We start from the raw sequence: 141,896 nt of genomic DNA on the forward strand, positions 1-141,896 counted from the left end.
GTTGAACACGATCAGAGCCGGCTGCTGGTGGAAGTACAGAGAGGGTCGGTATTTCTTATTTTATATATTATAGCGATTTTATTACGTCTCTCATGGACTGGACTTGTAAAGTAAATCATAATTTCACTGTTTACTGATATGATAAAGGATTAGATTTGATAATTCATAGCCATTACCAATGGCGCTTCGTGTTAATGTTTATATCTTGATTATTTTTTTCAGGTTTGACGGAGCGGCTTTTCAAGTATCTGACGAGATAAAAGAACAAGCGAAGAAGTGGTAAAATAACTTTTGTACATCAACGACGTTTGAAAAGTTTCATAAGGAAGTATTAGCCATCTGCGTGATTTACTTCTGTGTTGAAATCAATCACGTTGTGTGTCTGTTTCATCAACTTTTAATTTAGTTGTCTTCTGTTTGACGACATGATTGATCATCGCATTTATACACACAGTTATACATCGTAGTTATACATTGCAGTTGTTAAATCAGTTAAAGCCCCAAAAACATTCAGGCTTGAACGGGATTCGAACCCATGACCTCTGCGATACCAATGCAGTGCTCCATCAACTGAGCTATCAAGCCAACTTGAGCTGGTCACATTGTGCTCTTTCATATATTCACTTGCTACCTTCTGTTTGTATAGCTATTTTCTGTTTATTTGTGATAGTTTGTTGTTGCTCTATTTTTTCCTTTCTTATTTCGCTTTTGTTTCTCTCTAGGGAACCTGTTGTCGCTAGTAAGCCCACGTGTCCTGTTGTTGATGTCGGTGTCGTACGTTACACTACAAACGAGATACTACCTCAGAAAGTTCAGGCCAAACCAGAAGAAACCGAAGTGGCTCAAAAGCTTATCCCTTCACTTAGTGACGCTGAAATCGAAGAGGTTAGCATGGCTATGTGATCAGTGATCTCCGATTAACCATTAGATTGTTCGCTTTCGATTTCTGTCGAAACAACAGATTGTTTCTGATTGTTTCTGATAATTGGCCCACTGAAATAAGATGTTCTTAAAACAAAGCCTCGATTCCCTGGCAAATATGTTAGTTTTAATAACATCAAATCTCCAAGGGGCAACTAACAGACCGGTCGTTCCGAGACATTACTATACTATATTGCCTTTATTTTCATCAGTAAATTTTCATTCCGCGCGCCAGTTCAAAAATCATATTGAACGATTTTCAACTTTTTTAGATGGAAGGCGCGAAAGACAAATTTAAAATTTAAAAAAAAATTGACAAAAACCCACTAAATGCAGATTATTATTGCGTACAGCTTGTTTACAGAGAAAATTTTACGGACGAGTACTATCCATCCGGGTATTTTCCTTCGAACGGGCACTTATGGGCAGATAGTGTGTCTCCGCAGATGAACACTATCTCGGCCCGTGATCCTCCTTATTGGTGAACTATCACGCTTAGAAATCGAGAGCGAATAATCTAATTCCTTTAGTATAAATCTATTAGTCGTTCAGAGCTTGAATCTATTGAAATCCTCTTCACAGACACTTCGAGAACGCAAAGAAGCGGCCGCCAGTTCGTCAAAAACCGCACAATGCTAGGCTTCTCACTATCTACAATTTTGCTGACAAAGCTAACGAACTTCTGTAATTTGTTTCAGACTCGCGAGAAGCAAGCCCGTACTAAATCGGCTGAGCTTCTAAAGAAGGAACTAGAAAAAGAAGAAAACCTGGGTTGTACAGAATATCTTACTAAAGTAAGGAACTTTGATTGATTTGTTTCTTCTCCTGTTTTGATGTCTACAAAGTCAGAGAGATTTTGCTTTTCAAATATTACGTGTTTGAGACCACAGAGCGTCAGTTGTGAACTCTGATGACAAATAACAGAAAGTGGAAAAATTTTTTAACTTTTCTCTGAACAATATGGCATATATATTTATCCTTAGAAGTGTCTTCCTGTTTTTCTGTTTATTACTATGTTCTTTACTCCTTACCCTTTTTTAGCCGTCTCACTTTTTTGTGTTGTGCTTTTCTCTTTTCAGATTAATCTCGCGTTGTCTGTTATCTACTCGCGCCATTTGATAGCCATGCTGTTGGGAAACTGGTCTGAAGGTCACATGATCACCTCTGAGCTGTTGGATAACAGTGATGAAGTACAGCTAATTGGTTTGCTTGACATATTACAAAGGCTGGAGAGTAAAGAACGTTTTGAACAGGTGGCTAATGCATGTACTCAAGTAAAGTATTGCTTTAGAGAGTTTAAGAAAACACAACGGGAACGGCAACGTCGCTGAACGAAAGGCTTAATGAGCAAAACAATGGCTGTGCACGTGCATTATAATTGTTGGTACATTTCGTAGCTTTCCTCTTCAAAACAGCAGGGACCTTGAGCAAACCACGACGGCAACGGCAACAAGAACGTCACCAAACAGAAGATTTAATGAGCAGAACAATAGCTGTGCACGTGCGTCATAAATCTTTGTACATTTCTTTGCCTTCCTCTGCAAAACAACAACGTGAAATGACCATGTTCTGTGTATTTTGGGGAACGTGAACGAGAGTGGCTAATTTTTTGTATTTTCATTTGGAATTGAACGCTGGCGTTACGTATTTAGGTTGAGCAAGTTCTGATACAAGTAGGCCCACTAAACAGATCTAGACATCTGCGAAAATCGAAGATAAGATATAAGTTCATTTTTTACTAGACGTCGTCCTTAGCGTTCCGTCTTCGTTGCTTAAGCTCCCTAGCAACTTGAACGAAGCGCGCGAGTGACGTCATAACTCAGACAAACTCAGACAAAAAAAACGGACTGGTGGAAGATTTGACGCTTTTTCAAGCGCGTAAGCAAATGTTCCTAAAACAATTTTTAAAACCAAAATTTGGCGTTCATTTTCCCTCTATTTCTCTCAGAGCACGCTTATGTTGTCTGACTCTCGCGGGGTTCCAATAATTTGCATTCTATTTTTGGACTTCGTGCGCTTCGTCATTCTGCGTTGTGTGGAGAACGTGAACCACGACGGATAATTTTTAAAATTTGTATTTCGAATTTCACTCTGTGTTCCATATTCGATTTAGAGAATATGGCCAAGAGAAACAAACTAAATGACTTTAGAGTATCACGAGATTCGTAGGTAAAATATATAGCCATTTTTAATCGACGTTATCCTTGGCGTCCTCGTCGTAGTTACTTAAACGCCCTATTGTTTTCGTCTAGTTGGCGACCTTACTCTAACATTTTGTCTTCACTTTGGACAACTATGCTTTAGAGTAAACTGACAACAACGCAAAATTGCTAACCGTCATTAACTGATTCTTCAAATTTCTAACTTGTTAGTTTATGCACTAAACCGCTTCCATGTGATTCAGTTTCAACTTAAAATGTTCATTTGTTAACGCCCCCCTCACAATACTCCTCTTTATAAAATAACTCATTCGTCGATAGGTGTGCATAACTGTCTCGAATTCTCCCAAACCCGCCCCCCACCCCACACCCCCGCCCCTCGTTCTTAGATGCGGCTATGTAAACTGAAGGAAAAAGTGCTCTGCTCTATTGCATTACTCTTGCATATTTGGTCAAGACAAATTAATTATTCACGGTATGTCTATATGACCTTGTCAATGCCAGTAACGTCATAAATCACCTGTCTGTGACGTGCGGTATTGAGTATTTGCGGCTGCTTTTCATTTTTATTTCAGGTCGTAAGTTCAGTGGTACGACATGGAGACCCTGAACTGGTTCACCCGCTCTCTCTTGCTGCTGCTCACTGTATGGGTGAAGTAACGCTATCAACAGAGACCAGAGAGTCCGCTCACAAATACCCAAACGATACTGTCGACAAGGTAAGCTTAGCTCTCCAGAAAACATGTTAGAAAACATGTTTGAGGAGATGAAACACGGAGAATGTGTTGTATAGTACAGACAGTGGTTATACGTTTTTAGAAAATAGCCCAAAGAAAATGTGCGTGCTAATTGTAACTTGAAACACGGAACTAGCACAAGCTGTTGATGGCGCGAACAAAGAGAATTTACCTTTTGATGATCAAAGTAAACTAGTTGTTTCCTCGTCGCGGTATTTTCTAAAGGAAATAGAAAACATTTTCTCTGTATTCCGAACACTCGTGAAAGTTTGGGAGAACTCGAGAAAGCTGTGGAGACACTCGCCTGTCGGTTCGTGTTCACACAGAATTTCTCGTTCTCCCACTCGCGTTTCTATAGCTCGACAGAAACACGGTACATGGTTTCTATTTATCAATTAAAGTACTTATAACAGAGCACTTCTAACAAACTGTACCGGTCATTTTACAGGGGAAAGTGCATATTCCTGGAGCGGCAACACTGTTTGTTAAATTTGATCCCAGGTACGCTACTGGACAGATTGCTGTTACATTTAATGTGATGTTTTATCGAATAATAAATCCAAAACATACTTTTCTCCGTGACTTTGTGGGTTATGCTGATGCTTTTACGGACAATGTGGATGAAGATTCTTTTTTTTGTTTTGTTTTGTTTTGTTTTGTTTTTACTTCTCTATCTACAGTATGCATACAAAGTCTTATCGACAACCTCATTCCAAAATATTTCTTTTATTCTTCTCACTGATAGTGAGGTCGACTTCAAGAAATTCTTAGTCTATCATACATGACTCTTAGCGTGTTTGTATCACCAGCTAAAGAAACTTATGCCAAAAAGGATTTTTAAACACAAACTGAAACAGTGTTTACTTCACCATTTTTAACCTTAGTTTGTAGTAGTATTTTTAATCCTAGTTCTAGTTTTAAACCTTAGTTTTAGTCTCACGTTTTTAGCTTTTATTACTTCTGTATTTTAGACATTTAATGTATATTTTAGACTTGTATATTTTATAGGACCCTCCTGAAAACCACCTCTACGTGATTAGAGGCATCCTCTTCAAATATTAATTTATTATTATTATGTTAGCTACGTGGTGCTGCTTAGAACTGTCAGGCTCACGTTCTTTCTCTACAGATGTGCAACTGAAGAAGGATGCGACGAACTTCAAATTGCGTCTTCACCAGATTACGATCAAAACAAACACGTGTTCTCTGGTCCAACTGGCCGATGGATTGATGTGGAAATACCAGGTCAGTCAAGCGGCATTAATTGGACAGCCTCAAAGCTGTGTTTTTTTCCTTTTTTCCTTTTAAACAAAAGAACAAGCAGCTTTTAGTTTATCATCTCTGAGACATTATTTAAAACATTTTATTGAGAGCAAACCGCTTTTTTCTTTTCGTTTCAGGTGACACTTTGTACTACATCTTCAAATCAGACAGCAGTACAAACGATTGGGGCTGGAAATTTGTAGTCACTGGAGGTCAACTTGGCAGGTAACGTGACTGTACTAAGGACTAGTAATGAAATCTTTTCTACTAAGTGACAACGACCAAGACCACTGATTGCGTGACTGTTTATTGAATTTCACAGATTCAAGACTGGTTTTACAGTACTGAATGCCATGCTTTCCTTGGATAACAAAGTCGCCAGGTATTTTTGGATGTAGCAAGCTCAAGTTGACCCCCCCTCCCCCCTCCCCCCAGAAAAAAAGGATTTAAGGAGCCTGACGGAAACGTGGGCCAAAACTCTTGTGATAAATGATCCAGAAATAATAAAATAACAATATTAGACTGCAATAGTCAACATTAGCAGCAAGTGAATGTCTACGCAATGGCAAAATACTACTGTTTTTGTTGAAAAAAAATGTTGTTGTTTCTATACTCTGCGATCGCACTTCTGCCCGCGAAAATTGGCGTATTTCAAAGAGGAATTCGTAAAACGGCACACGATTTCAGAACATTACTTTCTCATTTGTAGAAGCAGAATGTAACCAGATTTAAACTAACCAACGTGTTTGGTTGATTTGTTGATTTCGTTTCCAGGTCCTTGCCTCTTAAGAAGTTATGGGTCTGGCTGGTATCAGTAGCCTGCTGTCAAACTGGTCAGCAGCGGCTCATGGCAACCGGTTTGTTGCTAAGACTTCTGCTAGTCGTATCAGGGTAGGTTATATTAGGATGTAGTTCATAAAACTGAAATAAATATAAATGAAGGATGGGTCTTCAGTGAGGATAATTACTACAGTATTTTCCTCGTTTGCATCGTTAGACTAAGTGGTTTCATGTTTCTCCAGTATTTTCTCAGTCATTGGATACTGTTGCATAAGAAATGGAAGGTTTGGAGTAAGACTGACCTTATAGAAAAGTTTGTAAAATGCGTGGCCAACAGTGCTAAAGATCTTGGGTAATGTTATGTTTTCAATACAGTAGTGGTTTAAGGCGCTGGATTTGAACTCTGGAGGTCCCTATTTCAAATCTCTACTCTACCGCTATCTGGATTTGTTCTCGGTAGTCCCAAGTTGAACGTTTCGACCGCGTTCTGTAAATAGTCATCTCGTCAGCCTCCTGCCAGTTGAAATCCGTAACAGTTTATGTTCTATTTGCAATATTTGTTTAGTATTGTAAGAGTCTTCAAATATCACAAGAGAGCTAAATATATTTGACACTATTTTTATTTTTATTTGGATACAGACAAGCTGTGGATAGAGATGGGTCGCGTTCATCTCCAATGGAGACCAGTGACAGACCAGATCTCAGTCTGTTGAAGCCTCTTTGGTCACTTTACACCAGGATGCTTGAAAAGGAAGGAGGTGAGAAAGCTACAAACTTGCCATCAATAACGTTTGAATAAAAACCATAGACACTGAGCCGAGAAGTCTCAAGAAGGCGGAAACAACCGCCAGTAGTTTTATAACAGTTTCGGACTGTCCTGGGTTTTTGAGCTGCTGGAATCTTCTTCAGTTTTCCAGTCGTCTTGTCTTGTATAGTAATAAGTATTTTCTTAGTTGAGGTGTCACTATTGTTAATTCATTTGGTCGTTTTGTCAACAGGCTCTGGTTCAGCTCCTACGTTAGTTCCTCCTGTCCTCAGAGGCCTTACGGAACTCTTCTTAGTTGTGGAAAACCTTGCACAGGTCAGTATATATGGGTTATTGACAAGCGTGAGGTCAAGACGGCTTGATATTGGTTAAGTTTTCTTTTGCGTGTTTATAGATCGAGACGGAGTTACAGGTCCATAAACTAGTAAAAAAAGAGCGAGGCCAATATCCAGCCATCTTAACCCAACAAACTTGGTCAATAAAGGATTTATTATATAGAAAAGAGCACTGTTTTACTGCAGGACGCCGCGGGTTATCCCGAGTTGGCAAGGTAGCGCCATCTTGCCGGATCGGGTGGCCAATCACAGCGTAGGATTCTAGCCATAAAATAACAACTTCATGTGTGTTCCAAAATATTTGCGGGGGGGGAGGAGGAGTGGTGGGGGTGGGGACTCCTCCATTCTTATTGACTTGACCTGCCTGACACGTTATGACTTCCTGATCATGTAACGGCGAATTGCTCGAATACCCTGGTTGGTCTGACCATTCTTCAAGGTATGTGACTGCATTGTATCTCTACCGCTGGTTACTGCTATTGTTAGGCCTAACGTCCTGTCATATTCGCATTATCATTTGTCTGTGTAGGACTGGGGCATGGCAGAAGACCTTGTTGTTGGTTTTACGACAACCGAGAGCTTAAAGCGATGTTTCTCGCAGGTAGGAAGTAATCTATAGTTTACTGAGATCCAACTCATTTGTCTTCATCAACCGGAAATTATCTCTTGGATCAGGTTTCTTATCTAAAATAGGAACTGTTCCTCAAACAGTGATTCCAATTAACTTGAGCATTGTAGAGGAAGGTTGTTACGAGACGTTGCGTGACAACCTTGCTTAAGGCCATAAAGAGGACTGCTAACAAGCTCGTAACTTCTCTTTCCGTTTGCTGCAGGCTGTTCACAAGGTTGGTCTTATCGGTCTTGCTATTGGACAGCCAAACAAGGCCTCAGAGGCTCTTATCAAAGCCGCCTCCACTCCCAAGCCCCAACAGGACGAGTCGAAAAAGGTGCGTCATTTGGTCACACGGTGTTAAACGCTGTGTCTTTGTAAGTTACATCTGCCATATGCTTATTGATTCTAGCTTTCAACAGTACTTGTTGTTAGTTGGTGTTACTCTCTTCCCATCTGGAAAAAGACGCACACTTTTACCCTCTTTGAACACATAGTGACTCTTGGTTCATTTTAATCACGATCAACAGGAGAAGTCCAAAGCAGCCACGTCTGAACGGTAACTGGTATTTCTCTTCATATTTGTAGGCTGTTGTTGTTGTTGTTACTTGTTGCTAGTCAGGAATAAAACTACTGAACCAGGGCTACATCGACATCAGATGTATCTTTTCGTGCCAAGATCTTATTTTAAATCGAGGAAGTCCAAAGTACACTGGAAGAGTGGAAAGAATAACATTAAGAACCGCACTTCCTGCGATTTCCCATTCCCAATTTCTAGTTCAGCCGTTAACGAACTTTCAACCTGATTAGCCTTAGTAAGCGATTATCAGCCCGACCTTTTCATTGTATGTAAGCTTTTACTTGTGATGTGTTCGTGCGTTATTTGACGAGTTCTCGTGTTTTGCAGCACCACAGGCATCCAGTTCGTGAGCCATTTTCCCATCTCGATTGGTTTGAATGACGAAAACGAGGATGACACCACAGGAGATGGGTCTAGTGACGACTCCAGTGACAGCAACTCATCCGATACCTGGAGCTAGCCACGCCACCTGTTACGTCAGAACACATGACTGGACACCAACGTGTCACGTGGCAATCATGTGACAGGATTCAGGGAAACTGAAGTAATTCAAGATTCTAAAGTTGGGTTATCAACACGATTATACTGGAGCAGGTGCTGATTTGCGAGGAAACACGACAGATCAGGCCATGAACACTTTCCTAGACTACGAACCCGATGCTTGATTTTCATATAATTTACGATTCAGAAATGACAAGCTGGTCCAAAATAATTGGCTTCTAAGCAATATTCTTGGATTATAAAACTATATTATCTATCTCAGCTGATACATGACAACCGACACTGAGCAAACTTTGCTGTTACGTCTCATCATTTGTGCTTTGTCAGCCATTTTAACTGGTTGCAGTGGACCTTTTCACGGTTTATAATTGCTTAAGAGTCGATGCGGAATTTTAGGAAGCATATCAAATTGAATACTCCTGACAGAAGTTACTTACATTCCCCACGATGATCAACATCTTATTACTCGTCAAAATATCAGTACAATGTCCAACACACACATGATAATAAAAAAAGAAGGTCATCAACTAAGGGATGGGGTGGAAGTGTATATTCCAAAGTACATTTTGTCAAGAAATTGCATTTCTTAAGAAGTCGAGGGCAAGGCTGAGACTGTTGTCTGATGCTAATCGGCATGCCTGGTGCTATATGAAAGCAGTGTCAGACTGATGAGGCAAAAGGATGCCATATATAAGAAAATTGATTCTCTCGCTGAAGGAACTTGCTCTTCAGGTGTTTAGTACATTGAAATGTTTTGAAATAAATATGGTTCGTTGATAAAGAATTCTTACGTGTGATTGTAAGACAGTTTACTAGTGAACGTAAAACAAAGATGTTTTAGAGGAGCTGGATAGATTTTAACGGATAGCGTGGGAGCGTGACTGCGAGCGTGACACGCGTGCCGCGAGTAGCGCGGCTTGCGGCTTCGCGTGTCACGCTCGCGCGCTCCCGACCGCTCACTTGTTTTGCGTTCTTTTCGTTCTTCCCCACGGAATTTCGAGCAAAAGAAAAACTGCTAGCAGTCTAGCTGTGAATTAAAAAATCGCCGTTCTAAATCCATTCTAAGTAGCGCAGTGCCTAAACGTCGCTTAACACTCGTGTTTTATAAGGGGCGGACCATAATTTTTTTGAGGGGGGAGGGAGGGGGGTTGGGCAATTTCCCCCCAAAAAAGATTCTGCATAGCAAACACTGCTGAAAAATAATTGTGCAATGGGAGCCACGGAGGAAAAAACACCCGAGGAAGAGCTTTCAACCTGATACACGTCCTGCGTTTAACTTTTTCAAAAATATTATTGCACAAGCCATTGCCCACCAAAAAGTAATCAGGCACAACCTAAAGTTGAGAAAACATATTACGCCGCAGAAAATTACCCAACCTCCTAATAACGACAACGTGAAATTCCTGCTATCAAGTGGCGTCGACGTCCAAATGGCTCGTCACACAATCTTTCCTCTCGAGGAAAGATTGCGTGACGAGCTCATGACCAATGTCTGCGTGGGTTAGCAATCAAGCAGACGCGATCACAACAGCAGCATCTTTATATCCTTACAGTTTATATAGGACAGTTCAGGTCAGGTACCCAAAGTTTACTGTGCGAGCGTGTCTCATTTATGAACTACAGAAGCTAAAAAAAAAAAGGTTTCGTTGACGTGGTATGTCAACACTTTACAGAACATGGAGCCTAAAACTCGTTTTGATCACGGTAAAATGACGTGAATAATCTTACAAACAAGCCTAAAATAATAAACAAGGCGAGCCATTTTTGTCTTATTTTTCGTATTTCTAGTGGCTAAATTCCCACACAAAATTTTATTCCCGGCAAGTTTCTGCGTTGTAGGCAAAAAAAACGTTCATACAGTGAGGTCAAACACCTGCGATGCAACATGTGATAAAGCTTATTTATTAGTTCTTTATCATGCAAATATCAAACCGACAAAGCTAGTGCCACAACTCTCTTAAGGTTTCGTCACCCAGATTGCGTGACGATCCCAAAGAGCGTCTCCTTGGAGGCTACCGTGGCATTGAAAGAAAAGCAAACAAAAGTGAAAGTGTGGTCTACTTCGATCTAATAATTAAGGGTAAGAATTAAAGAGCTGTTATACACTCCCTCTTCTAGGACAAGGATAGATCTTTCATGTAACGGTTGGCAATCAGTTCGGTCACGCGACAAGCCCATGAAATAAGAAAGTGGGAAACACATTTACATGTCTTACGTTGTAACATTATTCACAGCATGGCAGAAATGCAAATCTTGTTGTATGCATGGTAATTATTCCAACCTACGCCTCGGCATTTATGCCGACTTAAGGCAACGCATCGAAGTAAAAACTGAGTTTAGCATTGCTACACTTGCATTTCTAGCTACTTATACATAAGGCACTCTAATTGATTGAATTACTTGAAGTCCATGAGGTAATAATTCATAACCATGACTACTCCTTCTGTATCCTCGCCTCCATCCCCCGCACGGTCTTCAGACTTCTCGGGTCTGTGTTCCTCTGACCCTGGTGATTCATCTGACATTTTCTCTTTACCAAGGTACTGAACTGTGCATCTTTCGCCAAATAACTCGTGCACATCCTTCTCCGAAACGAATTTAAATGACTCTGGCAAGCCCTCGGGAGATTCGGGCGCGAAAACCTCGAGAAGATAACGACCCTCTGGCTTGAGGCAGTCAAGCATGATCTCCGTGTACTGCTTGAGTCGACCTTCTTTCATCATTTTAATTGCAGTCATAGATCCACGATCCCAGATGCAATCGAACTGGCCACCAACGACCTCAGCTGTGACATCGAAAATACTGCACTCGAAAAGCGTTATATCTTTTTCATTCGCTTTGAAAACTGTCCCTTGAATCTCGGATGAGAGCCGAATGGATTTCACGTGATGTGTTAGCTTGTTCTCGTGAAAGAAAGCTTCGATTGCCTTTCCAATCAATTCCACACCTACAACAGCGTGTCCTTGATCAGCTAACCAGTTCATGTCCAGTGATTTTCCGCAAAGCGGCACCAGAATTCTAAGATTCTTTCGTCCACGCGTGAATTCACCATATTGTTTGATCAACATGGCGTTCACCTAATCGCTGTGAAATTCTGGGTTGTCAGTTGTCCAATCCTGCTCCCATGCCTCTTTGCTCTCAAAATCAAGTGTAGCCAAGTGCTCTAATTTTTCTTTAACCTCGGCCATTACGCTGCAAACAAATTATGTTGCCAACTGGGTCAGACGTAAGAGGCAGTGGTTCGTCAGAAGGAATTCCGAGAAAAGACTGGTATCGAACGCTCGCATATCATCGTCCGCGTGTGAGAAAAGATACTCTCTGGAGCTCTCAGGACACCTTGACTTACGGGATCATTATTATTAATCAAACTGCAATATTCATACTCATATGAACACTTTAAAACCATCCACCTCTCCCTCACTAAATTCTTTTAAAATATATATCAATGGCATACAAGGCATGTAGTTGCGTGATCGGTCTGATTTCGTGACTGCATTTGAATGTCTTACATTTGAGTAGATGTCACGCCAAGCAGATCACGCGATCCGTTCATTAAGAGTTTGAGCATGTAAACCGAAAAAAAAAAACCCTGGCGTCTCCCACTGGTGCTACCAAGGGCGCAAACCTGATTATTTCTTTTATTCGATTTATACTCGCCCAAATATTGACCGTATGCGATCTGAATTTTCCATAGAGTTATATGCATAGCATAGCATTAGTCAGAGGCATGCGATAAAATTCATCCGCGATCAAGGCTAACATTTGCAAAACTACAAAACTGTCGTACGGCACGAAACGTATTTAAAGATTAGCGGCCATATTATTAGGAGACTCTTTATTGTGGCATTTAATAATAAAAGTCACCTTTTCTCGTAACCACAGCTTAAGCTAACAAAATCGATGTAACTAACAATTATTGTTTGATATCGAGGTAAATATGCTGCCGCTATTCACCGAGATTGAAAAGAATACTTCTTTTAACGAAGGGATGGTCTACTTTGTAATACTCTCTGTTCCCAGATTAAGTCAAGCCATCGGTGTGGTAAGAGAAACATCATCACAAAGTCTTGGTTCAGTTGTGATACCATTGCCAGTTTCATTTTGTGTAACTGTGTAAATTTTGTTGCGGTTTTGAACATTTTGAAAGTTAAGGACATTTGTATGAAAAAAAGTTGGGTGGGAACCCTTGCTGTCAGGCGTTAAAATACTTTTTTTTTTTAATTCAACCTTTCAAATTATTAATTCCAGGAGCCATCGGGGGCTCCTGTTAATTCGCATGCTTAAACCTAACATCAGTTTTGTTCCACGACAATTATCTTTCCTGACTTTTGTCAAAGCTAGTTTAATTTACAAACTAATTGGTATGTTTCTTTGGAGAAAATGTTTTCTTTAAGTTTCGATAGGTCACGTTCCTGGTTCATTTGGGAAGAGTTCTCGACCAACAATGTTCAGTATTTCTCCATTACCAAATAAATGTTGAAGGAAATCGTGCAACACTGCCGTTTCCTTTAAGATGTTTGGGAACTATCTCTGAAAAAAACTTGAAGAAAATGGAAAAAATCGTACTTTACTTATTAATTATGAATGAAACTTTCAGCTTACGCATTTCAAATGATGATGTCAGGTTGATTATTTCTTTTTACAATAAACATTTCACCTCGCTAATGGTTTTAAACGTTTTCAATTTCTTCATTTTTTACCGCTCGAAAATCCAAATCGTCAAACGTAAAACAGACGTGAGAAGCAAAGTGAAACTATTCAAGTGATCGCTTTTTTATTTTTATTTAAATAAAATGGAATCTAAAAGTAAATCAACGGAAGGAAACCAGCGCATATATCATCAAAACAGTTCTTCAGAACGTCACAATTCTTTTAATACTAAAAGAATTGTTATATCGAACAGAAAAGTTTGTTCCAGAAGTGAAGAATTATAACTAACTACCTGACTGTTTCCAGTTCAGGTCTATAAGTGGAACTGTTGAATTAAAGGAGAATTACCTTTTAATATCAGGAGTTTCAAATTACGGTCACGATCGTGGGTTTTGTCTTTTTTTATTGTATTGAGAAATTTCGCGCCAAACGTTGCAAAGGCATTTTTGTAATTTCACAAGTGAAATTATAAATTAACGCTGCAAATTCGCATCAAAATTAAGGAGTAATTTATTACCTATGATATTGGCAAATATATTTCGCAGCAGGGCCATGACTGTGCGACGAAACTGTCTCATTTTCAAACAGTAAATCACAGGGTTCAAAGACGAATTTAGAAAAACCATGGTTAGAGTGCAAAGAAGCAAAACGTTTCTTACAGTTCTTGATGCAGAGAACACTTGGACACCATAACTGCAGATCTGTGGCAAGTAGCAAACCAAAAACACAAAATACACGTAGAAAGTGCCGACTGCAGTTTTTTCAAGGCTTGCAGCATTTGTCATTTCGCCATTTATTGCTCGGTGGTGTGGTTCTTGCAGGTGAAGAACTTGTATTTGATTTGTTAGACGTCGTACGGCCATGAAAATCTTGAAATTAAGCACTGTTGTAGTTAGAAGACAAGCAAAATCAATAATGGAAAAAGTCATGTAGGAAGCAATTGTCGGGATGGACAATGCGATAAACGAAAAAAATGTGCTCAACACCCATATTGAGATTACTACAGCAACAACACGCTTGTGAGTCACCAGTTCCTGATATCTGAGATGAAGATGAATAGACAAGAATCTGTCGACGCTTAGAGCCATAACACCAAAGAGCGACGCGAAAGAAAATAAAGTTACGGAGTAGGTAAATGCCTGGTAGAGGTTCACGTTGCGGTCGTAGTCTTGTATCCTCCCGACCATCAATGCGATGTACAATGGTTGAACCAGTAAACCAACACCAAGGTCAGAAACAGCAAGGCTCAGGAGAAGTATTTTTAAGGGATTCGGCAATGATGAAGATTTCCTTATAGCGTGGATCGTTATAATATTCAACATGATGGTGGTATACGATAAAAAGGTGTTCAAAACGACGTTGATTATGTACAATGAATATAACTCGTGGACCTCAGAAATTGATCTCTCGGTTTCTTTTGATGACTCGCCAAATGGATCTGCCATTTTTGTGTGCTTTCAAAGGAGCTGTTATCGATGAAGCATATGCTACACAAGTTTGATCATGAACGACGCAAGAGTGGATCAAAAGGCTTTGAATAACTCAGTGATGAGAAAACATCAGATGGTAAAACTTCGTCGTTTGTCAATTTTGTCTTCCAAATTTGCATAAACAATAAGTACAACAGACTGATGAAGTATCAAAATTCAGTGCAGTAATAAAACTAGTCTTGGTCAAATTTACAAATTCACAATCGTCACTTTCCTTGACTCAATATTCTTAGTGCACGAGGGTGGTTTTTACCTTAAACAGTAAAACTGAAGTTATCCTCTCAAGTCTTGCTTCATTGTTCTTTGAAAAAAAAGCGCTTTACGGATCTGTTCTTATATTTACACTTCTATACTCAGCTCTCTTAGTTACATGCTATCAGATTTTAATAATACCCTGGTAACATGGAAAAATGTTTGCTTTATAATTATACTTAAATGACTTGTTGAAGTGCCTAAAACCAGGTGTCTCATCTGAAAATGAACTGACTTAATTTTTTTCTCGCGCGCGATTGCGGAGCGAGGTTGCGAGTGGAAACCATTTTTCTCGCTACAGGACCGCCATTGTAATTTAAAACAAGATACTTGCGCACGAAATCCTGTTAGCTATACGTAGGCTAAGCTATAGTCACTGAAGTTTCTATGAGAGAAATTATTATTTTCCGAAACTCCCATGCAAATACTTGAAAATAGTATGTTAACATTGCAAAGATAACTTTCTGAATATTTCACAGGCTGCTGGAGGAACTAAAATTCGATTTCGCGAACTTATACTCCTGCTACCGTTCAATGCCAAGTTGAAACTGGCGAGAGAGAAGTACTTGACGTCACCACTATAGGAATCTATTGTTAAAAATCTTTATCTCTGTGCATTATAGTGTATAAAGACCTCTTTAAACCTTTTTCTTTATGCACAAAAAAAAACTAAGAAAAGCGTATTTTTAAAATTGTGCGCTGCAAAATTCTCTTAGCAACTCCATCTTTGAGTAGGTTATGCAGACTGTATAAACTATTATTTCCAGTCTTGAAACCAAGACGTGGGTGTCAGCCATTTAAGCGACTGTCCTATTATTGATGACAAATTTCGTCATAAAATTGTCCAAGTAGCTCTATGTAATATGGTCGAATTATTCTCGCTTTTTGGTTGGTTCTTACTTAAGATCAATCGGAGGACAGACACGTAAATGACGTCAACAGCATTTGCGAACTTTTAACACCTACACACTCTGTAGGACTGTCTCAAACTAAACTCGTTTCGACGAATCCCTAAGGGATGTGACCTTCCATTGATCATGCGGTTGTTATTTTGCCTTAAATAGTGTTTATTTTGATAGTGTTTACTATCTTCAATCCTTTAAAAAAAAATCCTTAAAAATAGGATTATGAATTACATTAAGCCTTAGCCATGCTAACAGTCATTTCATGAAGATTAATGGTGTTCATATCTAGCTAATTTTTCTCGAGGATGCGTGTTCGTTCATCTTGAGGAAGTAACACCCTCATCTTAAGCCAAGCGACAATTCCTAGAAAAGTTGTGCCTACGGATATTTCGACCTCTTCAACATTGTTCCAATCCATCGACTTGGCTCTTCTTTTTTGATTTTCTCGTTAGGTTTTGAACATTATAAGGCAGCTCGGAGCCAATCTTTCTGATGGAAGAAACCCCAGGGATGGAACTAAGCTGACTTCCGATGATAGAGAATCCGTCAAACGGGCTAATCACTGTCTGCATGCTTTGTAGTCTCTGCTTGCCTTCCTCCTTCATGATGTTCTCCACTTTAGCTCTGCACTCCTCACATAAATCTTCCACTTCATTTCTCAAAAGGATTGCTTTTTCTGAATCTTTGTTTCTGTCATCTTCTTCCATTTCAAAATCTTCTTCGTATCAAAAAAGAATATCCAAGAAAAGAGAATGTTATATTTTGTGAAACATCGTGCGGTTTTCCAATTAAAAACGGGGGAAGTGGAATACTACCCGAATTATTCCGAAGATTGCAGAAGATTGCCGAAGATCGCCGAAGATCATTCAAAAAATTTCCGAAGATTTTCCAACAATATGGGAAGTTTGGCGAATAGTGGGTATTTTAGAACATATTTTGGAGATCAAAGGCACTTAAGCCTGCCAAAGTAAACAATTAATGCATGGATCTTAAATAGCCAATTTATCAAGCTATCATGTGATCATTCTCGTGGAATTTGGTATAAATAAGCACTGTTAGTTAGCCTTGGAAAAATTTACTAGCGCTTATCTATTCAAAATTGCACTCGAAATCGTGTGATTGCATAAATCCCACACTTGTGATCAGGCGAGTTAATTTTTTCTACAAGAGGAAAAGGGTTCTTTGTATGGCATTTCGCTCTAAATGTCACAATGTCACAATGTCTGTAATAGCCATACACTACAGAGTAACGACAGCTTTTTCAAATAGAAAATTCTTTGCCAACATTGTCTAGAGCCGACTTGAACATGGTCGACCTCACTTTCATCGACAGAAAAGGAAACCTGGAACGTTAACAGACGTTGAACTTTAAAGTACTCACCATTGACTTTATTGAGACGTTCCATCTTTGGTTTGTAGAAAAAATATTCCCATATAAGGCCACCGCCCACAAGAACGGCAAACAAAGCGAGAAGAATGATGAGGAAGTCATAATCATCGAATAAGCTTGTACTCTCTCGCTTGTTTTCCACCACGGACACCGAATTAGACAAAATCTACAAAAAAGAAACCAGATTACCAGTGGGACCAGGTTATGATCTCTTGTAACCATTAATACATGAACACTTGATAGACGCCTCTGGAAAGCTAAAGAATAATTTAAATTTCATTTAAATTAATCCTGGTGACGGTTTTTAGAACCATTTCCTTGGTAATTGAATAAACTTCCATTTATCGTTTGTTCGTGTTTTGATGACGCTTTTTCTATGAAAACAAAAAGAACTTAATTTTCCTTAACGTAAAATAACTGAATGAAGTTTTTTTGTGTTCTGTTGTAAGCATTGTGCAACAGAGACATTTGCGAGTTATGGGAAGCACGAGGTCAGTATTGTGAAGCACTTAGTTAACTTGGATTATTCTTCTTGTCTGACAGTGTAAGGAAAGATGTAAAAATAAATTTCAAGTTCCGGTCGTTTGTTCTGCCTTTAGTTAACGTAACATATTAAGCGCAAGTAGTTGCTGCAACAGCTACTAATTGAATGAGTTACAGGGATTTTTGTCCCTGTGTTTCGAAGTTTGGCTCGGCTCACCTCTAATGCTCTCAGCTCAAACCCTTCACTATGCGCCAGGTCCTCAGCGCACTTATTTACCATCTCACAAATCTGAGTTGCGTTTTGAGGAGGTCTGACGTTCATGCCAACGAAGTACTCATAGTCTACAAGTCGGCCGATCTCCAGCGACTTATCTTTAAGCGTTTCAAGTGATGCAACAGCCACGTGTCTGTCCAACAGCAATCCGTTAACAACTGGATTCTTTGTTCTAGACAGCGCATCAATCATATCATCGATGTCATTAAATGCTAACGAGAGAAACAGCACAATAAGCCATTTCGAGTTACCTTGTGACTCTGTTTCAAAACGAGCCTTCGTGCAAAACCTTTCATGTGAAAATTAGTTTGTTACCTGTAGGCCTAGGAACACATTTTCATATGAAAGGTTTAGCACGAAGAATCGTTTTGACACAGAGACAAAAAGCCACTCGGAAATGGCCTCTTAGTTTTAAGTCATTTGTTGTGTCTTTTTGGCGTGTTGGGAAATCAATAAATCTTAGATGAAATCTAAGATGGTAGCTCTTTGTATATTATGACATCATCATCTCAGATTGCTTACCCAAAGGAAATTAAATTCAGTTCTTTGGACGTACTATGTAGCAGTTTCATCTTCATTACTTGAATATTTCAGTAAAATTAAGTTGCCGGGGATGAGGATTTTGTCCTTCTCCCCTCAACCGGGATAGACCACAAAAATTCTCTTGGGCATTTTGTGTTGTTTACAGTTAAGGTCATTCCCCAGTATTGCATTGCGCATCCTTACCGCGCATAATTTATGGCGTCATTAACGCTCGTTCGTGTACGCGCACATTAAAAACATGGCTGATTTGCCTTTATATTGAGTTCTGTCAGCTGAAAAATGGCTATAGCTCACCAACGAGCTCAGGCACCCCAAATTTTTTTCCAGTCATTTTAATCAACTAATCATTAGCTTTGCGTGAGAAAAGACTGATCTGATTTCTATTGTTGAAAATTGAATATATACAGGCAAAAACTAACGATAGACAAATCCGACGTTTCGGCGACATCTTGGCGCCATTGTCACGAGAAACTAATTAAATATGCGATTTCAAGAGTAACCAAGAGTTCAGAGTTACTAATTTGCATAAGTTAGACAAAGACCTTAGCGCGAACGGAGTCTGATTGTACCTTTAAACACGGTCATAATTGTTTAATGAGTAACATCTCATTAATGAGACAATCAAACTTGTTGTGGCATTTTTTCAACACGCTAAAACAATTGCGAAGGTCATCCGGAATCCTGCCTGCGTGTCTATTATCAACGCGTACGAACAGATGGCCACGGGTGTTCACTATGGAGGTCGAAAACGATGGAATGCTTCCCTTTCTCGGTACTCAACTCCTAAACAGAGCGCCCCGTATTGAAACTAAAGTGTTCTTGAAGCCAACAAACAGTGGCCTGCTCCTCCATTACTACAGTCATGTCGATAATAGGTACAGGCGCGGCCTATTGACAACTATGCTCGATCGCGCACATCACCTGTCTTCGTCATGGTCCTACTTCACTGAGGAGTGCGAACGACTGAAGTCTGTTTCCTCTAAACTGAAATATCCCAAGCACCTTGTTGACTCCACTGATAAAACCTTCCTAAATTTAAAGGTCGCTGACCAGCCCTCATTACGGTCCAGATCTACCACAGAAAACACTACTCGGGTTGTCATACCCTTTAAAGACCAGGAGTCTGCTAATATCGTGAAGACACAGTTAAAAGATCTCAGAGTGAAGCTGCAGACTAGTGTTCAACCGGTGTTTACGAGCCGCAAGATTGCCCAGGAGTTCCCGACAAGCGAACCTAAGCCTCAGCTCATTGATCAACAATGCTTTGTGTATAACTTCAAGTTTGACCAGTGCGATGCTGGTTCTGTCGGTTACACCCGTGGCCATCTGTTCGTACGCGTTGATAATAGACACGCAGGCAGGATTCCGGATGACCTTCGCAATTGTTTTAGCGTGTTGAAAAAATGCCACAACAAGTTTGATTGTCTCATTAATGAGATGTTACTCATTAAACAATTATGACCGTGTTTAAAGGTACAATCAGACTCCGTTCGCGCTAAGGTCTTTGTCTAACTTATGCAAATTAGTAACTCTGAACTCTTAGTTACTCTTGAAATCGCATATTTAATTAGTTTCTCTTGACAATGGCGCCAAGATGTCGCCGAAACGTCGGATTTGTCTATCGTTAGTTTTTGCCTGTATATGTTTATCTAAATCATTGTTGAGTAGAAAATTAAATAAATAAGGAAAATAGCAGCTGCACTGTAGTCTTTTGTATTTTGCAGTTTGATAGCCGTGGCAAGCAATTTGGTTCCAATATTATAACAAGGATTCAGCTGTCTGTCAAAATCAAACTTAAAAAGTTTATTTGTGTCCGACACAAGTATTGACTGTAGTTTGAGGCGTGTTTTCATGAGGCTAGGCTCACAAAGAGTTTACAATAACTTGGAATGCGTTCTTGTAATAAGCATTAAATAACGCTAAAATGGGACATTTTCAATGCCTCACTGCTCCTTAACAAGCATGGGCACGCCCCTTTTTTATTTTATAATTAAAACTCTCATATGATAAGTAATCATTGGACAAAGTTTGAACAAAAATCTATGTGCAGTTTTATTTCAGGGAAATTACCTTAAAATCCATACTTGCATCCGACGTGCCCTCTGTACATGTTGCCGTATTTTAAACACTATACTACAAAAACAAGTTTTTAAAAACCTTACCCATGTACTTTGCGCCCTCCGTCACAGCTGCTTGCTGTGCCAAACTCCCATTCAATACTGCAACCTTAAAAAATTGCAGAAAACAAATAGATTCTTTATCATAGATAATAAAACCGTTTTTTGTGCGCTCTATCAATTAAGTTTTTTGCAGAATTGCACAACCCTATCGGTATAGTCTTTCAAAGAGTTTTCACTGCTTTGGAAATGATATTTATTAGTTGCTCAATAATGGCTTCTAACAGATAGATCCGCTTTGCATAGTTAATAGAGGGAAATGGTTAAGAAACCTGAAAAGGTCTTTGTTGTATGTTTTTGTTGGCTATTGTGGGAGTTAACCCTACACAAAACCTGACAAACTACAAAAGGTGGTACAATTATGTAATATACTGCTGATAGTCTATGAACATCAAACAAAAGATGTGCAGGGTCAAGGACCTTCCAACATAAATCTTAGACTGTACCTGTTTGTTTGCTTCTTTGCTGTTTACCAGTCTTCTTAACCATTTCTCTTTTTTAACTATGACCTTTGCAAATACTTAATGACGGATCGGAAATGAAACTGACTGTAGTAATGGCCGATCTTTACTGTAGGGTTGTTTCATTTTCTCCAGACAACAATTTCAAGTTCCAGGTGACCGTAAAGCTGGCCGGCCATTTGTGCATTTTCTGCAAAGTATTACCGTCGCAGAAAAAAACTGACTTGGGCTTTCAATTGAATAAAAAGTGAACCCACCTTTTTGCCAAAGAGATTTAAATCTTTTTGAATCTCATGATTCAAGGAGCTTGTGAAGTTGGCTGTGAGAACTGAAAACGCCACCATTCCCAATAACATCCACAGAATACTGTACAGGCGGGCTGGGATGGACTTTGGAGCTGTGTCTCCATAACTAAAACAGAAACTTGCATGGTTACAACTTACTTCCATAATAGTATTCTTGTTCTTATGAAAATTACAATTGTATGATATAACGTAATAAAGACTTCTACTTACCCGACAGTTGTCATGGTAACGAAAGCCCACCAAAAGCCTTGCCACGTACCGCGGATAAAAGAAGGCGGGAAATCTACGGGATTCTTGTGACGATCCTACATTGAACAAAGGATTGCTTTCTGTTAAGGTCAAGTCTGCGTAGGGTTAAGCGACGTCGCTTCTGTAACAGGAAGGGACTGAGTAGAGTAGGAGTATTTCTACTCCTGTCTGGAGTAAACCCCAGCATTGCATTCGCTGGCATCCATTACTAAAGGTGAAGCTAGGTGAGTGAAGAGAGGCAATTTAAGGGGTTGACCGTTTTAATTTTGAGGGGGATAGGAGGGTGGTTTTGACATAAGATATATCTTGCAAGCAAAACAATGCACCAAAACGTTGTCATGCACCCGATCACTGCCAAGAAAAAGCATGTTAGACGGAGAAAAAATGTCATGCTTACATCTCGAGGAAAAACATCTCCCAGTGCATGGAAGGTTTAAAAAAAATCGTGTCTATAGCAAATCTCTCCCCCCAATAAAGAAAATTAACGCGAGAGAGGAGGCAAAATTTCAAAATGAGGGAAATTAACGTGTCTGCTACACCGAAAAAAAAAACAGAATTTGTTGAGAACAGGAACCAATTTATTTTAACACTGTAAAGCTGACAGCGAACCCGAACAAAATTCAGTCGAAGTACAGTAAACGATTTACAAATGTGAAAGATTTATGTGAAATGTAAAGTGCGCGAATAAAATTTATTGTTTGGCTGTGTCAAGAATGTCTGGTGTGTGTCACAGATTTGGGCGAAAATAATGGTAATTAACGTCGCGGAAATTAACGCGCAACTTAATTTACAGCGCGGAAATTAACATTACCATAAATTAACGCGACTTAAATTAATGCGAATTTTTTAAATTCGCGTTAATTTCATGAAGCGTTAATTTCCTACAATGAGGTAATTTTTAAATTATTCTTTTTAAATTATTATTATTATTATTATTATTACCACGAGATGGCACATATTACATTACAACATAATACAAATCTTACTGACACTAACTATTTTAATACACGTTTAAGCATTTTCAACACAAAAGTTAGCGAAAATAATAAACGAAGTTTCGACAACGTCGGGATGTCATTGTCAAGTAACTATGTAGGTTAGTTTTTGCGTTATAAATAGATACACATGTTTACTTCACAATGACAAACCGACGATATCAAAACGTCGTTTATTACTTTCGTCAATGCTTCTGTTGAGAATATTTTCTAAACCTTAGGTTTGAACGTGTTAATTAAGAGTGATTATTTGGAATCCATAGTTGTTTTATATATAAAACTTCGCCTAACTAAAATACTTATAGGCATAGAATTTTTATGAGGCGGGGAAACCACTACAGCCTAGCCATTTGTTTGTGAGTCCACAACATTTTAACCACTGTGATTATACACGTCGTTGTCGATAAGAGTACAGACCACGCGAAACCACTTTCGATTTGTTAAATTCGAATTGCTAGAAACAGCACGACGGCGAGCTCGCTATGTTGCACCTGGGACAGATTGTTCTCCAGGGTCTTATAACGTCAACGTCGTACAGAACTGGAGCCCTATTGTAATATTGAAGTAGTAAACGAGGTGGGTTTTTTTTGCGTATAGAAATTTAGATTTCCCAGATTAGGCGTAGATGTGAAAGAACGGATTAATGATTTGGACTGCAGATATAATAATTGTCGCACTTACCAATATCCAAATAAATACCCCGGATATAACCGTTAGAATGAGTGTCAAACCTATGATCTGACCGCCATTAATAAATGACAGCCCAAGCTGGGTCAGCGGCTTCATCTGGTTTCTTTTAGCAACATAGGCTGGTCCTTTGGAGAGATGTACTTTGATCTCACACGGATCGTTCGCATTCTTTTTAATCATGACTGGCATGGAAATAGTTACATTTCCAGTGCTGTTGGATATTAGAATTGAAGATTTTGTGAATTTTCTCCGTGCCGGTTTGTAGGTAATCCTGTCTGGTTTGATCATTCTACGAAGTAGTTCGTACAGAAGACCTGTGATAAAATTTGAAATACAAAAGTTAGGTTAGGGAGTCTCAGAAAGATTAAAACTGATTTAGAGAATTTGATATGACTTGTCCTAAAAACAAAAGGTCCAAGCCCCCGGGTGCTAGCTTGTCCTAAAATACAGTTTTCCGGTTCTCTTAATTGATTCAACAATAAGTGTATTACAATCCGTTTGCAAAATGCATTTCCCCTCTCTCATACTCATGCCAAATGCTATTTAAAAATTTAACAATTCAATTCAACAATTCGATAACAGTCAATTTATTAGTGTCATGCATGGGAAGAGGTTACCCTCGGTATTCGAGCCAGGGACTTATGTATAAAACGCATGACAAAGATAAAGATAAAATAAGATATAATCCTTATAATCAGTTAGATCTTTATAATCGAAAATTTATTAACAATTAGATTATACACCTGTATTAAGGGCCTGCATTTTCTACAAACGGATAGTCAGCCGGAGGCGCGGCCGTGGTTTTAATCACTCATAGCAGGAAAACGACGGAGAAAAGTTTGATTCTCAAAGCTCACTGTCGAAAGAAGCTTAAAGAAATGCCAGCCAAAACAGCCAATTTTACGTATGTTTAAGCAAAATGTTATAACAACAAAGTTTTTTCTTTTAAAAGCGGTGTCTGTGCCCGATCGTTTTTCATCAATGAATAGAGAACGATGGGAGAACCAGTCAAATTGGCGCATTTCCAATAGCACATGCTGAGTGCCTACTAAATGATAATACACATGAGATTATGTTAGTTCAGTTGGACGACATGTCAAAGAGAGAGGGCCTTGGGAACGAGGTTACCTGGACTCGTTACCAGTCTCTCGATCAAGGCATTGCAGAGCTAAGATCCTTAAAGACGTGATTTGTATTTAGTTTAGTGACACATTTTACAATTAATGCCAACGATACAAAACGACGTTCCCGTGTTATCTTGACATCATTATCAAATTAGAAATAAAAATAACGGTAAGTTTTGTTTGTATATATACAAACGAGGTGCAAATGGTCTCATTCTTGGTAATGACAACACATAGATTGGAAATGTCAAACAAAGACTTTCGCACGATTAGGGTGTGATTGAGTGTTCATTTCCGGTTTTGTTTTACGAGTAAACAGCATCTCAAAGGTAGGACAAGCTAGCTTTTCTTTGCATCTCTTTAGTATTAATTAAACATTTGCTAGCAAGGTCAAAGATATCATCGTTATGTTTTTCTTGTAAATGTTTGCCTACGGAAGACGACTTTTGCTCTTGATGTTTTGATACATATGTCTTTCTATCTTGAGAAAAATCCTAGAAAACTAATTGAAATTAGTTTCCCTGGGGCAGTTCATATAATATTATCATGGTATTCCAGGCCGCGCATTTTTTGTTCGAGCAGTAACACATTTTGCAATGAATGTGAACGATAAAAAACGACTTTCCCATGTCATCTTGACATTATCAGCATCAAGTTAGAAATAAAAATAACGGTACGTTTTGTATGCATATGTACAGGCGAGGTGTAAATAATCTCATTCGAGGGTTAAATAATGACACTGGCGGGGTAGAAATTGGTCATTAAAGGTGCCAGTGATGACAAAACACCGAGAAATGTCAAACAAAGACTTTCGCACGAATAGAGTCTGATTGGGTCACAGTTCCGGTTTGTTTTACAAATAAACAGCATAGATCAAACAATCTAGCTTTCCTCCGATGTTGCTGAAATTTGCGAAATTTTAAGAATATATTAGAATAAACCCGAGGCTGAGATTTTGAAAAGAATAATAATGTGTTAAACATTTGTGAATACAATACAATTATACCTTTTTAACTAAATCGTATAAAAATTCTTCCTTTCTCTAAACGGCAAAACTAGCCACAAAGCATTAAAAACAGCACTAGCCGTTTATTCGATGCCAATCTCGGCCATTTGCGCAAGAAGTTATGTGCGTCATATCAGGTTTTGATGCTCCAAAATTACTTGAACACCATCCAGACACCAAATACATTCGAAAACAAATATGCCATTCGCTATATAATGTAAGAATATCCACAAGAATATTTTCAGCCTAAAATTGGCAGAAAAATAAGAATGTTTTGGAAACTAATTGAAATTGGTTTTCTTGGAGCAAGTCACATAATTAATGTTATCATAGTCTTCTAGGCGCATTTTTTGTTCGAGCGGAAGTCCTCAGTCGTGATTTTAGGACTGTCTTTTGTTATTTGTTTTGTTTTAGTAATTTTTTTTTTTTTTTTTTTTTTTTTACCAAAAATGCAGCCCAATTGTTTTTAATAGACATTTTGCTTTAATTTTGCATATTCAATTTTGTCCGAGTCACTTATCAGGAAAGACGAGGAAATTGTAAAGCCAAATTTACATCTTGTGTAGCTTGTTTACCCTGTGTTTTACAATGCAGTATGTCAACATACATTGTGACCAACAGTGTTAGTTTTGGCTACGGGCCATCACCTGTCGAACGAGCTGCTAAAGCTATGGAAATGATCTTGTATATTTTCAGCACTTATCTTACCTTCATCGGTTTCCGTGGATAAATTTATTTTAAAGGCGGCTTAAAGTAACATGTTTTAGTTTGCCAAATAAAAGTCTGTTATTTCGCAATGAAAAACGAAGATCGCTTTAAAACTAATAGTCGCAATTTGAGAGAATGAATTAATTCAGTGTTGCAGCCAAAACTTTTACAAACAAATTGCTATAAAGTGACAATTTTAATAGCGTTTCTTGAATTAATTCACATTTTAGGGACATTTTAAGAACGTCGAGTTATTAAGGATAGCAGTAAATTTTCTCATTGCAAACCTTATGTTTACAAACACATATTGTGCTTCTTCATGTATAGGTCTCTGAACAATTTTGGCTTGCAAACAATTCTTAACCGACCACTACTGGGAAGTAATATTATTTTGCAAACTATCTAGGAGATATTTGAATAATAGTCTTTGTTTTTTTTCAAATGTTTGCTTTAGTGCTTTGCTTCTATGCAAGCAGGTATCAAATAGGTTTTGAACAGACTCACAGGACCCCTAAAATTTGTAATTACTTCAACTGCGAAAATTAAAACTACAAATCTATCGCTGTTACCAAATAAATTCTACTTACGTTCAAGTCAAAATTAGTGGAACCCAATGCATTATGACAAACAGAATAAGGGATGAATAAATGCGAAAATTAATCGCTTTACTTGCCCGATGACTGAACCGCCTAGGATTCCTGAAATCATTTCCATCGCCAGTAGGATGCGAAAAACGCTGTCGGCTATAGTGGAATGTTTACACGTATGGCAAATATATTCTGTAAACTTGAACGTTTTGGTTCAATCCGTTTAAAGGTACTCGCTGAGGAAAGAACTTGACACTACAAGAACTAGGCTAATGATTAAAATACAAACATATACCAAACCTCCTGTTGGCGGCGGGGGCTTGTCCAGATGTTCGGATGAAGAAGATGTAGAATCGTTCAGGTAAGGCTCTAGTCCCCACCATTCCACCACAAAACTTAACTGGGAGGAAGAAAGCTGGTCGCATCTCGGCGAGTTAAACTGCAAAGTTGCAGTGATTGTCGTTCCCAGAAGAAGCAAAACCAGCTCTCCTATCACGTTGAGCATTGTCAACAGAGGGATAACAAGCTAGACGGTTGTCGCCTCAAATAAAGCTCAAGCGCGCGCCGGAAAAAGTATCCAAATTAAATCATCGCTCTGTACCAGTGACTATCACTTCAGTTCGTAAGTCCATTCCGCACTCAACGACTTATTTTCTCGTTTCGTGGAAAACGTGTAGGCGCTAAGCGTTTCTTGTTGCCATAGGCAAAGAAGGTGAATTGAAACATTAATAACTAACTTGCTGCCCGGCAAAGTGCCTATAGCCGGGTTAAATTATTAATGTGGGACAGATAAAGCTGGTCTCGTTCAAAAGAAACAGGTGTTGACGACCTGACTTTTGAGAAGTATCCTCTTTGTCTCACACCTGAGCTAGGCCCGTAACGATGGGATATCAACAATTACTTCAGCGACGCCTGTTTTGTAAAATTGAGGTGTGACACCATTTGCTAATGAAAATGAAGGGAAGTTTCTGGTCAACGCGAAAGGTCATAAATATGTAATGCTTTAGCAGGTCGGCCGTTTGGTAAAACAAACGAATTGAATGCAACTCTTTGTATGTCTCAGATTTTATTTTGGCGTCGCTCAGCTTTAATGTTCGTTTACATTAATTCTCAGATTTCTTCAGTTTGGTCGTTTCTCAAGTATTCGAGATCACAACCACTAGCGATGAAGACCAAAGCAGTTATTTAATCACTACAAGATCTGGCTATGCGCATTAATTTTGTGAGCGGATTAGAAAGGAAATCCCTAGATTTCACTGATGGGAAAAACCGCAAGTGGTTAAAAACAATTCGAGACCTCAGGTGATCAACATTTCAAGAACATCCACTTCGGCAGCAGATGCCGAGATGTCTATCACAAGAAAATGACAAGCACGTATAATGAACCGCGCTTTTACACTGATTAATCATAACAATTACAATTTCCTCAAACGTGATTGGTGCATAAACTGCTGTATTTTGCTCTAATTAATCTGCAAAGTTGTAATCGGACAGTGTAATCGGACAGTTGGCTGTAATCGGACACCTGTAATCGGACAGTTACATAAGCCAATCATTTTAAGTCCTCTCCACTAAATCCACCAATCACAATATTGATTACAATCACTATAATAACCACTGACTGAGACTGACTTTGTAAAATTGTGGAGGTTTAGTCTCTGGTGACTGTTTTGAAATAGACTTGACAGCCATTTTGCGAGCTGTTCTCCATATTTTATAATTATGATATTTAAAATGACAATAAAAAGCTCTTTATCAAATGAAACTTTTACTTTTGTGGGAAATTGTAATTGTTAATGATTAATTGGTAACAGGACATCGTGTCGTCCAATTCAGTCTGTAATCATACTCATGATTAACAAATCGGACTCCCGCTTCGCGGTCGTCCGATTTTGTTAATCACTCGTATGATTACAGACCGAATTGGACTCCACTCAGTCCTATTACCGTTATAAATATGAATATGTTATGTAACGTGCGAATGAAATCGACCTGATTATTTCAAGCGGTATACACTTGGAGTTCTTCTGGTTTGGTTGTCGGTTAAACCAACAATAACTTGTCAGCAGCGATGGGCATACAAGGGTGGGTGACTCCAGCAGTATACGGTCGAATTAATTATTTGCAGCGCAGAAAACCGCAGACAGATTTCTGTCTTCTTGTTAAGAAAAGAAAGTTTATACCAGTTACCATGCAAAAATTTTGATAATAATATTATGGGTGACAAACTGTTCCTTAATTTTGGCGCGAAATTTCAGCGTTAATTTAAAATTTTACATGTAAAATTACCAAATTGCCATGGCAACGTTTCGCGCGATATTTCTCGATGCAACAATCGAGTCGAAAACCCACGATTGCGACCGTAATTTGTCACTCCTAACATTAAAAGGTAATCAAATGGCATACTTGTGAAATTAAGAAATAATTCCACTCACGCTTGGGTTTTGAAGTACGGCGTTTGTCAAAAAGCGAGTGAAATTATTTCCTCGCCATAATAACATGTCTATAGCGCCAATAATTATTACCGAGCAAGATGAGTTAATTTGCAGATCGAATAGCCCCTTGCATTGTTCCGGGGGGGGTTGGGGTACTCCCTTATATGGGGTAAATAGGTATGTGCGGCCCCAAAGGGTAGGGTTTTTCAGCCGTTTTGGTCGTAAATAGGGTATCGATTTTGGCCATTTTGGTCTTAAATAGGGTATGGTTTTCGCACTCTAGTCTTGAATTGAGTATGTTTCTTAGAAAAAGCTACTTTTTCATAATTATCAATAAGACTTTCAACAAAAAATCCCCCTCGTAACTTATGTTTAGGGCAACTGTGCCATCTGCGGCAACGGTCATAAATAGGGTAGCAAAAATCGCAGATTTTGGTCATAAATAGGGTAAGGGCTTTGGGAAGTGGGCCGCACACCCCTACCCCACTTTTGTGGGAGTACCCACCCGGGTGCGTTATTAACTTTCCTCATTTGCATTACATTATAATCCAGCATGTATGTGAGGGAATAGGCCACTTTCGATGACATATCAATATTCTAACCTGGCTCCGAGGCTATCGGGTCAAAATTCTAATTTTTTAAGTTTCTTTTGTGTCTCAATTCCCAAAAGAGACTTGGATACAAAGAAAACACCACCAAATATAGAAGTTATAGCCTCGGAGCCTTGTTAGAATTTTGATATATCGAATGTGGCCTATTCCAGGCCATTTTGCACTCCCTGTTCGAAATTCCCTTGCATCCACGTTGGCTTATGTCGCGATGGAAATGGTAAAATTAACCGTGAAAAGAACACTTGAAACACACTCTCTGATTCATATTAGTAATTCCTTTCCAGACTGCCGCGTCATAACGTTGCAGAGCAACCACGCCTTCATTCGTTACCAGATCCTTGTGCGTCTTGTAGTGTGTCGTCAGGGTAGAGTGTCGATTGAACGCTTTTTCACAAATCTGGCATTTAAAGGGTCGCTGGTTGGTGTGGATGATCTTGTGTCGACACAGCGTGCTGGACAGTCGAAAACCTTTCCCGCAAGTTGGACAGGCAAATGGTCTGTCACTGGTGTGTTCAGGCATTCTCATATGCTTTTCGAAAGTGTACTTGTTTTTAAAGACTTTTCTACAATAAGGGCAGTGGTACTTAAGATCAGTGGCTTTTCCAAACAGCTCGTTTTCGTGATCATGAAGTTCGCTGACGGGATAAGGAAGAAAATCGACTGTGTATCCATGAGCGGTCATTTCCGGCAAGTGTTCTGTGAAGTTAGCATCGGTAATTGATTCAGCACTAACTTCCTCTCGACTAGTTTTAACTCTTGCGTTACGTGCAGTGACTTCTTTCAAAGCTCTTGAAGTTCGTTTACTCACAGTCTTACCTGCATTCAGAAAACGAGAGTTAATTTGATAGAACTCAGAGGAATACCACCTGTGCACATGGGAAATGGAAAGTGACATAAAAATACACCTGGGGGCTTCGAACTAAATAAAAAAAAAAAGTGAAATTAAACCACGATGTGGTGTTTGTCTTAAGTTTCATACACTGAATTGGTAGACAGCCAAGCATACAGCAGAGTTATAACAAAACGAGACCCACATTTGATTCCGCATTCGGTAAAACACGGCAAGTTTAACTACTCCAAGGCTAACCCGTTATGCTACTTTATCAGCAAGTGTCACTACCACTGAATTCAAACGACCACATTTGTAAAAGTGTTCTCTACAGTTTGAAATCGATCCGAAAAAAGGTGATCCATCGCTGAATAATTGGCAAAGAAGTCGAAAGAGTTCTGACCAGTGCCGAATTTGGGATTTTCCTGAAATTCACACTGCAACAGTATTGTATTTGAAATTTGATGATGCAGAAATTATATTTAAAGTAAACAACTGAAAATACTGGTTTAATCGCGTACTGCTTTCAAGCCAGACCAATACGGTAAAACCTTCACGTAACTTGGACGGAGCGAAAAGCAAACTGCGTCCCAACGGCTCGGTCAGTACACGTAGCGTGTGTTACTGATTTTCTCACACCTAAAATACCACTTCGTCTCGAAGTTGGCGTTTCACTGGTAAGTAATCCTACCAATCGCGTCGATCACCCCAACAAACTAATTATATTAAGTTGAATTGAATGAATCTAACCCTTACCACAAGTGTCTGATACATTTGGATGCCTTCTCGTGTTTCTTCTAATGCTAAATGATCGCGGCATAATTGCTTTGAAGTCAATGGTCTTGGTACTTCTGAACAAGTCAGTAAACACACCGATAAATTACTAATATTCAACGGTATTTTTATACCCTTGCGACCAACAGGTAGATACCACATTTTATTGACTGCTATATATCCACCCGTCTAGGTGTAATCCTTCATTATTTGGAAAGTTCATAAACTCTAACCCTGTATGGCCACCTGCCTAACCAAAAAGACTCATAGCCACCTGGTTGCTACGGTTGTTATTGAGTTGGGTAAAAGTTATGCAGTAGGATGATTAGCCTTGACGTAGTTTGTGACATTGGACTCATACATGCGACACGGACAAATTACATTCACACCCAGGTGATGTATTGGAATCTAACTGGTATTAATATCCATATGCCCTTAACAGAAATTTTCGTGGGAGATTTGGCAATCCGCGCTAGCTGCCTACGCTGTGTGGGAGTTATAAGGCTAAGAATTCAGTAATTGACGCAAGTTCAACAAGAAAAAGTCTCTCACCAGCTGTGCCTAGCACAGATTTTGCGGAAATAGTTCAGTAGAAAAAAACAATGGAACGTTAACAAATCGAACACAAATTAGTAACGGAAAACAGTTGATTTTCTTGGATTGTTACGTTATGAGAATAACAAATTTGCGAAGTTAATTCAAACTACTTAATTCATTGTGTTTCCATAACATTAGACACCTTAATCCTCTTGTCTTAATTAAAACTTTAGATTGTGTTTTACTGAAAAGTAATTTAGGCGACGTTAAAGGCCTGTCTGATTATTTACTGCAAGAGAGTAACAATTTCCGTTCTCAGCTCGCGGCATCAGTCACACCAATTCATGCATGGTGGTGTTAGGGTTAATTTTTTTTTGTTTTGCGTTTACTTTTAAAGTCGAGATCTAACTGCTAGTCTGAAACGAAAACAATACATGGGTTGAGTAGACAACAAGGCATGTGTGGCAGATTGTATTCAACACAATAAGGAGGTTAGCATTCGCGCAAACCTTTAAGTGACAGTGGCTTGTTTACTTTCCTAGCTAGGGATACAAGAATACAGTACATCACCCAGTTCTCAACTTTAGTTCTAATCGACAAGTTGTTGCTCTATCCAAAGAGCAGTCTTCTTCTTAACATCAAATATTTAACAGTTTTACTCACGCTACATCTTTTTGGCTGTTTCAGTAGCTTTTATTTTATGGAAATCTTTACTGTTTTCGTGGTTTTATTACATTGTTGTAACTAAGAACTTCAGACAACTTTATTCCCTCACCCGGAACTTAAACTAATGGCAAGTAAGAGCTTAAACTGACCGGAATCGACCATTTTCAAATTGCTGCAATTAACTAGAGCTAATAAATACTTAATTATAGGTTAAGTTCATAGTGATATTAAAACGTAAAAAATAATTAAATGGCTTCTGTTGTCTCAAAACATTTCATTATTCCTCATTACACTGGCCGACAAGTCAGGCATTTTTTAATCTTCCGCGATAGAAATTTCTGAAAAAACCCAGCTGTTGAACCATCCAACTAATCCCAATATTGTTTCTCGAACAGAGCGTGGATTTCTTAACTGTCTTTAGAGGGTGGATAACAGGTTACCAGCCAGTCCAGAGTATTTAAATTTGAAAGACTATAACATACCACGGGTTAGAAAGACCCTTATGACGTCACAGAAGACCTGATAGACATGTCTTCTTATGAAAGTTAATTATTATAACTGGGTATTTCAATTCACTTCCTTTTGATAGCACTGTGTTGCTTTTATTCCTTAGAACAGGTACCGTCGTGAACAGGAATAAGAAAATAGTTAAAACTAAGAATTTTGCAAGCTCGTAAAACGAGGTAAAATTTACACAACAAGAAAGGCCAGTCTTATTATAACGTGACGAGCAGTATCTAATTGAATTACTGAGTATGTTACATGTAATTGCCGCCAAGAGTTGTAAAGCAGCTAAATATGTGTCAAAAGGTTCCATGGCTGAAGCTGAAAAGTGCCACACGCACCAAATCAGTAGTCCTGAAATAAATTGCTGTATGCGTAGTTGGTATACCAGAGCCTTTAGATGCCTTGTACATCACTAGCTATAGTGTTACAGTAGCCACAAGTGCAAACTACATATTGTACACGAGTAAGAGTGTTTTTCGATGGCGTAACTGGGCAAATCAGTAAAAATCAGGCCCTTCATAAATTACACGCCCTAAGTCGCGTTTTTTCCGAAGCACGGCCACAGGGTTGCATGCAAAATCTATCGGTTTTGGCCTTTTCCGGACACAAAGTGGAATATGAAAAACAAAACCAGCTGCTTTCCGGACTGGCGACCAGGAGGGTACTGTAACAGGGTATACATAGAGTGTGCAGTGTTCCAGCTGGGCTTACTGACACAGAATTCCTCCAGTATTTTCATCAAGTTGCCCAAAACAATTCTGAAAGGCTTTCGAATGGACTATCCTGATATGACCGACTTGGACTCGTCATAGAAAAAAACCTGTTTAGCACAAAGAGCTTATTTCTACCATTGAGCCGGTCTTTTGTTGGGGAGTGGGTCCCAGGTGCGCAGGACAGCGGGGAAGCTTGGCTGATGTTCTGGCCGCTTTAAGATATGTTTCATTTCCGCAAGCTTCTGGGCTCTTACTTGGTGTAAAAGACACAGCTGACATACGTAGGACAATTGCGATGCAAGTGTGGTCTGCGCGCGCTGTGCGTAAGATAGTTGCTGACCACAACTGACAAAAGGACTCTCTCATTGTTGTCCCCAGAGTCTTACTTTTCGCGGTATTCCAGAAACGAGTGGCTCTGTGCACGAGACTGAGAACGCGGGAACCTGGAAGCTGGTTGTCATCGTGCATCCCAGGCAACGCAGGACTACAGTAGTAAGCAGGATGGGGGACAGTCGAATCGGTGTCGAATTAACAGTTTTACAATAACTAATTTCTCGCGCGCTGATTGGCTCATTTTGATCATCAGTAAGAGTACAGACGGATAAAATTTTGATTTATGCAAGCTTTCAAGTTCAACTTTCAGCTGTCAAACTGTCAACTTTTTAACCAGTGAGATTTTATGGACTTTTTTAAGCAGCCAATCAAAAAGCGAGAAAAGCTATAGATATTGTTCGCGTCATTTTGAATAAAATCCAGTCATCTTTGTTTACGGCAAGTTTACGGCGTCTTTTCCCCCTCATTTATTCCCGGCATTTGACCATTTTGGGGTCTTAATTATTGTTGTAAAAAACAAATTGACGTCAGTTTTTTTAAGCGTCTGTTCTCTTATTGATAATAAATTTCATTACATTGTCGAAGTTTACTGTGGAACCACTCTGACAATATTATGACGCAATTTATTATCAATAAGGGGACAGACGCATAAAAAGCTGACGTCAATTTGTTAAATAGAATGAGGTTTAGCGTTGTCTGTACTCTTATGGACGATATGCGTCATCACAGTGGTCAAAATGTTGTGGACTCATGATCACGAGGCGCAGAGTCACAACAAATTTTGACCACTGTGATGACGCATATCGTTGTCGATAAGAGCACAGACAACACTAAACCACATTCGATTTATTTTTTACCACAATATCAACGTCGAAGAAAATGTGTTTCAGAGCGTGACACATCGACGCGAGCAGCGTTGTCTGGACTCGTATCGACAACAGCAAATTAGCCAATCAGATTGCGAGATTAGTAGCAATTGTGGTAAAAAAAGAGATAGCAAGGTGCCAAGAGCCCGCGAATCACGTAAATCTTACAAGTGCTCTAACGCTGACGAATGTTCGAGTACTCCCCGCTCTTAACGTGTATTTACACTAAAGCCTTCTGTCTTGAATAGTGTTATATCTTCGCAATTGTCTCCACCCGTACATGCACTGCAGGAGTACGTAGCGTTGAAATAAAAAATAAAACTAAGGAAGCAGTGAAGAATACAAAAGTTCTCAAATGATTCGCTGTGAGATTTAATAGAAGTTCGCGTTTTTATTTCAATAAGAACTTTGTTAGTTTAACTTATTTTTGTAAATTCATACAATAAGTTTAAATGAAGAAACTTAAATTTGTTTCATTGCAATATTATGAAATACTTATTTATTTATTTACTTATTTATTGTCGCCCTGGGAAAACTAGTATATAATTTTCTTCATGACTGCTGTTAAACCTAAATGACCGCGCCCGACAAGAGAGCTTGTGTGTTTTGGTTTTCAACCGTCACGCAAAAATTCCGACTATAGGTGAAAAATGAGTTCTTTTGCGTTTATTTGTACCTGCTCCACTAAGAAAGTTTTTGTCCATCTTCCTTCTCAAGTATCGCAGTCTCAAAGTGACGAAAGTAGAGCGAAAGATTTTAAAGTTTCCATTGTTAGTTCCTTTTAAAACCTCGAAAAGAACTTCGCACAAATCTACAGACCTTGTCATTTACTGCGAAACGACTTCACAAACGTCCAAATAGGTGATTATTACTTGATCATTTTCCACGCAAAACACAGAACGCGTGAATCATAATTAGAAAGACTAACCTACACATGCTGTTAGTTCGATTCTCGTCGATGATTTTCAGAGCAATCTAACAGCAAAAATAATAACATAGGAAAAAAAGTTCATTTTACAACCTAAGAAACGGTTAGAAACATTATCATCGAAATTGCATTAATATTACAATCTTAGAAATGGCTAGCCACAACATAAAAACATATCATAGAAAGTGCACTATTAATTTCAAACTAGAGGTATACAAGAGATCAAAAGATTCCAAAGAAAGATGATTGTTTCCATAAGAATATAACCAACAATCTTTTCGTTTCAGTTCTAAGATCTAAGAAGCAATTCTCCTTAGTTATTGCGCTGAATTTTCTTTCAGTTTAAGATCTGAGAATTTGTAGCAATATCAAGGCAATGGAAATCCTGTAATTTATGGTTTTCTTTATTCTCATCACCTGACTGCTTGAAAGTGCACATATTTTCTAAAGAGAATTTTGAAATTGAACACTTGAGAATTTAAGTTCAATATAGAAAAAATCAAATTATTCATTAGACGTCCCGTCATTAAACATCTCCTCCGCTGACATAACTGCCGAGAAACAAGGCCGATTCACAAATCTCCGACCGTAGCAAAATTGATGAGCTCAGCTTACAGCACCACGCTGTACATTCATCTCACTACGAATTCCCTTGTGCGACCCTTGATAGAAAAACTCTCAAGCTATAAATGTCTGTTAAATCCAAAATTGTAACAAAAGTCTAATAAATTGTAATCGTATAGAATAGCAAATATTTTGTCTGAATTGCAAACATCTCTCGATTTGGTTTGAAATGACCGAGAAGCCCTGGTGTAGAATTCATCCTGTTCTACAAGATTTTCATTTAGATTTTACTCTCCTGACAATTAATGTCATCCATGTTCACAACATTGTTTTGTAAAACAATTTGGTCATGTTTTTCCTCCGTCAGGCGCTTGCGGCGATAACTTTCGTAGTGAATAGTGTCTGTTACCTCCTTCAGATCTTGCATGTGTGTTCTGCGGAGACCAAACACACGTAATCAAACAAGATGAAACACTGAAAAGAGGGTTTTACGATAAAAATAGATGGACATGTTTGAGTTGGAACAATTTATATCAGAATACAATCCCAGACAGACAATTTATCAACGTCATCGGCATCATTTGCCCTTTACACACCGTTGATGCTGCAAAGGGCGTTAAAAAAATAATTTATGTTTGCGATAACTTGAAAATTTTATCAAACTTACTTGATTAACATGTCTCTTAATTGCGCGAATTCACAATGGTTCTTGTTTTCAACTGAAGCAAAAAGGAAAAATTACTAAGTTATACCTTAATTCAGACATAATAGATGTAAGTTCATTTATCATAAATACATGTCACGCAATAATATACAATGTGGTAGCTGACTTTATTGTTAGTACCGAACTAATAGAGCTTCAGAATGCATGTTTAGCCTCTAGTACGCTAAAAGATCTGTCCATTTTCCTAAGTTATAATTATACTGTAACTTTTTTCGCAGTTTCAGGCTGAAAAGTCTATAAGAAGTCGGAAAAGCCCGGTCCCTACTGATACGTTTACTACTATTAAGTACACGTATGTCTGAAAATTTTTCTCACCTTCGATGAGTCCCCATTTTGTCTTCCTTCCAAGCACAGGTTTTCCCGACACTGTGACGTAACGATCACTTCCAATCACAGCAAAGGGCAGCTGATCCTAAAATCAGACATCAAAACATAATGCTACGTAAGGGTTAGTGCATCTTGAAAAGTGTAGGCTAAATGTTTCATGTTCGTCGTTTGTCACGTAATCCGCGCTAATCTTCTCCATCCTGCACCAAACTTATTCCTTTATGGTTTATTATTTCTCTTTGGTCTTTTTCTGTCTTAGTACATGACTATTTTAAGGTTTCCTTCAATCTGAAGGTAATTTGTACGTAGCTAAAACAACTCAAAATAACGTGGCAGAACTCCTTAAAAGATATCCTCCGATGGTTTATTAACTGAAATGACATTATGACAGACAGAGGTTTGTGAGTATTTGACTAACCCTGATTCTTGAAGTCGTTCGGGCTTCTTCTTCGTCAAGATCATGTCGATTAAGTATTGGATAGATATTGATGTGGTTTTTTTCTATATCCTCACGTAACTGCAAACATTATTAAACTCACCATTAGTAAATGAGCAATTTCATGGTAACGCAGGTACCTGTACACCTGAATCTATCAACATACTTCTATCATTAAACACATCAAATTTAATCAATACTTGAAAACATTTTACTTGAAAACTAATGCAAGTGCTGCAATCTGACTGGCTGAGTTATCGTATACTATTTAACAATTAGATTACGAGCTTGAGTTTTCTATGACAAAAGCCAAATTAACTGTGCATGCACACACATCAGTTCATAAAGAGGAAAAAGGAAAAATAACAAATTCTCAACATGGCAAGTATAATACAAAGCAGAATTCCTAACAATTCTTTTACAGTCATGAATCCTCTGACAAGCACATTAGTTGACTGCAAAGTTAGTTTTCTGCATATCAGTCCGAGTGCAAACATACCCTCCTTCTGAAGGCTTCACGCTCTTCAACTGTTAAGGTATCTGCTTTGGCAATCACTGGTACAATATTAACACACTTGTCTAGTCTTTTCATGAATTCCACATCAATGGGTCTCAGCCTGGACAAGAGCAAAATTAACACAATCAGAGCCGTTCTAACTCTTAAGCTTGCAACAAGCTGCACAGTCACATTTTTCATTTTTCACCAACATACACATCCTTAGCCTCTTCCATGTGTTCAGTTAGTTAGGGCGCAGTACCAAAAAAGGTGAGCGAAAAAATAGGGGAGAAGTGCTTTTCCCCTATTTTTTCGCTCACTGTTTTTTCGTGCCACGCCCCAACTAACTGAATGTCTGGAAGAGGCTAACACAATCATCCTCTGTCACATTTCTTAGTACCCTGGCATTACAAACCGCACATGTACATGTCAGTACATCATGGTGTTTTTGAGGCCTTTAGAGAAAGATCTGAATAAACAAACATTAACTATCTCTCACCTGTGCCCTGTTGGTGCGATAAAATAAAGACAACAGTGAACTCTGCTGTCAGGAACCCTGGGCTTCCTCTTGATGCTTGTTTCTTCTATTAAATATTTGTCATACTGTTCCTGTATATATTTCAAGATTGGCTCCCAGCTGCAGAGAACCATTATAATATAAGTAAATGTAACACATTTAAAAAGGTTTTAACATTAACCGTGTGAATCACTGCTCAAGTTACATTTTATCAACTGAAGGTTAATTCTAAGAACTGGCTTTAGGAGGGGGGAACTAAGGACCTTTACCAGCCCTCGAAACATTAGCGTTGCAATTACTTTTTCAATTGATTTATCAATTTTTTTTACATTTTATTTAGTACTACAGTTTCAATTTGAATTTTTATGCTCAGTTTGCAAAATGTTTGCACACACAAAAGTCAGTTTCCTCTGCTTAACAAGGAATTGGATTGCATCCATGGACAACCCTCAAACCTCTGAACCCCTTCAATGCTGCCAAATCAGTAATTCTACTGATTCCTCTATTCTTGTTCAAGCAGAAACAAAATAACCCCTGCAAGGCTTGAACCTAAAGTTAATGCACCATCTGTATCACAGTGCATTTTAAAACCAAAGGACTCTCAGCTTCCCAATCAACACAGCGCTCTTGACAAAATACATGTAGTGATTGGAAATCAGCATTACAAAAGGCAAGTCTTACCAACTTTCATTATTGATTTGATCACCAAATCCTGGGGTGTCTGTGATGGTTAGTTTTAACCTTACACCTTTTTCCTCAATAACTGAAAAAGAAAAACAAGCAAACATAATCATGTTACAATTTCAGTCTTTTAATGTAAATGAGGTAGTTAAATTTTATTTATTGTAAATAGTCAAATTCTAGGTGTTTAATTTTAATAACTTATTTTATTTATTTTAAGTGTCCCCTATCAGTAGAGGGTTTCTACCCTCAGCTTAACATCTTTGACACATTAATAAAGTTTTCATTCATGCATGCATGCATTCATTCACTCATTCATTCATTCAATCAACACATTATTTTACACGTATGAATAGAAAGGATTAAGATATTTATCTATTGTAATAGGGTGATTGCCCTTTGTGCTGTTTGTCACAATCTAAAACTGTGTTGTTCCAGAAAATACCCATACCCCTCCTACAGATATTTTTTTACCTTGAACACCCCACCCCCATCCCTCTGGAAATTCCATTTTAGTGCCACACTTTCCTTTAAAAAATTGTGCTTTTGAAAACCCCCTCAACTTGGAATTTCCATTAACCTTCCTTGAGGTGGGTATGGATATTTTCTGGAACTACACAATGAAAGGTACAAAAATAATTATGCCTAAAGGTTACAAAGGTATGTCGTCATACCGTGACTAACTGACTTGACTTCAACTGTCTTAGGAATAGCAGCAGCAGCTCCAGTTGATGACATTCGGCTCAATCTTCCTTTAAACAATGTGTTTACCATGGTTGATTTTCCCAGACCTGTTGCACCTGAAAAGGGGAAAAAAAAGAAAACGGGAAGAAGAGAGATTGTGATCAACTTTCTGGTCAATTTTTGAAACTGCTGCATGTGACTACATTGCATAGGATTTGTAGCTGTTACAACTGTAAAAGCAGTTCATACAGTTCATTCCTTTCACATGTTGAATGTTGCAAAAGAAGATTATTACTAACTGTATTTAAAATCAATCTGACATAGATCATGCAATTTAAACTTACCAACAACCATCAGGTTGAATTCAAAACCTCGTTTGAGAGACTTCTTACGGATTTGCTCTTGCACAGTATCAAACCCAACATAACCTTCCAAAACTGTCTTTAACTTTCCCCAGTGTGTCATCGTTTGCATGGTCTCCATCATGATCTCAATAAAATTCTGGTAAGACAGCAAACCTAAGAACAAAAACAAATACTTAATGTAGAGCTCTCGACTATTGAATCTATAGTGATTGAAAAGAGTGCTACACTACTAAAATCATATTTTTTCCCTTCAAGTACATGTATTTACTAGCTCCTCTTTACTAAAGAAAAAATTAATTCTCCCACTTGGGAAATAGGGCAAAAAAAAAAACAACAACAACAAGAGAAGGAACAAAAAAGGGTAGCAACACGCAAAATGAGCAAAACAGGTTCTTGAAAATGCAAAGAGCAAGCTGTGCCTGCCCTACACTTTTTTTATCCTGTTGCTACAGTGGAATCCCAATTTTTCGAGCCTCCGAAGGAAATGAAAATTGGTTCGAAAATACGGATAGTTCGAGAGATCAGGGGTAAAACTACAGCGTTTGGCTGAGGAGGGAAATGACTTTTGGTTCAAGTTATCAGGAGGTTCGAAAAAACTGAGGGTTCAAGAAATCGGGATTCCACTGTATTTTTATCTTTAGTACCCCAATCAGGAGCTCCTCACAGATTATGGAAACATTCCCTGGTACAGCACATTAATCCAACTATACCAATCCAAAGCTTGTAGAAGTACAACATTTGTACTTCTTCTTGTACTTCTGGATGGCTTAGGTTGCCAGTTATATATGACATTTAATGTCATATAACTGGCAACCTGAGCCATCCAGTACCTTTCTCAGCCTTGCTTTCTGCTTTGCTGTTTATTGTTTCTTTTTCACTCTCACTGAGCTGTGCTCCCAACAGCTGCACAGCAAGGGTGGAGATGGTCGCCACGTCAACATAGCCAGTCTCTTCAACATCTGCAAACTTGAACACCTTTGAAAGGGCTGGAAAATTAACAAACTTCTAGATTAGAATTACATGTACTGATCGTCCTATCTTTTGACCCTTGGTCAAAAGATTATTTTTACTGCACAAGTTACTGAAAACAATTATAATATCACCTGTACATATTAATATATGTATTTGATACACTGAGAATGTGCACCATTATTATGTTCTAGTTAGTGAATCAGGTGCTCCAAGGTGCATAATTTTCTAATTAAAAAAAAAATCGTGAAGACTCATTACACTGACACTGACTTGAAAACTGAACATTAAAGCTACTTAACAATAATTTATTTACATCACTTTCAATTGTTTTAAATGTGCATTTAGACACATTTCAGATCAGTAACCAGAGAAGAGTTTTGTCATAATCACCAATCAATGAAATAATCAATTGAAAATAAGAAGACCTAAGAACAGGACTAGGGGATTGGGCTATATAATAAGGCAGCTTATAGTTCCATCTAAGTTAGATATCTCACTTGTTAAATACAGCAACTGATTTATAATATGCATCTAGACTAGTTTAGCAAAATGCAAAACATAAGGCATTGCAACCTAATAAATCTTAAATCAATTGCAATAATTCATTTTGACTGCAATAATTTAGGGGTTTCAAATGTTTTGATATACTGTACATTCAAGTTACACCTAGGCTGATACAACAGCTTGCTGATTTGATAGCAAACTGATGAATAGCTGGCCATATGAAGCTATGTAGCGACTGACTGTTATGGAATACAGAGCCACTTTGAAAAAGTTGACAGAAACATAAACAAATTAAGCTGGCAGCACGAAAGCACTTATCTGCATGCTGACCAACAAACTTCTCGATTACAAAAAATAATTAAAAATATATCTGGCTGCAGGAAGCAGGCTTATAATTCAAAACTCGGTCTAAAACACAGCATAATATTACCCTGATAAAATATTAACCGTAATAGAACATTAAGAAATTAAAAATATGGTTACAACAATAACAATCAAAATGAATTTCTGACTTACAAATCTACTAAAACAAGATATCTGTACATCAACAAGGATTTGGTACGAAATTGCTAAAGATCTTCAAAGATTTACTGAGAGTAACTCAAAGGGACCAAAGACAATAGATTTGACAGGTGGCATGGTTTTGTTGGGACACTCCCTTCCTTCCAGAAAACAATTTGGTGTGAAGCCAATTTTCCCTACTAATTCTTCCCTTCAAATTACTACAGCTATCTATAACATAACAGTAAATAAATTTTATTTAAACTACAGAGGTCGTCGTGTTTTCAATTTTGATGAGATCTCGAAACCAACAGATATTCGCGGATGGTGTTCTGAAACTTTTGTATGCCGAGGTTCGCATTTCAATTCGATCGCGTTCGGAAATCCCACAAAAGGAATCGTAGCCGACAACCACGAAATATTTTGCGTATTTGTTCACATAAATTTATCGTAAAGATTTTCAAGTGCGCTTAAAGAAGCTTATACTGAACTACGATTCAACTTTCTTTCACAACTTCACTCATTCATGATAAATGAATGAAAAGTTGAAACCCTTAAAGCAAAGCACATGTGAATTATAAATGATTCCCGCCACCAGCAAAATGTACATAATACTCACAATCACGAAAGCAAGATTTATCCGGAAATTCCGAATCCATGAAGTACTTGGTTAAAGTGAAATAGCCAACTGATTATTCGATCGAACGCCAAACACGAGTGGAGTTTCAGCTTAAAAGAATTGATTACTTCAAAAGCAAAGCGGGATAGAATACATAACAATGTGCATGTTATGAGAAACCAACCAATCGGTTTATCGCATACCTTCATAAAAGTTTAAAGCGCATTGAACAGTAATGATTTTGTAAACCACAAAATGTATACTTAATTTGAACTGCAAAACGACAAAATTGAAACTATGTGATTTTCGAGCTCGAGAATTTACAAGAACGGCTGTAAATGACAATTGACGATCATTATACCTAAAAAGTTGCTTAAAAGCGATTTGGTAAACTAACCTTATTAACTAGATACTTATTTTAAGCGCAGAGGAATGCTTTTAAAGCCTTGCTTGAGAGCAGGGCATGTGTGCATTTTAGTAACGAGACTGCAACACCACGATCAGTGAATTAAATAAGTTAAACAAATTATCCTGGCTTACCGTCAACCTGAGCTCCTGTCAGTAGGAATTGCTGAAACACAGAAAACATTGATCTGTCAGAGAGAACAACTGTAAAATATGAGACGTGACAACACTTCACTGTACCTTATCTGGGGAGGCCATCTTCTCATCATGTGTTACTGCAGTATCTGCTGTAAGCGGAACATTTATAACTAGTTACCAGTCTACGAAACCATAACGCCACGTTAAACGCCACGCATAACGACACACAAAGTCACGCAACGCCACGAATAGGCTGGCACTGATCTCTTGCTCATAAATCTGGTGCAGCTTAAAAAATAGAATCCATGTTCTTACCACATCTTTAAGTCATTGGGGAACTATTACTGAACAGACGCAGGGCCACATGGAATAGCTGTTATTGCAGTTGAGTCTGCGGTCAAATATTCTTTTGTTTCAAAAGGCATGCAAACGAGGCGAAAGGATCAATATACAATGCAGAATTGACCCTTTCGCCTCGTTTGGGTGACAAGCAGCTGATAACCCCAATAACAGCTATTTACTTTTCTCGTAGGCAACGAAACCAAAAAAAGAAATAGATAGATCGTAAGTAAGAACCAATCAAAATGCGAGATTAATTATATTGCATATTAATTAACAAACTAGGAATTTCATTATGAAAGTGAGTGCTGTCGAAGGTCGATAAAAACGGTGGGAACTGAATTGAACAGTCAACAGGTCTGGAAATTTTTTTATCTTTGGAGGGTAGGGATGTCCAGAGTAGGCCCTCACTGGATGATTTGTAATAATTACTACAGCAAGTGGTGTTTTAGAAAAATGGCCCAATGCCTTATGGTTAGGCTTACAGAGTTGTTTGACACACATTGGGAAATTACTGAAAATGCTTTGTTGATTGTGGGGTGGGGAAAGTGGTTGAAAATGTAGGTAGTAGCAAAATAGAGGTGCTGTTCTAACTGGTGAGAGGAAATTAATTTTTATTGTTGATTTGATAAGTCATTAATTTGATAGATGTTGGGAATTATAAATGACAACTATACTCATTTATTGGAAAATTCACCCTTATACAATGTGTATCTTGACAAGATACCAAAGTTTCTAACTTCAAGTATGTATTAAAATTTGTTTCTCATTTACACATTTAAAGTGTTTTCATTTGGAACTGTAACTTGAACAACGATTTAGAAAATAATGTTATATGCCATAAACTTGATACAAAATATTGTTGACTGGAGTAATTCCTTTTCAGTGTGAACAGTAACAGTAACTATAAATATATGTGTAACTTGAACAATGAATTTTTTGTGGCCTTGTAAGCGCCTGACAGCGTGCTCCTCAATTCCCAAGCGTGGATCTGTAAAAGAAAAACAGCCAAACACAAATTGATCTCTTTCCGTTCGCGACCTTGATGAATAACTACACAAGAAAATGAAGATATTTTAATAGCGAATGAAAACATTCAGAAAATACTTACCTACTTGTATGATGGCAACGTCAAACAACTGACAGCGTACGAAATTGCTAAAATCAGACTAAAAAAGAGTTAATGGGAGAAGTTGGAACGAAGGCAACTAGTCAAGGAGGTTTTAGATCCATAAGTCTTTCTGTTAGAGAAGTCGAAGAAGGCTGTTCCAAAGTGTAGCATCTCGATTTTTAACGTTGTATTTACCTGCTTCGGAGAGTGGCTTAGAAACTGAGGAAGAAATTATGAGTGAAATCGGGCAAAACCCCTCGGATAATGTAAATGAACTTAGGATGTCTTTCTGAAGCATTGAATCTGTCAGTCTTCCTACCGAGAACGAAATAATCAATGTAAATCACTTCTGAAGTACAGACAGAAATTAAAAGAGAATAGCTATATACGGTATTTTATTGCACAAGAGGAGTTAACGTTGCTCTTATACATCATTTAAGTAAAATCTCAGGAAGATCAATAGTTTTGTAGTTCGAATTTTAGTGACGTCATGTGAAAACCAGCTACAAGAACGTGATACCGTGTGGGTATCAGTCTTAACCACTGACTTCCGGTTAACTTTTTTTCGACCGGACGTTGTTCTTGTTTTTACGACTTCCTTCAACAAACATTAGATAACTGTTTTCAAACTTGGCGACATCAGGTTATATATTATGAAGTTTGATGCTGACAGATGTTAAAAAGACTCGGAATTTTCACCATGCAAAGGACTTGAACTGTCGCTCTACTGACAGCGATTATTAAATAACTGAACTGATATCGGCTTCTTCAGATCATTGTCACCATAGAACACGCCTTGGGCTGATAACCTATCGACCTTGCGCCCGCCCATTTCACAGAATCCCGCGACCGCTTTTATTGGCTTCACTTCTAAAATCTTACAAAGAGCTTAGTGTTTGCAAACAAAAGAGCTTACGTTGGTTTATATAGCTATAGCCAGTATTTACAGCTTAAATTAAAGTTTTAATCTTAGCCTAATCAAAGGTAACTTGCAAAATTGAACTAAACCCCGAGGTAACAATTTTGTAACGAAGTTATCGGCTACTTATGAAGGAGAAATTTGATAAATTGGGGTTACAACTTTAAATTGAATTAGAAATGGTCAGGCGCGAGCTATTCTGAAAAACTGTAAGGGATTTTAATACATGGAAGCCAGCATTTGGCATTTGTATGCAGAAAAATATAATTTTTGTATGCTTTTAGTGCGTCTGCGGTTCTCTTGATCGCGATAACAGAGTTTAAATTGCAACGTCAACAACCAGAGGTGTAATGTTCATGACGTCACACTGCACTGATGCCCCAGCTGAACAACATCAAGACGGCCACGTGCAATAATACCGTACAATATACAGATCAGCTGCTTTGCATTCTCATATATCAAAATCTACCGGGACCTGCGATTGCATTGTTTATCAATACAACTTGATTCAAAACAAGCGAGAAAAATTGGAGCTTCAGCTGGTTGAGTAAGAACAAAGCACTTCTTTTGTGGGTGAAACCTTTGTCTTCTAAATCTGCTTCCAGTAACTGAGATGTTGACGTCACCGGAAAGAAGCCACTTGTGGCCATTACTACAATATAACGGAACGTCACTTTTGTTTTGCAGTCGCTCTCAACGTGGTTTTCAAGAGAACAGCTTCTTTCCACAACAGCGGAGAAAATTGATTGAAAGATTACATCTCGGGTAAGAAGAAATTTATTATTAGTAATTGAACAAATTCAGCGTTAATGAGCTCTTACAAAACCACAAGGTTTATACTGATCGAATTGAAATAATCACCATGCAATATCATTGATGTACCGTATGGCTGAGATGATTCACTCATATCGACAATATCACATCATAATATTTTGTTTCCCAGTAACGCAGAGTCACTGTCACTAAACTGTATTTCAAGTTGAGACCATAATCTGCGTTCGCAAGGACTGAGGTACTCGTATCAAACCAGAAGGGCAGACATATCAATTCCCTTACGTGAATGCGCTGTGATTTTACATTGATATCCCTAGATAAGACAGTTATCTTTTATCTGACTTTGTAAAGATGCCGGGGTCTGTTTGTTGATATTTGAAATGCATACAATGACAACAAAATGTCGGCATTGATTCAGTTTTTCGTTTCAGGTCATCAAAACACGCTTACTGTGGTAATTCAGGGTCACTTATATCAATCACCTTCAGCCAACTGTGGGATATTTGTACCTAAAAAGTCACGATTCACGTTCAAACCGAATTCTTCGTATACTTGTTGCAAGCGAAAGCCACAGTAGCTGGCATCTAACTGAGAGAGTCTGCGTCAGCCTTACGGAGTTTAAGTCGTCAACATTTGCTTGGACTGATTTTGAAGCCGAGTTGTACAGTGCATTGCCGGATTGTCCAGTCTTCAAGCCCTCGACAACCTTACTCCTAAGCTCAGCTACCTTCGCTGAATTATTTGAACATCAAAGAATATGAACGTCAGAGTTAAAGGCCGAAATCTACTGAGCCGAAGAAGCTTTGTGACGGGGAAGTCAATATGCGATGAAACAAGGTGGCTTCTAATCTCTGGGAGCAATTCCGACATCACAGATCAGACTCAAATTTGCGATTTAAACCAAGCTTCGAATGATTGGAGCTCGAAGGCGCAAGATATTAATCCTTTGAGAAGAACAAGATCAGTGACAGGGTCGAATGGCTTTCCACAAACCACACAAAAACCTAATGATGGTAAAGTTTGCGGTAACGCTTGCGAACGATGTAGTTATCCAAAGATTGTAGCAGCTGTGAGTGATGATGTGAAAGGCTGTCTTCCAAGCCCGACTCTAATGAGACGCCGTAATGCCATATGCGATGAAATTGAAAAAAGAACTATGGCTATGTCTGGGAGAACATTGAGACAAAAACGAGTTGATATGCTTCGATCGATTGCCTTGACGCAATTCTCATTGTTGTAATATCACTGCAATGTCCGTGCACACGCGAAAAAATTAGCCCGGTCTGCACTTCATGAGCCTGAACTTAGCTCGTAGAATCGATGACAGATTACAAGAGGGATTTTCAGTTTAGATGCAGATCTATGCCCGATGATGAAAGTGTCATTCTATTCGTTGTAAACAGAGGTAGAGATTATATACGTCCTGGGTGTTCATATAGTGGAGGTTGATGTATAAGGAGAGGTCCCATCGTAATATGTATAAATTGTTGAAGTAATTGTTTAAGTACGAAACAGTTAAACGAAAGTTGCGTTTTACTTTCTCTAGAGAATAAAATTCCACGGGGTTCCATCTAACTTGTGTATAACAACGGAATAACAACAATACTCAAATACAGACAAATATTGTTAATGCGCTATTATTATTTGTAACTTTGTTAGTGAAGGCGATTGTTACAGAACTCTTTAAGCATGTCTGGACAAGAGTAAAATACAATACCTAAGTTTTGACGGCCATACTGATCACATTTATGTCCCTCAATGACTTCAGTGGCTTTTCTAAATTCCTTCCGTTTTCTAGAAGGATTTTATACTGTTATTGTTTGGTTTAAAAGGGTCGCGAGTTTGACCCTTTTTATTAGCGATGATTGCGTGTGCTTAGATTGAAAAAGCCTTCAAATTATCGAGTTGATTAATTAGGCCCTGGAGCTATAAAATCCTCAAACAGCCGTTTGTAACGAAATAGTTTAATTTTACTTCGAAATGCGTCGGCAAACATCATCGTAAAGTTTCATCAAAGCACTTGACAGTCATTACAGGTAATGTAGTGCAGTTTTTAGACTCCCGCTCTTTTCACAACATCATCATCCGCTCACCTTCAGCAAGTTTTTTGCTCAGTCTCACTGCAACATCCCGCCATGTTCAACTACATGTGTTTATACCTGACAGTGTCACACAAGTATGACGTATAGTCATAAGACGAAAGTCACGTCGGGTGAGTCACGTTTCAAAACATGGTTTGCCCAACATTCGACCACAACTGCACGTTTACTAGCCTGCCGATTATTCTTTCCACAATCTCACTGCGATTACCCGTTTCTTACCATGAGCACGCAAACTAAACTTTTAAGTTCGAATCACGAAGGAAAAATAATGGTAGGCGAATTACATTTTGAAAACACTAGCGGGTCTATATCCTATGAAATAAGCTATAACAAGCTAAATTAAACAATTTTGAAGAATTGTAGCATTAAAAAAGTAGGTCCGCAGTGCTTACAAATACAGACGGCTCGATGGCACATCCCAAATAGCCCTACAGAATGCCAAATGCTAAAATCAGCAAGGCGTTCCTGTACAGGCAGTACAGCAGTGTGGCTGCCCATCGAAATCTAGGGCCTAGTACGTAAGGAAGCCATGTTCTTAAGCGAAGACGTCATCCGTTATCGCTGAATGCTGGCACGACTGTCTGAAGATTTTTTGGGGTCTTATGCATTTTATGCATACAGACCCCTAAGTCAGAGGCAGATCTTGATTGTAGTCAGTCAGTCTTTGAGGACGAGATGACACGTGACAGGCCTCCGGGAGTATAAATAGTTTGGCAGGTAGACGGGATACTAGTAATTGCGAGTTTCGTAGGTCATTGCTTCCGGCGTAGCGTTGTTGTTGTGTAATTGCAGCTTCGTTTCCCTGTTTTGTGACAATTTAGAAGAGCTTTCCCTCGCAAATTAGTTGTAATTGTTCAAGGTAAGTTATCTCCATCTCAAAATCGCTGTCTTGCTGTTTATGATTTCATTTCGACAATTAACTGCACTGCCTTATGTCCGCCTTGGTTGTTCTTTGTTATTTCATTTAGGTGTTGGAGTGAGTTTCCTCGGCGATATGGGAGTTGTTTGCTCACGCAAGCCAACATATCTAGACTCGGCTTGTGTTTAGTGCGGATTGCACTAAAACTAATCCGCTTTCGCAAGCCCACATTCATTGGCTTGAAATCCGGTGCGGGTTACACCACAAGCCAGCTAACAAGGTTGTCAAAATAAGCCGGCGATCGGCGCATTCTCGAAACCTGCGCCGCCTACTCCGAATGCTAGTAAGTTAGTCCTGAGCATGATATTGGAGAAATAAAATGGAAATAAAATTGTTCAGTTTTGAATTTGTTTGAACCCAAACTGGATCGGAGGGAATAAAGTATTTGCTGAAAAAGTGCGTGACACGAATCGAAACTGATTTATAATTAGCCGTAAATGTTCTACACCTCAGCAAATCAATTTCTGAAACGGAAATACAGGATAAAGTATCTCAGAATAGTCTGGTAAAAGTTGAGTTTTCGTTGTGTTCAAATGGCACTGAAATAAATAGGGCTGTAGTGTTTTTCTCCCCAGTTAAGTGCTACTATGATGAGAGAAGTAGGTTTATTTACACAAGTGTTAACATCTAAAGCCGTCGGCGGGAAACTGGCTTATCCGTCATAAAACTGCAGAATTACTTCAGTCTACACTATCCCTTACTTTAATGGAAATAAATATACTCCTTTGTATTTTTTGAAGCGATATTCTCACTAGTTTTTAAGTTTTTAAAAAAGACAATTGTATAATAGTACACTTTGTGAAATAAGTCCAAGAAGAAAAAGATGAAAAGGTATTTTTTATTGCCTCCTTATGCACAACTACAAATAAACTACAGAGTCAATACAGAGTCTTTATTGCAACTCCCTACAAGGGTTTTTCAGTTACAAGACTACACAACTATCATACTAAAATAACTAAAAAAAATAACCAAATAACTAAGGTAATAAGTAATGGTAACAGGACTGAGTGGAGTCCAATTCGGTCTGTTATCATAAGAATGATAACAAAATCGGACGACAGCGCAGCGGGAGTCCGATTTGTTTATCACGACTGTGATTACTGACCGAATTGGACGACACGAAGTCTAATAAAAATTACAATTTCCGAGAAAAGAAGAATAGCCAAGTTGTGAAAGAAAGGGAAAATTTGCTTTGAAATACCTACAAAGGAGATGTAAACATTCTAACGCCACCCCACCTCCTATCGGCAATTAGGCGCCAAAAACACAAAAGCAAGCGCACGCACGCACGTAACTTAAACTTTGAATGAGACTGGTTGATTTAAACTACAACTTTGAATGTGCTTACTGAACCGTCCGATAACAAACTGTCCAATAACAAATTGTCCAATAACAAAATGTCCGATAATAACTTGGCAAGTGAATTAGTGGAAAATAGGAGTTTTTTAAACCAATCACAATCGAGGAAATTATAATTTTTATTATTAATATGTATTAAAAAATTAGTGAAATACAATGGATTGGATTTACTTTTTACAAATTCATAGATTAATCAGAAAAAAGTAGGTAAACAATTTTTTTTTCTAAAAACGTTGACAGAGTCTGAAGATTTAACATCGTCTCTTATATTATTCCAGAGCCTAGCACCACGGTAGGTGAAGGACCATTGTCCGGTGGTTCGAAGGCAACTTGAAATGTTCGGTTGACCGCGTTGTTTAGTATTTCAGTGATGTGAATTGTGAGCGCAGAGTAAATTTCGCGATTACGTAGTCAGGGAAAAGTTTATTAACACATTTAAAGATCATTACGGCATTGTTCAAGTAAAGTCTGTCATTAACAGGCAGCAAATTTAGAGATACAATGTGCAAAGTAACGGTGCCAGTGTAATTTACATTGTTTCAAGAAAAAAAACAAGACACTAGTAAGGTAGGCGAAACTAGAGCGATGTGCTCGAGTGAGTCAATCCTCCCTAACCTTTTTGCCGTGATGTTCATACGGCGAACACTGGATTGGAGAATAACAATAATTAGGGGTGGGAAAATCGTCAACAAATGTACACAATGTTTGCTGAAAGAAGCCCCACTTTGAATCTCAGGGTATTACTTTTCAAACATCTTCCCAGTGGAAGGGGGCGACCTCCTCCCATACTCTCCGCGAACGATGCACAGTGCGCGTCTGAATTTGTCCAGCCGCTTCGCGGCATGTTTTTCACGCAAACCTTAGCCGCCTACTTTTTGGATGGAACCTGCTACTCGAAAAACAACTGCCAACCCCCGCGGTACTCAGTTGTTGATGTTGTTATGTATTTAAACAGGCTTAGTCACTACAGCAGCAAAACCTCTTGACACTACATGTACGAGTTCACTTGACATGTGTAAACAGTGCCGAGTTCAGAGAGTTAAACCGCACATGGGACATTGCACAAAATAGGGCTAAATTGAGAGCTTGGTGTTGTGTTATGTCCCATTAGGACTAAGAGCTAAATAAATAATTATTATTAGAGGATAAACTAAGTAAGTTATAAACAGTATTCTGCCATACGTTTCCCAGTAAAAATTGTAACGACTTGTTATGTCTACCTTCTCACTTGTAGCAATTCAACTCCCAGCTACTGACATTTGAAAACAGCATTCCAACCGAAAGGAATAAAACTACTGAAGCATAAGACCCAAAGTACGCATTGCAGATCTATTTTTATCTTTGTTTTTCTCTACTAGTGTATTTCACATGTCAAACCTGCCAATACTGAAGCATAAGACCCCAAGTACGCATTGCAGATCTATTTTTATCTTTGTATCTCTCCACTCGTGTCTTTCACACGTCAAACCTGCCAATTGGAAAACAGCAGAAAAGAATCTTTCAATCACACGGAAATGGAAATACTGGTCACATATGGAAGAGGAAAAACTGAAAATAAAAATCATGCAGTGAGCTAAAATGGCCAAATTATGTTCCCGGAAAGATATTTTTGAAATTTTTTGCTATGCTGTCAAGGCCCGATCTACGTTTTGGATAATTCATTGACATGCTCCAGGAAAAGACTGTGAAAAAGGCCTTGTGATATTTGTTAACTGTCACTTGAAGTTTAGACGTTCTTAGCATATTCAAAATGAACATATTTGTTTGACAACTTAAAAGGTTTCGGAAAGCTGCGTTTGATTTAAAAATAAATGTTTAAAAGGGGCTTTTCTAGCATTAAAACCGCTTGGCAAAGCTGAATTTAGTAATATAGGTTTATAAAGTGAATCACCCAACAAGATTTATGCTTCCAAACTTTTCTAGACCGTATAAAAGTTACTTGATTTCGGCGAGGGACCAAGTGAAAATTGCTTTGTGGTTTCGTACTAATTTATGTATTTAACACCATTTTTGTAATTTGTTGTGTTTCTAGCATTTGGCGTCGCTCCTAGGTGTTTGTTTAGCTTCAAACGAGTCCTCTGAAAGTTTCAATACATCACATTTATAAAAATAACTCACTATTCAGTCAATAGTAACCTTATTGGGTTTATTTCTCTTAATCCCACCGAACACGACGTATCCAGTGTTTCATTTTCAAACCCGTTTTTTTCTTTTGTGGTGTCTTTCTTAACCCAAACCCGTAGAAATAAAACGTGTTGTCTTAACAACTGCGCCAGCAAATGCACTAAACAACGCAAACTTGCACTAAATACTTCAAATAGTCATTTAATGTTTCTTTGCTCAGCCTTAGCGCGTCGCAGCTGTTTCATTGTTTTAACGCGAACTTTTCAATGCTTGAAATTATTCTATTTAGGTGCTGTGCCATATATGGCTTGGATTAACAAACAAAATCCGACTGGCCTGTACATTTTACACGTTAGTGGATTTTCGAGGGAGAGTTGAAACGTTTGTAACCAGAATTCCCGAGGCTGGTCATCTCTCCTGCCACGAGATGCAAGAACTTTCGACGGTGTCTGTAAAGACGATTTTGGTGGTAGTCGTTTTATTAGCGGCAGGTAAGCTTATAATTTAGTGCTCTCTCTCGAAGGTTAACGAGTGGCTCATGAATGTCTTGGATTAAACTATTCTCTGGTTGTGGCTCGGAGTAGTAAATAAATAAATCTTTTCGCTTGATACAAAGCTTATTACTATACTGATGCGATTGTGTATAACTGCTTCATCGTAAGGTTCCTGTCAGAGTAACTGTTATGTTCATTTGAAGCTATTGCCTTTAGAGGTTAGTTTAGAACCGTAAAATAAAGAGAATTCTTTCATTTTAGAAGCGTAAGTTTAAAAGAGGTTTCATATCAACCTTGAAACACTGGTATATGAGACTAAATCATTCGGACAATACTTAATTTGAGAATTCGGATCGAAAGAATATAAATTTCACTTCACCCAATGACATCAATTGAAGGATCAAATGGTTATATGTATGTTCTATCACCGTCATGTCGAGTACAAATTCGAGATTTACACGAACTGAACTCAAATTTCGTCCATTAAAATCAAAAGGTCCCCGAAAGCGCGAAATTAAACCGCATGCTTTGGTGCACGATTTTTTTCAAATGCAAAATAACCACTTTCAAGAAAATCTGAATACTTTTAATTTATCCTCTTTGTTTGTTCAAGGATAATTGCCCTGTTAGCCTGACCAAACAAAGAAGTTGACAAGTTAACTAAAATTTGTCAAGTCGCTTGAAGGACGGTGAAAAATTTTAATTTTTTTTTTCTAGCTGAAAGTAACGTTATGCATGTCTGGTAAACCATAACTGCAATACTATCTCGACCATGGGAATGCATAGGAATTGTTTTCTCCGTCTCTCTTTTGTCATCCAACTAAACAACAAGATTCCTTTATCAGCATCAAAGCTGTCTTATTTTTTTCTGAATTGAAAATTCACCCGTTAGTTTATTATAACAACAGCTATTATGTTATCTAAATTTGGGCAGTTTACGAAGAGATTTAAACGTGATTTCAAACCTCTTTAGGTATTTTAAGTGTTTGATTGGCCGTTTGCAAGTCAAACACCCAGATCTGGCAGCGGGGAGGTTATTGTTCTCCGCCGGTACACATGCAGTCATAATTACTCAGTGACAATTTCGACATGCAAAGCTGTTACGTTACTTCTCTTAAATTCAACTGTCGACGTCTTTTTAATCAAAGGAGACCTATGGCCAAACTCGTGGATTAAGTAATCTAGAGATGAAAGTTGGTAGACTTCCAATTATTGGTGTATTATTAAATGCTGTTAAAACAAGCTGGTTTTGTACCACGCAAGGTCACACTTATCTCACAAAGCGTAGGCTTTTGTTGCACACACATTACAAAGACATACGTCCAGAATAGCTAGGGTGGCAAGATTGCAGCTGAACATGGAGTGGTAAAGGCTAAGGGTTCTAGGGTCACAGTCAGAGGACACTCCTGCCAACAAAAAGCCATGGATAGTTCGTATAGTGTGATCATGGCTAATGGAGTACTCTATCTCCACCCCTGCACCGCCCCCCCCCCCCACCCCCCACACACACAGATCTTGATGTTGATGTTTGTCTGCCTGCTGGAAAAATTTGCAAGTATCCAAGTAGAACGAGCGTACAGACCTTTTTCATTGCATTTCACTCAAGGCTATAAGTAAGGTTTCTTATGAGACAGCACTTCTTAACCGCTTGTCTCTATACGTATTGCACGTAACATACAGCAAAATAAGTAGCCTTATTTGCAAAACATTTTCAGTGTTGATCCAAAAAATCTATCGACCTATAAATACGTGTTCCAACAAGCTTATAGGGGATTTCTTTACCTTTGTTATCTTTTCAATCAGAAAGCAAAAGTGTAAACAAGAGACAGGGTAAAAACCATTTAAGCTTATCAAAATCAAGTATTTGGGAATTTTTTTACCAAGTTTATCTGCATTTCGCACCCCACTCAGAGTTCAGATCAATGTACTAAAAAAGCAAGACAAGTGTAGAGAACACAACTTTATTCTAAACTGAACTCGATATCGGTTGAACGTGGACAACTCAATATGAAAGTGCTATAAACTGCAAAGCTGTGAACGAAGGTTCTACTTGATTGAACGTTGGATCTCACAGGAGATCTAATCAGCCAAACTTGGAAAGTAAACGATAGTAAGTCAAAGACTACTGCAAGGCTGACACAGCGTCGTATATTTAAAACAATATTTCGGCTGGCCTCGGGTTTAGATGTTACTAAATTATAAATATAGGCACGCAAGGCGTGCAAGAGCAATTTTTTTGTGTGAAGTGTCGGAGATTGGAGCATTCATGGTACCGTAATGATTTGGTTAATTTGACAAGTTTTTTTGGTTGCGATGTTACATCGGTCATGGTAAGATAGCTAAATAGTAAGCCATAGAATGTTTGACTGAACAAACTACAGTAATCTGACACGTCTCCAGATTAATGTAGATACTATCTTATTTTCTAACAGGCAATTTGATTCGTTCTTTGATACAACCCGCACTGTGATTGGTGTGACACGCGCACATACATAACTCCCTCACTCACCGATCACATAACCCCTCCAACCCCCAAGTAAAATTTTTGCTCAAAAATACTCAAGTTAATTTAGAGACTTTTTCGCATTTTATACGAGTCGTAAGTTTACCTTTTTACACAACACAACACAACACAACACAACTTCACCGAAAATAGAAAGAAAGTGAAAAAAAACCTCTGACACGTTGGAAGTCTGATTTAATTAAATTGTACTTTAACTTGGTGCCGCGCAGTCTTCAAAGAACGTTTGAACAGTTTTCATACTTTTTACCTTTAAAAATATCGGACTGAAATGAATGTCATCAAATAAAACTATTAAACTGCTAATGTAGAGAAGTAAAAACCGTCCAGAAATGAAAGCTTCTTTTTTGTTTAATATCCTGGAAACAATAGCCGATAACTTGCCAGCTCTAATTGAATTTACTCCCATATAAAAAACAAAAGTGTTGAGTTACCATTTGTTACTAAAGATAGCAAACATCTCGTGGAAAAGAATGGTGACGATTCGTCCACTCTAATTGAATTTACTCCCTTGTGAAAAACAAGAGTGTCAAATTACACTTTGTAACTAAAAAACATCTCGTTATATTTGCATGCAACAAGAACAAAACAATCGTTACCCGCACTTACTATTGTAAACGTTAGAACTGTTTCAAATCTAAAGTCTCGTCCCCTCTAAAACAAGTCCTAAGAACTAGAAGCGTCGATTCGTGACTTCTAATTGAATTTACTCCTTGTGAAAAACAAAAGTATCAAGTTACCTTTGTAACTAAAAGTAAAAATATCTCGTTGCATTTGCATACTACTAACTCACGAACTGTTTCAAACCTCAAGGCTCATCTCGTTCATTTAACTAAAATCCTCAGCCTAACCCACAAAAAATGTCGAAGTATTCCCAATATATGAATACTTCTTCCTCTTTTATAGAAGAATGAATGTGGCCGTTCTGAACTGTATCGGGATCAAATCTTCTCACATACCATTTACCTTTACAACAAGAAATTTGATTGACTGTTTATAGTAGATCCAATCTGATTGGTGTGACATACATACATCTCTCACTGACTCACTGACTCACTGACTCACCCACTCACTGACTCATCCATTGACCCGTCCATAACATACCTGACGCGCCGACTAAGAGGTATTTTTTTTTTACAAAAAAATAACTCAAAAATGAAATTACAATATTATACAACGGTGTCGATGTTTGTACTGTTTTCAATGGCTTTTTCGTTCATTAAAAATAGTTCTTTTCGCTTAAATAAGTTCATTAAGGTCGACCGCTAAGACACATTCTCATCAAAGCTTACTACATTAGCATGAGATTTACTCATTGTCAGGTCACTTTCCAGCAAACAAATACTCATATCCTGGTCATTTTTTACGCCTGGACGACTCAAATGCTCTTGAAATTCAGCCTTCGAGTTGGTCATAGTACTAATTACAACATTCGAAGTCACTCCACTTCACTTTAGCGAAACACCTAATATTGAATAGTAACCGCGCAGCTGCTCGGTTACTATTCCAATATGGCGTCGGGCTCGGGCGCTCTCAGCTCGTTCCGGCCGACTAATTACGAACAGTGTCTACACCTGAGTGAGAGAGTGAGTGACACATTTGCATATCGGAGTTCCCACAACAAACACGTTCCTACGCTTCGCGTATCCACGAGTTTAAAAAGTTGCTTTTCAATTCTTTAGATGACTCTTTTTATACGTTTACAAGTGTATAGAAAAAGCGGGTCATTTGAAAGGTATAAGGATCATGGAAATTTCATTGTATTGGGCGTATCTGTATTTTTGAGGAAGAAGCTCTACTGGTTCTCCTAGAGCCCGCGATATCGTCACGTGATACTGGTCAGTGGATACCTTGTTTTGACAGGTGTCGATTTGCCTTGACCGTTTATACATGTATATTGTTTGGCATTTGCAGTCCTTGAAATTAACAATCCGCAGTTTCAATCTCTTTTTAAAGTTTTAACTTAACTCGGAAGGCAGTCTCTGTCAGAAATACGTTTGTCTCGTATTCCCGTAGTGACATTATGGTAGGTGTTGTTTTTTATGTAGGTTTTTCAAGAAACACTAGATCTGTGCAGGCAGCAAGTAATTCAGTGTGCTCCTTGGCGGCAGAAACAGGACCGTGTCGGGGAGCGTTTCCAAAGTATTATTATGACTCCAGTTCTAAATCTTGCAAATCTTTCACGTATGGAGGATGTGATGGAAATGGCAACAGATTTGACACCGAGGCCGAGTGTATGGCGACTTGTGGAGGTCAGTAGCAGGTGTGTAACATAACTTGTAATTATTCACTGATACTGTGAATGATCAATTTGTCCTTCCGTAAAACTTACCACAACTGCATCAATCATATTTACATATTAAATTAAGTCTCGTTTTATCCCGGTCTTGTACACAAAGCCTTTGCTCCCGTTGCTGCGAAACATTCAACACTTTTTTATGCCACTGAAACATTGGGTCTGAGCTGAAGCGAGCGTCAGCTTTTGACCACGGCTTGCGCATCTTGAAAAGCTTAGCCTAAATTTTTCAAATTCGTCTTTTGTAATCAGTCTTAAGCTTCTCCATCCTTAACCATCCTTGTTCCTTTGTGGTTTATTGTTATCTCTTTGGTGTTTTTCTGTCTTCGTAAATGACTATTTTCAGGTTTCCTTCAATTTCAAGGTAATTTTGTACATGGCCAAAATAATTCAAAATGCCGTTACTGAACTCCTTTAACGGCTGGGCAAAGAGAAAGAAGCTCAGCTCTTGGTGCCAGGCTTATCTTATCCCGGCCTGCGACCACTTCGACTGGGAAACAAGAAACTACTGTTGAAAACTAAAAAAGCGTCACTCGTACTTGTTTTACCTTAGCTAGTTCATCTTTTCTACATCAGGGTTCTTCCGACATTCCTTTCGAGTGACTGATCCGATGACTCGAGCATGAAAGTGAGCCAAATACCGTTGGTGGCGTCTAATCATGACGACATGTTATAGAAAGATGTTCTCATTGTGTATCAAACTATAATAATAGAGGGAAGTGGTTGAGAAACCAGGCTAAAATCAAAGAAGCGAACAAACAGGCTAAAATTTATGTTCGAAGGTCCTTGACCTTGGCCTGCACCTCTTTTGTTTTATAGCCGTTGACTATGTATGACGAAATTATATAATCGTAATGCTTCTGTTGGCTACTTGCATGAGCACACATAACCACGTTTTGTATTTTTTCAGGTTTTACGCAGGGTCAACCCCTAAAATAGCCACCAAAAACGTGCAACAAAGAACTTTCCCACGTTTCTTAACTATTTCCCTCTATTAACTATGATCAAACGCTGTATGAAAATATTTCTCTACTTTAATTTTTTAGGTCTTGGAAACGAAGATCTCTAAAAGTGTGTGGAATGAACAATTGGACCCTTTAATCTCAAGTTACTAAGTAATTAATTACAACGAGTTTAAAACCTTAGTCTGATTTCTCATCAAATGACAACCATTGGAATATGATGTTGATGAATGCTGAGATTTCGATTAAGGAACCTAATTACAGCTCACATGAGACGATTAAGGATATCTCTTTCTGAATATTTATTGTAGTTTTGTGCTGAAGCACACAAAAGTTATTAAAACTTAATGTTCTCGAGCTCGTTGCCTATTCTGGTTTATTTTAGCGTACTTAGAGCGAAGACAGCTTCATTTTATCGTGTTTTAGACAATTTGTGCTATTGTTATATTAATTCACAACACTGCCAAAATGACCGCGGTCATACATATTCACCAATTTTGATTTTCGCATCATCCAATAGGACACGTTCGATATATCAATATTCTGACATGGCTACGAGGCTTTCAGAACAAACTTCTCTATATGGTGGTGTTTCTTTGCTTCCAAGTCTCTTTTGGGAATTGTGAGACAAAATAAACTTTAGAAAAATTGCACTTTTGACCCGAAACCCTCAGATCCATGTTAGAATATTGATATATCGAACGTGGCCTATTGATAAAGTGTGGTAGTATTGATCTAACCAGAAATAAGATGTGTTTCAAGCCTTGCAAAATGATTGCAAAATCTGTTAAGGCGGAACCTCTGAAAGGAATTCGAAGTTTTGTTTTTCACCGAACTCGAATCTTAAGGTATTGAAGTTTTATTTTGACAAGTACTGTTACATAACTGTAAGTTTAAGGCTCGTTTTCTCAAAACGAGTTATTTTCGCCTTCGAGAAAAGATATCTTGAGAAGGATTTATTCAATTGAGTTAAAACTTTCAGGATTTGTTGTTCTCAGTACGTTCTGTGGGATGGGCATAGAACTTTTTCATGCAGTCCATTCTGTCGAAGTTATGTGTTGAAACGTATGCTAGATTTTCGGTATCAGATTTAACAGGTCATCATTTCATGTGTTTTTAACTTTTCAAAAATCTCTATGCTTATCTCGGCAAGCTATTTGTCTTCTTTTATAAAATGTAAAAATTATTCCTTTTGATCAGTCTTAGTAGGAGTTATCTTTTCTCAAGTAAGTCCTGGCATTCCCCAGCAGGTGGCAGATTTAATCAGCCGGTGTCAGGTTACAATACAGTTATAGGGTACACAAATACTTTTCCCATAATTTTTGGTCTTTAAGCTTGTTAAAAATGTATACTTTGCCATGGTTTGGAGTTAAATCTTAGCCGCGAGAAAATGCTTAAAACATGGTGTTTTTAAGTCCCACCTTAAAACATGATCGAGGAGACAAATGTAAGGTGCTGGTCGCAAGGCCCATTCAGCTTTATGAATTCTACGTTTACAAATTCCTAAATTCCTGGATCGGCCAAGCTCCAAGATTGCGCAGTCAGCAAACAAATGACTGTGAACGAAAAACAAAAGAGCGCCTCTCCAGCTTTCCATGCACAACATCAGAGCCTGAATATGCCGGAATTGCCTTCCTAGTGTTCCCAGCAGTCAAACATAGCAATCCGATATCACTTTCCGTTTCACCGTGTAATCGTTGCCTCGAAGTTAGAAAGAGTTTGAAGCGAGCAAGAAACCGTTACCGAAAAAGAATTGGTGTAAACCAAATTACGAGCTTGTAAACTAGAGTGATAACAGTTGTCAAATTGTTTATGTACCCTCTCTTCCGCAGACTCTAAGGGGTTTTTATGAGTAGCGAGAATCCGCTGAACGATTTTCGATTTCGCACCTGTACTCACCTTGCACAGTGGCTCTCTATAACGAACGCTTCGTTCGAACCTCTGCAGATTACAGAGGTCTATGTATACGCGGCGTTTTTGCAAAGCTTGACTTTTAAGTCACTTTCTAAACGGTGAGACATCGGGTCGAGGACAAAATTTACCCCAGCCCGGGAAGGGTGCGGGAAAGCTACGGCACGTTAAGCTTGCAACGGCGGAGAAGTCTTGATTGACGTATAAACTACCCATTAAAATCCTTCCACTGTGTTTTAACGATTTTAATCGCTAAAATATCGAGAAAAAAATTACCTAAAAGCTGTATTTATCGAGGAAATACAGTACCCACAAATCGAGCTACGAAAGCCAAACTTGGCACGAGGAAAAAAAAAGTGAAATTAGATAATTGTTTAGTTTTGAATTTTACTAAGCCAGGATAGACCAATTCTGGGGCGGACACAGAATTTTAGAAAAGGGGGTTCGAGATACAAACCGCCAAAGGAGGTCACCTTTAGCGGGGTCCGGGGCATCCGGTTCTCCCCCGGAAATTTTTAAAATTGTGGTCCTCGGAAATGGGATTGCTGGTATATTTCTGAGGACAAGTCAGCGTGTTATACATGTCTCATTGTTTTAGATTTAGGGGGTTCGACCGCGACTTCCCAAACTCCCCTCCCCCTTATATCCCCCTCCCCCCCTCAGCAAGTGGAGCTTTACTTTGTCATTGAAAAGTCTTTGTGAACAAAGCAATTCATGGTGTTTGTACCTCCTATCGCTGGTCTATTTGATTGTGGGACAACCCTATTGTCAAATGCGCTTACAACACCATAACGCTTCAGATTCTCCTCTAGATGCACTTGTAAAGCATCCTTTTCAAAGTTTCAGAATCAAAATACCAGGCGAAATGATGATCAAAATCATTCTGCTGTTGATAGCTCTTCTTAGTGGTAAGTACAAAATACAACTAAATCGATTTTTTTTTCATTACAATATCTGCACATTGTTAAACAGACAAGTGAAATGAATAAAGAAGATTTTGAACGTGGCAAGCGGCTCAGGGCCCGTCTACACTACGCTAGAGGAATTTGAAAACGGAGCTTTATTTTTCCAGTTAGGCCTTCCGTCCACACTAATCCGTCACGAAAACGGAGCTTTTCGTAAAAGCTCTTCAAACCGGAGGAATTGGAAAACGCCGTCTTTGCGTTTTAGCGTGGACAGAAAACATTTGAAAAGCGCCGAGGTTATCATAATCATCTAATTTCCAGTCGAGTTTTACTCAAACACAGAGACAAAATGACCGGTGAATGTTGCGTTTTTAAATTCCTCCTGCGTTGTGTGGACGGAAAACATTAATTCAATGCGTTTTCAGAGTGAATCCTCCGTTGTCAGTGAATTCCTCCGGCGTTGTGTGAACGGGATTTCAAACTGACTTTGAATTTCATTCTTTATCCACATATTATTTTCTACGTCGCTTCTCGCGACCTCTCATCGTTATTTGAGACCTGTGTGAGTAAGAGTTGCCATGAGTTGTTTCACGATACAAGCCGAATTTGTGTCTGTTATTACATCGAAAATAAAGGAACGAACAGAAATCAGTAACAAACAAAACAAAGGAATCGAAAATCCTTGCTTGACCACCATAGAGATAAATTATTAATTGTCGTGATTTTATCGCCGAAACTTTCCCTTTCCAATATTTTGCAAAATCGAATTGAGCGGACAAAGGCGTACGGAAAGAGCCAGTTGTTGTCCCGCCAGAGATTGTCCAGATGATTCATGAGATGCCGTCGTATAATTTCTAACTGGTATTGTCATCACCCGTTTGCCCAAAAATAGTCGGTTTAAGACGTAAAACAAGTCAGTTACCCTTGCTATACTGATTAAAATGTAGTTCTAAGAATTTGTCGTTGTGTATATACGCTAGAACACGAGGGATTTCCGACACGATCAAAATCTTCTTTATTCAGTCATTTCACCTGTCTGTCAAAAAATGCGAGAAATATCTATTATTGTCTTGTTTTATCCTTTCGACCTAGTCTTGCAGAGCTTCCTTCGAGCGTCAAAGGGCAAAACACCTGGGCCGGTTTGTTCGAAAGCAGTTTAACGTTAACCCAGGATTAAAAGTTAACCAAAGTATTAATTTTTCTTGTATAACAATGTTTTTTACTGCTCGCGTTTTTGTGTAGTTTGAGCCTAGTCAAGTTCAAAACTGAAGGACAAACATTATAATTATACCTCACCGAAAAGTTACAAGACTGAAATCAAAATTCTTGTTAATGCTGGGTTAGCTTAATCGAGCTTTGAACAACCGGGCCCTGCATGACTACCTTAATCACTTTGCGCCCGCCTAGATACCCTGTTTTATTCCGGCGTAATTACTCGGGCTTCCGTAGGAAAGCCCGAGTCATAAAATGCAAGCGTTTTGGTCGCCAAAAGGGGGGTCATGGTCCCAGGTGCCATGCGTAGACCGTGGAAACTGGGGACGAGAAACGCAACAATGCTCGCTATACGTGACAGAATGCGGTGTTTTGCGAAGGAAGTTTTGGTGAGAATCGCGCCTTATACGTTCATCTTGTATACAAAGATGTCGATCGTTTTCGGGAAGGGTCGATCCCCGAATTCTACTGCTTGAAAGCCAGCCAGGTAAGCAAAGTTCATGTTCGAAACGTTCACGTGAGATAACAACTGAGCCGATCGCGGTATGAGTTCAAACTACTAAGACACCGACAAAAAATAGGCAGTCAAGGACTGTATGTGTCTACTGCTGCTATTATTTAGAACATTGCATTAAAACTAATCGTATTGCAATAAGACGAGCTAAATACGAAAACGTTTTTGGACTCGTAGCTCATCAAAAATATGCGACTTGTTTCTTGCACCGCGCAAAATATGTCGATCTTCAAAGTTGTAAAGATAGGACTTTCGGTAACTTGAATTAACTATCTTACCTCCAAGTTGGTTGGCTTTCTAGTAGGGTACAGGAAAAAAAATAATAAAGTGTGATTTTGGAGGCAAATTGTGCGGGAAAATTACACCTTTGATTGTGCGGGGAATTGGGCAGGATTATTGACGAACCAATGTTCTTGCCAAGTCTCAAGGAAAATCTGCATTGACGATAGTTTAGCCAGTTATCTCACTAGTAGTTCAAACATATTCAGCAGTCTTAGCAATCGGCAATTCTTTTAGAAAACTGTGTCTGACTGCTAAAGAAAATCATGTTGCGTGACATGAACCGGCTAGACGCGTATGAAACCAAAATAAATAGCTAACCAGAATGCCGCATATTCCCTTATAAATGAGTTCCTTTCTAAAAATGCTCCTGCCTTGATTCAATAAAAATATGTAGCTTGAATACCTCTTCGCATACTTCATGCGTTAAGGGTCGCAAATTCTCGGAAGTTATCCGCAAAAAAACACAACTTGAAAGTTTATGCAAATTAGGTGCAATGTTTTGCGCCTTGTCTCAGGACTGTTGTTTTCGCGAAGGAGTTAATCTATTCGCTCTCCAAAGGAGATAAGACTCTTGAAAAGGGTTTAAGATCACAGCAACACAGCAAAGATGTTCAGCTGCACAATTCACTTGGATCGCCACAACCAATAAAAGAACTTCGCACAATTTCTGCTAGTATGTACAATGTAATCGCCGTAAATTGTAAAAAGACCTGGAAAATTCTTTGCAAACAAGTTCTCCATAAATGCGTAGACAGCTGTGCTTGATTCTTGAACCAAAATGGGTTAAACTCACAACTTGCGATTGAATTAGGAAGATACCCAACGAAGCAACTTGAATGGTAAATATCTAAACGGAACTCTTGGGCTAAAATATCCTGCTTCTTTAATTTATTTTTATTGTGCTCAATACCTGTTTTCGTAAAGTATGATTTGATACTGCGGTACGAAGCCCGAGTGAACGCTCGTAGAGCGTCTAGTTCGATCATAATCCGGAAGATAAGGAGTAGAATTGTTCAAAATACGATACAAGTGCCACAATAAGCCTACATACTCCTTTTAGCATGGAAAATGAAATAAAAGCAAGACCCCTCTCGGATCTTGCCTTGTTCACCACACAATGGCCTTACAAATTCCCATTGGAAAACCACAGGCTACCCGGTTCTGTAAAAAGGTAAAACCTGTAGCAAAGCACGACATTCGACACTGACGGCCCAGTCTTCAGGAACCGTTGGATCTTCTTATTTAACTGGTGGCTCCCAAGTTAATTTTTTGCTTTACCTCAACAAGCATAATGAAATTTTTGTTTTCCTTTCTTCCGTTCTCATCTGTTTTCAATGACTGAGAGCCTGCTCATCTCCTGCCAACTTCAATTTTTTTTTTTTACCTATCAACGTTAGTATGTCCGCCTAGTCTATTGCAGTTTATGAAGACATGATTGATCATCGCAGTTATATACACAGCTCAAGCAGTACTAGTTGTGATATGAAAGCCTGAAAAATAAATTTTTGGCTTGAACGGGATTCGAACCCATGACCTGTGCGTTACTGGTGCAGTGCTCTACCAAATGAGTTATCAAGCCAACTGGGAGCTGATCATATTGTGAGTTCGAAATATACCCGTAGATGGTGAAGAAACAAGCGGATATATGAAAGATCATATATTTGAAATGGGTAGACAGATATGAAGATATGATTGAACATCGCAGCTTATTTTATACACACAATTTAAGTAGTTGTGAAATAAAAGCCTGATTTTTTTTTATTGCAGCGTGTTCAGTAAAAAAAGAAATAACGGACATTGATGTGTCTCTCTTTGTTTCAGTTATGGCCCAAGCCTTCAAGCCAAAAGATCCATCAATTTGTGATTTGCCTAAAGTAGTAGGTCCTTGCAGAGGCGCGTTTCCGAGATTCTTCTATAACAAGGAGACTGGAGAGTGCGAGGATTTCCTTTATGGAGGATGCAGTGGCAATGAAAACAACTTTGAGTCCAAGGAAGAATGCGAGAGCCAATGCAAAAAAGCTTAGACTTAAGGTGATGCTAATAAATTATACATGCAAAGTTTTTAGATTTTGGTGATGTCTTCGTGAGACTCATGTAACTCCGCTAATTCCGCAAATGCTAGCCTGAACGTTTGGGCGCAGGTTTTCCAACGAACGAGCACAAAGAAGTCATAAAGGGTCATGTAACGAAAAGTGGGGGGAAAAGAAGGCAAAAAACACCCTCGAAAAAGCAATAAGTCGGACCTTTTCTTCTGTATCTTGATATAGTTAACTAGAAACTAACTCACTGATTGACGTACAATGGACTGAAGAAATAATGAACGAGCATACGAATGAATTACAAGTCTTAATTACAAGACCACATAGCGGGTGCTGGCAGCGAGATCCAATCGATCATTTTTACCACACTTTAAAGATTCCAAAAAAATTCGTATGGGCTTCCAAAACTAAATTTTAAGCTCAGCTTTCCAGACGCCATCTTTCCGGTACTTCTGGCAAAAAATGTTTACGAGAAAATTAAACTAAAGTGATGAATAGAAAGCTTAGATCCAATGCTAGGATGTTTTCTTTGTGCTCACACCTTGTCTCACTGAAGGTTTTTTAATCGTGTTTTGACATTATTTTTCTTCCCGCGGTGAACTTATGAATCTTATGAATCCCAAGGTAGGTCTTTCAACGAATATCCGGATATTTTGGGCGATATCTAGAGGTTTCCGAGATATTTAGTAAATAGTAATGTATTTAGAGAGTTTAGAGATATCTCTGTGAAAGTATGCATAGCTTTTTTTTTTTTTTTGGTTGGCCCTGTTTTTTGTTCAATTCTTGAGACGTTCCGGGCGAGAAACAACCCAGTTCAGCGATTTTCTACTTAAAAAATGTATTCCAATAATTTCATATCACTACAAGTACTAAAGCCGCAATTTCCCAAAATGGCGGACGCTGGTAACATCGTCTTCCTCTACTTCTTTTACTTCTGCAAAAAAAAAAAAAAAAAAAAAAAATGCCCAAATAATTCAAAATCGGCTCATTTGTACAACAAAAAGAAAATACATATATTTAGAAGGTTTTCAGAGATTTTTAGACATTTTTTTCTAATATTTAGAATTCTTTTTTTTTGAGAATTTCTGTAAAGATTTTGAAGCGATTTCACGTGGTATTTATGGAAAGGCCTATACCAGGGCTTTAGAATGAAATCATAAGTTCATCTGGGATCTTATTCCGTCGGAGTTTCCAGCTACCGCTCCGGTGTGAGCTCGAGGGTGTTTAGACAGCTTAATAGCCTAGTTACCCGAAGTAAGTAACGTACAGTTTTGAAGTTTAATACGATTTAAGATTCCACAGTTTTAACTAATTTTTAGGATAACTAAAATGAAAGTGAATTTTCTTTTTGCAGATACCAAGTTGTCAACGAGTACTGAAGCATCTCAAGTAGTAAAGGAAAAGAGAAAAACCATTAACTCTATGCCTGAAATCATGAGCCTTTACAATGATTGAGCTCATTTATCATTTATCATTGTCTTGAGAAAATAAGAAACACAATAAATGACTTCTGTGGGATTATTTTTCATGTCTTTGTGGCTGTTTGTGTGGAATTTGCCAGTCGCCGTCGTGCGTACGCGCCCACAAGCAATACCGCTAGCTATGATAACCATGAGAAAATCAACTCATGGGTTTCCTTTTCCCCTCCGAGCCGCTGGAGCTCCGCCATTAACCCATTGACTCCTGCGCCGGCCGTAACCGGCCATTACGAGCCTTGGCCTTTCTTCCAATTCTGACGTCATCACCTTTGACCAAAATTAGCATCATCTATGCTCAACCTCTGCAGGGGGAAAAGATCTTTCCAATGATACCCAGATCAGAGTGATCGGCCCAAAGAAGTCTGAGATATGCACAAAAATGCTCAAAAAGTTGAGTGAAAAACTCAGAGCAAATTTCCTGCCACTACACGTGGCTACTCCATGGCAAAAATTGCCCGTCTCGATGATGTTTTCACAGATGTTTTAAACTGGAAGCAAGCCCAGTAGAAGGTCAGTCAGTGCAGCAAAGAGAAAAGAAAAGGAGCAAAAGGAGAGCCAAAAAAATAATAATAATAATAAAATCGAAAAGCCTAAAGACGTAGGTCACTTTCTCGTCCAAAAACGTCGAAATTTTGATTTCTGCGCATACCCGAGCAAAAATGTCGTAAAACGCGATGCTAAGGGAAAGAAAGGCATGCTGTCATGTTATAAATGTCTTTTTGAGTAGATTGGACCTAATTTGGCCCATATCCAGCCTGAAAATTTCCAAAATGTCCAAAAAATGCGTTTTTTGCAAAAAGCTCCACGAGTAAATGGGTTAAAACATACCTTAGCTACATACAGGTTTTGAATCTACACTAAAAGCATTTGATAACATACCACCGCGAACTCATTGATTCTCGATTTTGTGCGGTCGTAGGAAAATAAAAACCGGCCAATCGTCCACCATTTGACTCTCCTTAAAAACGATAATTACGTTAACATTAGTTTAAACTTTGCAACTTTGTGTTTCTTATCTTAGGCCTTACCGTGGAACTCTCTCCCATCAGAACACCACACAATGTTAATTGTCCCGCTTTCACTATCTTGATATCTTGACAATGGTTCTTCATAGCTTAGTTGTTAGAGCACTTCAGCGCTAACGTAGAGGCCACTGCGAGTAATTTGCAATTGGTTAAGTTCCGCAATACAACAAAAAGCAAGGCGGGCATTAAGATTCCCAATAACCTCTATTTCTAGCTAGTCTCCATGACATACTAGATTGGGAATGCAGGTTCACTGCTTCAAGTCATTCTTTAGCTGCCAAGGAGGTCCGAATCGAAGTGGTAAGTTATTAAACCAATCATCCAAAATAATCACTCGATATTATTTCCCTCTCTTAGAGATAAATTATGAAACAGCACTGGCTGGCCTCGAGAACGTTTGGGGATCGATTTTATACACCTTAATGGTTCCTAAAGGAGCGAAACGAGCAGGAAAAAATGTTGCTCGTTTTTAATAAAAAATTCAAGGCAGCTCACTTCTGATAAAAAGGCCACAAAAAAGGATTAACTGTCATTTGCGAGGCATTGTAATAAAGCAGATGCCGAAACTGTGACCAATCCAATCACAGCGTCAAATTTATTGATTGACCCAGCTAAGAAAGATATATATTGTACAACATTTCGGCCACGTCAGAAGTTCTTTGGACACTTTACTGAAGACACATCATGTCAACATAGGGATTACAGAGGTATCAATATTTTTTCTTCTCACGAGAGGGTATAGAGGGTATGGAAAGTATATTGTTTTAAAGAGAAACATGACGTAAAAAGGTTTTCGCCAGGTCTTATTTTGATCTTTAAATTTTTTGATGAGTTTTCAGACATCAGTATGTGATAAAGTTTAAGCCAACACTTCGGCTTTTTGATAACATTTGTAACTTACCAACACGCACTCAAAATTCACACCAAGCCTTAATTGCGATAAATTTTCTCTAACCTCCGGCACCTTCGTGTTCTTTTCACGAGGGTATTCTTTTCATCTTTGCTGCCTGGGGAATTTTTCCACGCAAAAATTTCGATTTGCATTTTAAAAGAAAGGCTTGGTCGTGAAATTTGTTTCTCTGATGACACCATTCATAAGCACTATTGTTGGTCGGCTGGCTGATAAAAGAACGGAGTCCTGTAAATCAAGAATATCTGCAGGTAACGCCACTAAGAAATTACATTTGTTCTTGTTTGTGGTCAAAATAACGCACCGTCTGAATTATATTATACAAATTGAAATTATAATGTCTTGAGGGAGGTCTGAAGAAATTCAACAGTAGACCTTCCTGTTGGCTAAGCTAACAGTATGTCGACATACACTCAATTTTTGGCATTTCCTGAGTTTCGACTGAAGGAAAAGGCAAAATGTTAAATGTGCCAATCATATCAAGGCGCAAAATTGGTCAAGTAACGACAATAAAACATGCAATACCTTTCGGGCAAGTTTAAATTGGCAGGAACTTGAAAATAAAATGAATAGAAGAGAAATTATACAATTATATACGAATGCGCGCGTCTCGAGCTCGCGGCTCGTTGTAGCATTTTTTTATTGCTCTCTCGGACCGACAATAATGATTTAAACCGTGCAACTTACAAAAGCATGTAGTCTGGAACAAGACTCAGGATGAAGGGTAAGAAACTAAATCGCTCATAGAGGTCTTGTTCTCAAGGTAATCCCATTCAAATTATTTTTAGATATAGAAGTCAGTCCTCTGGTGGTCATAACTAGTAACGGAGCTCCGGCGGCCCGCGGCGAAGGGCGACGACGGCGGCCAAACTCCAGCTAATAAAATTAGGGAGCTTAAGAAAACAGCGACGGCAACGGCACCGTGGCTAAAGAAAAGGTTTAATGAGGAGAACAATGGCTGCGCACGTGCGTTATAATTCTTGGTTAATTTCTTTGCCGTCCTCTGCAAAACAACAACGAGAAATGACCAAATTCTACGTCGTCTGGAGAATGTCAACCACGACGGCTAATTTTTTAAATTTTTATTCGAATTTATTTTTTTGTCCTAGATTCAGTTTCGTGATAGCTTTGACAGTGATAAACAAAGTAAACGACTTCAGGGTACCCGAAGATTCGAAGGTAAAATATAAAATCATTTTTTATTATATTTTTTGTATTATATTCTGCATCGGTGAACGAGTCTCCTCAAAGAGTAATTAAATGAATTTGCAGTTTGATTAGATGATACGGCGCCTGCAGCAATATTTGAGCAGTTTCCTGGTTTCTTTTGTCACAAATTTACAATTCGAAGTGTATTAAAGCCCCTAACTCGGGAACGTTCTGGTCTCTCTTACCGACGCAATTAAGGCAAGAAATAAAAAAGCTGCTAAGGAGAAGGGATACGTTTCCTTTCCTTTATTTGAACCCTGACAAACGCACTATTGTAGTTTGAAAATTTTGAACCGACCTTTGGGTAATTCTAAAAGATACACATCCACCCACAGTAACGTTTCAGTTTTGCTCTAAAAAAGGAGAAGTGTCGCTAATTGAAAAATAACTGCCGTCAACGGTCACATGACATATAAAACTAAAACCGCGGGAAACATAGTGTATAACGCTAACGATGCTAGAAGCATGCGTCTTACATGTTGGGTTCTACCATAAGGAAACCACTCAACATTTGTGTGTCATCGCGTATGCAATGTATCCTCCGCTTAATATATAAAAGACACGAACGCAACTAATCTGCGCATGCCTATAGAGCAAATTGGTTTTGTTCTATAAAGAATAGTGCCACAAGGAGAGCAAGGGGTTTTCTGAAACAAATATATAGCTTTGCGATGTTCATACTCAACCGGCGTAGGTCGAACATGTTTTACGTAGAGTAGACAAGTACCTTTCCCACCCCGCCCCCACCACTTCCTTGCCTCTAGACTAATTAATTAATTGAAATGAATTAATTAAACAAACATTAAAGTTTACACCTTAGCGCCTTACTTCTTAGTTTAATAGTGCCTTAGTTCCATAGTGCCTTAGCGAGGGGCAGCCCCCAAAACCATGCCAATAGTGCTCTTAACACTAAAACCAATCAAACCACACAAAAAACTGGTTCACTTAGAAATATTTTCCGTGCACAAACTTTTGATCGAAAGCTTATTGGATAGTCCACTCATAGTCGGTAAAGGGACCACCTATCAACTATGGTCCACTAAAAAAACATCATCTCCAGAAGGCTGATTATAGATTGAAAAATAACAGTTCAAAAGTATTTTTCTTGTTAAGGGGGTATGGAAGGTATGAAGGGATACAATAATGTAAGGAGAAATCTAGTGAATTTCAATACACTTGGTGAAATGACCAACATCTTGACATTTTATGGCCATTTTTGTCTTCTATTGTTTATGGTCTGGACAATTGTTCGCATGCTTTTCTTACGGCTGAGCATGCGAAAATTGGCACATTTTGCTGGCCATCCATGGCATGCAAGAAATTATATTGAATATATTATCTTTTTGTAGAAAACCGCCATATTTTAAAAATAAATCAATTAAATGGTGAGCATTAAATATAATTTTATTGTATATTATAATTATTACTCTAAGCGAATTAAGATTTTAGATTAATTTATACAAGTATATTGCTATATAAGTCGACTTTACTTTGGTTAGGTTGGACTCGATAACAAAATTGTAGCAATAATGGCCAAGAGAGCAAGTCTTGTTGATGTTTTCATCATCATTATCATTAGCGGTAAGTAAAGTGTCCGTTTTGAGTTGGTCTGTCATTTTTTTGAACTCTATCAGGGGTTAGGAAATAATCAAAACCAGGTGACTAAACACCAGGAATTGGTGCAGGGTTTCTACCTCGAAGCTTCCTAAATCGTTAACTTCACCGTGACCCGAGAAAGGTCATCCCCACCACCTCGTCACTAATACACCGGTGAGATATATATTGAAAGGCACTTTTAAATACCTGGATGTCAGCTTTTAAGACCCAAAGGCAAGAGGCAACATTAAACTTTTGCGCTCCGTTTTAAGCCTTTTGTAAACTAAAAGGGGAAATGTTCAACACAATACAAAATGTGTTTGACATATTCTTCGGCAAACATCTTGTGTTGGCGCGAGACCGCTAAATCGAGTCAAGCAAAACGAGACTTTCTTTACTTGATAACGCAGTGAAGATCATTTCATTCATTTCTTTCATTTTATGTCTCCACTACAATTTTCTATCCTCATGTCCTTGATATGTTCCTTGATGCAGTTTATTTCTTTTCTTAGAACCTAATATTTTACTTCCTTATATGCTACTTAGGTATTATGGTGGCGCAAGGAGAAAATATCTGCAACCTACCAAGCGAGACAGGTCTGTGTAGAGGATATTTTCCAAGCTATTATTTTGACAAAGTGGCCGGAAAATGCAAAAAATTCATCTATGGTGGATGCGATGGCAATGCCAACAACTTCGAAACTCTTGCCGCATGCCAGACGACTTGTCCAGAGACCTGCCAGCTTCCAAAGGTAACCGGTCAATGTAGGGCACACATCTTAAGCTACTATTTTGACAAAAAGACTGGAGAATGCAAAAAATTCGTCTATGGTGGGTGCGGTGGCAATGCAAACAACTTCGAAACTCTTGCCGCATGCCAGGAGACTTGTCAGAACCCGCAGACGTGCCTGCTTCCAAAGATAATCGGTGAATGCCAGGCGAACTTTCCACGCTACTATTTTGACAAAGTGACTGGAAAATGCAAAAAATTCATCTATGGTGGATGCGGCGGCAATGCCAACAACTTTGAAACTAAGAGGGCATGCAATGAAAAATGTCTCAAGTAGAAAGAAAGGTAAGGATCATTTATAAGATAGCATTTTTGAATTTTTTTTTTTTTTTTTTTTTTTTTTTTTCAGTCCACAAAAATGTCGAGACAAGTAAACCACGCCGGCCTGATGAAAACTGTTTCATGTAACTAAAGGCCGGCTCTCTGTCTCGGGCCAATAAGATTTTAGCATAACGTGTGGCACCAACTCCTCTTGGTCCTTCTTATTGATACTTTTATAAGAATTTTTCGCTACTTATATGACTGCTCTATCGACTTGTTTTCGGTCTTTTTCGGCACTCTTCAGTTTTCGAATCCTACTAGTTTGGTTGGAGTTTGGACGAACCAAATTAATTACCCATAGCGAGCCGGGCCAAAGCAGCATGGTATGCCGTCAAAGCGTACTAAAAGTGAGCTAATAGGTAGAAAGTTCCCTCAGATCATAAAAGGTCAGCAACTCGATATCGCAGGATATCAGCACAGTAGACGGTTTCTGATTGGCTAATGGTGAATTTGTTATGGTTATTGCATTTCACTGAGTGGTTGTTATGTAGTAAGGTACAATATATGCCTTCAATTTTTTTTTTCCAGAAAGTTTTTTTTTCTCTTTCCACAGCATTAAACTGCGACGAGATTGCCTGGAAAGAAACCATTATCCGTTAAATGTTGTTATACTTGTAAGGGATATGTGGTTAATAAAAAGGCACAGGGAAAATGAAACTTGTTGTGAGATTTTAATTGAGTATCATCCGTGAGTACAGAAGTATTAAAAACGTAGCCCAAATCCCTCAAAAAAAATTTGACAAACTCCTGCAAGTTTATCTGAAAATAAAAACGTTAACGTAATAGCTATCTAAAACTTAAGTTAGCGCAGGCTTAGAGTGGTAGTTCCGTTAAGAGCGACGGTCAGGAAAAAAACGAGCAAAATTACGATTTTATGGGACGTGCTGAAAAATTGATTACTCTCCTTTTTTGCTCATATATAGCTGTTTAAGGGACACTGCCACCATTCTTAACATGATTTTGGAAATGTAAATAATATATATCGACAGGAGCCATCATCGGGGTCGGAGACCGTAAGCGCGCGCCATTTCAAGTATTGGGGTTGTCCCCATGATATGGGACAATAATTCTATTTTTAGAACAAATTGCGCCATCACCTGTGGCACACGCGCGTACATGCTGCGAGGATTTTTGCGGATATCGCGCGGGGGAAATGGCGTCCGAAATTCCCGAAATGTTTCATATCAGTTTTTGCCCCACAACTCAACGCGTTTACGTCTGTTGGAATTTTGCTTAAGTATTTTCGTCGTAAGCTGCTCCAGTTTGAGTGAAGTAAGACAGTGTCGAATTTAGGTATGTTCCGCTGTAAGCTCATATATATCGCTGACCAAGTTGTGTTCCGACGATGCTTCTTTTACATGAGCTGTACATTACTCCACTTTAAATTTCACATATGTTGAAGATTAACAGCTTTTCCACTACACAGCAAAAAACTAGCTGGATATATTTAGATATAGCAGAGCTTCAGGACTTCACAGTTTCCTAGCTCCTCTTGCCACACGCTTGCGAGGAATTTGTCAGTCTATCGCGACCGAAAAGTAAGACAAAATAATTGCTAGTTTGAGTTTCGCTTGAATTGTAAGCAACGCTTGATGTTTCCTCAAGGCTTAATAACTTTACGTCCGTAGATACTGCTCAGTTTTATTCGTGTAAAAATCCAGTAAATTCTCTGTTGTCGATGAATGAGAGCGCCCGCCGATGCGTGTTTTGTACAGTCAGTAAACATTACAAATTGTACTTGTGCCGCACTTTCGTGTGAAAGCGTACATCGAACTCAAACCGGCAATAGCTCTATAGTTTTTAAATATGTTTAAGATTGATAAACGTTTGAGAACATATTAAAAGCTAAGCTGAAAATATGTGAATAAAGCAGAAACAATCAGCAAAGTTACGATGACGCTTTCTTTAATCAACTTGGAATAAGGATTTCGATTTTGATGATCGAGTTATCAAAACTCCTGGTCTATTTTCATTTTCGCAGTGTAAAACTGCACTATGCTTATAATCTTTGTCAAGATTTGTTGACAATTGAAAACACCGACTCGGACTTGAAAGTGCACGAGCTGCATGCACTATGCAAATGAGCTAATTGCACGTGTCAGACTTTCTTTTCAAAAACTTTTGCAAACTCACCAAACAAGCAGAGACAATAAGAAACCATCAAAACAGGTTTTGGTTATGATTAAACATTGTCTGAGAAACTCACAAATTAACTCGATACCAGAGTAGAGAGTTTTCTTGCTATATTCTTAACCATACGCGTAAGCTTACAACTAGCGTGAGCAGATCTTATTATTCATTCCCAGCGCGAGATTGAAGTCTTGTTTTCGACCCTGAAAAACCCACCTTTTCCGTTAGCTCAGAGCATAAAACTACTTATAAGCGCCCTGGTTCGTATTCTCTGCCTTATTCCCTGCCATCGCTGTGAAAAATACGCAAGAGAATCTCTCAACTCTCACCATTTGATCACGCAACATGACAACATCCACGCGAGAGCCCCTGACATGTGCGTGAATCCGCGCGGATATATGACGTCAGGATGGCGCAATTTGTTCTAAAAATAGAAACTTGTCCCATATCATGGGTGCGCGCGAATCCCAAGACTTACGGTCTCCGTCCCCGATTATGGCTTCTGATATCGATCATTGGAAGCTGAACAGTAATGGTGTTAATTTATAGAGCAGTACTCGACAAATGATTAAAACCCATTAGGAAGCGCTGATGGCTAACGATGGCGAGGATGGAAACGGATTGCGATATGTATCTTTGAAAAAGCGTCAGGATGTCAGTTTTTCAAAGGTTCAAGTTTGGCTCGAAAATCATTGAAATTTGGCAAAAATGTGGCTGCAGTGTGGACTTTCTTTAAGAAATTGCTTTTAAGAGCTTCTCCCTGAGAGACCGGGGCAGACTTGGAAATGAAGGTCGGCCGATTTCGCTTAAACTTGGTACACAAAGTCATTATGTGGACTTATATAACATGTCAAAGTTTCTGGTTCAACGACCATTTTTTAGCCGAGTCCTGGATATCAGCCCCCCAAGGGTCCCCAGAGGCTGATTTTCAGTGTAATTTTGGCCACTTTTCAATCTCTCTACTCTTTTAGCGACGTAAAATCAATTTCAGACAAAAACAAAATTAAACCATATTTTTAATGCCCTATCCTTAGGCCTTTATGGGTGAAAACATTCGCTCAAGGGAATTTTTCGTTAGCCTGAGGCTGTTATCACAACTTGGTCCTATTTGAAGCAAATGGAAAGCAACCGGAATGACCTGTTTTTCAGGTCGTATATTTTCCATGCCCATGTTTTATATCATGACGTCTTAGTATCCCTGCAAAGTTCAGCCCTTAGTTTAGTAATATAAAGAAAAAATACTAAGGCTGAGGCTTTTTTACTGAGAAAAAAACTTACGAGAAGATGACTAACCAGGCCACTTCCGGTTGTAGTTTCAACAAAGCGTGTCTGTAAAAATCAGCCATTTAATTTCGATTAATACCCTTTTTTTAAGTTTTTAAGAATGCATTTTCCATACTGATCATGAGCATTGGTCACATTTAGGTGCACTATGTATGCCTACCACGTTATGTAGTTAACTGTTTGTTAAATTCTACGGGATTTAATTCACTACCATGCTGCTGTGCGGAATCAACAAGCAAGTCAAGGAAACACCATTTCCACTTTATCTTTCATGAGATATGTGGTAAATAAATAGATATAGGACAAAATGAGCGCTTTCTCTTAGACTTGCCACAAGTCGACCGTATGAGTTTCAGGTTAGAATAGCTAAGCGAGCGAAGTGAGCTGCGAGGTTTTAGGCCGCGGGGCGGCGGTGTGAAGGTCGCGAAGCGGCCCAGTGGGCGACCAAGTCCTCAATTGAGTTTTCAATCGAGTTCTACGAAGATAATCACTGAAGGAGCTCTTACAAGCTATATGGCCAGACCAGACTGATTCCCCATAACTTATTACCATGTCATGAATAACAACACTCAGGGTAGAATATTACACTACGCTGCATCTGGCCTAGAGAGGAGCCAATATAATACTCGTACGTCAATAGGAGAGAGCCCTGGGGATAACGCGTCATTTCCAAGAAGGTTATGACTCGAATAAACATTAAAACACTATTCAATTGATTTGACTACACCTGTTTATCCCACACTTCCGCTCTTCTTAATGTCCGGGTCCTTGGAATCTTGATCCCAGGCAAATTTTTAATTAAGCTTCTGTGGTCATGAAAAAAAATGGCAAAAAAGGGCTGAAATTAGTCAGGCAATGAGTACCAGAAAATGAGCCACATCTTGAAGTTCAATAGTCTCAATATTGACAATAGAAAAATGCACGCTTCTTTTTGTTCATGTTGTTCTGATTCTTTTCTTTGTTCTCGTATCAGTGAAAGGAAAGGTAATTCAATCAGATATTCCCAGTCTGCTTTACTGTGAAGCAAATGGTCGAGGTCGACGTCGTGATAAAGTGGGAAAGAGGCAAAAAAAGAAAAAGTTTAATCCGTCATTTTCTTAATTACAGATTCCCTCAATACAATCAGATTTTGGTGCTCGTATTCACGCATTGCATATTATTGTATGTCAAAATAATTTTCCATGGCCTGCCTTTTGATGTCAGTTGTCTGAAATAAAGATATTTTCTATAGCCTGCAACAGTAGTGCAATCCTCCTTCGCCTATAGTTACGCCGCCGAAAACTACAGAATAGTGAAATAACAGGAGACATTGAACCAAGTTGCTTTTGCAACCAAGGCATAACTGGAGCTCTGAAGACCTTGACAGGCCACCCCTAAGAGCCATTGAACCGTATTCTCATTTAACAGGTGATTGTGTCTATAGCCATTAAACAGGCGATATCTTTTTCACCTCCGACACATGATAACTGCGGAGAATAACAATTTAACCAAAGATACGAGAAGTGAACCTTGTTTGGATAAAACTGTGCTGAGTGAAAAGTTGCGTAAACGAAAACTCTACATTGGATTGGGCTGTAAAGTACGATACTTATGGAAGGTCAAAAACTGCGATTCAATGTTTTAGTTGGACTTTTGTTGGCTGTGTTTATTTTAAAAGCACAAATCATTCACTGGCCTCGAGTAGAAGGCATGGAAATGGCAGGAAGGCAGAAACTGGAATTTCAATGTCAAAATAGAACCGACACTGACTCAACTATAAGCAGCAAACTGACTAAGAGAAAACTCAAACAACTCAAGCTTGCCATCAAAAGAAATCCACTGGAAATTTGGTTTTTTAAAAACCGATTTAAATCCTTAAAGGATTTGTTCATCACTTTACCACGGTGGAACAGTGCACGTGGAGTAGTCCAGCGATATGACACAACAAATCGCCTGAAGGATGTAATCCTGCGATCACTAAATGGAGAAGATGTCAACGTAGCCATAATGGGTGGTTCGATTTCTGCAGGTGGAGGCTTGACTCTTGATAATGAAGACTTAAGAGGTATATATTACCGGGTGTTCAGCGACTGGTGGCATAAAACAGTAGAGCCTATAACAGGTTCCGTTTTTAAGCTTCATAATCTTGCCATAGGGGGAACCGGCAGCAACTTTTTCGCCTTTTGCTACAATGTTTTATTGAAGCCAAACACTAAAATGAATCTTGCACTTCTGGATTTCACCGTCAATGATTATATTCAGTTAAAAGTTTCCAGATTTCCTATGACCCTGCCTCTGGAGCAATTGACCAGAGAAATTCTGAGCGAAAGAACCTCACCTGCAGTTATGTACGTTAATTTTGTTCAAGGTGCATTGCAAATTCCAGTATGCAATAACCTGGAAAACCATGGACAAACTATGCTCGCTGTAAACTATGGAATAACAACAGTTAGCCTTCGAAATTTCTTATGTTCTAGTCCTTGGCAAGTAGGGAAAAAGTTTCCAAAGATGTTTACATCTGATGGCAATCACATGAGTATCATAGGTCATGCGCAAGTCGCTTATATGATCATAAACCACATGAGGCAATTAATGTTAAGTATAATCGACAATGTATTAACCTCCAAAGAAGTCAAAGTAACTGTCCCAACACGTTCGTTACCATCAGTAGGCGATATCATCATTTTGCCAGATTGCCCGTTGAAATTCAGAGACCTTCCAGAACCCGTGTCTAAGAGTTATCAACAGTATTTTCGTGACCATCCTCTGTGCTATACCCTGATGACACCAGACCTAACCAAGAACATGTCACTGAGTCGAAGTCTTCAGGTGAAAGAAATCGGCAATATTGGATTTGAGGTGGTACAAAGAGTTCCTATTAACAGGAAAGGATCGGTAAACACAGCAGTTATTCGGCCCTATCCAGAGGACCAGATTCAGCCTTCTGAAATTCAAAGGTTTCGAACCGATGCATATGGCGGATGGCAATCGTATCTGGCAAACTCTCTCCTAGAATTAGCAATATTAATACCATTAACCTCGTTTTCAAAAAAGTGTAATTTGGAAAGTAGAACTGACGCCAGAAATTTCGCTGTCGCCGTTCGAACACACGGCAATGGAGGGACCGCAAAAGTTTGGTTAAATGAATACGAAGAAAGGGGAGTTTTAATTAACACTCGCTCGCCTTTTGGTCATACAAAGGTTATCACTATTGCTCGTCACGTGATACCAGGACGTCACGTGCTTAGCGTCAGAACAATAACCAAGGGGACATTTATATTGTCCGGTGTTGTGATTGGGCCAACATACAAGTAATATATCGTGTTTGATTCTTTTTAATGTTTTAAGGAAGATTATTTTAGCACCAAAACGTCAATGTATTAATTCCAAACCGTCATCAAACTTTGATAAAACTCAATCCCCCGGCCCGGCCTTTGACTGGAAATCGCTGAAATTATTAACTCAGATCGGCAATATCATAGGAAATAGCTGGGAAGATCTAACTTCTGGGGAACTGGTTACTCGTTTTCGTGGGTTAACATGTTCTCGTGTGATATCTAGAGGATATTATACGGTGGAGAGAAGATATGAATTTTATATTCGAGTGGCAAAAGCAATGTCTCACGAGTGAGTGCAGCGAACGAATGGAATATCTTGTTCAGTAAGCCACAAAAAGCTTTTTTCTTCATTATGTCATTTTTGGCATTTTCGTGCTCCTTATGGTGAGAAATTTTCTGTCGGACTTCCCTAACACTCGCCATCTTTTAACCGGAGTTTGGTTAAGTTTGGCAGCCGTGCGATGGAAGTCATAGGTATCACTGGAGAGGATATAGAAAATACGTCACTACGGTCCCGGATGTAAACTCGTATGAATTTTACGAAAGGTGTACGTTCCAGTAAAACACTCGTGTCTTTATAACAAGATTAGGTGCCTGTCAATGGTGGATTGAGGAGTTTATTCATGGAGATGCAGCGATCCCACGAAATCGATTTGGTGTCGTTAGGAGTTATATTTGCTTCTGGATAAGACATAATTAAAATTGTTCCGTGTGGGCGATGTTCATTTTATAAGAATATCGAGGCTGAAATTTGCGAAATTGTAACAGGAGCCGTATTCGGTACCGATTATGGCTCCTGATTGTAAGAATATTTTAAAAACAAACCCGAGGCTGAGATTTTGAAAATAAGATAATAATAAAAAAAGAAAAATAAGAATAATCAGCCTGAGACGGAAAAACAATATTGTTATTAAAAAAAGAGTGTATTGCTAAAACAGCAGTGTTTGAAACTTATTGATCAAATACCCGCCATAAACATAGATTGATGTTTACAAGTATTGGTGTTGAAAATCAATTAAACTAGTCGTATGAAAGCGTTGGGAAATCGAAATATCACACCAAGTTTTGAGATAGTCACAGGTGTTCAGTGCCAAGCTACATCCGATATGTAAACATTATTTAGTTTTACTCAGCTCAATTAGCTTTTTAGTTATTCTGAGTAAATGTTACCTTCATTTGTATTAACATATTATGCTGTAATTTAAGTTTAACTTTTAATCTGGTAATAAAGCTTGTTGCTGCTGTTGTTGTTGTTCAGGAATTAGAAACTTTATATATCTTCCACTTTCACGTGCAAAGTTTAAATATGTAAGCAGATTACGGGTAATGCCATGTTAGTAATAGTAATTGGACCGAGTGGAGTACAACTCAGGGAGTAATCGCGCAAGTACTTTCAAAATCGGAGTGCGGAGCGCGAGGCCGATTTGAAATTACGAGCACGATTACTCCCTGAATTGTACGACATGAGGTCCAACTACTAATCAGTCGTATCTATAACAAATTTCGGAATTAAAAAATGTCTTTTGAGAACTTCTTTTGAGTGAAAACGTCTGTAACGCTTTTCAAAAGTTTTGAAAACTGTAGGAAACAGTGTGAAGGAAGCCATTAAAGCGCGCGTAATTGACGTGCGAATCACGTGGGTATTCAATTACAGGTGTCCAATTACGAAAAGTTCAAATTGGATACCTATATTTGGACACCCACGTGATCGCGCACCGACTACGTGACAAATAGGCGCGCAGAGAACCAATCAGGATCGAAAATTTTGTTATAGATTACGATTAGTGGCTTAAGAGACGATGATCTTAGAGAACCCATCCTCCCTTCATAGGCCTCTTCCAATGATAATTTTAGCTCGTGGTCATACTGCGAGGCTATTTTAGGAAAAACACCTGATTGGTCGATTCTTTTAAATAAACAATCAAATGTGCCAAAAAAAATGCGCCTGGAGTTTTGGAGCGCAATTTCTAAGGAAAGAGGAAGAATAATTCGAACTGCACGGCACTTTGAAAGAGCTTTCCAAAGAGATATTTTTGGCTTTAATCCGTTCCGAAAAGACGTTCTGAAATGAAAACAGTGTGGTAGTTCAAAACAAAACGTTTTTTTTTTTTTTTTTCTCTCAACCCGTTAGATTTTCAATTTCGGTTTTATATCAGAACGCGAACCGATATGATGATCGCTGGGCATTGGCTGCGCGAACGTGGGACCGAAACTAAAAATAACTTTGACAGCGTGACGCGACGCTATAATAGATTAAAGAAGATTATCATGGGGCACAGGGATGTGTTCTCTCTTAGATCATAATCTCTTGCTTGTTTATATTCAAAGTAGTGACTTTCGCAGGTTATTTTAACTTTTTTTGCTGAAGAATGGCTTGAAACGGGAATGTCGGCTCTTCAGGTTCTTTATTGTTTCACTTCTAAAGACACCCGCGAAGGCATCCCATAATGTCAACAAACTCCTGCTAAGTGACTATCCGTGAAATCTGAAACCGAATTACCGGTTATGGATAACAAAGCTTTTGATAGCTTTTGGATCGAAGGCATTTGACCAAACAAACCAAGTCAACACCAGTTAACAAGTGTTTCACGATGGATCTCTGCAAAACTCCTAACACCTGAAAGTTGGCACCTCGAGCTCCGTCTAGTTATCACCGGTAGTTAACCTCATGAAAGGTGCTAACCTCACCGGTTATTTTATCCAAGCCGGCATACGTTGCAGGTAGGTAATCTGAGAGTTTTTAAAATTCCTTTGTTAATATCGGTGGTCTAACTGCTTATGGCATCCCGACCGGACGAACTCGGCCCACGATTTAAAGACAAAAATGTATGGTCTGTTTTTCATCATTTTTGCTACCATAACACGACGTTTAAACTTGGCACAAGTTGAGCAGAGCTTCAATTCTTCATTTAACAAGCAACCAGAAGAAAACCACGCGACATTTGAGACTTCTAGGAAAATTTCTGCTCTTAATTCTACAAAACTTTATGCTCTTAAACATTCGATGGAAAAGAACCCGTTTGGGATCTGGTATTATAAAGATAAATTCAAGTCTTTGGAAGATATGTCTTTGTCTTCAGAGCTTTATAATAACCAGATTGTTGAACGACAAACAACAAAAAGTCGTCTTCAAAATGTTATGACGAGAGTTTTACTCGGCCAAAACATCGGCGTTGCAGTCATGGGTGGATCGATCTCGGCTGGCGGTGGACTGATCAGCGATTACTCCGATCTAAAAGGCATCTACTACCGAGTGTTTATCGATTGGTGGCAGAAGGCGGTAAAACCGTTCACGGAATCGAGCATTAGACTTCGTAATCTTGCTGTTGGAGGAACTGGTAGCAACTTTTTCTCTTTTTGTTACAAGACCTTAATGAAATCCGAAGACAACATGGACATCGTGTTCCTCGAGTTTTCAGTCAATGATTACATGCTTTTTAAAGATTCTCACTTTCCAAGGGCATTCTCTCTGGAGGAACTTACAAGAGAACTATTGAGTGAAGAACGTTTACCTGCTATCATGTTTGTAAACTTTATTAAAGCGGAAAATTTTGTTCCTGAGTGTAATAATCTGGAGAATCACGGACAGACAATGCTTGCCTGGCATTATGGAATTACAAGCCTCAGCATGCGTGAATCACTATGCCCAAACACGGGAAATAAAAAATGTCCTGCCATGTTCTCATCTGATGGTCAACACGCCGGGATTATTCCACATGCACAAATCGCAATGATGATCATTGACAACGTCCGTAGCGCTTTGCTGGAGGCCATAGAAAGTTCAAAACAAGGTTTTCATCCTCTGTCTTCGCATGACTTGCCGAGAGCTGTTTATTGTATGGATAACCACACAATTGTCCCAGACCCTCTTTGCTATACTCTGATCACACCAGATGAAACTGAGAAGTTCTTTGATCCTTCGCTTTCTGTCAGAGAAATCCAAAATGAAGGATTTAAGCTAGTTCAAGGCGTGTCTATTGGCGTTAGAAAAGCGTTTTCGAGACGATATAACTCGGGACCCTCAAGGACCGATGGTTTTGGCGGATGGGAGGCAGAGAAAGAAAATTCTACTTTGAAATTAAAAATTGATTTACCACAAAAAAGGATTTTGGGAGGCAATGTTACCCGAAAGGTTGCTATAGTGTTCCGTACGAACGGCTATGGTGGAAAAGCAAAGGTTTGGTTAGAGAATTACAAACCTGAAATAGTTGTCGATGCATATTCTCCATTCGGATTCACAAGACTCGTCACCGTGACACGTCACGTGACACCTGGAAGTCACGTGTTAACCGTCAAAGTGGTAAAAGCAGGGAAATTTTTCTTGTGTGGTGTTATGGCTGCAGGGAAGTCTGTGTTATAGTTGCGAACTAGGAATGGCGGGTTATAGAACTTACCTTTTTAACCCATTTGTATCTGTAGTGTTCACACCTTCTGTTGTCCATGGCAGGGATATTTGAATACGTCGTCAAATATCTGTGTTTTCGCAACAAAGCATCCTACACTGTACTGATCGCTGTGCGGTTAAAAGTCTCCGTGTTACAGTACAGTGTAGGTTTAATTTGAATTAAGAAAAACTACAGTGCTGTCCCCATTTTTTGTGTTATAAATGCAACCAATTTATCTAATGTGGATTCGGTAGAAACACGATTTTAAACCAATCAGCGCGCGTATTATCTTCGGGCTATTTAGTCCTAAGAAAATACGCTGATTGGTTTCTATGACTCGGTAGAAACACAGAACTAGCACGAGCAGGTGACGTGATGATGGCGGGAGCAAAGAGAATTTACATTTTGATAATCTATCGAGTTATAGAAACACTCGTGAAAGTTTGGGAGAACTCGAAAAAGCTGTGGAAACACTCGCCTGCGGCAAATGTTCCCACAGCACTTCTCGTTCTCCCAAACTTCCACTCCTGTTTTTATTAAACAATTAGATTATGTGCTCGAGATTTTTATCGCCCGAGTCAACTATCATGCATAGAAATCGAGAGCGAACAATGTAATTGTCTTAGTATAAATCTACTGGTCGTTCTAAACTTTATCTAAATCCTCTTTGCAGACACTTTGAAAAACGCCACGAAACGGCCGAAATTTTGTCAACAAGGGCACACTGCTACGCTACAAGCTCACTATCTATCACAGAATAGATAGTGAGTAGAGTAGCCAATCAGGGAACGGCATTCGTGATAGAACGTTAGTAGATTTATACTAAAACTCGATAGAAACACGGTACATGTTTTCTATTTCTTAAATAGTCATTACTTGTGTGTGCCGTGGAGATGTTCATGTCAGAACTACTGATGTGAGTGCCTGAGTTGGTGCTATTCGTCACTGTGTACTACTTTGGAAATGTTACAGCAATTATCAAAGAGGAAGTGTTGGAAACTGGACGCGGCGAGGAGAAAATAAAAATATGCTAGCTTATTGCGAAAAGAACGTCTGATCGCGGGTTATTTTGTGACCAAATCCCTGTGCAATTTTTAGTGGCTGTTCGGAAGCCGTTTAACGCTAACCCAGGATTAAAAGTTAGCTGAATTATTAATTTTTCTTGGCTAAAAATTTCCTTCACTTTTGGGAATTTTGAGATTGCTCAAGCTCAAAACTGAACGACAAACAAAGTAGAAACACTGAAGAATTACAAAGCTGAAATCAAGATTCTCGCTAGTAATTATTAAATCCTGGGTTAGCTTAATCAGTTTTTGAACAGCCCGGCCGGGACTTTAATCCAAGTTGAATCTCACATCTCCTTTCTAATCTTAATGTTGCCCTTGATTTCTTTCTTCAAAAATTATCCAAATTATCCAAATTATCATTAACACAAACTTAAGTTACTAAAACAAGTACAACTCAGCTAGGTCTGCTTCTTCAATTAAAACTTTATTTCACATTTATAAATTTGTCGTGTGCAGTCGACTACGTTGATTTATTACAATTCGAAATGAGATGTGTTGACACGAATTAATTAAAAAAGAACAATTTATTCTTCCCTCAGCATCAGTGATAATGTAGTAATTTAATTAGTGTGTCCTGTTGGCTCGAGATCGTTGTTGGCAATGTCACTTGTTGGATTTCATAGCATTCCTTAATGGTTCTTTATTCGGCTGACTTCTCCGCTGTGTCCTGCAAAAATAATACACAATGAAAAGATATAAATAGTACTAACGAAATGAAGTTAGAACTTTCATGTATTCTACTTTTTGTTGCTAATTGTCTAATTGCCACCTTTCGGAAAAATTTGCCGCTAAATTGTTGAAAATAACCTCTAAACTGGGCGAGATTACTTGAAGTACAGTACATGAAAACATTTGAACTGCTGGAAAAAAAACTGGATACAACTGCAAGCCAATTTTACGTTTCGACAACACACTCTGGACTATATGATGTCACGTTGTGCCTATTTTGTGACGTAATAATTTCGAAACAGCCACGAGTCAAAAATTGAAAGATGTTTTCTTAAGCACTTTTTTAGTTTTTTTCTTGATTTTTGAAATGTACTCCTATCAATTTAACGCCAATCTGATCCAACAGTGCATGTTTTGTTGTTGTTGTTTTTTTTTACGGTGCATTTGCATCACACAAATCACGGACTAAAACACGATTCGGACAAAAATTTAACGCTTAGCAAGTGCTCAGTATGTACCTGTTCTCTTTTCCCTCGGATGTGTCCCATGTACGCATTGTTTAATGCTTCCAGTAAGTCTTGATTTGACGCCCAGCCCCCCTACAGAAACAGAACACAGCAAACAAAAGCTTAACATGAACGTTTCAAATTAAATGTTTATCGTTTTCTTTTTATGTGACGCGAAGCGTCTCCAGCGTGTGTAAGTCGTGTTCTTACCGTCCTTTTTCCCCGAAAGTGGCCAGAATACTGCTTATTGAGAGCTTCACGAAGCGCAGGATTATAACCCCAACCTTCCAGCTGTAAAGTAAGTAAAACAAATGCAAATTCTCCTCACAGGTTTCTATACGTGTCTGTGGTAATAGTTGCGAGAATTCGATGAACAAATCAAGGTGACCTTGCTCCTGTTCTTTTGTTCGAAGTGCTTATTGATTCTGCAAATTAGGTGATTATTCTCGAAGCTTAAAGTTTTAAGGTTTGCCAGCAGTGACCATGGTTATCGCCGTTGTTTTAAGGTTCCATTATGAGGTTCAAATAAACATATTTTTTAATATTCTGCCTTTTAACTATGACAAACTGTATCAGTAATGTCAGTATGTTGGTATAAAGAGGTTGACATAATTCTGTTTAAGGGGAAATGATTCATGTGTGAAGCGACTTTAGAGAAATTCCTACCGTTCGCTTTCCTCGGATATGTCCAAAATAAGCTGAATTAAGTGCTTCTTCTAATGGTGGATAGTCCTCTAAGTCTTTCTGCAAAATAAGATAAGAGAAATGTTCGTGTCAGTAAGATAACAATTGATGGAAACGTGAACTTGTTCAGTAATCAACAAGACGTAATTCTGGCCTCAAAAACGGAAGAGTCGGGAAAAACATGTCAATGTCCTTGATAGTTGGCCGCTAATTCTCTGATAGACAGTCTATTTAAACAATAGAGTGGTTCTGTCGAGTAACTATTAGCTAATAGTTGTCCCGCGGAAATTTGATGTTCTTAAGACAAATCGTTTGTTTTAAAATCAAATTTGCAAATCATTTGGCCGAGAAGCGAAGCTTCCAGGGCAAACTGGTATGCTAGTTTTAAGAACATCAAATTTCCAAGGGGCAACTATCATACCGATAGATCAGGCATAAACACTGTCTTTATTGTTCACCACTAAATTTTCTTCCGCGCCCCGGTTCAAAAATCATGTTGAATTATTTCCAACTTTTTTAGATGAAAGCCATAAAATCAAAATTTAAAATTTGAAAATGATCGCGTAAGTGCTGCTCTCGAAACTGAAAATTATTCTTAATTTCAGGCTCAAAAGTACACAAAATTGGTGGTTTTGTGATGTAATCATTTAGAGTGTCCACTAAAACAATTAGACTACTCGACCACGTTGTCTATGATAGTCAACTCGGCTAAGCCTCGTTGACCATCTACTCGTAGAAAACTCGGGCTCGTAGTCTAAGTGTTAGGTTAACGACTATTAAAGATGATCTCCAGTCCGTACGGCGCAGTATTAGCACCCTAATGTTTATAAACATTACAAGTTCTCACTCGATGGAAAGCGAATCAATGTTATTCGTTAAGAACCACATACCTTACCTTTGAGGCCTTTTAAATTCTTTTTGCAACAGCTTCATTGATTTTTACGGCTGCGAAGTTGTTTCATCAAGTGATATGAGAAAGAGCGAAGCAAAAAGTGTCGCATCCAGAATGACGGTTGTTTTGAAACTTTGAATTTAGTTCATGTAAGTAGTTGTGAAATGCTGACATTTTGTGACGTCTTACATGAAACAAAACATAAAAGGCACACAAACTCTCGAGAATGCGCAGTACGGACTGGAAATGATCTTAAAAATACGCAAGTGTTTTGGATTAAACTTTGAAAGTTGCGTTCAGTATTATTATTTCCTTACCGTTCTTTTTCCACGAATATGTCCATAGTAAGCATTGCTTAGTGCCTCTTTCAAGCCAGGTGGATAGTCTTCCGATTCCTGCATTGTTAAAGGAAAATTAGGGAAAACGTCATGAAAGTTGGAAAAATCTAATATCAACATGAATCAGTTTACAGATAAAAACTTTTCCTAACGAGCAATGGCAATCTACCAGCTGTTTTTGAGAATTTCAGACACTACAGAAATTTTGCAATAGCTATTTACTTTTACGTTATTCTGACGAAGAATGTTTACTTCAAAGATACCAGATGAATAAGTGATTAACAGTGAGAGTTAAAAAAAGAACTTCGCTTCACTTCACCTCAGATGATGTGTTCGCAACTGTAAACAAAGGAGGTTTTGTCGGAGTTGATCAAAAGAATATTATTATCTTCTTTTTTTTTATTCTAGCCAATATTATTCAATGATTACTAGGAAATAAATGTGAGGTTTTTTTGAATGGTTACATGACGTCTATAAGCGCACGAATAAACCGGCAGTACGATATGAATATTACCGGACTGGCATGGTAAATCACAAGGATTTTACAGACTTCTAAGGTTTAAAAAAGTTAGAATCACCTAACTGCTAATTAACAGAACTGACTCTTGGAGTAAAGAAATAAGTCCAGCTCAACACTTTATCCACAATTAACCCTAGCCCGCTGTTTGTCTTTAAACTTACCATTCGTTTGCCCCTAATATGACCAAAATATTTCGCGTTAAGCGCTTCCAGTAACGGAGGATCCTCTGAATTTGTCTTTGTTTCGCAGCTTGCTAAGCAAACCACAGAAAATAAGATGACAAGTCTTAACAACATCCTAACCTGGAGAGGAAGGAAATTCACACATTTAGTTTATAATTAATTGCTTCAATAACCAGGTTTCTTTTTAGTGGCCTAGCAAACAACCTTTAATTCTGAAAAATGCTTTCATTGCCCGTTTTCCCTTAATTACAAACGCTAGTTCATTACTTTCAATTGTCGCCGAGCAGACAGGTGATGAAATGACTAAAAAAAATCAACTAGGGATATCTCTCCTTATCGTATTTTGTATTTATACTGTACTGAAATTATTTCTTCAGTCGTAACCTATGATGTTTTAATGCACCTTTTTTGTCCCTATTTCAGGTTTGACTTTTATGTTTCGTAGTTGAATGAAATCAAACAGAATCAAAAATCAGATAAGTAATGAATCAATTGCATTGGGTAAAGATGTAATCAGAACATTTTAACGCTTTCAAGAGAAATGAAGAATGCTGACCAATAATATAGAGTGGGAAGGAACTTTGACACCTTATAAAGAGGAAAGGACTAAGAAAGGTGGGGTAAATAGGCTTCACATCCTAAGAATCTTATCACGTTTGGGAAAACTCGGTGCCACACTCAATATCAGTTCAGGGCTCGTCTGTTTATCGAGAACATCTTCGATTTCATCAGGAACTGAATTCGATATAAAGATACAACGGGGCAACAGACTGAATATCTTGACTAAAACGACAGCATGAGACAGACAAATAACACAATACAGTTTTTTTTTCTTGTTGCAGTAAATAACAAGAACTTCCTTTAAAACTCATGTACGGAGTAAAATCAATTCTCTCTTGACATAGCCTTTCCTTGCACAGTGTACAGAACTTGTAGGAACATGATATTATGAGAACAAAAAGTTTTTTCACGTTTTGGAAGAAGAAGTAAATTAAAATTTCAAGTTAAACTTTGATTTCATTTCGTGTGTATTTGAATATCCTCTGAAATGAAACACTGTTAAACAGATCATAGTTTTCCGAAGAACTAGTTACCTTTAAGTAGAAAACTGAATTTTAGAAGACTTTAAACAAAAGGTTTTTAGAGAAACGTCCAACGTAAGGGCTTTATGAAACACGTAACACGAAATAAAAGGTTAGCTGAGTTTTTGATACCTAGGAGGTTAAATAAAGTAAATTGAAACTACAGGGAAACCAAAAGTAAAAGCGGCCGAAGATAAATAACATTTCAAGACAATTTACCTTAGCCTACCTGTGAGTTGTTATGGCGTCCTAAGGCTAGCGAACAAAGTGTGTGGTTGACCAGCGACTGAAAGTGAACTTCTCAAGAAGACTCTACAGCTTATATATACCTTCCGCTCTGTACACTTCTTATCAACACTTCACTTATATTTTTAATTACATGTTCCCTATTGTCATTAATAAAATGTCCTTCCACGCACACGGAACAAATGTTCTCCCACACTTACTGCTTACAATTAGTAAGTTAAAGCGTATCCGGTAACTCGTCATTAACAATTTTTTTTTTTAAATTCCCGGGCACAATTAATGCTCCGCCTTTTCATTCAGTATTATTGCTTTGTGCTAGATGTTTATCAGTGAAACTGAAAAAAAAATTTCTTTTGTTCGAGTGGCCATTTTACGGCGGCCAAAACTTTTGCCCTAACCATCTTAATTGTTGTTTAAGTTTTCTCTAAATAACCAGCCTTGTCTAGAAATATTCAACACCAGATTTCGAGTTTTCATTTTTGTGTAATTATTGTTAATTTGAAATGTTCGTAGATTTTGTTGGGATGAATGAGTTTTAAATGCCGGATGCCTAGAAGATGCTTTTGTAATAGTATACGATTCGAGGTTTTAATGAGGACACTTTGCTTCCTTTCATCGAAAACACATTCTTAAAACTGACTCAGTGTCATAACATTTTTGTATCCAAATATACCCAAAATTTCATTTGAAATTTTCCGTAGAGAGTATCCCCCGTCTTAGTTTCTTTTTGAGGAAAAATGACCGCCCAGTTGATTTCTTCCGAGAAGAAATTTAAAAATATTACCATTAAATATACGACAGAGCTTCAAATTCACTAGCTCCTGGCAACATGTTTAGAGTGCCCGAGGGAAATTTAATACCAATCCCTTCATTTTTTATGTTTTATATTTTTTCATTACACTGTCTGAGTTGCCGTGAGCTAAATGTGTTTAAAAGGTTTCTAACGCAAAACCTGATTGATTAACTTTTCATCAAAATAGGTGACGTTACTCTTAAATTCCTGTCGTATTCATTGAAAGTCTCGACCTTAGTCATGGTTGTCCAGCACTTTTTAAAGTAAACGTCCTTTTATTTATGATTTCTAAGCCAAGAGTGGTTTATGGAAACAAATTAAAGACAACTATTTTCAACCTGTTGGGAAACCCCTGGGAACACAGGTAGAGATATGCAGTTGGTGCTAAAACGTCTAGAACTATGTTTCTTTTCTTCAAAGCGAAGTACTTCCAAACGGAAACAAGGTATAGCCTCTCAAACTGAAAATATCCTGATAAAAAAGGATCACTTGGTTTCACGTAATCAGCTAACCGAAGATAAATGTATTAGTGAGAGCGCTAGGAAGATTAGTGTTTTTTCAGTCCTTTAAAGTGTAAATTCGCACGCAGCGATAGTTATATCATTGCGGAGAGAATTCCAGCATGGTTGATAAGCTCAGCAGAAGCCAGCGTTACTGATCAGAAGTTTGAAGCAGCTAAATCATGGTTTGCGTGTCTTGAAAAGTTTAGCCTACATTTATCAAGTTCGTCGTTTGTAATCCGTGCTAATCTACTCCATTCTTAATCCTCCTTGATCTCTTGTGGTTTATTATTATATAAATCTTTGGTGTTTTTCTACCTTAGTAAACTACTATTTTCTCGTTTCCTTTAATTTAAAGGTAATTATGTATGCGGCCAAAATAAGTCAAATACTATGATAGGGTTCCTTTGATGGGGAGATACCATCAGATCACGAAATAACAGAAGCGGCCTCCACATATTTAGGCTTTTCTCCGTTTTATTCCATGAAATTCAAAACTAGCTAGACAAGATACCTATATCTTTCTTAAGATCTCCTGTCAACTGCTCGATCAGAGACCGAGCATATATAGTCGTATCGACATTAATTAGCTTAAAAGGGAAACTGTTCTATAACACAGCTGGCCTATGAACAGTTTCAATCTTTGTATGTATCAAGATTTCTGATTTTGCAAAGCAAGATAGAATAAAGGATTAGTCTTCCACATTTTTCATGGGTTTTGGTTCAATTATTTTGGAATTTTGGTGTATTTCTTTAACAAAGAATGATAACTGAAATATAGAGATTCATTTTAAGATGAAACTGGTGGGGACATCGATCAAAAACAAATTTGAGTTGCAGATTTTGTAAATCGTGGAAAACCAAAGGTTCGCAGTATCCGTAATTGCGTCGTGTAACTACGAATTGAGCCAGAGGCAGGTATTTCATTAATTAATCAGTAGCAGTGGTATTGAAGTGCCGCTGAAATGCCAGTTGGGTAAAAATAAAATTTATTTACTTCTAACCGCCAAACTACAAATACTAGCCCTTCATCAAAGTGGGTGGCGAATGGCCTTCAAACACCATGGGGGTTGCAAAATTTTGGTTGAATTTCACGGGTGACGCAGTCTCGTGTTTTTAGCAGTTATGTGCATCTCGCAGACTCAGTTTTTTCATAAAGCTGTCTCAGGTTCGCCTTTTTGTAAGGCTAAGAAAGTCTCGAAATACGGATTTGTTTGTTTTCTTTTCTTAATTAAAGAAAGACGTTTGAACTTCTTAGAACACCTTTATTTCTACGGTTAGGCCGTGGCTTCCACACTAATCCGTCACGAAAACGGAGACTTTTTTTTCGAAAACGTTCTTCAAACCGGAGGAATTTGAAAACGCCGGTCTTGCGTTTTAGTGTGGACGGAAAACATTTTGAAGACGAAGCTCTTCGTAAATGATGACGTTACTATAATCATGATATTCCCTGCCCGAGTTTACGTCAGCAAATTTCTCCGGCGTCATGTGGACGGAAAACATTTGACGAGTTTTCAAAATGAAACCTCCGTTTTCAAATTCCGCCCTCCGGCGTAGTATGGACAGGGCTAGCCTGGGAGCAAGCTCACCTTTGAATCACGCGCGCGAACGGCGAAGAGCAAAGCGATCCGGCGGGAAGGAGTCTGGTGAAGAGGCGCCAAGAAAGTGTGCTTTCCCGTCTCTCGGCTAGGCCGCGCGCGCTTGTGCTCCAACGTGAGTCTGCTAGCAGGCTAGGACGGGGCCTGAAAATTTCGGAAAATAGGCAATTGTGCGGAAATTTTCCCAACGATATCAACTCAGGACCCCTTCATATGAGCTTAGTAACCGGACTGGCTTGGTTACCAGGACGAATTTTGTGACCTGTTAATTCATATGAGAGATATCAACCCAGCAACCGGGAGGAAATTAAAGAAACAAAACCAAAATGGTGGAACATAAACTTGTATCGTTTGCGACTATCGCAGCTTTGTTGACTCTTGTAACTTAACTAATAAAGCTAATTCGCATACTTCTGAAGTGGAAATACATACAAGACAAAAAATATGCCATTTTGGTCGCTATGTTGCGAAAGCGAAGCTATTTTGTCCAAAAGGTTTGGTTGTCTGTTCATATGGGAGATTTCAACCCCGTCGACCACCATGAAATTCAAGAAACAAAACCAAACTCAGGAGTGGAACATAAAGTTGTATCGTTTGCGATTATCGCAGCTTTGTTGACTCTCGTTACTAATAAAGCTAATTCGCATACGTTTGAAGTGGAAATACATACAAGACAAAAATTATACCATTTTGGACGCTAAGATCCAAAAGCAAAGCTCGGTCACCAGGTCACCCGGGTTGGAGTGTTCATATTGAAAAATTTCATCCCGGTTACCGAGATCTCGGTCGCGAAAACGGAAATCTCGCTAACCGGGCCATCCGGTCGTTTCCTCATATGAACACAAGGAATTTTTACGAAGAAAAGAGTGGTGAGGCAAGATCTCGGAAACTGAGCCGGCCCGGTTGACCCGGCTCATATGAAGAGGCAATATGCAATATATCAAACTAGATAGACAGTATTTCATCGGGATATCCAAACACCGAGAAGAGAGTTGAAAATACGACGCACAACGGAGTAGGTTTGACGAAATTCGAGGTGTTTAGATGAAACACTGTCTCGAGTGTTTGGTATATCTTCTCAATCGAAACAAAAAAAAACTATGGGAGTAAACGGAGAGTTAAAATCGTCCTGCAGCATTGGGCAGCATTTTCAAACCACCCAGCATATATCATATATGTGCCTATGGTAATGGTGCTAGAGCTAATTTTTCAAGGTGGGGCTTGGCGTACGGATGTGCGGCCGTACGTACGGACGTACGGAAAGTCACATGACAACTAACTTTTTTTATATCGATGGGTTACCAAGTTTTCTTAGGTATGGGGCTCCGCTTTTGAACCTTCGGCGCGCAGGAGCTTCGCTATCAATTTCTCTTAATTAATTTCAGCCCTTTTATGTGATTTTTTTCATGACTACAGGAGCTTGATTAAAAAGTTGAGTGGGATCAAGATTCCAAGGATCTGGACATTAAGAAGAGCGGAACTGTGAGATAAATAGGAGAAATGAAGGGAAGGGGGTACCTGAGAACCCTGACTGAGGATTCTCTACTCAAATCGATTGAATATTGTTTTAATGTTTACTCGAGTCATAACTTCCTTGGAAATGACGCATTATCCCTAGGGCTCTCTCCTATTGACGCACTAGTATTATATTGGCCCCTCTCTAGGTCAGGTGCAGCATAGTGTAATATTCTATCCTGGGTATTGCTATTCATGACAAGGTATTAAGTTATGCATGGGGAATCAGTCTGGTCTGGCCAGAATGCTTGTAAGAGCTCCTTCAATGATTACCTTCGTAGAACTCGATTGAAAACTCGATTTAGGACTTCGTCGCTCACTGGGCCGCTTCGCAACATTCAAACCGCCGCCTCGCGGCCTAAAACCTCGCAGTTCGCTTCGATCGCTTAGCTATTCTGCTCTGAAATTCATGAGGTCAGCTTCTTGCAAGTCTAAGAGAAAGCGTTCATTTTCACCTCTATTTATTTATTTACCACATATCTCATAAAAGTAAAGGTGGAAATGGTGTTTTCTTGGCTTGTGTTACACTCTACTCAATCTCGCACAGGAACTACTACAAAACTACAATGACACACGTTTTCTCATCGATCCTCGTTTCGTTTTCATTCTCGCCAACGCGTGGGATTTTCGATCCCATAGTAATAAGTAACCTGGGGCTGGGCCCAGTCCCTCACGTTCTACTTGTAACACACTCCCCTCCAACAGAAATGTCGTCCCGACATTATAACAGGAAATACAAAACCAAAAAGAACAATGGTTAGGAGGGAGCGTCAGTTCTCATCATGTTTCAAACTGAATACTTATTGTGGCAGTTCCATTATCCGCAGGTTTTGTCTTTAACAGTTTGTAACTAGAGGGAAAATCCAACACAAATTTCGCTTATGAGTTAAGTCACAGAAGGCGAGCAACAGGTCTGCTTGTCCATGGTTAATACTCGGAGTAATCAGTTGTGACTTCAGGAGTGTTCATTACTGGTTTGTCCATATGGGCTGTGGTATATACTGCAGCTGTGGAATAAATGGGATGTGCGGGGTGCAGTGAACAAACCGGCAGTGAGGTACAAGCCAGTTGGCCATGACTTGGTAGGGAAGTATCACCTGAGGGCATTGAATTGCGTTTACTACTGGGTTTAAACGTTGGTACTCGGGTACCCCCATCTGACTGTAAGTCAGAATCCGAGGGGGTCGTCTCTCCCTTCTAGGTCGCGTAGCTCCCTCTAGGTGTTCCTCTGAATCTGAATTGTCACTTTCCTCAGGGGCTATATCAGTCACATCTAGAACGGATGAATTTGGCACTGATGAGTCACCAGTGTCCACTTGTGGGTCAGGTTGGTCCCTGGTATCTGACATAGTGGCACAATCGTCATTATCACAGTGGTCCTGTGGGTCCATAGGAGGGGTGTCTACTTCCGCCGGAAAGGCTATTTCATGGGTGACTGGAGAGGACAGTGTGTTCATCTCATACTCATCATCGGAACTCTCTCCAATGTCTTCAGGCTGAGGTGGCACTCTAGGTCTTGGTTGGGTGGTCTTGGATGATGCTCTCGTTGGTTTAGGCAGTGGTAAAGCATCACAAGGAAGTAGCAAGTTACGGTGTAACACTCGTTGTTTCCCACGGCCAACTTCTGGCTTTACTCGATAGACTGGACTATCAGATATGCGTTCCTCAACTACATAAATTTGCTCTTCCCAGTGTGAACGGAGCTTTCCAGGTCCTCCCCTTTCTGAAAGGTTTCTAACAAGTACGCGGTCGCCGGGGAGTAGGACTGCTGCGGAAGCCTTCTTGTCGTAATACACTTTACTCCTGGCTGACGATTTCTGGGTGTTCCTAGATGCTAGGTCGTAGGCCCGTCTCATATCTGCTTGCCACGTCTTTACATAGTCCTGGTAATCACCCTGTTGAAGGTCGTTGTCTAGGTCAAACAGCAAATCAACTGGTAATCGTGGGGAACGGCCAAACATCAGGTAAAATGGCGAGAACCCAGTCGTTTCGTGTCTTGTGCAGTTGTACGCATGTATAAGCTTGTTTAAGGAATCTTTCCAGTTCGATTTCTTTTCCTCCGGGAGGGGCCTTAGCATCGAGAGTAACGTTCGGTTCATGCGTTCTACCTGGCCATTGCCCTGTGGGTGGTATGGAGTGGTTCGCGAGCTGGCAACTCCACTGAGACGTTCTAGGTTGTGGAACAATTTGTTTTCAAACTCACCACCTTGGTCGTGATGTATTCGTGCTGGGAAACCGAACCTTGGGATAAACTCATTGTAGATCTTCTCAGCAGCAGTGCGGGCCGTCTTGTTGCGCGTTGCATAGGCTTGGGCATATTTGGTAAAGTTATCAACAATCAGCAGTACATATTCATATCCACCTTTGCTCTTGTCCAGATGTAGAAAATCAATGGAAACTACTTCAAAGGGTGCTGATGTCATCAGATGCATCATAGGTGCTTTCGTGACTGTGTTTGGTTTCTTCTGTTTGATGCATCTGCAACGTTGTGTCACAAAATACTCTATGCACGGTACATATGTGGCCAGTAGAAGCGGGACCTTGCAAGTTCTGCGACTCTCTCCACTCCAAGGTGTCCCATCTCTGTGTGTAGTTCTTTAAGTACCACTGGGATGAAGTTGTGTGGCAGAACTAATTGTATCTTAGAGCTTGTTCTTCGTCGCAGGATACCATGTTCATCAACTTCCAGTTTCTTCCATTCTCTCATAAGGTTGGTAACTCCATGGGGTTCATTCTTCAGCTGGCCACCACCCGGTTTGATCCCGTGTGTCTTGTAGTAAAGCACGCGGCATATAGCACTATCCGAGTGCTGTGCCTCCTTGATTTCACTAGGGCTGAAGGGTTTTAGATTCAGATCCTTTAATGTCGGTTCAGGAGTTGTCAAGTCTGCGGCAATTGCCGTAACCCATGGGATTGTGCCTTTTGCCTGTTCCCTAACTGCTTCCACGGTTGCTTCAAGGACATCTTTGGGTACTTCCTCTGTACAATCGCTCATATACTTGTCTATGTCCAATGGGATTCTTGACAGAACATCCGCGTCAACATTAGTCTTGCCCGGTCGGTACTTGATTGTAAAGTTATAATCCGCTAACTCGGCCACCCACCGATGCCCCGTGGCATTCAACTTTGCTGATGACATCACATACGTTAACGGGTTATTGTCAGTGAAAACAGCGAAGGATGGAGCATAGAATAAGTAATCCCTGAATTTGTCAGTAATTGCCCACTTTAGGGCCAAGAATTCTAACTTTCCTGAGTACAAGTGGTAGTTCCGTTCCGCGGGCGTCAATGTCCTTGAGCCATAGCCAACAACTCTCAATTTCCCCCCTTGTTCTTGGTAGAGCACCGCCCCAAGTCCTTCGCTTGAGGCATCCGTGTGCAGTACAAATGGTCGTTCAAAGTCAGGGTAAGCCATTACCCCTGGCTGCATAAGAAGTTCAATTAGGAAGTTTAATCGCTCTTGGTGTCTTTCATTCCACGGGATTTTGTGATTTGATGACGATTGTCCTTTCGATGTCGGCAACTTCCACTTGGGGTGCTCTTTCTGTCCTTTAGTTCTGCTGGGCTGGTCACTGCATTCTTTAACTGAAAGTAGGTCAAAAAGGGGTTTGGCTAATCTGGAGAAGTCGCGAATATATTGGCGGTAATAGCTTATGAAACCCAGGAGTTTGCGCAATTCACCAACAGTTCTTGGTTTAGTTTCCTTAAGGGCTGCCACTGCTGCAACGTCTGCTGAGTCCATCGTGTAGCCATCTGCTGAGACTATTCTGCCTAAGTAACGAACACGGGGCTTAAACAACTCACATTTCTTTGGCTTCAGCTTGATACCATACTCCTGCAAACGTTTAAGTACCTTTCGCACATTGTCTACATGCTCAGAAAATGTTCTACTGTACACCAGGACATCATCAAGATATGGAATACATATTTCATCGCGGAGACCTTCTAGGCATTTCTCCATGTACCTCTGGTAAGCTGCCGGTGCATTTTTAAGGCCAAAAGGAATCCGGTTCCACTGGTATAAACCCCAGGGGGTGATGAACGCTGTTAGATGTCGGTGTTCTTCTGCTACGAATCCTTGATGATATGCCTTTCCTTGGTCTAACACTGAAAAGTAAGTGTTCCCATTGAGACTATTCAGGATGTCTTGGATGCGAGGGATGGGCTGGCGGTCATCCTCAGTTTTGCTGTTTAACTGCCTATAGTCAACACATAGTCTCAGACTGCCGTCTTTTTTTCTCACACACACCACTGGGGAAGAGTAGGGTGACTTTGAGTTGCTTATCCAACCACGATTGATCATATCCTGCAAGTGTGACTTTACCTCTTCGTACAAGGGCTTTGGAATTGAATTGTATGTTTTTTGTACTGGGACGTCATCTCTCAGGTTGATTTCCAATTTCAAATGTTCGGCACATCCAATGTCACCATCATCTATAGCGAAGGCCCCGGATTCTTCCCTCAACATCTCCTTGACAATCACCCGTTGCTCACTTGACAAATGGCTCAAGTCAACTGGGGGAGTCCACTTTGCTTTACTTTGTTCGGGCTGACTTGGCTCCCACTCATAACTGGTTGCCTCACTCCAAGTTTCACCTTCCTCTTTCTCTTGTTTCTGTTCAGCTTCGACTGGCAGTGGCGTGACGGACTGCACTAGCTGTATAGTGCCCAGTTCTGTCCGCCTACGTAAGGTCATCTCTCGTTCGGTGTTGTTGCATACTGGAACATACATTCGGCTCGAAGACCTCGGGGAGATTCGGTGGAGACAGCCCTGAACTTCTAGCCCCTCAGGCCACGCCCCTTCCTCTTTGGGCTCAAACACAACAGGCAAATCTTCTTCTAATAGTCCAAAGTGTACCTGACATTTGACTCTCACAGTCTCTCCTGGTGGGACACGTATGTCTTGTCTGCCGACTCTGAGCATACCGGTGTCAGCTTCATCATCCATACTTTGGATGAAATTAACCAGCGCTCTTGCTTCGCCCTCTTTCACAGATGGGAACGAGTCATTCACTATTCGGGGCAATAGGCTGGTTGTGTTGGGGCTACTACTCCTCTTAATGACCTCTTCAATGACATTAAAGCCGATGATGGGATACTCCTGATTATCTTCACTTCCTATTAGTATGGGTACTGTCAATGGCTCCGAGTACCCGTCCTCCCCAACCAACTGGAACTCTACCTCAATCCAGCCATCATATGCGATTTTTGTACCGTTGACGGCCTGGAGATTTAATCCATCTTCCCCCAATAACTCGCTTATGTCTCTTACTGGCTCGTTTGGTAGGTTAATTTCTTTCCAATGTTTGGACACAACACAAACTTGAGCTCCGGTATCCCACAGGGCATCCACCTTTTCCCCTTGAATCAAGCAGGAAACCACACATTTTCTTCCCACTAATTTGGTGAGTTTAGAGCGTTGTCTCGGGGTTAGGTGGGAACTGAACGACGTTTCAATGTTTCAACACTTGCCCTTTCCCTCAGTTCAACTTCGCTAATGGCTTGACATAGTTTCTTATGCTTCTCCCAATGTTCCCTTTGACAAACTTTTGAAGAATAGTGGCTAGTATGGCACTGTGAACACCGCAAGTATTGATGTGCCCAATCCTCCCTCTTTCCACAGTTCATGCATTGTTGGGACTGCTCATGAATCGCGGGGGCTGCTCCTTGTCCCGTAGGGGCAACCCTTGTCTGTTTCCCTGGGGGCTTGCTGAGTTATAGCCCCTTCGGCTTGACCTTAGGCATTGGTAACTGAAGTGGCCGACATCACCACAGTTGAAACAATGGTTGCAACGGAAACCCCTTCCTTGTCTTTCACAATTCCAGCACCCTCTAGGGCGAACCCTCCCTTGCTCTACAGGGTTGTACTGTGGGTGAGGGCTAGCGCGGCTTTGTTGTTCCATGCCCTCCCGGATAGCAGCCAATTCCGCTTTCAACTCTCTAACTTCAGTAAGAAGGTTAACTTTTGGTGGCTTTTCTGGGGTTTTACCTTCAACTGAGGCATGGCTGTCGTCATGGGTGGCCAATTGAGCTACAAGCTGTGTGGGGGTTCGGTTTGTGAGCTGGTCATGACGGGAACCAAGCTTCTGCATTCTTTCTGTTTCATTACTAACTGCTGCATTCAATTTCTCAAAAAGTTCTTCATCTTCCACTTGGGTGTTTTGCAGGCATGGTTTTATCTCCATTTTAATGTTATCATTCCGTAACCCAGTTAATAATGAATGCAGAAACATACACTGTACCAGCTTTGGGTCATACTTCAAATCAGATCCTGCTTCTTGAGATGCAAACAGTACTTTCTGCTTTAGATCAAGGAGGCGAACAAGAAAGTCCTGAGGGGTCTCCCCAGCTTCCTGTACTGCCGAACTGAGCAGCTGATACATTTCCGTAGCCCCCCTTTCTTGGTAATGTGACCGGAGTATTTTACGTAATCTGGCAAGATCTAGATCGGGCTTACCTTCCAAGTAGCTCCTCAATCTAAGGCCTGGATTGATGGCTCGAATAACGGCCTCGACAATTTCTTCTTCTTTATAGCCCCGTTTCAATCCAGCGTTAATTTGGTGAGCAAGACTGGTAAAGCTCAAGCGATCTTTCTGACGTGAATCTCCAATCTGTCCCGATATTTTAAATTCCTTCCCGAACGGTGGAATCGCTGTGGTTTCTTTAGGCGTAACTGCATTTGTGCTTGACTTGACAGCAGACTTCTGATCCACATGTTCGGTTTTCACACCACCCTCTTGTTCACTCTTCGCGTCCTTCGTTGCCGGTTTCTTTTCTTTAATTGTTTCTCTGAGATTCGTTAGTGCTTCAGTTCCGAGTTCTTCGGCGTCTAAATATTTCGTTAGGATTTGTATTAACGCCAGACGTCCCGTATCCGTCTCTTTAACTTCGATATGTAGCCCCGCACAGATTTCTCGAAGACTCGCTTCGCTAAGCTGACAAATTGCTGTTCTCACCTCTATCTGAATCTCTTCGACGACTTCTATAGACATTTCGATAGTTTCTTTGTCACGTCGGGGTCACCAAATGTTACACTCTACTCAATCTCGCACGGGAACTACTACAAAACTACAATGACAACGCGTTTTCTCATCGATCCTCGTTTCGTTTCCATTCTCGCCAACGCGTGGGATTTTCGATCCCATAATAATAAGTAACCTGGGGCTGGGCCCAGTCCCTCACGTTCTACTTGTAACACTTGTTTGTCGATTCCTCACAGCAGCATGGTACTGAATTGAATCCTGTGGAATTCAACAAATACTTGACTACATAATGTCGTAGGCATACATATTGCACCTAAATGTGACCCTCGTGATCAGTATGGAAAATGCATTCTTAAAAACGTTGGTTGTGCGAATCTTTTCGGTGTGTTATTTTAAGAGTACTTTGTAGCCTTGTGTGATACACTGCGAAAAATTTAACCCAGCTCGCTAGACACGTTAGTAACAAAAGTTGATTACACTCAATTGCAAACTCCTTATGATAGACACCACAAAGTGTACTCATTTGCAAACGTTCACCAAAACCTGCCATAGTTCTGTCAAATAATAAGTAATACGAACAAGAACAATAACTCGGTCAAATATTTGTTTAAAAGTACTTATCAGAAAATAAGCCCTTTTCGAGTTGTCTTTTGCCTCTGTTTTAAAACGAGTTCTCGTGTAAAACCTTTTATATGAAAATGAGTTTGATTTGCATGAAAATGAACCCATGGGTGAAAGGCATTTTCATAACAGTGGTTTCGCAGGAATACCCGTTTTGACACAGCGGCGAAGGGCAACTAAGAAATGACCTATTCTTGCATCACATAAGTGTAAGTTACCGCGGAAGTGCCATAAAATAATCCTCACCTACCTTTCTATCTACTTGCCGCATCGTGCTTTGCATGCCTCCAGCATTTCAGAGTTGTTTGCATTGCCCTTGCATCCGCTAAAGACGAACTCCTTGCATTTTCCAGCGGTGCTGTCAAAATATGAGCGCGGCTGTTCACCCTTGCAAGGACCCTCTGTTCTTGGCAGGTGGCAGATATCACTAGTCGCTTGACAAGTCTCCAGAATTTCGAAGTTGTTTGCATTGCCCTTGCATCCGCACCATAGAGGAAATCTTTGTATTCTCCAGCTTTTCGGTCAAAATAGACGCGTGGAAACTCTGCTTTGCAAGGACCCGGTTTTTTTCGTTATTAATGGTGTACATTAAGAGCTCGCGTATAAGAACCTAGATTTTTTCAAGTTAGCCTCCATAGGTTCTCATATAAATGGTGTTTACTGTGAAATTAGGCTCTCTAGGTTCTTAAGAGTGAGTGCCTGTAAAAGTCGACCAAAATCGTCTATCAATGACAAATTGATTTCGCTTGTGTTTTGCCCATAGATAGGTCCTAGTAGGAATAGAAACGTAGCATAGTTAGTTTCTGCTAATACAGCTTTCTTTGGTAGAAATATCCCAAGAACGATTTCGTCCCAATTGGGCTCAAAATCTACTTCCGGTTTTCCTGAATTTTCTGAATATTTGATTGCTTCGTGCTCCGTACAACAGCTACTTGAGAATCTTTCAGTGGATTTTATATCCAGCTCAGGTCGTCGTGGTACGACATGAGTGAAAAGTAAAAGAAATCGAAGTTAGTTTTGAGCCCGACACGAGATCAAACAGACACGCAAAATCTTAAAATGTGTTTTTCATCAATTTTTCCCAGAATTCGAATCCGCCTTCGGAATGTAAACAATTGCGTGACGCGGGTATAGTCATTCGTTTTCGACAACCTGCTCGACGAAATCTTCAGAAACGTCGTATGTGGAAAAAATAATGAAAAATTTTCTCTTTTTGTGTAAGTTTGTATAAGTATATAGATTTTTTCATTTGCCTTGCATCACCTACAACATCCCTGATAAAAAAGGGGACTGCAGGCTGCAGGGTAATGATTGTACATGTTTCACATAGCTTGTTCATTTCTAGAAGACGTGTCACTTAATACTTTCGCTGATTACCAATGGCCGTTTTAGAGGTAAATTTAACCAATTCTCTATCGTTTATGGCAATTAGATCATTGACAAATTTACTCAAGTGGAAATACGATAAATTATAAAAACTACTAACTGCGTGACCCCATCTCAGGACTTCTACGATTTCTACGCCTTGTAGGAAATTTGTACATTGACAATAATCTCAACCTGAACTAGAAAATAACAGCAAAAGGCCGGATTTCTAGAATTTGGCCGAGAAAGAGATATGCGTATGCGAATGCGTTTCAATCATACTGGGTCACGTTTGTTAAAAGTTCTACTTTTTCTACTTTAATTAGTTGTTTGTTCAATGTAGTAACAGTTTGAGACGTAGTATTCTGCTATTTGTTACCTGTCTTTTAAATTTGCAGGTCATAATATTGGTAGACAAATATACATTACAGTGGTCGATCTAAATTAAAGTACCAGTCTCTGGGCGCAGCTCCGCCGGCTCCTTTTGCTGAAAAACATCACAACATTTTTGCCTCCTAAGGTGATTCATCAGGAATAAAAGTTGTCGCACGATTTTTTTGAAACGTTTTTCGAATGTTCGAAAAATGCAATAAAAGAATAGGTCACCGTGCTTAGCCTGCGTGTTGCCGTATCCATAAAGGGTGATGGGTACGGCTTCACTTGGGCTACATCATGCTCACATAAGAGATTTGATGGGACAACTCCATTTGTGCCTGTACTAGTTCTAATCACTTGCCTTATTTGATCGGTTAGCGTTACATTTTGCGGTAGCTGGAAGTAAAGTTTATTAAACATACCAGGAACAATGCTGCAATATTTAATCCACAAGCCTGGACAAATCAGAAGCTAGTCAAAATGTTTGCATACAGGTAAAAAGTATTGCCACGCGTGAGACGTTCTTTGATCGGCTGTGAACCCGTTCGACCCGTTTGGCTTTTGGGCATTTTCCTTCTGACGTTTTTGTGCCTTGATATCTCTCGAGGGACCCGACATCTTTCGCGACTGTGACTGGCCGCATCACGCAATTGTTTACATTCCAACGGCGATTTTAGGGCAAAACGTTTATGAGAAACACAGGCCAAGGCGGCCTACTTGAAAACATTTGCCCAGAGATGGTTTTTTTGATTTTCAAACAGGTGGGTGTATAGTTAACCCGTAGAAAGTGTTTTCATGGCATTTAAAGTTATTGCCCATAGAAAAATATGGCGATATTCTAGTGCTATAAGACCCCTATAATTCGCTTGCAACACATTGTCAAATTTTGCGTGCTTGTTCCAGCTCATTTCGGGCTCGAAAGTAACTTCGATTTATTTTATTTTTCGTTCAGTCGTACCATGAAGACCTGAGTTGAATATAAGAATCATTGAAAGACTCTCAAGTAGCTGTTGTGTCGTGTGCGATACGATCAAATATTCAGAGAATCCAGCATAACCGGAAGTAGATTTTAAGCTCAATTGGGGAGAAATTGCTTTTTCTCAAATTTCTTCCAAAAAAATCTTGTATTAGCAGAAACTAACTATGGTCCGTTTGATTTCTATATAGGGCCAATCTATGGGCAAAATATGAGCGAAATCGATTTGTCGACTTGTGCGGTGTTTGGTCTACAATTATAGGCAGTGGCTCTTAATTAGGTTCTTAATTTTTGTTTAAAATAAAACAACTGGTACTCATGGGTGAGGCCTTTATATTGAATCATTTACAGTACAGTATTGTGGACTTATATCACTGCCAGTGCTCTGGCTAGTTTTTGTTACCTTTTTTTGTATCGCAGGTCATAACAGGTTCTATACGCGGGTTTTTACTGTGTAATAAATAGATCTGGGGTTGCCTTGCCGCGTAATTAATTTGAATAGACATTGAACACATTTCTTAGAACTCACCGTCAACGGCCAATTTGGCCAGTAACTCATATTTTTCTAAAAAGTATCTTGAGTGATTGATTTTCAAAAATGAGATTTAAACTTTCCAGGGATTTTATAATTACAAGAAATTTGAGAACATTTCAAAATCCCGTCAAAGTGCGGCTTCTCGCCTTATTAAATGCTCAATCAAATTAAATTTTGTCGATTTGTAGCTGGAACGTGATAAAAATAACCATTTTGCGCGTGAACAAAGTATTCGGTGATTTTAGAAGCTCGTGACGGCAAAATCATTTGAGCTGGAAATTCTTCTAACTTTACCCATCCGATAGTATTCGCCGCCTCTCCATGAGTGCATGTGAGTAGTGATCAGCCAAGCGCTTAAACGGGTATTCCAAACGCGAGAGGTTTTTTGAATCCTTATCGCTTTTTTAATTTTACAAGTACATTTGTAGCTTGCTAAAACACTTGAAATAATATAGGATGTACGATCAAACAGTTTATACAGGACTGTTTGATCAAGAAAATATAAATAATGATTTTACTTTCAAACGCACCGACAATTCCACTAGACATTCGTTTTGTAAATCTACTAGACTGACTAGAGAGGTCATGCAGGTTGTCAAAAGGTTTGGCCATAACAAGGTGGTATCGGAAAATGTATCTAACAGGTAATCAAAATGTAAGTCCCACGTTGTAATTGCAATTTCACAGCGAATTCCGCCCTGTAATAAAACCTGAAACAAGAAGGAAGAAAGTCCGACCCCAAACAAATGTATAGTGTTTTAACCGCTGTTCATTGGTTTGTCTTTCGATGGTGTCAATTTCAGGTGTGGACCACGACCTGCAATATATACTGCTTGTTTTCATCAGGTAACGGGATCGATGGTCTACCTGTCGCTATTTGTAGCACGTTGGTTTGCTGTTAATGGCATATTTCGATTTTTTCATTATATTCTAACTATCACGAGTTTCGCTTTATCTGATGCTCTTGAGATGAAATCATATGCGCAGAGCTTTTCGTTCCTCGATTCCCTTGTTTATCCCCGTACACACTTTCCTCCATTCAAAGAGAATTTTGTACATGACGACATCATCTTATTTATTGCTGTATTGATATTACAGAATGCTCATGTATTTGGGGTTTACAGTGCACTGAAGTGTCCTTAATTACACTTTTTTTTTATTTCTATTTTTTCTATTCGTTTCGAAATAGTTATTTATAGGTTTTCCACTTAAGATAAAAGCGCGATAATTTAAATTCCCGAGGCCCAGTGCATACGTCGCATTTCTGCCGTGTTGAATTCAATTCAACGAATTCAACTCGACAGAAATTCGACGTCTGAACGGCTGCCGCATTTCTGCCCCACGGTCGACTGGTCTTGTCACATTATCCGACAGAAATGCGACACCGATTCAAACGTCGAATTTCTGCCGTGTCGAATCTAAACATACACTATGTAAATGTTTTGAACATGCGTAAATTTTGGTCCCTCCAAAGAAAAAGAAGAAACTCGGCCATTTTCGACCCAATGCAACCTGAACATATTGCAACACATACTGCTGTATTGTCAGCCTTCTCTTTCTCGTCCCATTAGCGAATAGTTTTTCGCAAAATTTAAGTTCTTTGTCACAGTATATTCGTCCGCGATATTGAATATTGAGTTTGTCAAATTTTCTTTGAGAGATTTGGTCCACGTTTTTAATACTTCTCTACTCACGGATGATACTCAATTAAAATTTCACAAGAAGCTTCATTTTCCTTGTGCCTTTTTATTAACCACATATCCCTTACAAGTATAACAACATTTAACGGAAAATGGTTTCTTTCCAGGCAATCTCGTCGCAGTTTAATGCTGTGGAAAGAGAAAAAAAAACTTTCTGGAAAAAAAAATTGAAGGCCTATATTGTACCTTACTACATAACAACCACTCAGCGAAATGCAATAACCATAACAAATTCACCATTAGCCAATCAGAAACCGTCTACTGTCCTTATATCCTGCGATATCGAGTCGCTGACCGTTTATGGTTTTTAGTACGCTTTGACGGTATACCATGCTGCTTTGGCTCGGCTCGCTATGGGTAATTTGGTTCGTCCAAACTCCAACCAAACTCGTAGGACTCGAAAACTGAAGAGTGCCGAAAAAGACCGAAAACAAGTTGATAGAGCAGTCATATAAGTAGTGAAAAAATCTTAAAAATATATAAATAAGAAGGACCAAGAGGAGTTGGTGCCACACATTATACTAAAATCTTATTGACCCGAGACAGAGGGCCGACCTGTAGTCACATAATTCAGTTTTCATCAAGCCGGCGTGGTTTACTTGTCTCGACGTTGTTGTGAACGGAAAAAAAATTCAGTAATGCTATCTTATAAACGATCCTTACCGGCTTTCTAGTTGCGGACACATCTTTTTCTGCATGCCCTCTTAGTCTCAAAGTTGTTGGCATTGCCGCCGCATCCACCATAGAAGAATTTTTTGCATTTTCCAGCCCTTTTGTCAAAATAGAAGCGTGGAAACTTTCCTTTACACGGACCGATTATCTTTGGAAGCAGGCACGATTGCGGATCCTCACAAGTCTTCTGGCATGCGGCAAGAGTATCGAAGTTGTTGGCAGTGCCGCCGCATCCACCATAGATGAATTTTTTGCATTCTCCGGCCACTTTGTCAAAATGATAGCGTGGAAAATATCCAAGACACCTGACCGGACCTATTTCGCTCGGTAGGTTGCAGATATTTTCTCCTTGCGCCACCATAATACCTAAGTAGCATATAAGGAAGTAAAATATGAGGTTTTAAGAAAAGAAATAAACTGCATCAAGGAATATATCAAGGACATGAGGATAGAAAATTGTGGTGGAGACATGAAATGAAAGAAATTAATGAAATGATCTTCACTGCGTTATGAAGTAAAGAAAGTTTCGTTTTGCTTGAGTCAATTTAGCGGTCTCGCGCCAACACAAGATGTTTGCCGAAGAATATGTCAAACACATTTTGTATTGTGTTGAACATATCCCCCTTTAGTTTACAAAAGGCTTAAAACGGACCGCAAAAGTTTAATGTTGCCTCTTGCCTTTGGGTCTTAAAAGCTATCATCCAGGTATTTAAAAGTGCCTTTCAATACATATCGTACCGGTGTATCAGTGACGAGGTGGTGCGGAAAACCTTTCTCGGGTGTGAAGTTAATGATTTGGGATCTTTTAGTTACAAACCCTCGACCAATTCCTGGTGTTTAGTAACCTTGTTTTGATTATTTCCTGACCCCTGATAGAGGTCAAAAAATGACAGACCAACTCAAACGGACACTGCTGGCTTTAGTATGTCTTTACTTACCTCCAATGATAATGATGATGAAAACATCAACAAGACTTGCTCTCTTGGCCATTATTGCTACAATTTCGTTATCGAGTCCAACCTAACCGAAGTAAAATCGACTTACAAATAGCAATATACTTGTGTAATCTAAAATCTTAATTCGCTTAGAGTAATAATACGATACAATAAAAATCTATTTAGCGCTCACCATTTAATTTATTTATTTTTAAAAATATGGTGGTTTTTTCTACGAAACGATAATATACTCAATATAATTTCTTGCATTCCATGGATGGCCAGCAAAATGTGCTAATTTTTACATGTTCTGTGGTAAGAAAAGCATGTGAACAATTGTCCAGACCATAAACAATAGAAGACAAAAATGGCCATAAAATGTCAAGATGTTGGTCATTTCACCAAGTGTATTGAAATTCACTAGATTTCTCCTTACATTATTGTATCCCTTCATAACTTCCATACCCCCTTAACAAGAAAAATACTTTTGAACTGTTATTTTTCAATCTATAACCGGCTTCTGGAGATGATGCTTTTTTAATGGACCATAGTTGATAGGTGGTCCCTTTACCGACTATGAGTGGACTATCCAATAAGCTTTCGACCAAAAGTTCGTGCACGGAATACATTTCAAAGTGAACCAGTTTTGTGTGTGGTTTGATTGGTTTTTGGTGTTAAGAGCACTATTGGCATGGTTTTGGGGGCTGCCACCCGCTAAGGCACTATGGAACTAAGGCACTATTAAACTAAGAACTAAGGCGCTAAGGTGTAAACTTTAACGTTTGTTTAATTAATTCATTTCAAGTAATTAATTAGTCTAGAGGCAAGGAAGTGGTGGGGGTGGGGTGGGAAAGGTACTTGTTTACTCTATATAAAACATGTTCCACCTACGCCGGTTGAGTATGACCATCGCAAAGCTGTACATTTGTTTCAGAAAACCCCTTGCTCTCCTTTTGGTACTATTCTCTTTAGAACAAAACCACTTTGCTCTATAGGTATGCGCAGATCAGTTAGCGTTCGTGCATTTTATCAATCTCGTTCCCAGAGTCTTCGTTCCCCTTGACCAGCGGTCGGAAAACGAGAGCTCTGAGAGCAACCATTTTGAAATAAGCGAATTCTGGCGATTCTGCCCATCCGGTTTCACTGCGCAGTCTGCATCTATGGCGCATCCCTGAAATGGTTGCTCCTAGAGCTCTCGTTTTCCCACCGCTGGTCAAGGGGAACGAAGACTCTGGGAACGAGATTGGTATTTTATACATTTAAGCGGAGAGTACATTGCATACGGGATGACACACACGTGTTTTCGTTATGGTAGAACCCAACATGTAAGACGCATGCTTCTAGCATCGTTAGTGTTATATACTGTGTTTCCGCGTGCTTTTAGTTTTATATGCCATGTAACCGAGGACGGCAGTTATTTTTCAATTAGCGACACTTCTCCCTTTTTAGAGCAAAACTGAAACGTTACCGTGGATGCGTATTTTTTAGACAGACCAAAACGTTCCCAAGTTAGTGGCTTTAATACTCTTCAAATTGTAAATTTGTGACAAAAGAAACCAGGAAAGTGCTCAAATATTGCTGCAGACGCCGTATCATCTAATGAAAGCGCAAATTAATTTAATCAGTCTCTGAGGAGACTCGTCTATATAGTACCAATGTAGAATATAATTAAAAGATATGATAAAAAATGATTTTATATTTTACCTACGAATATTGCGGTACCCTAAAGTCGTTTACTTTGTTTATCACTGTCAAAGCTATCACGAAACTGAATCTAGGACAAAAAGATAAATTCGAATAAAAATTTAAAAAATTAGCCGTCGTAGTTGACATTCTCCAGACGACGCAGAATTTGGTCATTCCTCGTTGTTGTTTTACAGAGGACGGCAAAGAATTTACCAAGAATTATGACGCACGTGCACAGCCATTGTTCTCCTCATTAAACCTTTTGTTCAGCGACGTTGCCGTTGTCGTCGTGGTTTTCTTAAGCTCCCTAATTTTATTAGCTGGAGTATGGCCACCGTGTTTCGCGACGTGGTCATTTTCTCATGCGTCGAAGTCGCCCTTCGGGTCGCCGGAGCTTCGTTACTAGTAATGACCACCAGAGGACTGATTTCATATCTAAAAACAATTTGAGTGGGATTACCTTGAGAACAAGACATATATAGGTGAGCGATTTAGTTTCTTACCCTTCATCCTGAATCTTGCTCTAGATTACATACTTTTGTACGTTGCAAGTTTAAATCATTATTGTCGGTCCGAGAAAGCAATAAAAAATGCTGCAACTGCGAGCTCGACACGCGCTCATTCGTATGTTATTAAATAATCTCTCTTCTATTCATTTCATTTTCAAGTTCCTGCCAAGTTAAAATTGCCCGACAGGTATTACATGCTTTATCATCGTTACTTGACCAATTTTACGCCTTGATATTATTGGTACATTTGACATTTTGCCTTTTTCTTCAGTCGAAACTCAGGAAGTGTCAAAAATTGAGTGAATGTCGACATACTGTTAGTTTAGTCAACTGGAAGGTCCACAGTTGAATTTCTTAAGACCGCCCTTAAGACAATATAATTAAGCATTTCAATAGACCAATTTTGATATATTAAATTCAGCCAGGAGCCATAATCAGGGACGGAGACCGTAAGCGCGCGCCATTTCAAGTATTGGGGTTGTCCCCATGATATGGGACAATAATTCTATTTTTAGAACAAATTGCGCCATCGCCTGCGGCACACGCGCGTAAATGCTGCGAGGATTTTTGCGGATGTCGCGCGGGGGAAATAACGTCCGAAATTCCCGAAATTTTTCATGTTTTTGGCCCACAACTCAACGCGTTTACGTCTGTTGGAATTTTGCTTAAGTATTTTCGTCGTATGCTGCTCCAGTTTGAGTGAAGTAAGACAGTGTCGAATTTAGGTATGTTCCGCTTTAAGCTTAGATATATATCGCTGACCAAGTTGTGTTCCGACGGATGCTTCTTTTACATGAGCTGTACATTACTCCACTTTAAATTTCACATATGTTGAAGATTAACAGCTTTTCCATTACACAGCAAAAAACTAGCTGGATATATTTAGATATAGCAGAGCTTCAAGACTTCATAGTTTCCCAGCTCCTCTTGCCACACGCTTGCGAGGAATTTGCCAGTCTATCGCGACCGAAAAGTAAAACAAAATAATTGCTAGTTTGAGTTTCGCCTGAATTGTAAGCAACGCTTGATGTTTCACCAAGGCCCAATAACTTTACGTCCGTAGATACTGCTCAGTTTTATTCGTGTAAAAATCCAGTAAATTCTCTGTTGTCGATGAATGAGAGCGCCCGCCGATGCGTGGTTTGTACAGTCAGTAAATATGACAAATTGTACTTCCGCCGCACTTTCGTGTTAAAACGTACATCGAACTCAAACAATAACTGTATAGTTTTTAAATATGTTTAAGATTGATAAATGTTTGAGAACATATTAAAAGCTAAGCTGAAAATATGCGAATAAAGCAGAAATAATCAGCAAAGTTACGATGACGCTTTCTTTAATCAACTTCGAATAACGATTTCGATTTTGTTGATCAACTTCAAAATATCAAAACTTCTTGCCTATTTTCATCTCCGCAGTGTAAAACTTCACTATGCTTATGTTGAAGAAACACACATGATGTTAGTAGCCTTTTTTGCGTTCGTGAAATTTGTTGCAGCATCTCAGCACAAAAGATAACAAAAGAAATCTTTGTCAAGATTTGTTGAAAGCACCGACTCGGACTTGAAAGTGCACGAGCTGCACTATGCAAATGAGCTAATTGTACGCGTCAGACTTTCCTTTCAAAAACTTTTGCAAACTCGCCAAACAAGCAGAAACAATAAGAAACCATCAAAACATGTTTTGGTTATGATTAACCATTGTCCGAGAAACTCACAAATCAACTCGATACCAGAGTAGAGAGTTTTCTTGCTATATTCTTAAGTCAGAATAAACGCAAAAACATACGCGTAAGCTTACAACTAGCGCGAGCAGATCTTATTATTCATTCCCAGCGCTAGATTGAAGTCTTGTTTTCGACCCTGAAAACCCACCTTTTCCGTTGGCTCAGAGCATAAAACTACATATAAGCGCCCTGGTTCTTAGTCCCTGCCTTATTCCCTGCCATCGCTGTGAAAAATACGCAAGAGAATCCCTCAACTCTCACCATTTGATCATGCAACGTGACAACATCCACGGGAGAATCCCCGACATGTGCGTGGATCCGCGCGGATATATGACGTCAGGATGGCGCAATTTGTTCTAAAAATAGAAAAATTGTCCCATATCATAGGTGCGCGCGGATCCCAAGACTTACGGTCTCCATCCCCGATTATGGCTCCTGATTCAGCCTAAAACAATAGACCTCACTACAAGGCTCTGGGGAATAACTACAGAGTTTGTGGGGTTTATTCCCCAGAGCCTCGTACTGAGATCTATTGTTTAGGGCTGAATTTTAATATATCGAAATTGGTCTATTTGTAGAATATACTTCAGACAGTGGGTTATGTTGACAAGAAACAAGAACAAATGCAATTTCTTCTTGACTTACAGGAATCCGTTCTTTTACCACCAAGTCGACCAACAATAGCGCTTATGAATAGTGTCATCAGACAAACAAATTTCACGACCAAGGCTTGCTTTCAAAATGCAAATTGAAATTTTTTCGTGGACAAATTTCCTAGGCAGCAATGATGAAAAGAATACCCTCGTGAAAAGAACACGAAGGTACCCGAGGTTTGAGAAAATTTATCGCAAATGAGGCTTGTCAAGTAGCCGAAGTGTCGGCGTAAACTTTATCACATACTGTTGTCTAAAAACTCATCAAAATAAGACCTTGAGGAAACCTTTTTCGGTCTCATGTTTCTCGTTAAAACAATATACTTTCCATGCCCTCCATACCCTCTTAAACGAGAGAAAATATTGATACCTCTGTAATCCGTATGTTGAGATGATGTGTCTTCAGTGAGGTGTTTAAAGAACTTCTGACGTTTCACCGAAATGTTGTGCTCGATATATCTTTCTTTATTAGCTTCGTCAATAAATTTGCCGCTCCTCACAGCATTTGGAATTATTAACGCAACGGATTCACTTTTGCAAAATATTACTAGGATAGTTTGTCTCCTCTGATTCATCTTTGATATTTTAAGCTAAAAACCCTGGACATCATTCTGATTTACAGGCGCCATTTCAATTTTTCAAAATCAGACTAGTCTTCCACACATTTTATCTCTGAGACGAAGTCCGTGACCCCATTTTTTTTCCATTTCTGAAACAAGTAATTCATTATCTGTCCGGCGCAGCAGAAGCTTGAGGGAAATCTATCGAGTAGAACATTTTCGCGGGAACGTCCCTGACATTATCACATACCGATCTGTCTTAAAACTGTTCAAAAGATTTAAAGATCAAAATAATTATAAGACCTAGTGAAAACTTTTTAACCATTCATACTTCTCTTTAAGACAATATACTTTCCATGCCTTATATTCCCTCTTAACAAGAAAAATATTGATACCTCTGTAATCCGTATGTTGAGATGATGTGTCTTCAGTGAGGTGTCCAAAGAACTTCTGACGTTTCACCGAAATGTTGTGCTCGATATATCTTTCTTTATTAGCTTCGTCAATAAATTTGGCGCTCCTCACAAAAGACAGTTATTGTGATTTGCGGCCTTTTTTATCAAAAGTGAGCTGCCTCGAAATTTTTAATTAAAAACTAGCAACATATTTTGCTGCCCATTTCACTCCGTAGAAACCATTAGGGTTGTTTACAAAAGTGTACAAAATCGATCGCCAAAGGTTCTTGAGTTAGACCAATGCTGTATCATAATTAATCTCCAAGACAGGTAAATAATATCGACTGATTATTTCGGATGACCGGTTTCAATAACTTAGCAAGCATGGTCTCCTTGTAAGCTAAACAATGGAATAAAACAGTGAACCTACATTCTCAATTTAGCATTTATTTCAATGGAGACAAGCCAGAAAGAGAACTTGGTCATACTGACACGAGCAGACTTGTTATTGAAACGTTTTCACACCTCGCCATCGATGCGTCGTCATGCATGAAGTTGATGCATACAAGGACAGATTTTAAGTGACACACCACGATTTGACACTACTTTGAGAAATAACAGTAAATGTAAGTCTTGGAACGCGCAGATAGATGAATCACTGCGTTAAATAGTCGGGAGTTTAAGAAAACCACGACGGTCACGGCAACGGGAACGTCACTAAACAAAAGGTTTCATGAGCAGAACAATGATTGTGCACGTGCTTTATAATTCTTGGCACATTTCTTTGCTGTCCTCTGCAAAACAACAACGTGAAATGACCAAATTCTGCGTTGTCTGGAGAACGTGAACGACAACGGCTAATTTTTTAAATTTATATTCCGAATTTAACTCTGTGTTCCATATTCAGTTTCGAGGTAGTTTTGACGGTGAGAAGCAAACTAAATGACTTTAGGGTATCGCGAGATTCGTAGGTAAAATATAAGTTCATTTTTTAACCGACGTTGTCCTTTGCGTCGCCGTCGTGGTTTCTTAAACTCCCTACTATCGACAGAATGTGCCGCAACATTACTATCCTTTAGATACCCTAGTTTTATTACTAAGCGCGCATCGATGCATAACGTGGCGGGTGAATTTGCGTGCGCAGTAAGGACCGTTCGATGACCCCTATTTTTCTTTTGATGGATCATTTTTTTTTACCGATTTAATTTCTACGTTAAGCGAAAAAATGAAGGAAATCTATGGATTAGAAGTTTGAATTTTTGCCAAATCGTCATCGAATTCCGTATCTGTGCGGCGGTTTCTAATGCCTCTTGAAGGGTTAAGGGCCTGTCCAAAATTAAAAGTAAATGTTTGGCGACCAAACATCATCAAACATTGTTTGGTGACCAAACATGCTGATGTTGAAGTAAGTGGCCAAACGGTTAAAACATGTTTGATCAAACACAGATCAAACTATAGATACAAGCCGGTGAGCAAGGGTGGTACGCATGCGCACGCCAAACAAGTTTGATACCGCTTTCCAAACGAACAAAACATCGCCCATCAAACACGAGAACAAAAGAAATGTTTTAAGTTGTTTGATAGAATGTTTGATGGCCTTCAAATTTTATCACAAACGACAAAACACGATCAAACGCGGTCAAACACGATCAAACACGATAAAACAGAATCAAACAGAATCCAACAAGGTGGCCAAACGGTAAAATGTTTGGTCACCAAACAATGTTTCATGGTGTTTCGTCTCCAAACATTTCCCGTTTCCACAGCCCTTTATTTGAAAACGTTGACAGCATTTGGAATTATCAACGCAACGGATTCACTTTTGCAAAATATTACTAGGATAGTTTGTCTCCTCTGAGTCATCTTTGATATTTTAAGCTAAAAATCCCGGAGACCATGCTGATTTACGTGCGCCAATTCAATTTTTCAAAATCAGACTAGTCTTCCACACACTTTACCTCTGAAACGAAGTCCGTGACTCCATTTTTTTTCTATTTCTGAAACAAGTAATTCATTATCTGTCCGGCGCAGCAGAAACTTGAGGGAAATCTATCGAGTAGGACATTTTTGCGCGAACGTCCCTGACATTATCACATACCGATCTGTCTTAAAACTGTTCAAAAGATTTAAAGATCAAAATAATTATAAGACCTAGTGAAAACTTTTTAACCATTCATATTTCTCTTTAAGACAATATACTTTCCATGCCTTATATTCCCTCTTAACAAGAAAAATATTGATACCTCTGTAATCCGTATGTTGAGATGATATGTCTTCAGTGAGGTGTCCAAAGAACTTCTGACGTTTCACCGAAATGTTGTGCTCGATATATCTTTCTTTATTAGCTTTGTCAATAAATTTGGCGCTCCTCACAAAAGACAGTTATTGTGATTTGCGGCCTTTTTTATCAAAAGTGAGCTGCCTCGAAATTTTTAATTAAAAACTAGCAACATATTTTGCTGCCCATTTCACTCCGTAGAAACCATTAGGGTTGTTTACAAAAGTGTACAAAATCGATCGCCAAAGGTTCTTGAGTTAGACCAATGCTGTATCATAATTAATCTCCAAGACAGGTAAATAATATCGACTGATTATTTCGGATGACCGGTTTCAATAACTTAGCAAGCATGGTCGCCTTGTAAGCTAAACAATGGAATAAAACAGTGAACCTACATTCTCAATTTAGCATTTATTTCAATGGAGACAAGCCAGAAAGAGAACTTGGTCATACTGACACGAGCAGACTTGTTTTTAAAACGTTTTCACACCTCGCCATCGATGCGTCGTCATGCATGAAGTTGATGCATACAAGGACAGATTTTAAGTGACACACCACGATTTGACACTACTTTGAGAAATAACCGTTAATGTAAGTCTTGGAACGCACAGATAGATGAATCACTGCGTTAAACAAGCAGACTTGTTTTTAAAACGTTCTTGTAACTTTGAATACCCCTCCGCTTTTAAGTTCTGACGGTTACAGGTCCAACTACCTGTAAACCAAAAATTGCATTCAGTTATAAACCTACGGATATAGGTCCCCCTCTATCTTTACTTGTTTTGAATTCGTTCTATTATGATGTTTTAAAGCTCAGTGAAAAACAACAAGTGCAACTATAGCTCGTTTCGAAGCGTTTCTTTTTCATTTTTTTATTCCGGTTATAGGCTTCCTGGGAGATACGTTCCTCCGTTTATAAGCCCATCTAAAAGCCCTTTAGAAGTTGTATAAGCCCAGGGGTTATAAGCCTATGTCACGGCATTTTTACAGACCGGTCTATTGTTAGGCTTCTTTTCATGCGAAATAGGTCACTTCCGGTCTACGTCAGCGCGCATCGGTAAATGCAAAATGGCGGCCCCAGGTGGACATGTCGACATAATAAAATACGCCGAATGCGCCAATTCTGTCGCCGTTTTTCTCGTTTTTCTCTTCACGTTCAGTCTCCCACAATCCTTTGCCATATGTATCACACTTTCGACTTGAAGAGGGAAAAATTATCGATCGTGGTGACTCATCGTCAGCGAAAGTCGGGAAAAGTCGAAATGACTATTTCGTAGTTTTCTTATTGATCAAACTTTATCCCTTTTCGGACGTTGTTCCTGTGTTTCATAATGCCGTAAAAAGTGGTTGATAATGATGAAGCGGCACAATTCAAGCGATGACCATGGTCGAGAATGTCAAAACAAGGAGCCACGCAAGCAAGATGTGAACGAGTCTTCATCCTCGACCACCTCGACCTCCCTAAAGGACATTTTACGTCGCAGGATTGCACAGAAACAAGCCCAACAATACAAGGAGCTTGCTTCGAAGGCTCAAGATAATTCCACACTTACCTCCTGGGCTTCCAACCCTTCGAGTGCAGGTTATTTTTGTGAAGTGCGGTCGATATAATATTATAGTGGATAGTGATTTATTCCCGTTGCCGGCGGAATCAATGGCTTTCTGTCATTCTGTGACTGGTTTTTTGACAATTTTGCTCCCAATGGCAAATATTTTATCAGTCCACTCCGCATAAATGGAAGTGCTTATTAAATCAATAAAGCATCCTCAAGTTTTCCAGTGGAGGGAATTTGTCTGCCCTATCCTATGGTCCTTTTCTTGGGAAACTGATCGATAGAAAGGACATGATACAGAATAGAAATTCTGAAAAGGGTTATAGGGATGTGGTTTCGAATATTAGTGGCGCTTCTGCTGCTAATGTTGTATGTTCCACAAGCAACTTGGTGATACCCTGTCGAATTGCTTCTGCATTTTCACTTTCCCAACAAGCATTTCCCAATTCCCAATTTGAGATAGGTTTGGCAGCAATGTATGTACCCTAATTGCAGTGAAATTTGGGGCTTATTGCTTCCAGAATAAATTAGATTTCTCACTTCTTTGAAGACAAATTCCAGATATGTGGTTTAATTCCTTTGTTAATGTCATCTGCGATGGAAATGAGGTTTATGATGAGCTGTATAGTAATAATACTGTTTATTTTGATGGAAACTGGAAAGGATTCAGCGAAGAGCCTCCGAGTTTATTCAAAAAACTGCTGAGGACTGACACTCACAAAGAAAATCTAAACTTGTTATCTCTAGGGGACAGACGTTTTTTGTTTGATGTATTGTTTTTTATAGAGTCCTCAATGGGTATATTAATATAGACATATCCTCTTTTATCAAATTTTATTCACGTTTTGAAAGATACCCCTTGAGGGGTAGGGAAGATGTTACAATGAAGAAGAATTATGTTAGGACTGATACTTTTAAGTATAGCTCTTTTAATAGGATTGTTGACATGTGGAATGTGTTACCACTGTCAGTTCGTCAGGCTTCAAGCATTTCTGGTTTTAAAAATGAAGTAAGGGACTACTTAACTTCAAGAAATGTTTAATTTAGTTGCTTTGATGGATGCTTTTGTTTTGTAACTTTTTGGTGCTTATATTTTTCTTTCTTTCTTTTTTCTCTCCTATTCCTTTTCTTTTATCAGGTGGTCTGCCTAGCATGGGGATTGATGTCTCTTTTGCTGACAATCCTTATAGCACTTTTCTTCTTCTTTTTTTCTCTATTACATCTATCTTTTCTAGTATATCTGTGTTACCATTGGCCATTAAATTGTAATAAATAAATAAATAAATAAATGTCGCAGATGTTCTCAATGCAGTAGGGAATTTATTTAGTGTAGAATCAGCTGATCAAATTTTTGCATTCACAAATACTAATGAATTTCAGGATTTAGTTAACCACATCAATGGAGTGATTCAGGTATCACATACAGATAACTATGGTGTGATGATTTCACAAAATATGCTTGTAGGGGTTTTGGTCAAGAGCAATGGCCTTTGCGCCATTATTAATAGCCATCAGCATCCGAAAATCCAAAGTTGTATCAGACATTTTCCGACCCTGAATATGCCAATGGACACAAGTATAAACCAATTCATGAACAAGGCTAATAACTGCATGGACCACTTCGATGTTGCACTGTTGGCCGATTAAAAATCTTTCAACAATTAACCGCTCCTGGGAAGACTTTCCAGTTCGAAAACTTGATAGTAATTTCATCCATGCTGCTGATAATACAGCTTTCCTATTCCGCTTATCTCGTAGCTTAGAGCAGTCACTCACAAGTGTTGCCGGCAAACTTGCGACAAAATCCAGCGATGAGAAGTCCAAAATTCGCTTTTGTTCTTCGCTAAGCATGTGCTTTGTGAAGCGTTCCCTTTCTGAAAATAGCTTCACGCGTGGACTGTCAGCAACTTGCGGGCGAATTTCAGTATCCACTTGAGCGGCGTCTTGGGCTGAAAATATCCAGGAGCTCAGTTCTTCCATTTCGTCGTTATTTAAACTAAAATTTTGCTTCTTGTTCAGTTCTTTTGTTGTTGTTCCTCTGTTGCTTTTCCCGTCGATCGGGGCTGGCTATCGTTCTTCTTCCTTTTTGAACCTGACGGACACGAAATCGAGCTCGTATCAGGTTGATCTTAATTCGTGCTTTCTTCCGAACTACTACTTGGCGAGGAATCTACACTAGAAGGACTACAACTATAAGAGGATTCCTCACCTCTCTCCGCCATTTTGTTTTTTTCTTCTTCCGGTGAAATGATGACGTCAGTTAAAAATTAAGTCCGTGCTTGTGATTGGTCACTGAGTTTTATAATTCGCGGTAAATTCAAACTAAAAATAGATCGGTCTGTGAAAACACCGTGACAGGAATATGGGTTAGTTGCTTGCTCCAAGTGATGGGCTCCTGCACAATGCTACTGGTCTCTTTCAGTCAATACTTTGTCAGTTGTAGTTGGTAGAGTGGAAGTGCCTGGCGCTCGTAAGAGGACCAGCATGTCGACTTGACATAATAGATGATTGATGAAAGTTGAGTGAAAGTCAACTTAAGACTGAACGTCTTACCTCAAAACAAGAAAAGAAATTTAACTAAAAGTTGTCTGAGATTTCAAACCCGATAGTGACTGTTACATAGAAACCGTTGGTGTTTACTGTTGTTGTTTATTGTTTATTTCACCCTCATCGGCGAACTGCGAACCCATATTTACAGGAGTCTGCGTTTTTCTAATAATCAGCAAAACATAAGAAATAAAAAAAAAATTCTCGATAACTCTGTGACAAATGCTCAGTTTCGATGGTGACATGAACACGATGTTATGAGATAAATAAAGAAATAAAGAAATAAATAAATAAATAGAAGATTTACAATATTTAGAGAGGAAGCCCCATCAGCCTTAGCTGGTTTTCATGTAGGTTCTCTATCATGGTCGAATTGGAATTTGGAGATGCTGGTTTTTGTCATGCAATCGTCGCTTTGTTTTACCGACGTAAGGAATCATAGTCCCAACAACTGCAACAAACGACGATCAAATGACAGGAAGAGCGAAGAATTTCAACGCACAGTTAAGTTTTTTAGTCCGTACTTGTTTTTGCTTCCTTCTGAAGCATTGCCTTACTGGAGAAAAAACAAAACAAAACTAAACAAAGGAGAAATCATTCAGGAAATGAATAGATAGAGGAAAGAAGCTTGTATAATATTCACTCTTAGCAGTTCGCTTTTTGCTAAAGCATTTAGTTCTTTGCCATTATTAGTCCGGTGACCGAAGCCCAGTCACGTGCAATGGGCAATACCACAGACACGTAAAAGCTCAACCTTCTTTCCACGATGTCAAAGTCGATGCCGAAAGGAAAAGACATGTGGAATATGTTAACAAATGGTGCAATCTTTTCTGCGTTCAAGCATACAGACCCGCTCACGTGCACCGTTCGCGGTAGATTCACTCTGGTCAATAAGCGTATATTTCGAAACGGGTCGTTCCGCGAACTCAAAATAGAATCGAATGATTTAGCGAAGGTTTTACTAGAATCAAACCAGAAATCAAATTGGTCGTCAATGAACAGAAAATGTGGACTGAGTGTTACTAAAGACGAAATTTAAGAACATTTACGAAAGTTTTAGGTGTTCGGGACGTTACGTCGCGGACGTTACACCTCGTGAAGTTAAGTAAATCATTTTGAAATCGTTCTTAAAAGCCAAACCATTAAACCCCAAGACCATATTTGCTCTAGTTTCACCTAACAAATATTTTGAAAAAGACAGCAACTTTCAAGCGGGTCGTAAACTATTCTGAAATTTCAACAATAGAAGAGGCTCTGCCATTCTGATGAACATAGTCATTTATAACAGTTCTTAAACCCTTTTATGTTTCCTATTATTTTCAAGAGAGTTTTTTTTTTTTTACAGCTAATTGCTCTGGAATTTCAAATGGTCCATAGATAAAGTAAGAAACAACAACAGAAGTAGAAAAAATGTTTGAAAAGTGGACCCTTTTGTTTTCCCTTGTCTAGGCCAATAATAAGTGGTTGTGCAAACTCTGTAAAGAAACCTTGAGTTGAACAAAACTGCCATTTTTTCTATTCTCGTCAATCTCGTAAATTTTATTAAAGTTTGATGACGGTTTGGGGTTAATAGATTATACACTGACCTTTCGGTGCTAAAATCATCTTCCTTAAAAGATTAAAAGGAATCAAACACGATATATTACTTGTACGTTGGCCCAATCACAACACCGGACAAGATAAATGTCTCCTTGGTTACTGTTCTAACGCTAAGCACGTGACGTCCTCACATCACGTGACGAGCAATAGTGATAACCTTTGTATGACCAAATGGCGAGCAAGTGTTGATTAAAACTCCCCTTTCTTCGTATTCATTTAACGAAACTTTTGCGGTCCCTCCATTTCCGTGTGTTCGAACGGCGACAGCGAAATTTCTGGCGTCAGTTCTACTTTCAAAATTACACTTTTCCGAAAACGCGGTTAATGGTATTAATATTGCTAATTTCAGGAGAGAGTTTGCCAGATGCGATTGCCATCCGCAATATGCATCGGTTCGAAACCTTTGGATTTCAGAAGGCTGAATCTGGTCCTCTGGATAGGGCCGAATAACTGCTGTATTCACCGATCCTCTCTTGTTAGTGGGAACTCTTTGTACCACCTCAAATCCAATATTGCCGATTTCTTTCACCTGAAGACTTCGAGTCAGTGACATGTTCTTGTTTAGGTCTGGAGTCATCAGGGTATAGCACAGAGGATGGTCACGAAAATCCTGTTGATAGTTCTTAGACACGGGTTCTGGAAGGTCTCTGAATTTCAGCGGGCAATCTGGCAAAATGATGATATCGCCTACTGATGGTAACGAATGTGTTGGGACAGTTACTTTGACTTCTTTGGAGGTCAATACATTGTCCATTATACTTAACATTAATCGCCTCATATGGTTTATGATCATATAAGCGACTTGAGCATGACTTATGATACTCACGTGATTGCCATCAGATGTAAACATCTTTGGAAGCTTTTTCCCTATTTGCAAAGGACTAGAACATACGAAATTTCGAAGACTAACAGTTGTTATTCCATAGTTTACAGCGAGTATATAGTTTGTCCATGGTTTTCCAGGTTATTGCATACTGGAATTTGTAATGCACCTTGAACAAAATTAACGTACATAACTGCAGGCGAGGTTCTTTCGCTCAGAATCTCTCTGGTCAATTGCTCCAGAGGCAGGGTCATAGGAAATCTGGAAACTTTTAAATGAATATAATCAATGACGATGAAATCCAGAAGTGCAAGATTCATTTTAGTGTTTGGCTTCAATAAAAAATTGTAGCAAAAGGCGGAAAAGTTGCTGCCGGTTCCCCCTATGGCAAGATTATGAAGCTTAAAAACGGAACCTGTTATAGGCTCTACTGTTTTATGCCACCAGTCGCTGAACACCCCGTAATATATACCTCTTAAGTCTTCATTATCAAGGTCAAGCCTCCACCTGCAGAAATCGAACCACCCATTATGGCCACGTTGACATCTTCTCCGTTTAGTGATCGCAGGATTACATCCATCAGGCGATTTGTTGTGTCATATCACTGGACAACTCCACGTGTACTGTTCCACCCTGGTAAAGTGATGAACAAATCCTTTAAGGATTTTTTAAAAAACCAAATTTCGAGCGGATTTCTTTTAATGGCAAGCTTGAGTTGTTTGAGTTTTTTCTTAGTCAGTTTGCTGCTTATAGTTGAGTCAGTGTCGGTTCTATTTTGACGTTGAAATTCCAGTTTCTGCCTTCCCGCCATTTCCATGCCTTCTACTTGAGGCCAGTGAATGATTTAAGCTTTTAAAATAAACACAGCCAGCAAAAGTCCGTCTAAAACATCGCATCGCAGTTTTTGACCTTTCATAAGCATCGTCCTTTACAGCCCAATCAACACTAGAGTTTTCGTCTACGCGACTTTTCACCTAGCACAATTTCATCCAAACAGGTTTGACTTCTCGTTACTTTGGTTAAATTGTTATTCTCAACAGTTATGATGTGTCGGAGGTGAAATAGATATCGCCTGTTTAATGGCTATAGACACAATCACCTGTTAAATGAGAGTGCGGTGCAATAGCTCTAAGAGGTAGGCTGTCAAGGCCTTCAGAGCTGCAGTCATGTCTTGGTTGCAAAAGTAACTTGTTTCTATTTCTCCTGTTATTTCACTATACTGTAGTTTTCGGCGGTGTAACTATAGACGAAGGAGGAATGCAGTGCTGTTGCAGGTTATAGAAAATATCTTTATTTCAGACGGGTCAACTGACATCAAAAGGCAGGCAATGGAAAATTATTTAGACATACAATAATATGCAATGCGTGAATACGAACACCAAAATCTGATTGTATTGAGGGAATCTGTAATTAAGAAAATGACGGATTAAACTTTTTCTTTTTTTTTTTTGCCTCTTTCCCACTTTATCACGACGTCGTGGTGCACCACCCATTGAGCTGTAGCTTTGTCTTTTCTCAGTCTTTAAATAGAAATTCAAAGATATTTCTACGGGTGGAGCAGGAAGCGAAAATTCCATTTGTTTCTATTGAGAGCACAATTTTGTGTTTTTTGAGGTCGGGTTGCGAAAATCTCAAGGAAGAAAGAGGCGGGATACAGGATTTCAATTATTAAAGACCAGCAAATGGATCATTGATGCAGAGTGGTATTGGGTTTCCATTAATGAACGGCAAAGAAGGTGTAACCTGACAAAGTATTGCACAATGGCATCGTTATAATTAATATCACCACCAGTTTGGGAGGGAAGATTGGCAAAAGGTGAATGAATAATTTTACTAACATCGAACTCTGTATTCAGCAATTTGGTAGTTAACTCTTTAACGATTTGCCAGACACCTGTTTTTCATCCGCGAGATAATGCACATTAAGGAGTTAAAGGACTCTCCAACCACCGAACTCCAATTAGAAACTCTGGCGCATATTACCGCTACAAAAAATCACACCTCGACCATTTGCTTCACAGAAAAGCAGACTCAGAATATCTGATTGAATCACCTTTCCTTTCATTGATACGAGAACAAAGAAAGGAAATTAGAACAACATGAACAAAAAGAAGCGTGAATATTTCTATTGTCACTCTTGAGACTATTGAACTTCAAAATGTGGCTCATTTTCTGCTACCCATTGCCTGACTAACTTCAGCCCTTTTATGTGATTTTTTTTCATGACTACAGAATCTTGATTAAAAATTTGAGTGGGATCAGGATTCCAGGGATCTGGACATTAAGAAGAGCGGAACTGTGAGATAAATAGGAGAAATGAAGGGAAGGGGGTACCTGAGAACCCTGACTGAGGATTCTCGACTCAAATCGATTGAATATTGTTTTAATGTTTACTCGAGTCATAACTTTCTTGGAAATGACGCGTTATCCCTAGGGCTCTCTCCTATTGACGTACTAGTATTATATTGGACCCTCTCTAGGCCAGGTGCAGCATAGTGTAATATTCTACCCTGGGTATTGCTATTCATGACAAGGCATTAAGTTATGCATGGGGAATCAGTCTGGTCTGGCCAGAATGCTTGTAAGAGCTCCTTCAATGATTACCTTCATAGAACTCGATTGAAAACTCGATTTAGGACTTCGTCTTACACTGAGCCTGCTTCGCGACCTTCAAAACGCCGCCTCGCGGCCCAAAACCTCGCAGCTCGCTTCGCTCGCTTAGCTATTCTGCCCTGAAACTCATGAGGTCGACTTGTGGCAAGTCTAAGAGAAAGCGTTCATTTCACCTATATTTATTTATTTACCACATATCTCATAAAAGTAAAAGTGGAAATGGTGTTTCCTTGGCTTGCTTGTCGATTCCGCACAGCAGCATGGTACTGAATTGAAAACTGTGGAATTCAACAAATAGTTAACTACATAATGTCGTAGGCATACATATTGCACCTAAATGTGACCAACACCCATGATCAGTATGGAAAATGCATTCTTAAAAATGTTGGTTGTGCGAATATTTTCAGTGTGTTATTTTAAGAGAACTTTGTAGCCTTGTGTGATACACCGTGAAAAATTTAACCAAGCTCCCTAGACATGTTAGTAACAAAAGTTGATTACACTCAATTGCAAACTCCTTATGATAGACATCACAAAGTGTACTCATTTGCAAACGTTCACCAAAACCTGTCATTGTTCTGTCAAATAATAAGTAATACGAACAAGTAGAATAACCCGGTCAAATATTTGTTTAAAAGTACCTATTAGAAAATAGGCCCTTTTCGAGTTGTCTTTTGCCTCTGTTTTAAAACAAGTTCTCGTGCAAAACCTTTTATATGAAAATGAGTTTGATTTGCATGAAAATGGACCCATGGGTGAAAGGCATTTTCATAAGAATGGTTTCGCAGGAATACCCGTTTTGACACGGCGGCGAAGGGCAACTAGGAAATGACCTATTCTCGCATCACATAAGTGTAAGTTACTGTGGAAGTGCCATAAAATAATCCTCACCTAACTTTCTATCTACTTGCCGCATAGTGCTTTGCATGCCTCCAGCGTTCCGGAGTTGTTTGCATTGCCCATACATCCGCTAAAGACGAACTCCTGGCATTTTCCAGCGGTGCTGTCAAAATATAAGCGCGGCTGTTCACCCTTTCAAGGCCTCTGTTCTTGGCAGTTGGCAGATATCACTAGTCGCTTGACAAGTCTCCAGAGTTTCGAAGTTGTTTGCATTGCCCTTGCATCCACCATAGAGGAAATCTTTGTATATTCCAGCTTTTCGGTCAAGATAGGAGCGTGGAAACTCTGCTTTGCAAGGACCCGGTTTTTTTTCGCCTGTTGTTATTTATGGTGTACATTAAGAACGTGCGAATAAGAACCTAGATTTTTCAAGTTAGCCCCCATAGGTTCTCATATAACTGGTGTTTACTGTGAAATTAGGCTCTCTAGGTTTTTAAGAGTGAATGCCCGTAAAAATCGACCAAAATCGTCTATCAATGGCACAAGTCGACAAATTGATTTCGCTTGTATTTCGCCCATGGATAGGTCCTAGTAAGAATAGAAACGTAGCATAGTTAGTTTCTGCTAATACAGCTTTCTTTGGTAGAAATATTCCAAAAACGATTTCGCCCCAATTGGGCTCAAAATCTACTTCCGGTTTTGCTGAATTTTCTGAATATTTGATTGCTTCGTGCTCCGTACAACAGCTACTTGAGAATCTTTCAATGGATTTTATATTCAGCTCAGGTCTTCGTGGTATAACTGAGTGAAAAGTAAAATAAATCGAAGTTAGTTTTGAATCCGACACGGGATCAAACAGACATGCAAAATTTTTTAAGTGTGTTGAAAGCGAATTATTGGATTAAAACATCGCCCTATGTCGCTCTGGGCTATAACTTAAAACGACTTAAAAACATGCACTTTCTACGGATTAATTATACATCCACCTGTTTGAAAATCAAAAGATTTCCCTGGGCAAATGGTTTTAAGAAGCTCGGCTTGGCCTGTGTTTTTCATCAATTTTTCCCAAAGTCCGCCTTTGGAATGTAAACAATTGCGTGACGCGGGTATAGTCACTCGTTTCCGACAACCTGCTCAAAGAAATCTTCAGAAACGTCGTATGCGGAAAAAACAATGAAAAATGTTCTCTTTTTGTGTAAGTTTGTGTAAGTATATAGTTTTTTCATTTGCCTTGCATCACCTACCACATCCCTGATAAAAAAGGGGACTGCAGGCTGCAGGGTAATGATTGTACATGTTTCACATAGCTCGTTCATTCCCAGAAGATGTGTCACTTAATACTTTCGCTGATTACCAATGGCCGTTTTAGAGATAAATTTAACCAATTCTCTATCGTTTATGGCAATTAGATCATTGACAAATTTACTCAAGTGGAAATACGATAAATTATTAAAACTACTAACTGCGTGACCCCATCTCAGGTCTTCTACGACTTCTATGCTGTGCAGAAAATTTGTACATTCACAATATGCTCAACCTGAACTAGAAAATAACAGCAAAAGGCCGGATTTCTAGAATTTGGCCGAGAAAGAGATATGCGTACGCGTATGCGTTTCAATCATATTGGGACACGTTTGTTAAAAGCTCTACTTTTTCTACTTTAATTAGTTGTTTGTTCAATGTAGTAACAGTTTCAGACGTATTATTATCCTATTTGTTACCTGTCTTTTAAATTTGCAGGTCATAATATTGGAATAGAAATATACATTGCAGTGGTCGATCTAAATTAAAGTACCAGTCTCTGGGGCAGCTCCGCCGGCCCCTTTTGCTGAAAACATCACAACATTTTTGCCTCCTAAGGTGATTCATCAGGAATAAAAGTTGTCGAACGATTTTTGTGAAACGATTTTTGAATGTTCGAAAAATGCAATAAAATTAAAAAATAGGCCAGCGTGCTTAGCCTGCGTGAAGCCGTATCCATAAAGGATGATGGTACGGCTACACTTGGGCTACATCATGCTCGGAGAAGAGATTTGATGGGCCAACTCCATTTGTGCCTGTACTAGTTCTAATCACTTGTATTATTTGATCGGTTAGCGTTACATTTTGTAGCCTGCGAACAGGCTCCCAGTGAGCCCGAACGAAGCGAGGGAGCCTGTAGACATTCTATTGATGCCGCTGTTCTATGATACCAGTTCCTGGTATCATGATATGATTGGTTAAATCGCTGATTGTTGACATCTTTGAGATGAATATTTGACAGACTTTGTAAAATTATACGACTCCAACGGTTCGTTACAATAGTGCATTTGCCGTTCTCTTTTAAGTTTCGGTCTCTCGACCTCTCGTTATTTCACAAGTGATTCTGAAGAGTACTTTATGGTTTGTTACGAGGAGGAATTTTAAGTAGAAGCTAGTGGAGTGGAGCCGTTTGGCGGTGCTATAGCAATTTTTTTGGAGGTCAAAGGCAGGGTTTCCGGAGTTTCCGCCGTTATCTCCTTGTCGCTTCGCAGAGTTTGACACCTCTATCATGTGTTTATAATTTCTTTAGGCTCATTTCAGTATTGCAAAATATGTTTTAAGCTCTCTAAGTTAAGTTTGAAATATTCCGTGAACATGTTGCTTACTTGCACTCTATATTATGACGCCCGGTCCGGCTATTTGATTAGCTCGATTACCGAAAATGTAGCTTCTTGACAGGTCTAATTACCTCATTGACTGATTTGTTACAGGCTTATCACCAAGGGCGGATAGGCACATCAAAAAGAAAGTCTACAGGCTCTCCTGTCCCCGCCCCGATCGCTTTGCTCTCCGAATTCTTCTGTTTCGCGCCCGCCGAAATTTTTTCCGTCCTCACCGGGAGCCTGTTCGCAGGCTATACATTTTGCGGTAGCTGGAAGCAAAGTTTATTAAACATACCAGGAACAATGCTGCAATATTTAATCCACAAGCCTGGAAAAATCAGAAGCTAGTCAAAATGTTTTCATACAGGTAAAAAGTATTAACACGAGTGGGACGTTCTTTGATCCGACGTGAACCCGTTCGACCCGTTTGGCTTTTGGGTATTTTCCCTCTGACGTTTTTGTGCCTTGATATCTCTCGAGGGACCCGACATCTTTCGTGACTGTGGCTGGCCGCGTCACGCAATTGTTTACATTCCAACGGCGAATTTAGGGCAAAACTTTATGAGAAACACAGACCAAGGCGGCCTACTTGAAAACATTTGCCCAGAGATATTATTTTTCATGTTCAAACAAGTGGGTGTATAGTTAACCCGTAGAAAGTGTTTTCATGGCATTTAAAGTTATAGCCCATGGAAAAATATGGCGATGTTTTAGTGCTTTAAGACCCCTATAATTCGCTTGCAACACATTGCCAAATTTTGCGTCCTTGTTCCAGCTCGCATCGGGTTCAAAAGTAACTTCGATTTATTTTATTTTTCGTTCAGTCGTACCATGAAGCCCTGAGTTGAATATAGAAATCATTGAAAGATTCTCAAGTAGCTGTTGTGTCGTGTGCGATACGATCAAATATTCAGAGAATCCAGCATAACCGGAAGTAGATTTTAAGCTCAATTGGGGAGAAATCGTTTTTTCTCAAATTTCTTCCAAAAAAATCCTGTATTAGCAGAAACTAACTATGGTCCGTTTGTTTTCTAACTAGTGCCAATCTATGGGCAAAATATGAGCGAAATCGATTTGTCGACTTGTGCCGGTGTTTGGTCTATAATTATAGGCAGTGGTTCTTAATCAGGTTCTTGATTTTTATTTAAAATAAAACAACTTGTACTCATGGGTGAGGCCTTTATATTGAATCATTTACGGTACAGTATTGTGGACTTATATCACTGCCAGTGGTCTGGCTAGTTTTTGTTACCTTTTTTTGTATCGCAGGTCATAACAGGTTCTATAGGCGGATTTTTACTGTGTAATAAATAGATCTGAGGGTACGTTTTCACGGCAGTCTGGAGTCTCTGTTCATGCTACCTACCGAAGATAATGATGATGATGAAACTAACAGCCATTATTGCTGCAATTTTTTTACCAAGTCAAACCTAAACGGAGCAGGGAAGCATAAATACCAACAAATTTTCTTACCAAAATAAAATACTAAGCTGTTCTTGATAACGGTTCTTGTAAAGAAAATAAAAACCGCAGTTAATGTTCCACAGAATCTATCATCAGTTTAGCTCTGCTCATATCTACCACACCCAGGTCTACGTAAATTGCAGCAAGCTTCTACCACACTCCCACCTCCATTAATTGAGAACTGAGGTATTACGTCTCTAGAGGTGGAATCGAAAGGAAATTATTCTGTTGATACTTGTGTACCGAATCACAGAATTTACTTCTTGCCTGATTACTTATAGGATTAAAATGGTTGATATTATTCTAACTCCACACAAAGGCTACTATTATTTTACTTATATTTTTGAGCTTATTTTGCCTTGCCACGTAATTAATTTGAATAGACATTTAACACATTTCTTAGAACTCGCCGTCAACGGCCAATTTGGCCAGTAACTCATATTTTTCTAAAAAGTATCTTGAGTGATTGATTTTCAAAAATGAGATTTAAACTTTCCAAGGATTTTAGGTGATGGACAAAACACTGACCCCTAGTCCATGGACTACCCTAATGGACTACCCAAATGGACTACCCTAAAAAATACTATTTCAGATGACTGGTATGTTAAGAAGCTGCGATTATATACTTACACTGCACGGAGGATGCTTTTCTTTTCGTTCCGCATCGCCTTCAGCGGCCATTTTCAATAACTATACTGAATAAAACAACCGCTGAACAGAAAACGCGTAAATTTCCACATAATTATAGTCCAGGCCAGCCAAGAATACCACTGCTTCCACTCCACTCTTAATTTTTGTAGCGTAGTCGTTGGAATTTCTTGCTGTTCCATAGCGTTATCCTCATTCCCATTTCTATTTCATTTTGATATACTGAGGAAAAAACCAGAAGACTAGCTGCCTCTGTGCCATAATTTTCGGCACAAAACAAGCAAAACAAATCATGAGTAACATCCTGAAGATCGTTTCGTCTGTTCGAGAAAGACTGAGCTACTGAATCACACGGGAGCATGATTGAGTTGTCCACAGAATATTTGATTTGATTTGAGTCTACGCTTTTTGTGTACCGTGGTTGTTTTATTCAGTATAGTTATTCAAAATGGCGGCTGAAAGCGATGCGGAACGAAAAGAACAGCATCCTCCGTGCAGTGTAAGTATATAACCACAGCTTCTTAACATACCACTCATCTGAAAAAGTATTTTTTTAGGGGTAGTCCATTTTAGGGTAGTCCATTTGAGTAGTCCATTAGGGTAGTCCATGGACTAGGAGTCAGTGTTTTGTCCGTCACCGGGATTTTATAATTACAAGAAATTTGAGAACATTTGTAAATCTCGTCAAAGTGCGGCTTCTCGCCTTATCAAATGCTCAATCAAATTAAATTTTGTCGATTTGTAGCTGGAACGTGATGAAAATAACCATTTTGCGCGTGAACAAAGTATTCGGTGATTTTAGAAGCTCGTGACAGCAAAATCATTTGAGCTGGAAATTCCTTTAGCTTTACCCATCCGTTAGCATTCGCCGCCTATTCACAAGTGCATGTGAGCAGTGATCAGCCAAGCGCTTAAACAGGTATTCCAAACGCGAGAGGTTTCTTGAATCCTTATCGCTTTTTTAATATTACAAGTACATTTGTAGCTTGAAATAATATAGGATGTACGATCAAACAGTTTATACAGGACTGTTTGATCAAGAAAGTATAAATAATGATTTTACTTTCAAACGCACCGACAATTCCACTAGACATTCGTTTTGTAAATTTACTAGACTGACTAGAGAGGTCATGCAGGTTGTCAACAGGTTTGGCAATTACAAGGTGTTATCGGAAAATGTATCTAACAGGTAATCAAAATGTAAGTCCCACATTGTAATTGATATTTCACAGCAAATTCCGTCCTGTAATAAAACCTGAAACAAGAAGGAAGAATGTCCGACCCCAAACAAATGTATAGTGTTTTAACCCCCATTATTATCCAAAAAAGCTGCAAGAAAATACCCAAGAAGGCGTAAATCCACGTCACCTCCATGCCACACTATATTAGCCTGCACAATCCCAAGTTTTGCTTATGGAGCATTAGGGCCTTTTTTGGTGCTTTATTGACAAAAGGCGAGAAACCACAATTGGGGTTATTCTAAGACTTGGAAGTTGCTTCCTTCTCACACCTTCTGATTGTCTATTAGGAGAATAACATTGGCATAAATTATCAGCGTAACGTTTCAAGTGCACACTTGAGGACCTCGATGCCCTCCACACGAGAATGTCCTTTATAACCCAAGCAGTTCTCAAGAATGTTTTAGATCAATGATGAATTAAATGGGTGCTTAAATGAGGACTGAGAAAATTTGGAGGTAGATGACCATGTTGAGTGTCATTAAGGAGGTTATTGTTATTCGTGGTGTAAGATAAGATGATGAATGTTCATTGGTTTGTCTTTCGATGGTGTCAATTTCAGGTGTGGACCACGACCTGCAATATATACTGCTGGTTTTCATAAGGTAACGGGATCGATGGTCTACCTGTCGCTATTTGTAGCACGTTGGTTTGCTGTTAATGGTATATTTCGATTTTTTCATTATATTCTAACTATCACGAGTTTCGCTCTATCCGATGCTCTTGGGATGAAATCATATGCGCAGAGCTTTTCGTTCCTCGAGCCCCTCGTTTCTCGCCGTACACACTTGCCTCCATGCACAGAGAATTTTGTACATGACGACATCATCTTATTTATTGCTGTATTAATATTACAGAATGCTCATGTATTTGGGGTTTACAGTGCACTGAGGTGTCCTTAATTACACTTTTTTTGATTTCTATTTTTTCTATTCGTTTCGAAATAGTTATTTATAGGTTTTCCACTTAAAGGGGAGGCGCGGTGGCCTCATGGTTAGTGCGCTCGTCTCCGGATCGAGCGGTCCGGGTTCGAACCCTGGCCGGGGACATTGTGTTGTGTTCTTGGGCAAGACACTTTACTCTCACAGTGCCTCTCTCCACCCAGGTGTATAAATGGGTACATGTACCAGCGAACTTAAATATTCCTATTCGCTTCATGCTACAGAAACCGGGATAAGCTCCGGCCTGATGGGCCACTTGGCTCGCATGCAGACTTTACCTTTACCTTTACCTTAAGATAAAAGCGCGATAATTTAAATTCCTGAGGCCCAGTACATACGTCGCATTTCTGCCGTGTTGAATTCAATTCAACGTATTCAATTCGACAGAAATTCGACGTCTGAACCGGCTGCCGCATTTCTGCCGCACGTTCGACTGGTCTTGTCGTATTATCCGACAGAAATGCGACACCGATTCAAACGTCGAATTTCTGCCGTGTCGAATCTAATACATACACTATGTAAATGTTTTGAGCATGCGTAAATTTTGGTCCCTCCAAAGAAAAAGAAGAAACTTGGCCATTCTCGATCCAATGCAACCCGAACATATTGCAACACATACTGCTGCATTGTCAGCCTTCTCCTTCTCGTCCCATTAGCGAATAATTTTTCGCAAAATTTAAGTTCTTTGTCACAGTATATTAATTCGTCCGCGATATTGAATACTCCGCTGACCGACATACCCGACAGTATTAATTCTGAATTAAGTTGGACATAAGTGCGACGTATGAATCCACAGTCGTATTTCTGCCGCTCTTAATTAAATTGAATTGGGCACGGCAGAAATGCGTCGTCTGAACTGGGGCTGGGTTTTTTTTTTTTTTTTTTTTTTTTTTTGTAGGCTGTTGAGTCTTGCCATAGAAAATAGTTACCGAATAGGTTTTTGGCTCCTCCTTTTTCGAATTGTGCCAACTTGACGAATTTTGCTATAGCTTGCGACTAGGCTCAGCTTTGAGTCACACGTGCAAGCGGCGAAGAGCGAAGCGAAGTCTGTGCTCCAACCTGAGCCTGCTCGAAGGCTAATTTTGCAGTAGCCCTACAATCATCTTTTAGCTATTCAAGAGAAATCGGTTCTGTATACAGGAATATGCCTGCGCGTATCTGTACGGTTTGGTTTGTGGACACGAGGGGTGTTAATGATATCGAAGTTTCGGTTTGAAATTTTAATAATTTGACATTTCGACCACGAGCATTCCTCGAAATAAAAGGAACTCCGGTGACACAAACTAAATCGGGTATTTTATCTAGTTAAAAGCTATTTGAGAGCAAAAAAGAGAGCAACCGATATTTAAACTTCTATCAAGAAATTTTTTTCACAATTTTTCTCGGTATTTCCTAATTTTGCTATAGGCCGAAAATTATCTTTAATTCTTGCTATTCAAGGGAAATGTTCTGTAGATAGGAAAATACACCTGAGCGTGTCAATTTGCAGTTTGGTTTGTGGACACGAGAGGGGTTAATGATAGCGAAGGTTCGGTTTGAAATTTGATAATTTGATACTGATTTTGACCACGAGCATTCCTCGAAATTAATGGACTTCCGGTGGGTACATACTTAATCAGGTATTTTATCTAGTTAAAGGGAAGCTGTCACGTTATATTTGGTTAAAACTGTTATAAATTCACGAAATGATCCCTAAATTTATGTAATAAGAACTTAATTAGCTCTAACTAAATGATTAAAAGCGATTTCTTGAAGAAAGCAACATTTTTACAAAATTTCAACGATTTTCGAACCAAACTTGAACCCTTGAAAAACTGACATCCCGGCGCTTTTTCAAAGCCAACATATCGCAATCCGTTTCCATCCTCGAAATCGTTAGCCATCCTTGCTTCCTAATGGGTTTTAATCATTATTCGAGTTCTGCTCTACAAAATAGCACCATTATTGTCCAGCTTCCAGCGATCGATATATATTATTTACATTTCCAAAATCATGCTAAAAATGGTGGCAGTGTCCCTTAAACAGCTCTTTATGAGCAAACAAGGAGAGTAATCAATTTTTCAGCAAGTCCCATAAAATCGCAATTTTGCTCGTTTTTTTTTTTTCTGACCGTCACTCTTAACGGAACTACCACACTAAGCCTGCGCTAACTTAAGTTTTAGGTAACTATTACGTTAACGTTTTTATTTTCAGATAAACTTGCAGGAGTTTGTCAAATTTTCTTTGAGGGATTTGGTCCACGTTTTTAATACTTCTGTACTCACGGATGATACTCAATTAAAATCTCACAACAAGCTTCATTTTCCCTCTGCCTTTTTATTAACCATCTATCCCTTACAAGTATAACAACATTTAACGGAAAATGGTTTCTTTCCTGGCAATCTCGTCGCAGTTTAATGCTGTGGAAAGACAAAAAAAAACTTTCTGGAAAAAAAAATTGAAGGCATATATTGTACCTTACTACATAACAACCACTCTGTCAGAGAAATGCAATAACCATAACAAATTCACCATTAGCCAATCAGAAACCGTCTACTGTCCTGATATCCTGCGATATCGAGTCGCTGACCTTTTATGGTCTGAGGGGAACTTTCTACCTATTAACTCACTTTTAGTACGCTTTGACGGCATACCATGCTGCTTTGGCTCGGCTCGCTATGGGTAATTTGGTTCGTCCAAACTTTACCCAAACTCGTAGGATTCGAAAACTGAAGAGTGCCGAAAAAGACCGAAAACAAGTTGATAGAGCAGTCATATAGGTAGTGAAAAAATCTTAAAAATATATAAATAGGAAGGACCAAGAGGAGTTGGTGCCACACATTACACTAAAATCTTATCGGCCCGAGACAGAGGGCCGGCCTTTAGTTACATAAATCAGTTTTCATCGAGCCGGCGTGGTTTACTTGTCTCGACGTTGTTGTGAACTGAAAAGAAAATTCAATAATGCTATCTTATAAACGATCCTTACCTTTCTTTCTAGTTGCTGAGACATCTTTTTTTGCATGCCCTCTTAGTTTCAAAGTTGTTGGCATTGCCGCCGCATCCACCATAGATGAATTTTTTGCATTTTCCAGCGCTTTTGTTAAAATAGAAGCGTGGAAAATATCCTTTACACGGACCGATTATCTTTGGAAGCAGGCACGCTTGCGGGTCCTCACAAGTCTTCTGGCATGCGGCAAGAGTTTTGAAGTTGTTGGCATTGCCGTGGCATCCACCATAGATGAATATTTCGCATTTTCCGGCCACTTTGTCAAAATAGTAGCGTGGAAAATATGCATAACACGGACCTGTCTCGCTTGGTAGGTTGCAGATATTTTCTCCTTGCGCCACCATAATACCTAAGTAGCATATAAGGAAGTAAAATATGAGGTTCTAAGAAAAGAAATAAACTGCATCAAGGAATATATCAAGGACATGAGGATAGAAAATTGTGGTGGAGACATGAAATGAAAGAAATGAATGAAATGATCTTCACTGCGTTATCAAGTAAAGAAAGTTTTGTTTTGCTTGACTCAATTTAGCGGTCTCGCGCCAACACAAGATGTTTGCCGAAGAATATGTCAAACACATTTTGTATTGTGTTGAACATATCCCCTTTTAGTTTACAAAAGGCTTAAAACGGACCGCAAAAGCTTAATGTTGCCTCTTCCTTTTGGGTCGTAAAAGCTATCATCCAGGTATTTAAAAGTGCCTTTCAATACATATCGTACCGGTGTATCAGTGACGAGGTGGTGCGGAAAACCTTTCTCGGGTGTGAAGTTAATGATCTGGGAATCTTTTAGTTACAAACCCTCGACCAATTCCTGGTGTTTAGTAACCTTGTTTAGATTATTTTCTGACCCCTGATAGAGGTCAAAAAATGACAGACCAACTCAAACGGACACTGCTGGCTTTAGTATGTCTTTACTTACCTCCAACGATAATGATGATGAAAACATCAACAAGACTTGCTCTCTTGGCCATTATTGCTACAATTTCGTTATCGAGTCCAACCTAACCGAAGTAAAATCGACTTACAAATAGCAATATACTTGTGTAATCTAAAATCTTAATTCGCTTAGAGTAATAATACGATACAATAAAAATCTATTTAACGCTCACCATTTAATTTATTTATTTTAAAAATATGGTGGTTTTTCTACAAAACGATAATATACTCAATATAATTTCTTGCATTCCATGGATGGCCAGCAAAATGTGCTAATTTTTACATGTTTAGTGGTAAGAAAAGCATGTGAACAATTGTCCAGACCATAAACAATAGAAGACAAAAATGGCCATAAAATGTCAAGATGTTGGTCATTTCACCAAGTCTATTGAAATTCACTAGATTTCTCCTTACATTATTGTATCCCTTCATACCTTCCATACCCCCTTAACATGAAAAATACTTTTAAACTGTTATTTTTCAATCTATAATCACTCTTCTGGAGATGATGCTTTTTTAGTGGACCATAGTTGATAGGTGGTCCCTTTACCGACTATGAGTGGACTATCCAATAAGCTTTCGACCAAAAGTTCGTGCACGGAATATATTTCAAAGTGAACCAGTTTTGTGTGTGGTTTGATTGGTTTTTGGTGGTAAGAGCACTATTGGCATGGTTTTGGGGGCTGCCACCCGCTAAGGCACTATGGAACTAAGGCACTATTAAACTAAGAACTAAGGCGCTAAGGTGTAAACTTTAACGTTTGTTTAATTAATTCATTTCAAGTAATTAATTAGTCTAGAGGCAAGGAAGTGGTGGGGGTGGGGTGGGAAAGGTACTTGTTTACTCTATATAAAACATGTTCCACCTACGCCGGTTGAGTATGACCATCGCAAAGCTGTACATTTGTTTCAGAAAACCCCTTGCTCTCCTTTTGGTACTATTCTCTTTAGAACAAAACCACTTTGCTCTATAGGTATGCGCAGATCTGTAAGCGTTCGTGCATTTTATCAATCTCGTTCCCAGAGTCTTCGTTCCCCTTGACCAGCGGTCGGAAAACGAGAGCTCTGAGAGCAACCATTTTGAAATAAGCGAATTCTGGTGATTCTGCCCATCCGGTTTCACTGCGCAGTCTGCATCTATGGCACATCCCTGAAATGGTTGCTCCTAGAGCTCTCGTTTTCCCACCGCTGGTCAAGGGGAACGAAGACTCTGGGAACGAGATTGGTATTTTATACATTTAAGCGGAGGATACATTGCATACGGGATGACACACACGTGTTTTCGTTATGGTAGAACCCAACATGTAAGACGCATGCTTCTAGCATCGTTAGTGTTATATACTGTGTTTCCGCGTGCTTTTAGTTTTATATGCCATGTAACCGAGGACGGCAGTTATTTTTCAATTAGCGACACTTCTCCCCTTTTAGAGCAAAACTGAAACGTTACAGTGGATGCGTATTTTTTAGACAGACCAAAACGTTCCCAAGTTAGTGGCTTTAATACTCTTCAAATTATAAATTTGTGACAAAAGAAACCAGGAAAGTGCTCAAATATTGCTGCAGACGCCGTATCATCTAATGAAAGCGCAAATTAATTTAATCAGTCTCTGAGGAGACTCGTCTATATAGTACCGATGTAGAATATAATAAAAAAATATGATAAAAAATGATTTTATATTTTACCTACGAATATTGCGGTACCCTAAAGTCGTTTACTTTGTTTATCACTGTCAAAGCTATCACGAAACTGAATCTAGGACAAAAAGATAAATTCGAATAAAAATTTAAAAAAGTAGCCGTCGTGGTTGACATTCTCCAGACGACGCAGAATTTGGTCATTCCTCGTTGTTGTTTTACAGAGGACGGCAAAGAATTTACCAAGAATTATGACGCACGTGCACAGCCATTGTTCTCCTCATTAAACCTTTTGTTCAGCGACGTTGCCGTTGCCGTCGTGGTTTTCTTAAGCTCCCTAATTTTATTAGCTGGAGTATGGCCGCCGTGTTTCGCGACGTGGTCATTTTCTCATGCGTCGAAGTCGCCCTTCGGGTCGCCGGAGCTTCGTTACTAGTAATGACCACCAGAGGACTGATTTCATATCTAAAAACAATTTGAGTGGGATTACCTTGAGAACAAGACATATATAGGTGAGCGATTTAGTTTCTTACCCTTCATCCTGAATCTTGCTCTAGATTACATACTTTTGTACGTTGCAAGTTTAAATCATTATTGTCGGTCCGAGAAAGCAATAAAAAATGCTGCAACTGCGAGCTCGACACGCGCTCATTCGTATGTTATTAAATAATCTCTCTTCTATTCATTTCATTTTCAAGTTCCTGCCAAGTTAAAATTGCCCGACAGGTATTACATGCTTTATCATCGTTACTTGACCAATTTTACGCCTTGATATTATTGGCACATTTGACATTTTGCCTTTTTCTTCAGTCGAAACTCAGGAAGTGTCAAAAATTGAGTGAATGTCGACATACTGTTAGTTTAGTCAACTGGAAGGTCCACAGTTGAATTTCTTAAGACCGCCCTTAAGACGATATAATTAAGCATTTCAATAGACCAATTTTGATATATTAAATTCAGCCTAAAACAATAGACCTCACTACGAGGCTCTGGGGAATAACTACAGAGTTTGTGGGGTTTATTCCCCAGAGCCTCGTACTGAGGTCTATTGTTTAAGGCTGAATTTTAATATATCGAAATTGGTCTATTTGTAGAATATACTTCAGACAGTGGGTTATGTTGACAAGAAACAAGAACAAATGCAATTTCTTCTTGACTTACAGGAATCCGTTCTTTTACCACCAAGTCGACCAACAATAGCGCTTATGAATAGTGTCATCAGACAAACAAATTTCACGACCAAGGCTTGCTTTCAAAATGCAAATTGAAATTTTTTTCGTGGACAAATTTCCTAGGCAGCAATGATGAAAAGAATACCCTCGTGAAAAGAACACGAAGGTACCCGAGGTTTGAGAAAATTTATCGCAAATGAGGCTTGTCAAGTAGCCGAAGTGTCGGCGTAAACTTTATCACATACTGTTGTCTAAAAACTCATCAAAATAAGACCTTGAGAAAACCTTTTTCGGTCTCATGTTTCTCGTTAAAACAATATACTTTCCATGCCCTCCATACCCTCTTAAACGAGAGAAAATATTGATACCTCTGTAATCCGTATGTTCAGATGATGTGTCTTCAGTGAGG

The 141,896-nt window shown here is 39.1% G+C and overlaps 11 protein-coding genes and 2 pseudogenes across 20 annotated transcripts in view; 6 read left to right on the forward strand and 7 right to left on the reverse strand.

The window, feature by feature from the left end:
• The window catches only part of LOC145491077 (zinc finger ZZ-type and EF-hand domain-containing protein 1-like), a 52,731-nt gene extending 43,295 nt beyond the window's left edge, over positions 1-9,436 (forward strand). For both annotated transcript variants that reach the window (XM_081470214.1, XM_081470215.1), the window contains exons 72-88: positions 1-44; positions 223-279; positions 723-885; positions 1,620-1,715; positions 2,001-2,174; positions 3,656-3,799; positions 4,266-4,318; positions 4,947-5,062; positions 5,218-5,305; positions 5,403-5,462; positions 5,855-5,971; positions 6,500-6,618; positions 6,859-6,941; positions 7,491-7,562; positions 7,795-7,908; positions 8,102-8,130; positions 8,479-9,436. The exon at positions 1-44 is cut by the window's left edge and continues 57 nt beyond it. In XM_081470214.1, the coding sequence (XP_081326340.1) occupies positions 1-44; positions 223-279; positions 723-885; positions 1,620-1,715; positions 2,001-2,174; positions 3,656-3,799; positions 4,266-4,318; positions 4,947-5,062; positions 5,218-5,305; positions 5,403-5,462; positions 5,855-5,971; positions 6,500-6,618; positions 6,859-6,941; positions 7,491-7,562; positions 7,795-7,908; positions 8,102-8,130; positions 8,479-8,611 (1,662 nt within the window). In that variant the 3' untranslated portion in view covers positions 8,612-9,436. The remainder of the gene's footprint in view (positions 45-222; positions 280-722; positions 886-1,619; positions 1,716-2,000; positions 2,175-3,655; positions 3,800-4,265; positions 4,319-4,946; positions 5,063-5,217; positions 5,306-5,402; positions 5,463-5,854; positions 5,972-6,499; positions 6,619-6,858; positions 6,942-7,490; positions 7,563-7,794; positions 7,909-8,101; positions 8,131-8,478) is intronic.
• Positions 9,437-9,531: 95 nt separating this feature from the next.
• LOC145491078 (thiopurine S-methyltransferase-like) lies at positions 9,532-12,451 on the reverse strand (annotated as a pseudogene).
• Positions 12,452-14,891: 2,440 nt separating this feature from the next.
• Positions 14,892-27,796, reverse strand: LOC145489774 (uncharacterized). 2 transcript variants are annotated; one of them, XM_081468816.1, is made up of 8 exons: positions 27,242-27,796; positions 23,508-23,830; positions 21,793-21,887; positions 21,535-21,688; positions 20,802-20,865; positions 18,040-18,308; positions 17,331-17,505; positions 14,892-16,664 (listed from the first exon to the last, which is right to left on the reverse strand). In XM_081468816.1, the coding sequence occupies exons 1-8, from the start codon at positions 27,444-27,446 to the stop codon at positions 16,348-16,350; spliced, it is 1,602 nt and encodes a 533-aa protein (XP_081324942.1). In that variant the 5' UTR covers positions 27,447-27,796; the 3' UTR covers positions 14,892-16,347. The 2 variants fall into 2 exon arrangements, with proteins under 2 accessions (XP_081324942.1, XP_081324941.1); XM_081468815.1 differs by having other exon boundaries at positions 14,892-16,667.
• A 7,782-nt stretch (positions 27,797-35,578) lies between these two features.
• Positions 35,579-44,518, reverse strand: LOC145489581 (neuronal-specific septin-3-like). 2 transcript variants are annotated; one of them, XM_081468564.1, is made up of 12 exons: positions 44,176-44,518; positions 44,071-44,101; positions 41,765-41,920; positions 40,914-41,087; positions 40,560-40,685; positions 39,886-39,967; positions 39,187-39,324; positions 38,691-38,808; positions 38,174-38,272; positions 37,744-37,840; positions 37,372-37,423; positions 35,579-37,138 (listed from the first exon to the last, which is right to left on the reverse strand). In XM_081468564.1, exons 1-12 carry the CDS (start codon positions 44,191-44,193, stop codon positions 36,985-36,987), a joined length of 1,245 nt encoding a protein of 414 aa, XP_081324690.1. In that variant the 5' UTR covers positions 44,194-44,518; the 3' UTR covers positions 35,579-36,984. The 2 variants fall into 2 exon arrangements, with proteins under 2 accessions (XP_081324690.1, XP_081324691.1); XM_081468565.1 differs by lacking the exons at positions 44,071-44,101; positions 44,176-44,518 and adding an exon at positions 43,531-44,060.
• A 9,523-nt stretch (positions 44,519-54,041) lies between these two features.
• LOC145489438 (PI-actitoxin-Aeq3c-like) lies at positions 54,042-60,350 on the forward strand. 2 transcript variants are annotated; one of them, XM_081468413.1, is made up of 3 exons: positions 54,042-54,211; positions 58,766-58,987; positions 60,078-60,350. In XM_081468413.1, exons 1-3 carry the CDS (start codon positions 54,148-54,150, stop codon positions 60,098-60,100), a joined length of 309 nt encoding a protein of 102 aa, XP_081324539.1. In that variant the 5' UTR covers positions 54,042-54,147; the 3' UTR covers positions 60,101-60,350. The 2 variants fall into 2 exon arrangements, with proteins under 2 accessions (XP_081324539.1, XP_081324540.1); XM_081468414.1 differs by having other exon boundaries at positions 54,045-54,211; positions 58,784-58,987.
• A 2,213-nt stretch (positions 60,351-62,563) lies between these two features.
• Positions 62,564-69,371, forward strand: LOC145489437 (tabkunin 1-like). The gene is made up of 3 exons (XM_081468412.1): positions 62,564-62,812; positions 66,639-66,848; positions 68,211-69,371. Exons 1-2 carry the CDS (start codon positions 62,677-62,679, stop codon positions 66,839-66,841), a joined length of 339 nt encoding a protein of 112 aa, XP_081324538.1. The 5' UTR covers positions 62,564-62,676; the 3' UTR covers positions 66,842-66,848; positions 68,211-69,371.
• A 661-nt stretch (positions 69,372-70,032) lies between these two features.
• On the forward strand, positions 70,033-75,904 carry LOC145489436 (carboxypeptidase inhibitor SmCI-like). Its single transcript, XM_081468411.1, has 3 exons — positions 70,033-70,066; positions 72,978-73,059; positions 73,621-75,904. Exons 2-3 carry the CDS (start codon positions 73,008-73,010, stop codon positions 74,139-74,141), a joined length of 573 nt encoding a protein of 190 aa, XP_081324537.1. The 5' UTR covers positions 70,033-70,066; positions 72,978-73,007; the 3' UTR covers positions 74,142-75,904.
• Positions 75,905-78,773: 2,869 nt separating this feature from the next.
• On the forward strand, positions 78,774-81,874 carry LOC145490708 (uncharacterized). Its single transcript, XM_081469797.1, has one exon. It carries the CDS (start codon positions 79,190-79,192, stop codon positions 80,891-80,893), a length of 1,704 nt encoding a protein of 567 aa, XP_081325923.1. The 5' UTR covers positions 78,774-79,189; the 3' UTR covers positions 80,894-81,874.
• Positions 81,875-83,158: 1,284 nt separating this feature from the next.
• LOC145490230 (uncharacterized) lies at positions 83,159-86,163 on the forward strand. Its single transcript, XM_081469352.1, has one exon. It carries the CDS (start codon positions 83,741-83,743, stop codon positions 85,274-85,276), a length of 1,536 nt encoding a protein of 511 aa, XP_081325478.1. The 5' UTR covers positions 83,159-83,740; the 3' UTR covers positions 85,277-86,163.
• On the reverse strand, positions 86,158-91,910 carry LOC145490231 (uncharacterized). Of its 2 annotated transcripts, XM_081469353.1 has the most exons (7): positions 91,471-91,910; positions 90,139-90,279; positions 89,437-89,514; positions 88,210-88,287; positions 87,754-87,834; positions 87,556-87,636; positions 86,158-87,035 (listed from the first exon to the last, which is right to left on the reverse strand). In XM_081469353.1, exons 2-7 carry the CDS (start codon positions 90,271-90,273, stop codon positions 87,009-87,011), a joined length of 480 nt encoding a protein of 159 aa, XP_081325479.1. In that variant the 5' UTR covers positions 90,274-90,279; positions 91,471-91,910; the 3' UTR covers positions 86,158-87,008. The 2 variants fall into 2 exon arrangements, with proteins under 2 accessions (XP_081325479.1, XP_081325480.1); XM_081469354.1 differs by lacking the exon at positions 87,754-87,834 and having other exon boundaries at positions 86,159-87,035; positions 91,471-91,891.
• Positions 91,911-102,911: 11,001 nt separating this feature from the next.
• Positions 102,912-119,918, reverse strand: LOC145489785 (actinia tenebrosa protease inhibitors-like). Of its 3 annotated transcripts, none has more exons than XM_081468827.1 (4): positions 115,585-119,918; positions 110,059-110,140; positions 109,112-109,486; positions 102,912-108,577 (listed from the first exon to the last, which is right to left on the reverse strand). In XM_081468827.1, exons 2-3 carry the CDS (start codon positions 110,108-110,110, stop codon positions 109,119-109,121), a joined length of 420 nt encoding a protein of 139 aa, XP_081324953.1. In that variant the 5' UTR covers positions 110,111-110,140; positions 115,585-119,918; the 3' UTR covers positions 102,912-108,577; positions 109,112-109,118. The 3 variants fall into 3 exon arrangements, with proteins under 3 accessions (XP_081324953.1, XP_081324952.1, XP_081324954.1); XM_081468826.1 differs by lacking the exon at positions 115,585-119,918 and adding an exon at positions 115,000-115,576; XM_081468828.1 differs by lacking the exon at positions 115,585-119,918 and adding an exon at positions 112,245-112,667.
• Positions 119,919-123,604: 3,686 nt separating this feature from the next.
• LOC145490723 (uncharacterized) lies at positions 123,605-125,438 on the reverse strand (annotated as a pseudogene).
• An 8,507-nt stretch (positions 125,439-133,945) lies between these two features.
• LOC145489787 (kunitz-type serine protease inhibitor bitisilin-3-like) overlaps positions 133,946-141,896 on the reverse strand; it is a 10,808-nt gene continuing 2,857 nt past the window's right edge. For 2 of the 3 annotated variants that reach the window (XM_081468831.1, XM_081468830.1), the window contains exons 2-4: positions 138,664-138,745; positions 137,721-138,090; positions 133,946-137,151 (exon numbers count right to left, since the gene is read on the reverse strand). In XM_081468831.1, coding sequence (XP_081324957.1) covers positions 137,729-138,090; positions 138,664-138,715 — 414 coding nt within the window. In that variant the 5' untranslated portion in view covers positions 138,716-138,745 and the 3' untranslated portion in view covers positions 133,946-137,151; positions 137,721-137,728. Of the gene's footprint in view, positions 137,152-137,720; positions 138,091-138,663; positions 138,746-141,855 lie in introns of all 3 variants that reach the window. The other variant, XM_081468829.1, reaches the window with a different exon arrangement.

The sequence above is a fragment of the Orbicella franksi genome, chromosome 6, assembly GCF_964199315.1.
Source record: "Orbicella franksi chromosome 6, jaOrbFran1.1, whole genome shotgun sequence".
Taxonomy (NCBI): Eukaryota; Metazoa; Cnidaria; class Anthozoa; order Scleractinia; family Merulinidae; genus Orbicella; species Orbicella franksi.

Excerpts from the sequence above, each read along its gene's own strand:
- LOC145489774 (XM_081468815.1), bottom strand. The coding sequence starts at position 27,446 with ATGCTCAACGTGATAGGAGAGCTGGTTTTGCTTCTTCTGGGAACGACA. Across the intron at positions 17,506-18,039 it reads TTGAGCTGAGAGCATTAGAG|ATTTTGTCTAATTCGGTGTC; the intron begins GTGAGCCGAGCC and ends TCTTTTTTGTAG. Across the intron at positions 16,668-17,330 it reads ACGTCTCAATAAAGTCAATG|AAGATTTTGAAATGGAAGAA; the intron begins GTGAGTACTTTA and ends TTTGATACGAAG.
- LOC145489581 (XM_081468564.1), bottom strand. Across the intron at positions 40,686-40,913 it reads ATTCAACCTGATGGTTGTTG|GTGCAACAGGTCTGGGAAAA; the intron begins GTAAGTTTAAAT and ends TCCCCTTTTCAG. Across the intron at positions 37,841-38,173 it reads GAACGACTTCAAGAATCAGG|GATCAGCTGCCCTTTGCTGT; the intron begins GTTAGTCAAATA and ends GTCTGATTTTAG.
- LOC145489438 (XM_081468413.1), top strand. The coding sequence starts at position 54,148 with ATGCAAGAACTTTCGACGGTGTCTGTAAAGACGATTTTGGTGGTAGTC. Across the intron at positions 54,212-58,765 it reads AGTCGTTTTATTAGCGGCAG|GTGTTGTTTTTTATGTAGGT; the intron begins GTAAGCTTATAA and ends ACATTATGGTAG. Across the intron at positions 58,988-60,077 it reads GTGTATGGCGACTTGTGGAG|GTCTTGGAAACGAAGATCTC; the intron begins GTCAGTAGCAGG and ends TTAATTTTTTAG.
- LOC145489437 (XM_081468412.1), top strand. The coding sequence starts at position 62,677 with ATGCGCTTACAACACCATAACGCTTCAGATTCTCCTCTAGATGCACTT. Across the intron at positions 62,813-66,638 it reads GTTGATAGCTCTTCTTAGTG|TTATGGCCCAAGCCTTCAAG; the intron begins GTAAGTACAAAA and ends TCTTTGTTTCAG.
- LOC145489436 (XM_081468411.1), top strand. The coding sequence starts at position 73,008 with ATGGCCAAGAGAGCAAGTCTTGTTGATGTTTTCATCATCATTATCATT. Across the intron at positions 73,060-73,620 it reads CATCATCATTATCATTAGCG|GTATTATGGTGGCGCAAGGA; the intron begins GTAAGTAAAGTG and ends TATGCTACTTAG.
- LOC145490708 (XM_081469797.1), top strand. The coding sequence starts at position 79,190 with ATGGAAGGTCAAAAACTGCGATTCAATGTTTTAGTTGGACTTTTGTTG.
- LOC145490230 (XM_081469352.1), top strand. The coding sequence starts at position 83,741 with ATGTATGGTCTGTTTTTCATCATTTTTGCTACCATAACACGACGTTTA.
- LOC145490231 (XM_081469353.1), bottom strand. The coding sequence starts at position 90,273 with ATGTTGTTAAGACTTGTCATCTTATTTTCTGTGGTTTGCTTAGCAAGC. Across the intron at positions 87,637-87,753 it reads ACTTTCGGGGAAAAAGGACG|GGGGGCTGGGCGTCAAATCA; the intron begins GTAAGAACACGA and ends CTGTTTCTGTAG. Across the intron at positions 87,036-87,555 it reads TCCGAGGGAAAAGAGAACAG|GACACAGCGGAGAAGTCAGC; the intron begins GTACATACTGAG and ends TTATTTTTGCAG.
- LOC145489785 (XM_081468827.1), bottom strand. The coding sequence starts at position 110,110 with ATGGCCAAGAGAGCAAGTCTTGTTGATGTTTTCATCATCATTATCATT. Across the intron at positions 109,487-110,058 it reads CATCATCATTATCATTGGAG|GTATTATGGTGGCGCAAGGA; the intron begins GTAAGTAAAGAC and ends TATGCTACTTAG.